The 144,179-nt window shown below is 31.6% G+C and overlaps 3 protein-coding genes across 5 annotated transcripts; all 3 read right to left on the minus strand.

Moving 5' to 3' along the window:
* Positions 1-3,445: 3,445 nt before the first annotated feature.
* Positions 3,446-69,111, minus strand: LOC143084967 (allene oxide synthase-lipoxygenase protein-like). 3 transcript variants are annotated; one of them, XM_076261062.1, is made up of 17 exons: positions 68,914-69,111; positions 58,843-58,890; positions 56,517-56,986; positions 55,417-55,461; positions 54,477-54,611; positions 52,206-52,303; positions 51,603-51,738; positions 50,320-50,415; positions 49,187-49,283; positions 47,430-47,547; positions 45,428-45,520; positions 45,082-45,142; positions 44,093-44,201; positions 41,624-41,715; positions 41,026-41,199; positions 39,294-39,457; positions 36,860-37,291 (listed from the first exon to the last, which is right to left on the minus strand). In XM_076261062.1, exons 2-17 carry the CDS (start codon positions 58,862-58,864, stop codon positions 37,177-37,179), a joined length of 2,025 nt encoding a protein of 674 aa, XP_076117177.1. In that variant the 5' UTR covers positions 58,865-58,890; positions 68,914-69,111; the 3' UTR covers positions 36,860-37,176. The 3 variants fall into 3 exon arrangements, with proteins under 3 accessions (XP_076117178.1, XP_076117177.1, XP_076117179.1); XM_076261063.1 differs by lacking the exons at positions 36,860-37,291; positions 39,294-39,457; positions 41,026-41,199 and adding exons at positions 3,446-3,625; positions 9,377-9,550; XM_076261064.1 differs by lacking the exon at positions 58,843-58,890 and having other exon boundaries at positions 68,914-69,062.
* A 7,200-nt stretch (positions 69,112-76,311) lies between these two features.
* Positions 76,312-93,395, minus strand: LOC143084966 (allene oxide synthase-lipoxygenase protein-like). The gene is made up of 16 exons (XM_076261061.1): positions 93,350-93,395; positions 89,943-90,400; positions 87,363-87,407; positions 86,244-86,372; positions 85,475-85,572; positions 84,818-84,953; positions 84,005-84,100; positions 83,420-83,516; positions 82,485-82,602; positions 81,798-81,890; positions 81,023-81,083; positions 80,411-80,519; positions 79,495-79,586; positions 78,590-78,763; positions 77,432-77,595; positions 76,312-76,741 (listed from the first exon to the last, which is right to left on the minus strand). The coding sequence occupies exons 1-16, from the start codon at positions 93,369-93,371 to the stop codon at positions 76,627-76,629; spliced, it is 2,007 nt and encodes a 668-aa protein (XP_076117176.1). The 5' UTR covers positions 93,372-93,395; the 3' UTR covers positions 76,312-76,626.
* A 6,906-nt stretch (positions 93,396-100,301) lies between these two features.
* Positions 100,302-136,444, minus strand: LOC143084969 (allene oxide synthase-lipoxygenase protein-like). The gene is made up of 17 exons (XM_076261065.1): positions 136,351-136,444; positions 133,591-133,638; positions 129,406-129,869; positions 127,547-127,591; positions 126,368-126,496; positions 124,520-124,617; positions 123,667-123,802; positions 122,713-122,808; positions 121,461-121,557; positions 120,907-121,024; positions 118,957-119,049; positions 117,067-117,127; positions 106,947-107,055; positions 105,033-105,124; positions 104,188-104,361; positions 102,444-102,607; positions 100,302-100,781 (listed from the first exon to the last, which is right to left on the minus strand). The coding sequence occupies exons 2-17, from the start codon at positions 133,610-133,612 to the stop codon at positions 100,667-100,669; spliced, it is 2,013 nt and encodes a 670-aa protein (XP_076117180.1). The 5' UTR covers positions 133,613-133,638; positions 136,351-136,444; the 3' UTR covers positions 100,302-100,666.
* Positions 136,445-144,179: the final 7,735 nt, after the last annotated feature.

Below are 144,179 nucleotides of genomic sequence, written 5' to 3' on the forward strand. Positions count from 1 at the left end.
TTGGAGAAATGCTGCGGACAAGTTTATTTTTAAAGTGACGGAAGAAGAAGAGGAAAAAGAGGAAGAAGAAGAATAATAAAAATAATAAGAACTGAGCAAAAACAATAAGTCTCCAAACTTTGTTTGGGAGACTTAATTAAAAAGGGGGAAGGATATTAAAAATCGAATAAGTAACGAATAAGGAATAGGTAACGAATAGGTAACGAATAGGGAATAGGTAACGAATAGGTAACGAATAGGGAATAGGGAATAGGTAACGAATAGGTAACGAATAGGGAATAGGGAATAGGTAACCAACTTGACGTCCATTGGATGATTGGGATATACCACTATTGGACAATACCATTACATTGTATTGCGTAGTAACAAGGGTGTTTCAACCCTGGACGAGTTCATCTTAATAGGACTGTGACATATAGAGCATATCATAGAAACAAGGGGTGTCAAGTTATCAAAGGATTAACCGCGCTGTAACTTAAATAAAATGTAACATATAAATACCATGAAGTTAAAGGTAAGTATTAAATCAGATAACTGCAGAACATACCTGTTGTCTTTGTTAACTTATTCTCGTGCTGAACATGTGTGAAATATTTGCCACTGGACATTACCAAACCAACAATCAATAATTTGTCTTGCTGAATGTAACATTTATTACGTAAAAGTAAGAGGCTTTTTGTGTACAATACCAAACATGTCAAATTGTGAAAGCAAATTTTAAGCATAAGAATACAGCGGTTTACATTTATTGAATTTTTGGATGAATAGGACACGAACTTCGACAATTTATTTCTTAATTTTCACACAAGTTATTAAAACGATTTTTTTTTTTAATTTAATGTCAATCAATTTATCCACAAGGTTACTTACAGATAATGGAGAGAATAAACTGATCTCGAAAGCAACTGACCTAGCTGGTGTTCTTTTTTGCTTCTATTGTTCAGTACCGCTTCAAGAAAAGGGGTACCTGTAATTAGGGATGCACGTGTCTGCCCGCTATACCAAATCTTTAGACATTTTAACACAATATCATGAACTGCATGCATATTAATTTAGTTTAATTAAATTAATATTACACATTGTAGTTCAAGTTTTAATAAAAAAAAGTATAGGCCATGGAAGTATTGCAAAGATACACGGTGTGAAAGCAGTCAGATTTTGTCAGATTGTGGATTGATTATTCATTGAAAAAAAACCTTTTTTCGGTATCGGTGCATCCGGTTCCGAAACTACACAAAGCGTAAACCTTACAAACTAATGATCATCCAATGTGTATCTTGAAATTAAATACTTCGCTATTACATGTAGCAATTTAAAAGATACTTTACATAAGAAGAAGTTTGCTATGGTCTCTATGTATGCATACAGTCGTGAGAGTAATTCTTGCCTAACAACGATCTGTCTACACATTTCACTCATCTATTTGGCTGTTTAGAGGGATGCACGATCGACTATTTGAAAAGATTGTTCGAGTTTGCAACAGTTTTTTTTTATATCGTTGGAGCGAAAATGAGTTTACCGGATAAAGGGACATAATTCTGTTTATTTTTACAAAATTATTAGTGATCACAAGCTATTATATCTGAATGTGTTCTACAAAAGAAAAATGAATACGTGAAAGAACAACAGCAAATGATTGATTATTCTTAAATAGATTGTTTCTTTGCAATAAACATTTTTATTTTGTCAAATAAAGGACCGTAAGGTAAAGATCTATTACAGTACAATTCTTCACAGTTACTGTTAATCATTCCAGCAACTTTTGATATATTTCTATAATACATATCAATTTTGCTACCGTACCTCTTCTCACAAGACGGATAGTATAAGGATAGAAAATAAGTCATTTCCTTACCCTCGGCATTTGTAAGGAGAGGTTAAATATTTCCAGTCAATGTTTCAGTTCATTTATCAAAAATTGTATTAATTAAAACCAACTGACATTAACGGTATCTTAGAAGCATTATAGATATAACGAAATAGCATGCGAACAATAAATTCAACGATCTCGTAATTTCAACCACTATAATCAACTTTATGTGTTAAAAATCATGAGCTCACAAACCTGGTATTTATGTTGAAAACACTATCTTGTCATGTTACATTATACGTTTTTACTAAAAATAGCTTCTCCTTTAAAAAAAAACAAACTCTAAGGATGACGCATGCATTCTCTTAAATAACATGATAGAACAATACAAATTGTCAAGATTAGTGTTTTTATTAAAATAATAAGTTGCTATGAAATTATGTCAACTAACTTGATCCAAATATCACAATGTAACTCAAAGGTACACATTTATAGAAGGGCAATGTCATTTGAAATCATATAATATTACAGTTTGTACATATCCATTACAGAAGATTTATCAATTAAAAAAAAACATTTCACTTTACTAGAATTGCTGATATACAGAATTTTTATAAAGTCTTTATTTATATAAAAAAGGGGGACTTCATATCTAAATGCTTATGGCATTTGGTACTGCCTGTGGACGAAGCCATTCATATGGATATTCCCTCTTTTGGTTCCTTTCGTCAATTGTTTTACCAACTTCTTGTAATTTCTGTCGAAACCTAAAAATAGTAGTTGAATTGAGAGATGATGATAATGTGGAAGGATATTTGACATTATATCGAGAACAAAAACATAATTATAAAAGACAACATGGCACCGTTAAATTTGTTAATACTGTTCTGTTATATGGCAGTTGTGATCAAATAGTTCTTTTCTATGTATGTTGGAGTTTGTATTTGTTGCAGTTCAGTGTTTCTGTTGTTCCTTTCATTACGTCTAATAGTTTATGTGTTTTCCTCAGTTTTCATTTATAAAACAACTTGATCTTGATCTTTACCAAAATATAAAAATTAGGATTTGTGAATAATATACATTTTGATTAATCTCTTCTACAAGTTTAATTTTGGAGAGAAAAAAATCAACTTATTCAACCATAAGGGAATGCATTTTATTTATGCTCAAAAAGCATTGTTGTATTATTTGGCCTAAATAAAATGAAACACATTAAAGGTGCCACGTTTGTAGAATAAATTTTGTATATGTATACAGACGAATCCAATATGTTGAGTTTATTTTATTGAGGTTAACAGACTTAACTAACACACGAATTTTTTTCATCATTAATTAGTTAATAAAAAATAAAAGTTTCAAAAAGGTGTATTGAAATTAAGAATGATAACGAATATTTATGAAGGAGACAAAAATGTTCAGCCTCTATTTTTATAATCATTTGAAAGGTTTTTAATTCTACCTCAGGTTCATTTAACACTTCCCGCGAAATAAAGGGCATAGTTTCTACCGACACAAATGTTTATAAAGAATAATCTTCCATTTGATCTGACTTGTTTATATATCGAAACTCCATCTTTTAGTTCAGCAGCTAGTGTATGTCATATGCCCGTAATCGATTTGATTTGTTTTAAAGTCAATAAATGCTTCAGCTTACTCAACAATTTGTACTGCGTGAGGATCGACAATAAACTGTTTCTCAAAGTGACCAAGACTATCTGTTGCTTTGTCACTTAGAATATTCGTAATTGACATCGTCTCTATAAGCATTTCTCTTTTTGCTATAGCATTAAGGATTGCTTCTAAAGCGACTGGACTCTGAAAAAAACATACACCTATATAGCTTTCAATGGTAAATGTTTTGGAATATGTGCACGTGAAAAATTCATTAATAGATATACTTGCATGTACTTATAACTGAAATGATATGGAAGCTTTTAATAAAATATCAGCCAGTTGACTTTGAAACTAGCGGTAAAATAATTTTATCTTACCTCCTAAACATTTCTAGGAATATGACTGACTAAAAGCAACCGCTTCATTTGACGACGAAATAGATGATGAACAATTAAAATAAATTCATAAAACACATTTAAACAGTTTGTTGTTATCAGCAATTGTTTTGTATAGACCCATGTATATTGTAAGTAGGTTCTCTCTTTCTGACGTCTGTATAGCGTAAACATGCACAAGCTCAAAGACATACGATACGATACAGTTTCGATCCCACGATGAAGTTTTGACCATCTCAAATATGCAATAAAATTTACCTTCTTGTCAATTTTAGAGATAAATGGGGTCGAAATTTTAGGCATTTCGTTTTTATTATACATGTCTGCCCTTTGAATAGACGTGCTTAACGTTTTGTTTTCAAAAGATAATCATAATCGGATTTTTGTTTGAATACCAATTGTTTTGGATATTACCTTTTTTTTTATCAAAGTATCAGAATTACAAAAAACAAAACAAAAAAAGCATTTTTTGCGGTATATTTATCTCATTAAAAACAAATCGTCGACTTTGTCATGAAAATTGATACAAATAATCTGCAAACGTTATTAAACCAAATGTCCTATTGAAAAGGTAGGGTTCATGAACTGGTCTTCAAGTTAAATCAGTTTAAACGATAAAAATCATTCGACACATGCAACATTTTTTCAAAATGGCACAGTTTGACGACACGAAAATAGCATTTTACGTAAGCAACATCATTACCTCTCCTGTAACTTTATCGATTACCCTTAACGTATTAAAAGAGCATGTATACCACTAATAGGAAATAGGAAGTGACAATTTAAAACTAGTAACCCCATTCTTGATGATTTTTGACATTGTATGTTAATATTTTGCTTCATGTATATACATATAAATCTCTAAGTTCTCAATATTTTCATAATAATAATGCAGGGCCCAAAAAAATTGACTAGTGTAAAACGATTCAAACGGGAAAACTAACGATCTAATCTATATAAAAGCAAAAAAAGAGAAAAAAGAGAAACACTCATAAACCACATCAACAAATGACAACTTCTGAACATCAAATTCCTGACTTAGGACAGATGCAAAAAAATGCAGGGGGTTTAAGATTTTAATATGTATCAACCTTTACCCTTACCTGAAACAATAATGAAATATTACAACATAGGGAATCTTACTATAAAATAAAAATTCAAATAGCTTAACTCAATCAAAAGACATTTTAACATTAGTGAACATACACTGAATGAATAAAGGACAAGGTATGATTAGAGGCGTTTTTGGCCCCCTTCCCAAATAAGTTTATATATACATCATTGATAGCCTTAGTGTAGAAACTATTCAAAACTATGATTTGTTTATGTTCCGGTGAAAGGAAGGTTGCCTAGCAACGGTTTAAATAAATAGCCAAATTATCACATATGCATTGCTTTCTCATTACACATTAGCACAATTCAAAATAATATTGTTTGTTTAACACTAATTTGAGTTTTCAAATGAAAAGTCACTTCAATTTCAGTTTAAAAAAATGCTTAGCAACAACCTAGCAACAAAATTTTTGCCTAGCAACGGTTCAAAATTTGAAATTTCGGCCATATGAGGTATAGATATAGCAATATTAAAATATGATGTCTGAGTCATCATTATTTTTTTTCAAGAAAATGAATTGACCATAGCAACCTAAAAGTTGCTTAGCAACAGCCAAAAAAGATAGAAATTAAATTGAGCAACAAAAAAAACCTTTTGATTTTTAATTGTACAAATTAGAGTAAAATCAGGTTAGTAAGATTAATACATGCAAGAATCACTAGCAGTTAGAAATGAAAGCAAGTCAATTGTATATCATGCTGATAAAAAGATAAGCAACCAAAATAGTGCTTAGCAACGGTTAAATAATGTTGGTTTTTTTTGTAAACCGAAGTAGGTTTTTGGCATTATTATTATATCTTGATGATGTAAATATCAAATATAATGCTGTTACCAAAAACAGGGTTGAGATCTCAAAAATAAAAATGTTTAAACCGCCGCATTTTTACGCATGTCCCAAGTCAGGGGCCTCTGACCTTTGTTAGTGTTGTATGATTTTTTAATTTTAGCTTCTTGTGTATAATTTGGAGTTTAGTATGACGTCAATTATTAGTGAACTAGTATACATATTTGTTTGGGGGCCAGCTGAAAGATGCCTCAGGATACGGAAGTTTCTCGCAGCATTGAAGACCCATTGGTGGCCTTCGGTTGTTGTCTCTTTGACACATTCCCCATTTCATTCTCAATTTTAGTATTAAATAAAAGATAGCTATCAAAGAAATGGTCGGTTTAATAAAAAAAAAGGATAAATACAAATCATATTGTCACATAATAATTAGTAAGTATAAACATTAACAAGTTAATAGGTAAAATAAACAAGAATGTGTCCCCAGTATTATAGTTTACCGTGAAAATGGGGCAACATCTCTAATTTGGCATTAAAATTAGAAATATCATATCATAGGGAACATTTGTACTAAATTTCAAGTTGATTGGACTTCAACTTCATCAAAAACTACCTCGACTAAAAACTTTACCATGAAGCGGGACATATGGACGAACGGACGGACGGGCGGACGGACGAACGGACGAACGAACAGACGGACGCACAGACCAGAAAACATAATGCCCATAACTGGGGCATAAAAAAAACTTTAAGTTATAAAAGAAGTGGCGCACTTATAATTCATAAATAATAGTTGAAGATATGAATATAGCATTTCACATTTACATGATGATTACCGGTACATTAAAAAACGCAGATGGATTAAAACTATTATTGAAGATTCAGTATCAGATTTATACAGTATGTATAGCAAATATGCATAGCATGTACAATGTCATTGTTTGTCACTTAAAGAATCGTACACTGTGAACTTTTTAAACACTTAACACAATATTTTAAAGACTGAAATGCTGAAAACAAAGTTCAAAGTTTTCGATGAGGTCAGGGTTTAAGACGTTAAAAACTGATTAAGATATGTAAACGAAATTAAGAGGCATGAACATCTTCAAGCGTCTCTAAAAATTCATTATTTCTACGATATATATTCTGAAATTAGCACATTGATCGTCGGTGTATAGTATCATGTGCAATCATACCATATCTCCTTATCTTATCCAAAATGTTATGTTTTTTTTTTTAAATGAAACAGTTGTTGGTAAGTAGTATTTCATGAAACCCCAAAACATTCGAATTTGATTAGAAACGTAGACATACTTCATTAAAGGTTCTCGGTGGCCGAGTGGTCTAAGAAGTTACTTCTGTAATCACTAGCGAGCCAACACTGATGTTGTGAGTTCGATCCCCGCTGGTGCGGGTGCACTCGTCTTCAACCTTAATTTCTCCTTTCAATGTTGATCTATTTATTATTTTCATTCTGAATGTCTTCACTTGCAGGACTGAATGTCCACCCAAAAGGTTTCAACTTTCAAGATTTACAGCCGATTTCATTGAGTGTGAAGCCAAAGGTAAAATCTTTGGTAAGCTTGCTTGTTAGCTGAACCGTGAAGTCATTATTATGTAAGGTTTTCTACCCTCCTTTCGAAGTAGCATAGACCATCAGACAGATAGATTGGTAATCTGCTGGACTAGTATATTCTTAAAGGAGGGTAGTTAACCTGACCTAACAATGACTTTATGGTTCATCTAACAAGCAAGCTAACTAAAAATATTACCTTTGACTTCACACTCAATGAAATCGGCTGTAGTATTCACTAAGTTCAACCTTTCCGGTATTGAATAAATATTTGAAGTTAATTAAAAAAATCTTATTTATTGCATTAGGGATATAAAACTGTAGTAATAGTAGTGAAAGTTGTGCCTACAATAGCAAGTGAGAGGGAAAACAAGTTCAACTACTGTTTTTGGTGAATATTCAACAACTACCCTAATTGTTTTTTAAGTAGCAAGAAATATTGACTAAATCTGATATTTTTAAAATATTTGAAGAATAATAGAAATCCGATGGCAATACATGCTTCAATTATGTGTACAATAAACCTATTAGGTGTTAAAGCTGTATCTCAAAAACTGTAGGATGATAACCTACTCTTTATATTTATAGCTTGTACCAAAAATACCGGACATTTAAAGAAAATTTTATTAAAAAATCAAAACCCTGTAGACATACACACCTCTATTATAAATAAAAAAAAAGGTCAAAAACTGAAGGAGTTAGCTAGACGTATATGTCCGGACAGAAACAGACAAACGGACGGATGGATGGACGGACAGATCTAAATAAACGAACGTGCTCGACATTTTGTCACGTGAGAGGAGGGGGGAATGTGAAATAGTATTAAGAGGACATAGTGTCTGTAAATGTACATTAAACAGCTAGTTAAGAAGTACCAGTGCACTCCAGGAATCGGTATAGGTTTGGCATGGAATTTTGTCACTTACATAGAACTCCAGACAAAACAAAATACACATTCGAAATGGCAAACATACACACATGTTTTTTTCGCGCATACTTCATAAGTTTGTTTGCCATGGATCTTATCCATTTGTAATTATGGAAATTAAATATGTTACAAGTGATTTTAGTATTCTTAATTCAGTCTGTTCAATTAACTATTAAATTATGGACATTGCACTGGTGAAGTGGGAACAAAAATGTGCACGAAATGGTTATAATACATAAATCTATTTTTCTGTAGATGGTTAAATAGAAAATTTCAAAGTGCAAATTATATACGTTTTGATGAAATGATTTTCTTCAGAACTACAAAAAGAGTTTGAATATATTGAGAATTTATTATCAAATTCATTTGTAAGATTTCGTTGAATATTTGAAAATTATAATGAATAAAAATAAATTCACCATATTTCAAGGGACACAACTCTGTATTTTGCTGCACAGTGTTAGACTATTTTGATCATTATTGGTCTGATTTCACGTACAACATATTTTTTTAAGAGAGTGACATGTCTTGATGACTAGATATGACATAACACAATCCGTACGTGATATTCTGATCAATTATAGATCCCGGAATGATTTCGTACCCGTGCCGTTCACTGTGACGTATTATAATGACTTGTCAAAATATGTAAACAATCGGATTATTTTTCAAATTTTTAGACATGAGCGCCAACGTAGACCACCATGATATTTTATTATGTGAAAGATACATAAGAGTACAGTTGATGGTTGAAAATTTCAAGATGGTCTACGTTGGCGCTGATGTCAAATTTTGTCTCCGAACATGACGAAATTGTAGATTTTTTACACTTTTCGTCGTTTAGGGTTTTTCAAGGTCTCAGTTTGAACATATTTGAGTACATAACACCTTAAAATAAGATTCTACATGGACGATCAGATACTGCAGTTCATTACACAGGCGTGATGGGTTTCAACTTCCAAGTTTAAAAATTCTCGAAAAAGGGGGGCCAGAAACGGCCCTTATCATACCTTGTCCTTTGATATATGATACAATGTAAATACAAAATCAAAAACATATGGCAACAGTAACATTCCGCTGTGAGATGTTAAATTATATTTTATTTTAACAAAACTAATGCGAATGGAAACTTCTTCAGTCAACATAAAATGCACATACCTTGTCTGTAGGGGGCTTTCCAGACAAATGGTATGGGTAATTAAATGGAGCACCATATTCATCATACTGTTCGAAGTTGGCAGTGGCATGACCAGCACTACATGTGTAGATTATAGCTGTCACTGTTATAACAAGCTGGTCTGTTGTTTTAAAATTACCATTACCAGGCACTCCCTGCAAGACATGATTAATACTATATATCAATCTGCGAAATAGTTCCAAACGTGATGTCGATTGGTTTCAGTAAGATTTAGAAAACTGACATACAAACAAATGTGTAGTTCATTGGATTAAGCAACTGTAAAGTTGATTTTATTGTTTGTTCATGAACTTACTAATTATTAAAGGTACCAGGATTATAATTTGATACGCCAGACGCGCGTTTCGTCTACATAAAACTCATCAGTGACACTAACTTTTTGATATTTCTTCATCTAATTGTTCAAATAGTACAAAAATATCACATCTATTTTTCTAATTAACACAAATCTAGTAATTATATTGATATTTTCCATAATCAAAAACTATATCTTAATGTGTAATCTATATAGTAATAGGTTTTCAAGAAAGAAAATGAATAAAATATTGAAATATTGTGTATTTTATAAATTGCTATCTTTTGATTATTTACCAACCAAGATTCCAACCCCGCCATCATCTCTTGACTTTACAAGTTCTGCTCCCCAATTCTGTAGTTCATAATCAGCGTCCAATGAACCCTCTGCTGCTGTTTTAAAAAGAAAGTTATTACTCAGTTGCAATATAATTACTATATATCAAGATGAAATTATATTAAAGAAGAATGCATTGTTTCAACATATCAATTTTATTTTTATGAATGTTCAAAATAGATGACAGGCTTAGCATTTGTACGCGGTTTAGAGCCGAGTACAAATGAAACCTGGAACTTGTAAGGACAACAGTTGTTTACCAATGTTAAAACCAACTGGGGTTTAACGGCATCAATTGTGAACATTCTAAAGTCAAACATCGCAAATTTTCCTTATACTTTCTCATTAGATAACTTACTATAGTAGAGTCCAACATATTTCTCAACATAGGACTTTATGGCATCATACAGCAAAAGGCCATCATCTCTCACATGATAGGCTCCGGTCAGTACAGACTGATCAAATACCTGTAATAAAATCATTGATCTGAATCAGGACCAACATGTACATTACTTATAATAGACGCATGTTTTAATGACAGTTATCTAAATCACATCGGATACAGCAAATTCGGTTAAGAAATTTATTGATTTATACTTAAATTAAGTTCTTTGTTAATAGTAAAAATGTTTTATGATTCGTCAACATTTGGTTTTGTATTGTTTTCATACAAAGCTAGCTTTAATTGTATTTAAACAGCAATATTTCATAAACAATTAAATTACCCCTCGGTTTTTCAAATTTTCCGGAAGAGTTCCATGTAAATCCAGTCTCCACCATTCCATACTAAAAAGTACAAATATAATAATGGTTTCAAATAAATTATTAAACTCAAATAAATTTTGACTTTTGAGAAGACTAATAAATGGATTTATGTTTTCGGAAGCACTGATGTAGAATTGAGTTATTCACTAAAACGTGATCATACATATCTATATTATATTTATGCCGGTTAAAATTAAATTAGCAGCATAATCTTATCTTATTGTTTGACATGTACATATAGTTATACACCTTGTATTATATAATAAACAAATATTTTGCTTAAATTCAACAACAGTTTTGATATAAACTTACCTCTTTCTCATGATATGAAAGGTGCCATTTATTCCAGCATTGGAAATTTTATCTATGATACCACCTTGTTTAATCAACGATACAAGTGCAAGACTGAAAAAGAAAATTTTAATTTGTATATATATAAAAAAAAAATGTGGCGTACTTGTAAACTAGACAACTATCTACCAAATTTCAAAGCGTGAAAGCAATTATAGGCAACCGTACGACCTTCAACAATGAGAAAATCTCATACTGTATGGTCGGCTATGAAATGCACCGAATTGAACAATATGAAACAATTCAAATGAGAAAACTAACGGCCTAATTTATAACAAAACATTTTACGATTAAAACTAGAGGCTCTAAAGAGCCTGTGTCGCTCACCTTGGTCTTTGTGAATATTAAACAAAGGAAGCAGATGGATTCATGACAAAATTGTGTTTTGGTGATGGTGATATGTTTAATTTGTACATCTTACTTTGCTAAACAGTTTTGCTGCTTACAATTATCTCTATCTATAATGAACTTGGCCCAGTAGTTTCAGTGGAAAATGTAAATAAAAATTTACAAATTTTATGAAAATTGTTAAAAATTGACTATAAAGGACAATAACTCCTTTGGGGGTCAATTGACCATTTCGGTCATGTTTGACTTATTTGTAAATCTTACTTTGCTGAACATTATTGCTGTTTACAGTTTATCTCTATCTATAATAATATTCAAGATAATAACCAAAAACAGCAAAATTTCCTTAAAATTACCGATTCAGGGGCAGCAACCCAACAACGGGTTGTCCGATTCATCTGAAAATGTCAGGGCAGATAGACCTTGACCTGATTAACAATTTTACCCCATGTCAGATTTGCTCTAAATGCTTTGGTTTTTGATTTATAAGCCAAAAACTGCATTTTACCCCTATGCTCTATTTTTAGCCATGGCGGCCATCTTGGTTGGTTGACCGGGTCATCGGACACATTTTTTAAACTAGACACCCCAATGATGATTGTGGCCAAGCTTGGATTAATTTGGCCCAGTAGTTTCAGAGGAGAAGATTTTTGTAAAAGATTACTAAGATTTACGAAAAATGGTTTAAAATTGACTATAAAGGGCAATAACTCCTAAAGGGGTCAACTGACCATTTAAGTCATGTGACTTATTTGTAAATCTTACTTTGCTGAACATTATTGCTGTTTACAGTTTATCTCTATCTATAATAATATTTAAGATCATAAACAAAAACAGTAAAATTTCCATAAAATTACCAATTATGGGGCAGCAACCCAACAACGGGTTGTCCGATTCATCTGAAAAAATATAAAACAACACGTTTAATAATTTTCAGGGCAGATAGATCTTGACCTGATGAACAATTTAACCCCAGTTCGATTTGCTCTAAATGCTTTGGTTTTTGAGTTATAAGCCAAAAACTGCATTTTACCCCTGTGTTCTATTTTTAGCCATGACGGCCATCTTGGTTGGTTGACCGGGTCACCAGACACATTTTTTTTAAACTAGATACCCCAATAATGATTGTGGCCAAATTTGGTTAAAATTGGCCCAGTAGTTTCAGAGGAGAAGATTTTTGTAAAAGTTAACGCCGGACGACGACGGACGCAGGACGACGCCGGACGCCGGACGCCGGACGCCGGACGCCGGACGCCAAGTGATGGGAAAAGTTCACTTGGCAGGTGAGCTAACAATATGACAAACATCAACCATAGAGAACCACTGAACTACAGACTCCTGTTTGGGACAGGCACATAACGAATATGGCGGGGTTTGTGAGCGCTCAATCCATCCCCCTAACAGAGGACATTGGTGTAACAATAAACACGAGAACACACTTTAAAATCATTTGAAAAGGCTTAGTTCATCAAATAGATAAAATATACATACGTCGGACACAAACATGAAGTAGTAGTGAACGAGTACTAATACATCATAAAAACAAAACGACACTAAGTTGAGATCTAGGAGTACTCGCATTTACACACAGCTACTTCAACGTCATTAACAACTTATGAAAACAATCATTCATCTAAGACTAAAAAATATCAATTAGTACACATCCAACATCAAATGAATTAACTGTAAAGACGTTATTGTCAGCATTGAAAAAAGCATGCCCTTGTGCAATGCCAAACTATAAGTATCTAGAGATTTTAGTACTGTGGAACAACTTAACGTAAGAGAGATAACTCGTATTATTTATGATAGCGCTTTGAAAGTGTTTGAACACTCAGTTTCTATTTATAAAAAACATAAATCGTCAAAATCGTCCAAATAATATGGTTCGATGAAAATTGCAAAAACGCCCGAAAAACATTTCATGTCACAAGAAACTTTTTTCTACGTCACCAAACGGTTGCAAACTGGAGTGAATACGTAATTGCTAGAAATTCTTACAATAAAGTGAAACGAAAAGCCCAGTACAATTTTAAGAGGAAAAAGGTCTGGAGCTTTGTAGTATCGCAAAAACGAATTCAAAGAAATTTTGGTTAACCTTAAAGCCAAAAATTAAATCAAAGTGTGTAGCGAACAACGAAGCAATGTTTAGTTATTTTGAAAATGTTCTTGGTATGAACCCACCCGAGCTATCTGATGCAGTGTTAGATCTTTTAAACAACACTTATTTTGATGGTGTATATATAGACTTATTAGATACAGACATCTCTGAAGACGAAATTATTAAAGCACTAAAGAGACTTAAATCCGGTGCAGGTAACGATGAAATTTTAGGTGGGATGTTTTCGTCGTGTCCTTCATTTTTCGCACCTATTTTAAAAACTTTGTTCAACTCGATATTTGCTATCGGAGTATATCCAGAAAATTGGACTGAATGTTAAACTATTCCTGTTCCTAAATGTGGAAATCTTACGAGTCCGATTAATTATAGACCTTTAATATTAGTACGCATCCTGTCATAGTTGTTCACTAGTATTCTAACTGACCGTTTGTCATCGTGGTCTCAAGACATAAATAATACAATAGACAACCAATTTGGATTCCATCCATGACGACCTACTGTTGACGCAAGAATTACACTACATGGAATTAATTCAAATGCTCTTCGGCATAAATTAAAATTATGCTGTAGCTTCGTAGAGTGTTTGATAAGGTGTACAGAAGAATTTTGATATACAAACTTCTCAAATCTGAAGTTAGCAGTAAATTCGTATCAAGGGTAAATTCTATTTATTCATCTGTGCATTTACGTGTGCGGTCTGGTGGAGTACTATCAGAGCCTTTTGATAACCATCTTGGTGTAAAACAAGGCGAGCCTTATCTCCCTTACTTTTCTTATTTTTCATAAATGTTATTATTCAAGATATCTCCACTGATGTAAACGAAGATGTCATATCTTTGAATGGTATTCTTATTTATTTAATACTTTTGGTTGACGACACCGTTTTATTTGAAAAAACACCGACTGTTCTGCAACACTTATTTGATAAACTTTTATTTTACTGCAATAAATGTAATATCGAAGTTAACGCTGATTAAACCAAAGTAGTGGTATTCAGAAATGAATTTAGACCAGTAGACACTAGTAGTTTAATTGAGGTCCGGAGCTGGCATGTCAGTTAACTGCTAGTAGTCTGATGTTATTTATGTATTATTGTCATTATGTTTATTTTCTTTGGTTACATCTTCTGACATCAGACTCAGACTTCTCTTGAACTGAATTTTAATGTGCGTATTGTTATGCGTTTACTTTTCTGCATTGGCTAGAAGTATAGGGGAAGGGTTGAGATCTCACAAACATGTTTAACTCCGCCGCATTTTTGCGCCTGTCCCAAGTCAGGAGCCTCTGGCCTTTGTTAATCTTGTATCACTTTAACTTTTAGTTTCTTGTGTACAATTTGGAGTTAAGTATGGTATTCATTATCACTGAACCAGTATATATTTGTTTAGGGGCCAGCTGAAGGACGCCTCTGGGTGCGAGAATTTCTCGTTGCATTGAAGACCTGTTGGTAGCCTTCTGCTGTTGTCTGCTCTATGGTCAGGTTGTTGTCTCTTTGGCGCATTCCCCATTTCCATTCTCAATTTTACTAATTTTTACTATGATAACAAGGAACTGCAAGTTGTTAATTCATATGTGTACCTTGGTGTATTATTACATTACAACGGAAAGTTTTAACATACTCAAAAACGTCTAGCAAAACAAGGATTTAGAGCCATGTCATCTTTAATGAACTCTCTCAAACAATTCTTTACAACTCCAGAAGAACAGATGTTTCTTTTACGTCTTATTTCTATTTCAATTTCTATTGTCAATTTTATCTCTATCTAAATCAAAGCGTATAAAAAGTTAACAATAATAGATCAGGGTTCGGCCTTAAAACACGCAGTCGTGGCAAAACCGAACTGCGAGCTATAAAGGACTAGCGTAAAACAATTCAAACAGGAAAACTAATAACGAACTAATATATTAATAAAACGAGAAATGAGAGACCCCTATGAACCACACAACAAACGACAATCACTGAACAATAAAATCCTAACTAGCATTATTTAGTATTATTCAAAAAGTATACATGGAAAACATTTTACGGGATTTGGTGCGCATTACACAAATAAGTGATTTAAATAATACTCGAAGGTCAAAATGGTTGAAATGTAAATAACATGGAAAAAACATTTTCGAGATCGAGGACTTACGTATTAAAACCGTATCTTATCGTTTTGGGCACCTTATATCACCCTGAAATTTAGGTGGGGTTCGTATTGGCCAGTCTTTAATTTTCTATGTTTTGTTCTGTATACTATAGGTTGTCTATTTGTCTTTTTCTACTCAAGCCTATTTTTTTACTTAATTAGTTTGAGTGGCCCTCTAGTATTTGTCCCCCCACACTTAACAAATTGCAGCAAACAAAAGTAAAACAAATGTATGAAAAACTCATTGTGAGCAATAACCATTGACAGTAAACGTCTTATCATAATTTTCCATTAGTCTGCATTCTGACAGACCGTAAACAATGTCTGAAGGATGTTTGTGTATTAAAGTTGTAAGTATCTTGAACATTTTGTTTTCAGGGATCGTGCAACTATGATAACATATATTTATCTTGATTTTTGTCAGTTTTTATGGCCTTCCTCTTTTTGCCCTTGAATTCTGTGCTTTGATATATTAATTTAATTTTTGGAACTTTGGTCTGCAATGCTCTTCAACTTTGTACTTATTTGGCTATATAACTATTTTGATCAGTAGACTGAGCGTCACTAATGTGTCTTATGTAGACGAAACGCGCGTCTGATGTACTAAATTATAATCCCGGTACCTTTGATAACTAATTATATATTATTTTGTAAGTGCATGATAATTGTAGCCTTGATTTTTGGCAATTTTATTTGTTTGACCTACGCTTTTTAGAAAAAAAATGCCTAAAAGTTTGGTATTACTGTTTCACATTTTAATTATACGTGTCGATAACAGGCAATTATTACACCACTGCAATGAAGATGTTAAAAAAAATCAAAGTTTTATTCAACATTCAATAATTTTAGTAGTTTCATTCTACATCACAAAAGATGTACGATGAATTCTGCAACTATTTTATATATATAGGATAGGAAACTATAAATTATGTTGTAATTGCTATATATGTCCACATGTTAACGGACTTGCACTCAAATCGTCTGTCAGAATAGACGAAACACCCTAAATAAATTTGATTTGAGAAATAAGTTATTATGATTTTATCTTTTTTCTATATAAACAATGTATCTGTGAAATGAGTATAATTCATCCTGTATGTAATAAGGCGATATCTAAAATGTATAGTGAACATTCATATTTCATTTTTTAAAGGTTAATTTTAAACAAGGTTTTATTCTTTATAGAATTTAAACAATTTCTGCGTCTAAATTATAGGGATATATGTATATAAATATAACTGTACCTGTTAATAGCCATGAGATACAAGAAATGTGCATTCAGTAATTTCATTATTGGATGTTGTAGAGCAAGGTTTCTTTTTGTCGCGACACTTATTCCTTCCATCATCAAATGAGTAAAATCTGAAATAATAATATAAGATGAATACTCATATGTAGTGCTTTCAGATAACTATCAACTTGCTAAGAAGTTCCTAAATATTATCTTAGATGGATTAGGTAATTTTTTATGTACCTTTGTATTTTTCATTACGATATCCTTATTAAACTGCTTGCACTGACTGCAAACTAGTTTTTTTAATTTCTTTCAAATAAGTTGTAGTCCGAGCTTAATTTGCTCTCACATCACGGAACATAACAAAATATTGTTTAACTTTTCCTAAAGTAGTATATATGGATTTAAGGACTTTAAAATGATAGAATTTGTTCATACTTTGCCAAAATGTAGTATACATATATATTGTGACATGTTAAAAGCATTTTTGTAAGCTCTGGTGTTTGTTGTGACACATCACTACCTTATATGTTATGTTCATCATAAGTATTCCTTATTTAAGTGAACCAACAAAACAGCTTTGGAAGCAACAGGTTTATGAGTTAATGTATTGTTCAATACTTTCAAGATCATAGTAATAAGTCGATTCACAAAAATACTGAACTCCGAGGAAAATTCAAGACGTAAAGTTCCTAATCAAATGGCAAATGATGAAACACATCAAACGAATGGACAATAACTGTCTTATTCCTTACTTGTCACAGGCATTTTCAAATGTAGAAAATGGTGGATTGAACCTTGTAATTTGTTTTGCTATTGAATTATTCATTTTGTTAATATAAAAAAAAAGTTGTATAAATGCCATGAAACATCTCTCCAAATAAGACGAAGATAACACAGAGAGTAAGCATGTTTTTGTGCACAAATATGACAAACGAGACTAAGAAAAAAATATAACAATCAGTGCTTTACAGCATCGAATCAAATACGACAACGTTTATGTTTAAACTGTTAAACGTTATAATGAAAATAACAATATGTCACTGCAAAGATACATTTGATTGTCTTAATCTTAGTTTATAATTCCTTAGAACAAACGGATCTACCTAGCACATTATATAGAATTGAAATATATATGTATAAGATATTATTTATACTTAGATGAGTAAGAGATTGGTGATATGTAGAATCAGCCAGATTGTACCACATCTTTGCCAACATCCAGGTATACTCAGGATCTGATCGTAAAAACACCTGTTTGCAAAAAGACATTCATACAAATGTTTTGTCCATGTCTTAAATATAACAACCCTGATATCAAAATTCAAACTTTGTATTGAATCTACAGCCGCGTTGATTGCCTAGTGGTGTAAGTAGTCGAAGATAATTTTATCAAAACAAAAAAAACATTCACAACCAACATGTGGAATGTGCAACAAATAAAGAAAAACATTTACATCCACAAGTACGGGTAACTTGCTATGTGAAAATGCAATAGTTCATAGTCCGTTTAATGATTTTGATTGATTTTGTTTTATCTAAACAGATGTTGTATTGCAATGCTTGATAACATTTTAAGATCACACAAGAGAATCATTTTGAAATTAGAGGTTTTGGTATACTTATTATATCTCATCAGTGTAAGCATGTTTTCTTTTTAAGCACACTCTGGATTTCAATTCGTTAAATATCAAACATAATATATTTTCATTTTAGTACCACGAGGCAGTTTTAATCAAATAAGTACATATGTACAATAACGGGTTATACGCTCAAACTACTTCAAGTAGAAAAGGTAGATAATTACGAAAGGTTAATATATATTTTGATTTGTAGGTTGGTCATGAAAGGTTCACACATCAGGATAACGTGTAATTATGAAAAACTCAAATTATTTTATTTTGCAAAATCAGGTTTTCATGTTATGGTCATTTCCGTTCGATATTCAGTTTGTTCGGTGTGAGCCAAAGCTGCATGTAGACGACTGTAGCTTGACCTATAATGGATTACTTTTTTTATTGTTACTTGGTGGACAAGTGTCTCATTTGCCCTCATACCTCATCTTCCTATATCTAATCACTTATATTCTGATGAAATTGAAAAAAAAATGTTTCACAGATTGAAAATCACTTACAGGGTTACTTGGTTCTTTCTTTTGGAACAGCTGTATGGCTATTGGCAGAAGACAATTGGCATCGCTAAAATAAAACAAAGCCAAGGGACAAGTCATCTGCAAATACAAAGAAGAAAATGTTCAGTAATAGTGTTCTACTTTGTTTGTTAACACTAGCAGATTTATTCCATGAATACATTAATATTACTGATGGAACCTCGTATACATTTGTCTATGTATATTATCTTCTATCTATTTCTCCTGTTTGCAATTGATGATAGATCCCTATTGATTTTTGTATAATATATGTTTATTTTGGGGAACGATTTGAAAGAAAAAAAATATTTTATAGATACTCGCATCTTCACCTTTAAAATTGTAATCTCCTTTAATACACTCCTCCTTACCTTGCTTTTTTTTTGTCAAGAAAGTCAAACGCAGCGTTCAATTGAATTGCAAAACAAAGTGAAAGTTATAAATTTCTGACTCGCTTTCTTGTTGTACAATCTTCAGCAAGGATGTTTTAATTTTCTATCTAAACTCTTTTCAAGTTTATTGTGATAGTTGTACTAAAATATAGTAGTTAATTTACTACAATTTCCTTACATAATTGTATCATATTTTTGAGACAATTATGGATTTAGTGATATTTGATTTCGCTAATGAAATCTATTACAAATTTAGATATAATATAGATCAATTTCATTGCATCAAGATATTTACTTGTACACTATATTATAACTGATATATGCTCATCAGTAGTGACGTCTCCTGCTCTGAAAAATTCACCAATGATAGAAATCTGCATACAATAACAATGTGTCAATCAGTAAATTTACATATCGCACACCTTAATGTAATTAAATTAAGCATTAAATCATTCCTTACTAAAAGATTGTCGGTCCTGGTTGGACAATCTTCCAATATTGCCAGGTTTGTCATGAACAGCCTTTTACCTTCAATGGCTTGTTTTAATGTCTTGCCTTCTAGAAACGGTTTGATCATGTCTTCTGTGACTGCAAAACTATGAAATAGAAAAACGAAGAAAAAAAAAGAAATAGACTTAAATTTATAAAGTTTTCAATATTGTAAAATGTATTAAATCAGGTAACTAGTTTGGTTTTTTTTTACATGTGGAACTCAATTTTGAATAAAACATGTAAAATATAAAAGGTGGAGAAAAAACAAATTATTTTTTTTAAAAAACACGAAAAACAAATAAGACTATTTAGAATAAAAATAAGAATGGAAATGGGGAATGTGTCAAAGAGACAACACCTTGACCATAGAACAGACAAGAGCAGAAGTTCACCTATAGATCTTTAATGCAACGAGAAATTCCCACACCCGGAGGCGTCCTTGTGCTGATTTCATCCTTTTTCAAATATTTGTAAAAAACAGCTTACTTTTCGGGTATTGCAGTACACATTTCAATTATTAATGAATTCAGGCAGCTAATTCTCTGTCGTCCGAACTTCTTGTCATCGTTGAAATACTTTGAACCCTGAAAATCCGAGAGAAGAGGTGTTCAATTGTATTAAACTCTTAGCCTTTTTATAATGTCACTATGATTGATAAAAATAAATCGAGTCAAGCTCTTCGGACGCAACTAATCGCTCACGTGTGTTTGTCGTTTACAAAAGTTTAAGCCGTGGAATTCTGGTCCACGAGGTTATCTGAACTCAAGTATGGATACTGTAAACTCAAAAATTATTGCGATGTTTATGAATTGCGACAAATGCGATAGGGTTATAATCACAATAATTTAAACTCGTATTTGATTTTTTTATATGAATTAAACTGTATTTTCTCAATATCGCAAAAACTAAAATCTCATTTTAGTCTAAAATAACAAATTCGTAATAATAAATGCACACAATAATATCTGGATTTACAGTATTATTATTCATGGTACTCGTTAATTATACAGCTCCTGGCGTTGTAAATTTAGAACCGTTCAGAGATGTCCTTGCTGTCAATTAGTATCTACTGTTCAAACTGTCCAATAGCTGTTATTCATCTATACCAAACAACACAATAATGAATTGAATTATCTAACAGCTACTCAACAGTGGTCTAGTGACCACAATCCCAATGTTTAGACAGACATAACTTTACAACAGGAAAATAAATATGAACTATTTAAAATATCTTTCTAATGTTTTAAGATCAAAATGATGACGTTACTGATGAGTTGTATCTAGACGAGACGCGCGTCTGGCTTATTAAATTATAAGCCTGGTACCTTGATAACTATTAATAATGATTATCTGTTATTGTTACTGTTTTATCACACTCTCGTTAGAAGATAACGTATTTGATCTACAAGCAGTTACCTGTGGAACTCCGAAAGCTTTAGTATACACGGTTTTGACGTCGTCAACTTTCTTCCATTCTTTTCTTTTTCCCAGATTCGGCAGTTTAAGGCTTTCTATTTCAAACTCAGCGAGTTTCGAAAGCAACACGTCACACTATAAACAGCAAAAATTCTGTGTAGTGTTTTTTGTTAAACTATATATTATATAAATAAGAAGATGTGTTATAAATGCCAAACCGTCTAATTAAAAAGGCGTCCAATTTCTATCTACAAGCGCAAGTGGGTGTGTCTTGTTTTAATCAGAATGAGTGCCATTGAGACTTCTCTCCATCCAAGTCACAATGTATGAAAGTCAACAATTATAAATCAAAATATGGCCTTCAAGCATACTTCATTTAGTCTTTAAGTTTATTTTTGCTTAAGAGATTTAACACACGAGATTTGACTTCCTGCAAGTCCTACATTATTTTACGTCTTTAAGGCAAATCTGTTGAGAACGGCTGAAATTTGAATACTTACTGGTGGAAATAAGTGTGAAATATCTATTGCTTTGTATTTTATTAGTTATGTGCTTTTCTAGCCAATTCAGATCTTGATCTGGTTATTTTATTTTCCTCTGAATTTAACACTTTGTTCTTATATTGTGTAGGGTCACAGCTATTTCTCTTTTTGTGAATATTTCAATTCTAAGCTGCATGCTATACCATGCCAAATTATAAAGGTGCATGTCTGTACCATGTTTATTGTAAGTAAAGTTTTACTGAAGCTCAAATAACGTTAACCTATTAAAAATATACGAATAAAAGGGAAGTAGGGAATGAATTAGGACCGTGTACTTCATAAATACATGTATAATGTCTCCTAAATATTACAACCATTATTAACAATTGTACTATCTATAGAATCAGAACAGTTGACGTATACATATGAAATGCACAAATCCAAATAAACTTCGTCCCATACACAGTTAGAATGACATGCGCCATATTTTTTTTTTGTTATATTTGAGGAATAATTAAATTTCTTTTTAGTTTTAGAGGTACTCCGTTAGCAATTAAAAGCTAAAGTGCAAAATCACTTTAAGATATATGGCAAATACGTACGTCAACAATAATTGGATATAAGCAATGCATAGAAAATAATGTGTTATGAGACCCATCTATTTCAAAATGATGCTTTTAAGCAGTTTCAGAATACATGTTTTTTATCTTAACATTTGCAAATGCACCACTTACAAAATAATGCCATGAAAATGTCTCATCCTCTGGTAATACTTTAACCTGAAAATATAAACATTTAGTATTAAGACTATTGGTCATATCCTATGCCAAATATACATTGTTTGCACTTATTAATGCCGAACATTTCAGCTACGTAAAGTATCTTTATCTCTGTTTTAGTTCTGACGAAAACGTGACATTTCATTGTAGATTAAATACAGAGGTCATGCAATTGATTTTTGTTTTTTATAAATTGAATCATTTCTGTAAGTGGGTTATTCAGCTTACTTCACATACTTTGTTATTGCTTTCTATTGAATGCAAACATATACTCGTTAGTTCCTTACATGCTTGTCATTTTGGTAATTGACTGCTAGCTGTCTGATCGACCTATTTTGAGTTTTTAGACCTCGTTCCAACTGATACTGCTTTTTCATATTTTGAAAATGTAAACAGATAAATATGGCAATATTGCAAAACATTTTTAGTAATCGAACATTCTATGTTTAAATGATTTTTGTATGCATATACTTTTGCTTACTTCATCTACCTATATAAAGATGCTTGATTTCATGATTCACAACATATGTGTTACGTTCGTGAAAGTGTTTGTTCAACGAAAAAATGGCATTTTCGTTGAAAGCAACTCCTGTTCTAGCCTTTTCCTTATTCTGAGGAGCCTGACTGCAAACATAATTTTACTATGGGATTTGGTTTTTTCTCAGTGTTAAAGGCTGCACTGTAATGCATTGCAGAAGAAGCTTGTCTTGTCAGTACAAAATAAATGTCGCTCCGTTTAGTGGTTGTGCGACTTTTTATTATAGTTTTCTAGTATTCTAGTTTGTTTATTTTGAGATTTTTGAGATTTGACCAAAATGTCACAAACTCCGTACCTGAGCAGGTAGTCCAGACATCTTAACATCTAGCTGATATTCCTTTTGTAAGACTTGCATTTCAAGCCTTCGTGATTCTTTCATGTGGTCGTTTTGCGGTAAAGTAGTTTCATTTACGAAAAAGTAATGATGGTTTTTTTTTATCCATTTCAATGCTGGAAATACGGTTGTGAAACTGTTTTCCTTGTTGGTGACTTCAATCCAATCTAGATACCAGTTGGTACTGGAACAATTGCTGTCTCGCCACAGCTCGATTTTCTGGACTTCAGAAATGTGAACTTCAGATTTGATAGAAAAGCTTTCAAACTTTCCTCTTTTAAAATCACTTTTTAAAAAATTAGAAAGCTTGCATTCTCTTGTTTGGATTTCATCTGTTCCATAAAGTATTATATGGACATGAGCATGCGTCCCAGCTCCTTTTTTGTCTCCAGTCTGCACAGCTATATTGTACTCAGTTACTGTACCTGAAATTTTTAAAAGGATATCTTCTATTTACACGAGAGGATCGCAGATTTTTTGCTTTATAATTTGGTACACCAGACGCTCAATTCGTAGATATAACCCTCTTTTCCTTAGGGTGCACGTGAGTTCGTCTGTAATTTAACCTCAACTTGTATTTTATCAATTATCTTATGACAAGAACTTTTGTGATTAAATTAAGTTCCGTTTTCATTATTGTTTTTTTTCTATTTTTAATAGGACAATGAGATGCACTGATACTAGAATGTGTAATTGTGTATTACACTGTATGACCTTAAATTGCTTTAAATCATGTCTTTGTTTGGTCTAGCACGCAAAATTGCTGCATTGTCTAAATACCGAATCGTTATTTTTTTTATCCTAAACTCAAGAAAACAAAATCGGCGTTTTTATGAGGTTTAAATTGAAAACAAAAACAAAATGTCTTTGAATATGTCCTCGTTTAATTCCTTAATAATTCAACTGTACTGTTTACATGTCAATCAATTTTATCTACAAAAAAGATTGTATTATATCCTGAATTCGTTTTTTTTTTTCATTTTGTTTTGTTACTTTATCTCCTTTTTCATATTTATAATATCATTAACCTGATTAGTTGTGTGAGTGACTCTGTCTTATTGTGGTTTTATCAACATGATACATAAAAGGAGATCTAGTTATATAGTAAATAGGGATGACGGATGACATTTTTGACATAACACTTAATAATGTCGGCATACTATTAGAAAAGTCATTGAATACATTGATGTTTTTGAACTTTAAATCACAAGCAACAATGCACATACTATGCAAAAATATATTATGTACCTATCGTATTTCAGTGTAATATAGATTTGATTTATAAACAGATTATCTATATCTTGATTCTAGTATAGCGTTAATTTACTCATATATGACATTTGCATAAATTTTTAGTAAGTATATATTTTTGGAAAGATAATTAATCATGACAAAGAGAGTTAAAGCTCAGTATAAACATGGACATACATGCAAGTAAAGATAAAGTGTATGGTGGTGATACCTATTTAAGATAAAGTAAATGATAGAAGAAATATTGTTTAATTCACCTTTGCCCTTGCTTTTCAACATGACTACTTGACAATTTCTTTTCCTAAAATAAAAAATATACATACATACATACATATTGTAATCAGTAAAGGATGCACTTTCGTCATGATTTTTTTAATTTCATAAACCGGCTATTTAAATATTTAAGTACTGCGTGTATACAGTTTTAAAGTCGTAAGCCTTATAACCCGTCTTTATGTTGAATACTACATATTCATTATTATTGATTTCGTGGTTCCAGGTGAACAATGTTCAACGAAGTAATTAACTACATAAGTGTCCTTACAAACAACGGTATATTGCTGGGTATTCCAAGTGTTCCACGAAACCTCTTTCTAAATTATTTAAAACATCTATTTTATCATCAATCAAAGACGGGGCTTCAAAGTTATTGTGAAACTGCCTATTCTAGAGGTTGTGTGAATCAGATGTAGATACTTAAAAGGTACATACAATCTAACTCTCTTTCATCTTGTAACAGTATTAAAACATTTGACTTTTCTACTCCTTACACATGTATTCCACATTCCAAACTAAAAGACAAATTGAAAGAGTTGGTATTGCCTTGCTTCATAAAAAAGAATGGCTAACGTAGATACAAGTATCTTGTCTTAGGGCACACTACCTACTTCGTAAAGGATCACTCTGATTTAAAGAAAAACATCTCTGAAACTGATATTATCAATATGCTTGATTTGTTGATTGACAACATATTTGTTACGTTCGGAGTGTTTTTCAACAGACTGTCGGCATTCCAATGGGAACAAACTGTGCCCCTCTACTGACCGACTTGTTTCTTTATTATTATGAGGCTGACTTCATGTATGAACTTCTTAGGAAGAAAGATTAGAAGTTAGCAATATCCTTTAACTCTACCTTCCGCTATATAGATGATGTTCTTTCACTAAATAATTCAAAATTTTGTGACTATGTGGAACGCATCTATCCCATAGACCTAGAGATAAATGATACTACATATACAGTTAAGTCGGTCTCATATCTTGACTTACATCTAGAAATTGACAATGAGGGTCGGTTGAAAACAAAACTTTACGACAAAAGAGATGGTGTGAACTTTCCATTTCTAAGTAGCAACATTCCAGCAGCTCCTACATACGGGGTATATATCTCCCAATCGATACGATATGCCCCTTCTTGCATTTCCTATCATGATTGTCTTGATAGAGGGTTGCTGCTCACAAGGAAGCTATTAAACCAAGAGTTCCAAATGATGAAGTTGGTATCATCCCTTCGTAAAGTTTAACGAAGCCATTACGAGTTGGTTAACCGTTATGGATTAACCGTTTCACAAATGATATCGGATATGTTCCTTACGTCGTAACTACAATCCCATTCCCTTTCATGAATGTGACCTACCGAATTAGACTATTTACCGGATTTGTTATCACATAAGCAACACGACGGGTGCTACATGTGGAGCAGGATCTGCTTACCCTTCCGGAGCACCTGAGATCACCCTTAGTTTTTGGTGGGGTTCGTGGTGTTTATTCTTTAGTTTTCGATGTTGTGTCATGTGTACTATTGTTTGTCTGTTTGTCGTTTTCAGTTTTAACTACGGCGTTGTCAGTTTGTTTTAGATTGATGAGTTTGACTGTTCCTTAGGTATCTTTCGCCCCTCTTCTTTAATAACAAATATAGGCATGTTTGTAAAAAATTTTCAAAACATCTATTTTTCAACCTCTTAATTGGATTGCATGTATATTTAATTTAATTTCGATTGTCAAAACTTTAACTTTTTTACTAATTCAGTATAGAAATAAGTTCTTTTTATTTTATTTTTGCAGAAAAGAACGTTGCCGTTATTGTTTGAATTTTATTTTCTGCCTTGAAACCTATTTGATTTCGATTATACAATATAAAATACTGGCGGGAAAGTTTTGAATGCAAAGAATTCTAATAATAATGTTTGTTTTTAATGTAAGTAAGTTATTATACGTTTTTATTTGCCTTGAAATATCAGATCTTGTTTCCTCTTTGTTATGAATAAAACAATATGTTGGTTGATGCTGAATTATTCTGAATGCTTGTCCACACTAACACGGTGGATGCAGTTTTTTACATTCAAATATACATATAAATATGTTTCCTTATTTGTATTGGCTGATCGAGTTGCATGGTTTTTAGACAGAAACATTGTACATACATGCCATAATTATAGAAGGAATCAAATGGGAATAAAAAATAAAAAGATAAACCACGATCAGATATTTGATAGTAATTTGAGTATTACAGTTGAAATCCTTCGTAAAATGTTAGAATACAGTGTTGCAAAAAAATATGTGAACATATAGTAAGAAATATCAGCAATGAATTGTATACATATCTTTAACCCTTATACTTTTAAAGAATATGAGGATAAAATGTCATGGAGTCATTGGCCCACCAATAAAGAAAACCAGAAAAATAGAAATACATTAGCCCATCATAAAGATGTTTGCTTGTTTTTACAATTTATTAGATATTTAAAACCTATACTTTTATCCTTGTTGTGCCATTAAAATATTGTGTGCGCTTATTCCTACTTTTCTTTTTTTTCTCCAAATTTGAAAGTAAAAAGGTGCAAATGTTACTCAAGAATAATTTCCAGCCAATTTGTCAATTGCTCAGACATTGTATGTATGATAAAAAAAAAACCTAGGACACGGACCTTTTAGTGTTACTGTTTTTAAGTCCGTTATTCATATGCTGTCAACTGAAAACAGTCGCATGACAATCTTTTTATTCCAATACAGAAGAGTGAACATCCATAAGCTCTCAATCCAAAAAAACATCATTTTAAATTCCACCATTTGAAACTCTTGATTTAATAGCTTCCTTGTGAGCATAATCTGATAAAATTACATTTCCAGTCATTTTTGGTTAGTTAGGTCTTCGAAACAAAATATCAGATTATTGATCCGATTGATCTTATCTTTTACCTTTATAAATCATATAATAATAAAACGTGAATTTGTTTTTAGGTTTGAAAAATCCAAGATTCAAAATTGGAGTAGTTCGATACTTGATACCACCTTTAGCATCTACATCCTGTTTTATTAGTATACAATGATAGGTAATAAAAAATGAATAATAGAGTAGGTGTATACTGAAGTTATTAATGAAAATCTACACTTTATTGTTAAGACATACTTGAAGGATTTCCTCTTTACATTAAAGGATGTCCTGTTTACATAGGATCATATTATATAAAATACGGAAAGTATTTTTAATATTCTTATTGAAATATGTTTTATTATATTCTGTGAAAAACGTAGCATGATTAGAATTACGGAAGTATTGCTATATTTAGAATTCTGGGTAAAGAAATTAAAGACACATGATGTTTATGTTTTGAATAATTTGCTAAACACGCGTACATCTGTCAATCTGTTCATTTTTATATCAATCTTCCCGCATGTCGATTACACATTTGTTGCATAGTGTAAGTAAAATCACAAAAAAAACTGAACTTCGAGAAAAATTCAAAACGGAAAGTCCCTAATCAAATAGCAAAATCAAAGAATAAAACACATCAAACGAATGGATAACAACTGTCATATTTCTGACTTGGTACAGGCATTTTAAAATTTAGAAATTGGTGCATTGAACCTGGTTTTATCGTGCTACTTACGTTCCCGCGTCCTCAATCAAGTATTGTGAAGTATTATAATCTTAACGGTATGAATATTATTAGGAATGACAAAATGATGACCTTTGTCAGTTCTGCAAAATTATGCACACATGTTAAATAGCTTGTTCAGTTAACTTCTCGTACAGTTTTCAAACAAACGGAACTCAATGTTGTGATGTTACTAATGTTAGTTAATCAGATGAGCTCTTATAGTCAGATATCGATTTGTTTTTATTTTGTAATTAACCTGATTAATGACAGAATGGTGAAGTTTGTTCTTTATTTGTCTATAACACAATAAGTCAATTTTGTTATAATCAATTGTTTCAAAAATCATTAATGATACAGATAATATATATATAAAAAAAAAGATGCGATATGATTACCAATGAGTCAACTGTCCACAAGAGACCACAATGACACAAAAATTTACAACTATAGTTCACCGTAAGTCTCAAATCTTGACAAACATCTAGAAATGGACATTGAGGGTCGGTCAAAAACCAAACTTAAGGACAAAAGTGATTATTTTAACTTCCCAATTGTAATCTTGCAATTTTTGTGTAGCAGCATTGCAACAGGATTTTGAATATTCTTATGTTCTAAGTATCATTATGCTCTTGTTTGTTCCTGATTTCATTTATATTCGTGCAAAGATTTCATTTTGTCGATTTTAAAGATAACAATGTTTTCTATTTCTGTCAGACTTATAAATTGCTTTTTATATGGAAAAAAAATTTTGACTAATAAATACATACAATATTCTTCATCTTCAATCTTAAAGCCATTCACTACACCTTTAGGACTGCGTACATACTTAATATCGTTATTTAAAAGTGTTGATAATCATTAGTTGCTAACAATGGAAGCACTAAATACTTTGTACTATTTTCAATTTTTAAAGTTCTTAATTACACACTTATATAAGAAAATGTATGATTTTTTATTTAAACTTTTCTATTTATTGTTTTCAAGGTAGCTAAAAAAATATTAAACATAGACGAAAATTTTCTAGCCATCTTTTATGAAGATTTTTTTCCCACATATAAACTCCTATCAGTTTTTCGTGGGCATAATGACTTTACAGAAAAGTGTATACTGATTGCTCATATAAGTTGAAATTACAGGTGTTAGTAGCATTTTTAATTTTTTCGATTTTTGTACATTGAAATACAATTTGAAGAGTTTATTTTTTTTTTTTTTTTTTAGAAATGCTTTAAATTAACTTTTTATCTTACAATTCTTTTCTAATACAGTCTAGTTTCATTCCGTTTTTTCACATATTTCATTCAATTTTGTTAACTTTTTAAAACCCATTTGCAATATATGCTATAATAAAGCAATATAATCAATCATTTGTTATCTTTCGTCAAAGTATGATTTACTTCAAGAATTACGTTTACATGTAACTGTCTTTTTTTTTTCTACACAAGAAACCAGAATTAATTTATTTTTTTACACAAGAAACCAGAATTAAAAATCATACAACACTAACAAAGTCCAGAGGCTCCTGACTTTGGACAGGCGCAAAAATTGCGGCGGGGTTAAACATGTTTTTTGAGATCTCAAACCTCCCCCTATACCTCTAGCCAATGTAGAAAAAACAAACGCAAAACAATACGCACAGTAAAACTCAGTTTAAGACCGAGTCCGAGCTTGCTAATTTTTTTTTATTGAGAAATGGAATTTTATTATAGCATGCCCGCGATTGTTGTCAACCATCAAAAGTATCAATTCATATTAATACACACATTTCGTGTTATCATTTTTACCAATCGAGCCAGTTTTATAAATCAATCACGATAAAACACGGAAAGGCAATACCAAGGGAATACAGTTATTAATACTTTAAGGACTAATCAGAATAAAAAGTTATGAAAAGTTAATAAAGAGCAGTTTATTATTGCACGTTTTAAATTTCATAATGTTACGGATGCCATATGTCACTTTCCTCATAAAATCCAGTATATTAATTGATATTTATATATATTGTTTTGATATATGATACTGGGTCCTCGGTGGTCGAGTCATCTAAGTAGTTTATTCTGTAATCACTAGCCAGTCAACGTTGTGAGTGCGGACCCCGCTCGTGCCGGTGCAATCGACTCCACTCTTTATAGAATAGGAAAGTCAGTTTTCCTATATGACCTCTAGGCACTCCGGCGTCCTCCAACAATTAAAAACTGGCCGCCACGAAATATTACAAAAGCGGTGCTTAAAAGTGGCGTTAAGAATGGAAATGGAGAATGCATCAAACAAACAACAGCTCGACCAAAAATCAGTACACAGATAAAGGCCATTAATTGGTCTTAAACACATCGACAAAATTTCTCACCCGAAGCCGGGCTTCAGCTGACCCTTGAAAAAAATATGTATTAGTTCAGTTAAAGAGGATGTCACACTAAACTCAGAAACATGTAAATGAACTTAAACTTAAAACACAGAAGACAAACACAGATCAGAGGTTCCTGACTTTAAACAGGCTCAAAACATGCGTTTAAACATGTATTGTGAGATCTTAACCCTCCCCTCAATCTCTAGCCAATGTAGAATAAACTAAAACACAGCAATACGCACAGTGAAACTCAGTTTTAATAAGTTTAATTGTCGGTCATTTCTGAACATTGTGCATCTGAGATTTATTAAGGTGACTGCTATCACTTTCTTTGTATCCTTCAATTATTGTACAAATAACAGGTACATGAATAAAGTATGTTTTCCCTACTTCCATGTTGAGCAAGCGGTAAAGTGGATATATCTTTAAACGTAACAGTTCATTTAAGAGACCTATAAGCGGATTAAAAACTTATCGATTTCTCTGAAAAATTAGACACAATGGTTTTGATTTTAATAACTAATGTTTCAAGTGTCGGCTCTATATTGCAGTATAAAAGCAATATACTATGCGTTCAGTAACCAAGGCATTAGCATTTTTTCATTCTACATTTGCTGATGATTCTAGCGTGTACAGAACTATTGATATGATCATATAATTTCTATGTTTCAGTTCTGTGAAGATTATTTACGATAATAACGATTTTCACTTTTCCCATGATGAATCAGTTTAACATGTGAATTACATTGTATTGTCTTCGAGGAATGATTGTTTACGCTAATTTAACGTGTAGGTTAAATTGGTATGGCCCGAAACCACATTTAATTCCTCTATTAGTTTTATAAACGTTTTGTCGCATTAAAAAAAAAATGCCCTGTGTTTTTTGCCAATTTTGTGTGTGTGTACTGTACAGTACAAGTCCAAAAGTATATTCGATTTTCAGAATAATTACTGTTAAACATCCATACCCCTATTGGCAAGTCAAGAGATGTTCCGAAAAGTGTAAATATTACCTTTTGCACCTGGCACAATCACTCTTTCCATATCAAAATCAATTAAAATAAAACATCCAAAAGTTTATTTCAGCTCTCTTCTTTCATTTCCACCCCAGAAAAACTAAGAAATGTATGAGAAAGGGAAAGAAAAACAAATTAAGAAAAAATACATTATAATTAAAGGTAACTATATTACTTATGGTCTTAGGCCGTACATGTATGTCTTTGTATGTTTAATTATTGCAATAAAAGCGTTTCTCTGGGTATTCATAGATTGGGATTAGCGAATGCTAGCCTCCGGTCAGAAAGAGGACACTAAACCCAATGCCCAATTGTAGAGAGAGCACCACGCTCTTTGCACGTTACGGACCCTTGCAACAGCTCTTTTCGGGGTCCAAAGGTGGCTTGTTGCAAGACAAAATTTCTGTCATTTTCGTGTAGCAGCCCAAACATCCCTGACCGTTATCCCGGATAGCATCTATTGCAGAACATACCTGTTGTCTTTGTTAACTTATTCTCGTGCTGAACATGTTTGAAATATTTGCCACTGGACGTTAGGCAATCAACAATGAAATATTTTTTTCTTGCTGAATGCAACATTTATTACGTAAAAGTAGGAGGATTTTTATGTACAATATCAAACATATCAAATTGTGAAAACAATCTTTAAGCATATGAATACATCGGTTTACATTAATTGATTTTTTGGATAAATAGTACACGAACTTTGACAATTAATTTCTTTATTTTCACACAAGTTATTCAAAAGACTTTTTAAATGTAATGTCAAGCAATTATCCACAAGGTTACTTGCAGATAATGGAGAGAATAAACTGATCTCGACAGCAACTCATGACCTGGTGTTCTTTTTCGCTTCTATTGTTCATTACCGCTTCAAGCAAGGGGTACCTGTATATAGGGATGTACGTGTCTATCCGTTAGACCAAATTTTCAGACATTTTAACACAATATCATGAACCGCATGAATATTAATTTAGTATACAAAAATTCATATTACACATTGTATGTAGTTCATAGCTTTTTTTTATACAACATTTAATGTTTTGTTGTAAAACAAATGTTCATTTACGTTTCACACTAACAGTGTTTGTTTCGAAACAAAAAAAATATATATATCTAAAGAGAAAATGATGTTAATATTGCAAATAAATGTTAAAATAATTTATATGCAATGAGTTTTTAGGAAATGTTGCTTGATACATTATACATATTTCAACTGGTGATGGAACGATTCTTGTTAAGGAAAGTTTACAAAGAAATAAACAATCAATTTAAAGATCTTTAAGGATAAAGAAAAACTAAACAATATAATACATGTATTATATTGTCAAGTTGTTGTCTTATTGATAAAATATTTCATCACTAATTCATGAAAAGTTTTACATTTAACTATCACATTGTTATACTAAGGCATAGTTTTTGACAATGCAGAATACCAAATATCTTTTTTTTTTAATTACTATTTATTACCAGCTACAACTATACCTTTGTACGCGTCATGTTTTATCGGTAATCGGTATTACATATACATGTATGGTGTATCCGATTCAGAAACGATCGTCTATTTGAAATGATTGTAAGAGTTTGCAATATCTGTGTTTATTTATATATAAATTATAGTATTGTAATTAGTTGGAACACAAATGATTTTACCGGTTGAAGGGAAATAATTCTGTTTATTTTTACCAGATTCTTAGTGATCAATAAAACAAAAATGAACACTTTTTTTTTCATTACATATTTTATTTACTTTATCATATGGTACAAAAATCATTAAAATAAATCAATTCGTTTTTCCCCTAGATGATTTTAAAATGTATATATTATTGAAAATCTCCACATTATCTCCCTTTGATGCAAAAATGCCATTTTTTGGTATTTAAATTAAAATATCTTTTTTTAAACTCATCGGTGACCTATATTTTTTATTTTTATTTTCAAATAAGCTGTACTTGAACTTAACTATTGTAAAATTTGAGTGATTTCTGTAATTTAGTTCTTTTTTCATTTCGATATTACCTCTATTTCTCCTATTAGTTCAACAGGAAAAAAGTACATTTACCAAGATGTATGCTTCTTTCGAAGGCAGATTGTGAGCGTAAATGAACGGTGACCCCATTTTTTTCATTTCATTTTTCCATTAAGTATATGATCAATTTCAGTTAAAGAAAAATATAGCGAAATCTTATATTTTAAAAAAAAAATTTATACCCGCGAGCCCCCTTAATAAGTGCCTTGATTTGAATACATCATTTTTATGTGTTATATATTGTAACATGTACTTTTTGTATCTGCACAAAAACCTGCTATAAGTCAATTATAAGAAGTTCGTTAAATTATAGTTCAATTGTCAAGATGTTTTTAAACTGACTAAATGGTAACGGGTTTTCTAATTACTTATGTTAAAGTATTTTGTGGCATTAAATCGCTTTTCAAACTCTTTTGTTATATAATTCATTTATGTTTCTTTGTCCTGAGTATTTTTGCATTTATTTGTATTGTATTGATGTCACTGATGTTGTCTTTTTTAGCGGTATTATTAGCATTGCCATATAAGCGTGATGTTTAGCTAGCTATAAAACTTTGTTCAACCCACCATTTGTGTCTTTATACTTGTCGTTCCAAGTCAGGAATATAGCAGTTGTTATGAAATAGTTTGTTTCAATATATGTGGTTAGTTATCAAAGGTACCAGAATTAAAATTTAATACGCCAGACGCGCGTTTCGTCTACATAAGACTCATCAGTGACGCTCAGATCAAAAGCATTGATGTTTGTAATTGTTTTTGTTATATAATTCGGTGTTTTTGTTGATGAATGGCAATAAAATATCTAAGGGAAATAGTTATCAAAGGTACCAGGATTATAATTTAATACGCCAGACGCGCGTTTCACATGCCGCAATAATATTGCTTTTTGCTGTAGAAATGTATAATATGCTATCATCTACTACAAATCATTCTTTGAACTTGATATCTATGGCCAACCTGTTTCATATACCATTCAATGAAAACTTAAATAGAGTGTTTCTTTGAAATACACATTTTCATTTTGTCGAATAAAGAACCGTTCGGTAAAGATTTATTACAGTAAACTTTTTCACAGTTACTGTCAGTTAATCATTCCAACAACTTTTGGTATATTTCTACAATACATATCAATTCTGCTACCGTTCCTCTTGTTTCAAGACGCATAGTATAAGGATAGAAAATAAGCCCTTCCCTTATTCTCTGCATGTGTGAGGAGAGCTTAAATTCTTCCAATCAATGTTTAAGGTCCTTTATCAAAAAAATGTATCAATTTAAACCAGCTGACACTAGCGGTCTCTTGGAAGCATTATAGATATTACGAAATAGCATGCGTACAATAATATTCATCGATCTCGTAATTTCGACCACCATAATCAACTTTATGTGTTAAAAGTTATGAGCACAAATACAACTTATCACCTGGTATTTACACTATTTAAAAGAACAACTTTTTTTTCTGTTACTTTACACTTTTTACTAAATATAGCTTCTCCTTTAAAAAAAAACTAGAGGCTCTAAAGAGCCTGTGTCGCTCACCTTACGTGCACATTAAACAAAGGACACAGATGGATTCATGACAAAATTGTGTTTTGATGATAGTGATGTGTTTGTATATCTAACTTCACTGAACATTCTTGCAACTTACAATTTTCTCTATCTATAATAAACTTGACCCTTTAGATGCAGAGGAAAATATTATGCAAAAATTTACAAAAATTTACCAAAGTAATAAAAATTGTTAAAAATTGACTATAAAGGGCAATAACTTCTTAAAGGGTCAACTGACCATTTTGATCATGTTGACTTATTTTTAGATCTTACTTTGCTGAACATTATTGCTGTTTACAGTTTATCTCTATCTATAATAGACTAGTATTCAAGATAATAACCAAAAACAGCAACATTTCTTTATAAATTACCAATTGGGCGCAGCAACCCAACAACCAGTTGTCCAATACATCTGAATATATCTGGACAGATAGATAGTGGTGACTTGATTAACAAATTAACCCTTTGTCAGATTTGCTCTAAATGCTTTGGTTTCAGAGTTACAAGCCAAAATCTACATTTTACCCCTATGTTCTATTTTTAGCTTGGTTGGTTGGCTAGGTCACTGCACACATTTATTAAACTAGATACCCTAACAATGATTGCGGATAAGTTTGGTTAAATTTGACCCATTAGTTTCAGAGGAGAAGATTTTTGTAAAAGATTACAAAAATTTACGAAAAATTGGTTAAAAATGACTATAAAGGGCAATAACTCCTTAAGGGGTCAACTGACCATTTTGGTCATCTTGACCTATTTGTAGATCTTACTTTGCTGAACATTATTGTTGTTTATCTCTGTCTATAATAATTTCAAGATAATAACCAAAAACGGCAAAATTTCCTTAAAATTACCAATTCAGGGGCAGCAACCCAACAACCGGTTGTTCGATTCATCAGAAAATTTCAGGGCAGATAGATATTCACCTGGTTTACAATTTTACCCTGGCAGATTTGCTCTAAATGCTTTGGTTTCAGAGTTATAAGCCAACATCTACATTTTACCCCTATGTTCTATTTTTAGCTATGGCGACCATCTTGGTTGGTTGGCCGGGTCACCGGACAATTTTTTTAAACTAGATATCCCAATGATGATTGTGGCCAAGTTTGGTTAAATTTAGCCCAGTAGCTTCGGGCCATGTGAGCTAAAAAGAATATCTAAGTATGACGCCATTCTCATACATCATTTTAACATGAAAGAACAATACAAATTGTCAAGATTAGTGATTTTATTAAAATAAGAAACCCAATATTACAATGTTAGGTACACATTTAAAGAAGGGTGATATCGTTTCAAAGGACAAGCATTACTTAAACTAATTGTAACATTACAGTTTGTACATATCCATTACGGAAGATTTATCCATGAAACCAAACAGATAAAAAAAATCTTATCTATGCTAGAATAGTTAGTATACAAAATTTATAGATATTAAAAGGAAGATGTGGTATGATTGCCAATGAGACCATATGACACAGAAATTAACAACTATAGGTGAAAGTTTGTATTCATAACAAATTTAAATGTTTAAATGCTTATAGCATTTGGTACTGCCTGTGGACGAAGCCATTCATATGGATATTCCCTCTTTTGGTTCCTTTCATCAATTGTTTTACCAACTTCTTGTAATTTCTGTCGAAACCTACAAATAGTACTTGAATTGAGAGATGATGATAAAGTGGAAGGATATTTGACATTATATCGAGAACAAAAACAGAAGTATAAAAGACACCGTTAAAATTGTTAACACTGTTCTGTTATATGGCAGTTGTGATTAAATAGTTCTTTTCTATGTATGTTGGAGTTTGTATTTGTTGCAGTTCAGTGTATCTGTTGTTCCTTTCATTAACTCTTATAGTTGATGTGTTTCCCTCAGTTTTCATTTGAAACCTGGAATTATTTTTCTCAATGAATTTATTCTGTTCATATGCTATCCATTTCCAGTATAAAAATATAAGCATTTTCAAAATTGTTTACTGAATTTTATTGATTTATTATAAGATTGAATAAACCATATATCTTTATTGCGTTTACTCTGTGACCATTCATTCCTTCCAGTTAATTCAGAATCAAATATAGATTAATCTGTGTATATATCACTAGGAATAGTAATACGAACACATATGTATAAAACTATGATGTAATGTTGTGGTCCATCCAATTCTACGTGCTACCTTTACTATTGACGCAAGGCTCAAATTGATAGTTTTTATCCTTTCGAGCACTCCTTAATCTTGGCATATTATATTTTGTTATATAAATCTCCAATGAACTATATGAAGCATATAGAATCAAAATGACCTTGATCGTTAACCAAATATAAAAATTAGGATCTGTGAATAATTTATACATTTTGCTTAATCTCTTGTACAACTTAAATTTTGGAGAGAAAAAAATCAAAATGTACAACCATACGTGGATTTATTTTATCTAAGCTCCAAAAGCATTGTTGTATTATTTGTCCTAAATGAAATGAAACACATTTAAGATGCCACGTTTGTAAGATACATTTTGTATATGTATACAGACGAATTCATGTGAGTTTATTTTATCAAGGTTAACAGAATAAACTAACACATGAATTTTGTTCATGATTAATATGTTAACAAAAAACATTTATGAAGGAGACACAGACGTTACAGTCTCCACTTTCATATTCGTTTAAGTTCCAAAAAGTTGTATTTAAATTAAACTAGAGGCTCTCAAGAGTCTGTATCGCTCACCTGAATCTACTTTGGTTTTTAGAATCATAAAATTTGGTTTAAAATATGTAATATGGCATTCCATTCTGTGATTTTCTAAAAGAAGACATTTGTATGCATTTCCCGTAGGGTCCTATGTTAAGGAACATTCATGCTATGTTTGGTTGCATTCCATTCAGTGGTTCTCTAAAAAAAAGTCATGTTTATGCATTTCCCATAGGGTCCTATGTTAAAAAAAAGTCCCCCGCTGGCGGCCATCTTGGATGTTAGATCGGCGACAAAGTAACAACACTTGGTCAGCACCTCATAACGAACACTCATGCTATGTTTGGTTTAATTCCATTCAGTGGTTCTCTAAAAGAAGTCATGTGTATGCATTTCCCATAGGGTCCTATGTTTAACTAAGTCCCCCGCTGGCGGCCATCTTGGATGATGGATCGGCTACAAAGTAACAACACTTGGTCAGCACCTCATAAGAAACATTTATGCCATGTTTGGTTTCATTCCATTCAGTGGTTCTCTAAAAGAAGTTCAAAATATAAAAAGTTAACGACGACGACGACGGACGCCAAGTGATGAGAAAAGCTCACTTGGCCCTTCGGGCCAGCTGAGCTAAAAATGATAAAAAAAAATATATTTATGAAGCAACAAACGTTTCAGTTTCTACTTTCGTAATCATTTGAACGGTTTTATATGTAACCTATCAACATGATTTGTGATATTTATTAGATAAACAGCCAGTGCTACCTCAGGTTCATTTAACACATCCCGAGAAATAAAGGCCATAGTTTCTACCGACACAAATGTTTATACATAATAATCTTCCATTTGATATGACTTGTTTGTATATCGAAACTCCATCTTTCATTTCAACAGCTAGTGTATTCTACATGCCTGTAATCGATTTGATTTGTTTCAGAGTAAATAAATGATACAGCTTACTCTTCAACAATTTGTACTGCATGAGGATCGACAATAAACTGTTTCTCAAAGTGACCAAGACTATCTGTTGCTTTGTCACTCAGAACTTTCGTAATCGACATCGTCTCTAAAAGCATTTCTCTTTTTGCGATCGCATTAAGGATTCTTTCTATAGCGACTGGACTCTGAAAAAAAAACCACACCTAAATAGTCTAAAATGGTATATGTATTTTGCTCTTTGGTCGGGTTGTTGTTTTATGACACTTTCCCCGTTTCCATTTCCAATTTTAGATACATTGGTACATAATATCTGTGTTAAGGAAATTAGGATTCTTTAAGATTGTTATATTTTTATTCAAAGACATCGATTTCCTTTGTCTATTTCCCTATTGTTTATATAATATTTTTCTTTAAAAATTAAAAGAAAATTAAGAGAATACATATAAAATTCTACCACTGCATCGAGTGTGATACGATATTTATCCACTCGAGACAGTTACATTTTTAAATATTTAAAATTTAACTGTCGAGAGTGGTTAAATATGGTATTACACGAGATTTGGTGGTGGAAACTGTTTCTCTATTTTTTTTCTAACAATATGCAGGCAAGCTTATTCCTTCTTTTCGAATGATCTGCAAAAAAGATGTGTTCTTTCTATGTGACGTCATTAGGCATGGTCGCCGTTTTTCATGCCGTCACAATAGGAAATTCAGAGGAAAGCAAGAAAATTCGAAGTCATAATCGGATTTTAACCAATGGATAACTTAGATCAAACGAACCACACGTTGATTAATTTTTTTATACAATGGGTGCAGAAAGGGATGAATTGACCAAGAGTTAGAGAAAACAAAATATAACAACAATATCTAAATATTAATTAACAAGTTATTTTGGGGGTAAAAAGTATGTGTAATTATTCACGTGTCATTATAACAACAAAGTACACAAAATGCCATTCCATTACAATTAAAGTATTAACATTCCTTACTTTAAACTTTAACAAAAGATTACTAAAAACACGAAACATATGGAGATAGAGTATGATTACCGATAAATTATTCAGAGAACAAAAATCAAGGGTGAAAATAATTATAAATAAGTATACGGCCTTCAACAATGAACACATGTTATACCGTATAGTTAGCTATCGGGGACCTGGGACGAGAAAAAATTGAACTAATTCAATAAATAATGGTGTGGAGCTGATACTCTGTTTATGTAAAAGAAGCATATGACATCCGTATAGAGAAAACATGCAAAAGCGTAACGTTGTAACTGATGTATGTTACTGCTAGGATATTGGAGGTTGGCAATTGAAGGCTAGTTACGCCATTCTTCACTACTTTCAAAAAGGTAGGTTAATATGTTGCTGTTTACATAATTAAAGATCTCCAAGTTCTGAACTTTTCGGTGCTTCAGATGGATAAGTTGAATCATAAAAAGGTATTGGTGTATTACAATTTTGTGATTGTGTTTACCTACCATGTATCCCATTTAACAAACCGCCAATATAATAGTGGTTTAGAATAGACGGTTATCTTAGTGGTTTTAGTATACATGTACTGTATCAAACATTTCTGTTACTTAACGTTAGATAATAGTGTTTAACTCTTCTGGTATGCCTGACGTTTTTAGGCCTAACGACAACACAAATTCCCTTCTTAACATTTTTCTTTCAGGTAATTTTGATATTGTATTTAACATAAGTGATTCGAATTGAAACATATTCAGTCAGCCTAAAATTGTACATACCTTGTCTGTAGGTGGATTTCCAGACAGGTGGAATGGATAATTGAACGGAGCACCATATTCATCATACTGTTCGAAGTTTGCAGTGGCATGACCAGCACTACACGTATAGATAATGGCTGTCAATGTTATAACAAGTTGTTCTGTTGTTTTAAAATTGCCATTACCTGGGACTCCCTGCAACACAAAATAATAGATATCATTTTGTGATACAGTTGTAAAATTGTTTTCAATAAGATCTGGAAAACTTATTTAGACATTCCTAACCGTACTTGATTTAATTTAGCAACGTTTTTAACTTAATAATAACATTTGTTTATATTTCATATGTTCATTAGTGTGTTTCCACTAAAACGTACATAATTAAAACAAAATATTACCATAATTGTTTTTCTTGAGCAAAAATCTATGAAACATATCTTGGTGTTATTTTTCACAAATCAAATATTGACAATATCAAGCCGAACCATGATTTAAAACTTTACTGTGTATTCTGACTATATAGTAATAGCTTATTTAGATGAAAGTAAATGAACGGCCTGATTATAAAAATATAGAGATTATATGTTTTTACAATATGCTATAACTAGTATTTACAAACCAGAATTCCAACTCCGCCATCATCTCTTGACTTTACAAGTTCTGCTCCCCAATTCTGTAACTCATAATCTGCAGCCAATGAACTTTCTGACGCTGTATTGATAAGAATGTTATCACTAAGTAGAATTTACGTTTGAACTGAATGAATATTTAATGGTTGGAACATAGTTATAAAAGGTAACCCGCTTAGTTTATACTTCAGTTTAAGTGACGCGGGTTTCTTTAACATACACTCGTCAGTGAAGCTTACAAAGATTCGTTTACGGAACATCAATTGTTACTTAGTATATGAATGTCATGAATAAAAGCAATAAAACATAGTTTATTGTCAGGCAACATTTCTAATACCTGCCACGATAGAAGTTATTAAGAAGAACCTTGTTTATCTAAAAATATAAATTCATTTGTATGTGCGATCAGTTCAAAACGGATATCATGCACGGTCTTGCCTATCTTTTATAATAGGATGCTTCTTAATACCTTTAAAAAAAGTGTTTTATTCAACCAGACAAAGCAGGATTTTGAAAATCGCCAATCTGCCCTACTGTCATTTTGTTTAACCATAAAAAGGAGAAGAAAAAATAGTTAAACCATAAACACGATTAGACATGGTGATCAACATTTAAACTAAACACTTCTTTCTGCAACTACTTCGCTATTAAAATAAGGAGTTCATTTATTGTGATGGAGCATATTCAAACTACAATGTCAATCATTTTTATATTCTTAAAACAGCTCAAATTATATATCAATATCAATAACAATCTTCACAATTTTAAATTAATAAATAAACCTACTTTTATTTCAAAATTTACACTTGCAGTCATGATGCCAAATCGAAAGATTAAATTTTGCTATATCGGTTAATTTCACAAAGCTTTTTTCAATTCGGATAGAAATGTAGATACAAATTAATTGTTTTAACGTCGAGAAATACATATATTTTGAAAGAACTAGTCCAATTCAAACAATACACAGAACTTTATTTCATCAAAATGCAGCATCATTAATTAATGATTATTCAACAAACAGTGGATTTGATATGGGAACTTATTGTGCATCCCTACTAAACCGACTTGGTATAAACAAATGTTCAGTTCAGATGTCACAAAGAACTTTTTCAAAGACAAAAGAAAAAGACATTTGGCAAAGTTCTATAATTTCACTTTCAGATAAATTGACGTTTTAGTGTGTATCATCTTTCTGTGAATGTTTGTATATCATATATTCAGATATTCTCCATTTATTCAGGTTAAGGATACTACCGCAATATGAAGGTCTGCTTCGTATCTTGATCTTTTCCTCGATATCTAAACAGCTATATGTCTTCAGACTAGAATGTTTCAGGACAATCATGATAATTTCAACTTTTTAAATGATCACTTTCTTATTTTCAAAGAGTAACATTATGAGTGTATAATATCATGATCAGAGCGCTAACAAAAATCAATTACCATGTATTGATCTTGCATGTTCATACTAAACTTATTTCATTAACAGGGGTCTATTTTTTTACACCCATACAGATATACAAGGGATAACGCCTAACAGTGATACTATGCAAGTTTTGTGGTCACCATCACAATTTGTTTGACTGATACGACGTGTCTGTACAGGGTCTGAACAATATTTAATTAAACATTTTAAATCTTCGAATGCTAGAATAGTCGTCTGATTTGTCAATTCACTGGTTTTGTCCTCTTCACGATTGTGACATTTTGACTGAATGTGGATTCGCATGGCCGATGACGCTTGCATAAAAGAAGACCCTCACCCTGTCGGAGTACCTGGTTGGATACTTATGACCTTCTTTGTATTTTAAATTGAATTGGTTTTGATACAGACTCAGAAACTTTGTATAGATTTAGATGTCAGATTGGTGTTATCATATTTTGAAAAAATAACAGTTGGTGAATAGTTTATTTAAACGCTTTGAAAGTTGAAATAACAAGTGTGGAGAAGACATACTTACGATGACTTTAACAATGGCTGACCAACCCAAATGACGTATCTGCTAACAAATGGACATTAAAAACTCGTACGTTGAGAGAAAAAGCCAACGTCAATGGCGAATAACAAAAGACGTCGAAAAGACAACCAATTAGCAAAACACTACATAACAAAGAAAGACTTAATAACACAAGCCCAATCAATAAAGAGGAATTGTCTAAGTTTTCGAGAAGGTTAGGAGACCCTGTTCCACAATTGGTACTCGTCGTGGTATTAATGATATTATGTCTAAAGTAAAAATATGGAATCATAATTGATAAAACAAAACAAAAAGGAACTATCAAAATTCATAAAACAACGAAGAGTCAAACACAACACCGAAAAGAAAAATTTATACTTTAAAAAAACTAGCATATTCAAAATAAAAAACAGAGCAAATCAAACTTACCAACAAATCTATTTGTGCTTACATATCCATTTTGAAGTAATTTTTCTAAAATTAACTTATAAAATAACTCACAATAGTAGAGCAATACATATTTCTCAACATATGACTTAATGGCATCATACAACAAAAGGCCATCATCTCTCACATGATAGGCTCCGGTCAGTACAGACTGATCAAAAACCTGTAATAAAATCATTCATCGAATCAGCACTCACAGATAAATCACTCAGATGCTCACGTGCAATAAACGCTGATAAGAAATATTGGCATAACGAACAACCCCGTTGCATGTAAATGTTATGGTATGATAGGTACCAGCGACATTAAAATGGTTATTTTCGCTATTTCAATGCTTTTAAAAGTTTTTGTTTCGATCATCAACTATTTATAGTTTCCATTTCAAATCAATATTTTAGTTCGCCAAGAAAATCTTTAGCATATGTACGAATCGTGGAAAATAATTTCAAATAATTCAGTGCGAACAATTTCACTTTTACAGTAGTAATGAGAAACATAGAATTTGAATTTTGATTTGGACTGACCAATGGATTTATATGCAGTGCAATGACAATCAATTTGAATAATGAAAGACGTCCATTCGTTATTTTGCCATTTGATTAGTGATTTTCCGTTTTAAATTTTCCCCGGAGTTCAGGATTTTTGTTATTTTACTTTTTATAATACATAAAACAAATTAAGTTTTCTCGCGAACCTACTATGTACATTATGTTCAAAATCAGTTCATATCTGATATACATGAACAGTATTTCGTCTTTATGAATATGAAAAGAAACGTAGGTGAAAAAAAAAAGACAAATGACATGGACGAACAAATAAAGGCTCCTCTTATTCATGCATGTACTAATGACGTTGATTCAGAAACAAAATCACACCGGGAACAACAAATTCGGTTTAGAACTTGCAAAATAGATCGTTTTAACTGTTAAATGAACGTTCAGTTGAAAAATCATTATTTCTTAGAATGTATTAATAGTTATATATATATTTTTTAAACTAAATTATCTGTTTGAACAGCAATATCTCATTAATAATCAAAATACCCCTCGGCTCTTCAAATTGTCCGGAAGAGTTCCATGTAAATCTAGTCTCCAACATTCCATACTGAAAAGTGCAAATGAATTAAAGGTTTAGGAAAATTAATATAATTATTAATATTACAAAAATCAGAAGACAAATAAGTAGGTTAATGCTTTTGAGAAGAACTGTACTAGAAATCATTTATTCAATTATAGGTGTAAAGCCAATTCATAAATACCTAAAAATTCACTCCGTGTGAAATTGACTGCAAAAGTTTTACTTTTAGTTTTCATATAGTTTAGTTTAACATCTACGAATAGAATCATTTGTTTTGCATAACACCCAAGAAAAACTGTGTTTTACACTTACCTCTTTCCCATGATATGAAAAACGCCTTCTATTCCTGCATTGGAAATCTTGTCTATGATACCGCCAGGTTTTATCAACGATACAAGTGCTAGACTGAAAAATAAAGAGTTGATTGAATGTTTTTATGCCCAACCTACGATAGTAGAGGGCATTATGTTTTCTGGTCTGTGCGTCCGTTCGTCTGTCCGTCCGTCCGTTCGTTCGTTCGTCCGTCCATTCGTTCGTCCGTCCGTTCGTTCGTCCGTCCGTTCGTTCGTCTGTCCGTTCGTTCGTCCGTCCGTTCGTTCGTCCGTCTGTTCCGCTTCAGGTTAAAGTTTTTGGTCAAGGTAGTTTTTGATGAAGTTGAAGTCCAATCGACTTCAAACTTAGTTTACATGTTCCCGATGATATGATCTTTTTAATTTTAATGCCAAATTAGAAGGTTAACCCTAATTTCACGGTCCACTGAACATAGAAAATGATAGTGCGAGTGAGGCATTCGTGTACTGGGGACACATTCTTGTTTTCAGATAAATTATTGTTGATAAGTGAATATTTTTTCTTCATACAGATATAGAATTTCAAAGAACTCATTTCGCTCTCTTGAAATAACCGAGTCGGGCAAATGTTTACGACTGTTTCCACTAGAACTACTGATTATCAAGCATGCAACGTCGCGACGTATTGAATTATTTTATTATGTAGTGTAACGCTCACTTCGCTGATGTTTAGTACGAAAGACATACATTTAGTAGCTATGCTTGCATAGACATAGAAGTAATGCCATGGACATAGCGAATAAACATATAATGAATCTGTTTTACCTGCATGCAAATAGACAATATTATGTAGCGTCTTATTTCGAATACTTTTCTTGATACATATAGCTCATTTCTCATCATTAAAAAAAAACATACACATTATAATGGATGTGGTGCGCTTGTCGTAAACTAATGTTTCCAGTGATAATATAAACAGTCTGTTTTAAACTAAAATATAATAAAATAGAAGAGAAGAGATTGGGAATATTATGTAAAAGAAAATTTCATAGTGCAGCAGTAACAATTGAGATGAAATTATAAAAATAGAAATGAGTTGAAAGATATGTTGTTAGCAGTAACTATTCGTAGTAAATGTCTGGATTCCTGACAGATAATCAACAATGCGTGATGGATAATGTTTGCCTAAAATAGAGTCGAAGCCGCAAAGCAAATAACATGTATTATATCATTAAGCGCATAACATTTGTTGTAGAAATGTATTATTTCTAGTCCTTATAAATATAAAGAAATGCTACCATTGAGTTTTTGACATATGTTGTGACTCTCTGATAAGTTATGAGTCAGCAATATTTATTCGAAGAAACAGTTAACTACCACTGGAACACATCCGTCGTCATATGTGAAACAAATATTTCATTACGGCCAACCAACAAGTAATGGCGTCCGGGTGATTATAGAAGGTACTACAACTGCAAAGACATCTCATGAAACCTTAGTGTCATTGCTTTTTTGTCAGTAGCAATACTTTATCAAGGAAAGTATGATAGGAAATGCAAGTTCTGAATATTGTATTGAATGAGATATATATACTCCGTATGCAGGCTCTGCTGGATTGCTGCTACATAAGATTGGAAAGTTTACAATTGGGACGATAGAATCATTTCTTTTCTCGTAACGTTTTGTTCATCACCGAATCTGTCTAGTTAATATTTAGATTGTAAGAAGGTATAAATAAATGTTTCTGTTGTGTCCTTTATTTCCTGATCGATAAGGCAAATGCGTTTGAAACCGTCACAAAACCTTGTACTTTTTCGTGAAATGACATCATTTGTATAGTGGAATAAAAGCATTATGCTTTGCCTAGCTTTCTCTCCTTCTTCGTAAGAAGCTCCTCGTGACGGGTTTTAACATGTACTGTGAACGTCCACATTGGATTTTTGTATAGGTTTACTTTTGAACAATCAATTTTGTATGAATATTTAATAATGACTTCATGTATATATTTCGATGAACAAGTGTACCTGTCTATAGCCATGAGATACAAAAAGTGTGGATTCAGCAATTTCATAATTGGATGTTGTAGCGCAAGTTGTCTTTTTGTTGAGACACTTATGCCTTCCATCATCAAATGAGTAAAGTCTAAAAGAATAGAAACATAATATTAATAATCATATGTACCGTTTTAAGATAAAAATAATTATCTCGATGGTAAGTTCTTAACACAACTGAGGTTCCCACTTTCTCAGACAAAACATATCTTAGATGGTTCGATAATTCTTTTAGGCACCTTTGAAAAATGTCTATGACGAAATACTAAATAAACTGTTCACACTGACGGTAAACTTGTTTCTAACATTTCCAATAAATTGAAAGTACAAGATCAGTTGCTTTCACATCACGGAACATAACAAATATTGTTCAATTGTTCTTATAACTTGATCTTTTAATATTTTATAGATCTAAACTATATGTGTACTTAGCTTTGGAGGCTGACTGATTGCCTTTTTATCTATTTAGTGAAAATGTTATATCAGGTTGCACTTTAAATAAATGAACCATGTATTATATATTTATTTTATCTATAGATCTTTTCTGGTTTTGTTGCTATTCATCATTTGCTTTAACTTTCTGTTTTGGTTAGTACACGTAATATAAGTTCATGAGTTTCAATTTCGGTCTAAATCCGTTGGCTGTGTACTGATTAATACTTTAAGTCTGGATTTGTGTCTCGTGTCGTTATGTTGAGTTTAAACAATTGCAACAAGTTATTACTGTTTGTTTGAATGTTGTGTTGTCCCAGGTTGAGGACGGTTGAGCGCTCACATACTTGTTTTACCCCGTCACGGTGTGTGACAACTCAATGTCAGAAACCTGTAGATAAGAATTTCGTTGGTTCATGTCGGTTTATATTTGTATTTTGTAAATTGTTTTGTTACAGAGAAAGCCGTTAGTTTGATTTTTTGAATTGTTTCACATTATTTTAATTCTGCGGCCCGTTTAGCCGACTAAACTGTATGGATTTTTCTCATTGCCGAAGCATGAATGCATAGTGACCGATTCAAATGAATAATAAATCTGCAAAAATCGTCCTGTCCTCTCCCCTCCCCTGAATATCTTATGGTCATTCCCTTACTGTTATTGTTCCTTCAAGATCATTTTCCCTCTTTTTGTGCCATTTGTCATCGGATATTTTCATTACATGTTTTCAGGTAAAATACCCGATGGCAAATGTAAACAAATGATAAAAAATGTGATATTCTATGGAACAATAGTTGTGCAGACGTTTTCACGTATCCCAAAAATATAACAGTATTGCAAGAAAATATTTGTCTTCATCCAGTTTATCGTTCCTTGCTTTTAATGGATTTCTTGTTGAAACACTAGATTCCTCATGATATTAACTCGATTAAACACCAATTAATGATCATTGTAGCCTAAATATAGATATATTTTTGGTCTTCAATGCTCTTCAACTACGTACTTTATTTGGCCTTTTAAACATTTTTTGATTCGAGTGTCACTGATAAGTTTTTTGTAGACGAAACACGCGTCTGGCATAAATATAAAAATTTAATTCTGGTATCTATGATGAGTTTATTGTTAACCCACTTCATAATTGAAAGAAAAATGTTCTCACTAATACGTTAGTGTTCAAGTTGGTTATATATAATGTGATGTGTTGGCCTATATACTTCTTTCTTAATTTTTTTTGTCAAATGAGGTTATTCCGTTGCGTTAAAGGTTAAATATATATGTTACTAAGAGTTGTTTTATGTACTTAGATGAGTTAGAGCTTGGTGATATGTAGAATCAGCCAGATTGTACCACAACTTTGCTAACATCCAGGTATACTCTGGGTCTGACGGTAAGAAAACCTATTAAAAAGACATGTATATAAAAATATGATCAATTTCTTAAATCAAATAACCCGGATATCCTTATTCAACTGCTATATCTATATAATGCAAGTACATAGGGCCTCGGTTGCAGAGTTGTCTAGTTAGTCGAACTACTGTATTACTAGCGGTTGTGAGTTCGAATCTCGCATGTGCGCCCGACTCCATTCTTATTTGACTAGGATTGTCATTTTGTCAACCAAACGTTGGTTGGTTCTCTCAAGGTATTCCGGGTTTTTGTTTTTGCTTCAATACAAACTGACCGTCACGAAAAGTACCATTTTGCCGAAAGTGGCATCCAATCAATCAATATCAAAAGTACATATTGAAATGTAAACGAATAAAAAAGTTAACACAAAATAATAAAAAAGATATTCATAACTCACAACTGGAAAGGAAAATATAAGAAGATGACGAAAAGACACAAAACATTACATGGAATGCAAAGACAATATCAACAAGTAAGGCTTATTAGCTATGTTTTAACGCAATGTTGGACATTACAAATATAATGATAAGTAATGGGATATTGATACCAACGTGTCTGCAAATTTCAATGTCAATGCTTGACAATGTTCTTAGAACAAACAAGGGAATACTTTTGAACTTATAGGTCATTGATAAAGGTTTTTTTATGTCATAAATGTTATTATTGTTTTTGTTTCCAAGGCACAATATGGATTTAAATCGTTTTATATACATCCAAGTATCATGAAGAATTGTTTTACGTAAAACAAAATACATATGTTTTTATACATATGTATTATATGCTGAAAATAGTTCCAAGACCTTTTTATGTAAAAAAGTACGTAATAAGGCTTTTCATTAACTTGTTATTCCCTCCATTTGTCATTTGAAGATGACATAAAACAGTATATGAAAAGATCATATATATATTTTGAAATGTAGGTCAACCATTTTAGGTCCACACATTAGGACCACAGTGATCAGGAAATACTCATATATCACATATATTCTGATGAAATTGTAAACAGTTTTACAAAGAAATACTTACAGGGTTACTCAGTCCTTTCGTCTGAAATAGCTGTATGGCTATTGGCATAAGACGTTTAGCATCGTTAAAATAAAACAAAGCCAAGGGACAAGTCATCTGCCAAAAAGAAAAAGGTAAATGTTCAACTTCTTGGGTTTCGTTCTCGGACTATTTAGTGTTCTATTAATTCATTATTTCTGCTCAGTAACACTTGTAGATTTAATCCAGAAAGTTTAACGAGATTCATTATTTATGGAATCTCATACATTTGTCTTTTCTAATACCTTATTTTCCCCCTCAAATTTGCAAGAAGTGGCAGATCACTAAACTATGGCATATAGAATGCCATGGTATATATAGCATCTTAGCCTTTATATATTTGATTTGTGTCGATTCATTGCTTTTCAAAACATATGCTCTAATCTCCTTTCGCGTTATAAATCTAATGCGTCCGTCAATGATGCTTTTCATCGCTAACTGTGTCTCCACTTTACTTCTTTGTGCATATAACCCATTTCAAGTTTATTTTAAAAGTTGTACTAAAAAAATGTTTCTGTTTTATTTGATATTTCTGAGGCAATTTTGGAATGAGTGATATTTGAATTTGCCAATGTAGTATCAATCATTTTTTGAAATAATATAAATTGATTTTATTGCAATCAAGATATTCGTTTAACTTACTTTTGTAGCACATATATGTGCAAGAATGAGTGTTACTTGAATAAATTAAAACGCTAAAACGATAATGTATTTTGTTCAATTCAAATTCAATCAATAAACATTTCATTTCAGTTTTATTACACCAGACAATATATGCATATTACACATTTTACTGTAGCCTATATCTTTTAAGGCAAGGTATGCATAATAGGTCGCCTATAGGATAAACAATGTGTGCCGTTAGTTACGCGAGTTATCTGACATATTCTACACAGGCAAATTTCACTCACATCAGTTTCACGTGAATTTAAATTCATGTGAATCTCACGTGAAATTCACGTGAAATCAGTTTTTGTGAGTTTCATGTTTATCTAATGTGAAACTCGCGTGAAATCAGATTTTGTAAGTTTCATGTGAATCTAATATGAGACTCATGTGAATTTCACATAAAAATCGCGTAAAAAAATTCACTCCATTAACTGAGAAAGACCTGATGCGTCGACACAGATAACGTTCTCTGCTATGTAAACTTCACCAACGATACAAATCTCCAAACAGTGTACATGTCTTAATTGGTTAATTAACATATCGCACTGCTTTATCATGTTTATGTAAAATTATTTAAGTATTATATAAATATTTACCATAAGATTTTCGGTTCTAGTTGGACAATCTTCCAATATTGCCAAGTTTGTCATGAACAGCCTTTTATCTTTAATGGCTTGTTTAATTGTCTTGCCTTCTAGAAACGGTTTGATCATGTTTTCTGTGACTGCAAAACTATGAAATAGAAAAATATTAAATTTTCAGATTGGTAAAAAGTAAAATCACAAAAATACTGAACTTAGAGGAAGATCAATCGGGAAAGTCCATAATCACATGGCAAAATCAAATAACAAAACGCATCAAAAACGAATGGACAAGAACTGTCATATTCCTGACTTGGTACAGGCATTTTCAAATGTAGAAAATGGTGGATTAAACCTGGTTCTATAGCGCTAACCCTCTCACTTTAATGACAGTCTCATCAATTTCCGATATTTTTACATTGATATATATCACCAGGTACATGTAACCGGTTTTTACATTTGGGACTCAATTTGAATAAAACATGTAACATACAATAGGTAGATAAAAAAAATAATTAACATAAAATTAAACTAAATACGAAAAATAAATTAGACTATTTAGAAGACTGCTAATGCTGACTTCATCCTTTTTCAAATACTTGAAAAAAACAAGCTTACTTTTCGGGTATCGCAGTACACATTTCTATTAATAACGAATTCAAGCAGCTAATTCTCTGTCGTCCAAACTTCATGTCATCGTTGAAATACTTTGAACTCTGAAAAACACAAAAAAAAACAACAACAGAAAAGGTGTTTAATTTTTATTTACCTATACAAAACAACACAATAATGAAATGAATTTTCTAACAGCTACTCAACAGTGATTTATTGACCGCAATCCAAATGTTTCAATAGACATAAATTTACAAGAAAATAGAAATGAACTATGTAACATAACTTTGTGATGAAAATAGAAGTATTCCATTTTGATACTCTGTGATAAACATTTTTTTAATATTTTATGCTTTTGCAAAAAAAAAAAATGATTTTTTTATTCAGGTTTTTATTACCTTTTTTTTGTTTACCTTGGAGTTTGGTATTTTTTTGTATTACTTTTCTGACGGGGTTTGACTAGATTTATATACTTTTTGGTTTTACAATCTAAATGTGTTCTGAGATTTTAAGTCTTTGAATATTTTGGCCTCTTGCATTACTAATAAATAAATTGCTTGTTGACATATGTATCTGTCACTTCTAATATCATTAAGCCAGTGGTCGAAGCTTCTCTTTATGAGTTTCCGATGGTAGATCTAGTCCAGCAGCTAGATAGTTCTGTAACTAGTTCCGTTAATCTGGTACTGTTATGAGAAATGGATAGTATTTGTTGAAATTTGCTAATATCATTTTGTAAGTCTTTTAAAATCGATGATTTTATCATTGTAAATCATACCTCTGAGTCCATATCCGGTTTGCCTATATATTGGATCTATATATTAATAATTCACCTTAGTACATCATTAACAGATATATCAATAAATCATACGTTCATGTTCAGTCGTTCAGTGGTAAGGCAGACTTTGGTATATTCAGTATTGGTAAGATATTTGGCTTGTACCAAGTCAGGAATATGACGGTTGTTATCCATCGGTTGATGTGTTTGCGCTTTTGATTTTGCCATTCGATAAGGACTTTCTTCTTTTCATTTGTCCTCATAGTTCAGTATTTTTGTGTAATTTTACTTTTTACGATCTATTCATTTTTTTTTTAGACGACTAAGAAGATGTCTGTGAAAAAATATGTGTTGCGAAATTTCAAATCAACTGATTTAGAAGTTACCACATTTTGACACTGCTTAATTATTAGGATAACTATTGAATTTGTTCTGATTATTTTTTTGTTTGTTTTTGTTTTCCGCCTAAATTTTTTTCTTGCGTAGTTTTGTTGTTTCATAAGATTTCGCTTAGATATTTAGAATATGATGTCGTATAGTTTATATATATACGCTTTAAAAATTTACAACTGCGTAACAAAAAACTTTACGTTGTAAGAGTTATCTCCCTAAACACTGTTTTTCTTGTGGCCACTACTCCTTCGCAACCGTAAAAGATTACGATAAATTTCTTTTACCAAATTGCTCGTTATATTTTCAGGATTAGGATTTCTATCTTTACCGAAGCTATCCGGAGACTCCATATGAGAGTTATTTCCCTTTATGCATTTGATATAAGCAATATGCATTTCTAACTGGTAAACCATAAGTGATAGAGACATAGGGTCTTTTGGTTTAAGGTCTTTGGTCCAAAACAATGAAAATTAGGTCAAGGTCAAAGGTCAAGGTCATATTCTAAATTTTGATTTTGGCTTATTTTCACTTATTTTTAAATAACCTATGACATATCGAAACATAATTTTTAATAAATTGTTAGTTGCGACATGTCGTTACTTGTAAATTTTGGTTGAAAGGGTGTGCAAACAAAAATTCGGAGTTTTTGCCCATCTTACATTTAGAATTACACGTAAAGTGATTAATCATTAACCAAACATATTAAAGATCTAGGGTCTCTTGATGTAAGGTCCTTGGTTTGTGTGACCTTGGAATTGAGGTCAAGGTCATAGGTTATTAGGACGTTCTAGATTTTGACCTTTGCTTTAAATTCATATTTAAACATCATAATACACCATAGGAACTGACAATTTAGACTGAATTTGAATATTTTCAAATCAAAATAGATATTTACTGGTGGAAAGACCTTTAATTGTTCTCTGAACAATTGGTTTTTAATTATTATTGTATATGATCATCAAAATAAACTCATCATAGATACCAGGACTAAATTTGGTATATACGACAGACGCGCGTTTCGTCTACAAAAGACTCATCAGTGTATTTATCTGTTTTGTTACTTTTTTATCACACTTTCATTAGAAAATATACGTATTTAATCTTACCTGTGGAACTCCAAACGCTTTAGTATACACGGTTTTGACGTCGTCAACATTCTTCCATTCTTTTCCTTTTCCCTTTTTTGTCAGTTTATGGCTTTCTATACCATACTCGGCAAGTTTCGAAAGCAAAACGTCAAGCTGTCAACAGCAAAAATTCTTCTTAATTATTTGAGAAACTAGTAATATATATTATATGATTACGGAGAGGTGGTATGAGTGCCAATCAGTCTGAATAAAACCGACCACCACTAACAATCTACAAACGCAAGTGGATATAGTGAGGTCCCGTTTTAATCAGACTGAGTGCTAATGCGACATCTCTCCATCCAAGTCACAATGTATAAAAAATCAACAATTATAGGTCAAAATATGGCCTTCAAGCATACTTCATTTAGTCTTTGAGTTTTTTTTTTTTGCTATAGTGATTTCAACACATGAGGTTTGACTTCCTGCAAGTCCTACATTATTTAACGTCTTTAAGACAAATCTGTTTAGTACGGGAGAAAAATGAATGTTTTCTTGTGGAAATAAGTATGAAATATCTATTGCTTTGCATTCTATTAGTTATTTGCTTTTCTGGCCAATTCCTATCTTGATCTGATTAGTTTATTTTCCTCTAAATTTAAGCTCCATGCTACATCACGCCAAACTCTGAAGGTGCATGCCTGCACCATGTTTAATGTAAGTAAAAATAAAGTTTTACCGAAGCTCAAATAACGTTAACCTATTAAAAATATACGAAGAAAGGGAAGAAAGGGAAGGAGTTAAAACAACTTATTAGGTCCGTGTACTTCATAACTACATCTATAATGTCTCCTAAGTATTACATCCAATATAAACAATTGTACTATTTATAGACACAGAAAAATTAAAGTATACATATGAAATGCACAAATCCAATTAAACTTTGTCCCATCTTAACTTTTGATAATGCAAAACTTACAAAATAATGCCATGAAAATGTCTCATCCTCTGGTAATACTTTAACCTGAAAATATAGACATTTAGTATCAAGATTTTTGGACATATACTATGTCAGGTATACATTCATATTAAAAGATTTTATAAATACAAGTTTTATTAAATACCAAATATGCCTCGTTTGCACTTATTAATGCCGAACGTTTTAGCTACGAAAAGTATCTTTATCTCTGTTTTAGTCAGAACATTTCAAAGTTACAAAGACTGACGCCAACGTGAACTTTTTATTGAAGATTAAAAACAGACGTCATGCAATTAAATTATTTTTAAAATTGAATCATTTCTGTTAGTGTGTTATTTAGCTTAATTCAAATACTTGGTTTTGCTCACTGTTGAATGCAAACATATAATCGTTAGTTCCCTATGTGTTAGTCATTTGGCAATTGACTGATAGTTGTCTGATCGACTTATTTTGAGTTTTGAGATCTGGTTTCAACTGATACTGCTTTTTCATATTTTGAAAATGTGAACAGATAAATATGTCAATATGCAAAACATTGTTTTGTAATCGGAAATTCTATCTACAGATGATTTTAGTATGCATATAGTTTTGCTTTCTGCCACTACCTATATGAAGATGCTTGATTTCATGATTCACAACATATTTGTTACGTTTGAGAAAGTGTTTGTTATACAAAAAATTGGCATTCTCGATAAAATCAACTTCTGTTCTAGACGACTTGTTTCCTTATTCATAAGAGCTTGACTGCATACATGATTTTATCAGGGGGGAAGAAAAGAAGTTACAAGTATCATTTAACTTTAATTTCCGCTATATAGATGAGATTCTTTCCAAAGTCAGGAACCATCCATTAAGTGCTTGTCATTGGCCGCTGGAAGCCTACTATGGAATTTGGTTCTTGCTCAGTGTTAAAGGCTGAATTGTGATGCATTGAAGAAGACGCTTGCCTTGTCAGTACAAAAAATGTTGTCCGTTTGAGGGTTGTGCGACTTTTTATTCCAGTATTTATTTGTTATATTATTTTCTCTTTTTTTTTAAATCTATTAACGATATTTGACCGCAGGTAAATTATTGTCGCTTTAATGTAACAAACTTCGTACTTGAGCAGGTAGTCCGGGAATCTTAACATCTAGCTGATATTCCTTCTGTAAGACTTGCATCTCACGCTTTCTTGATACTTTCATTGGATCGTTTTGTGGTAAAGTAGTTTCATTTACGAAAAAGTAATGATAGTTTTCTTTGATCCATTTCAATGCTGGAAATACGGTTGTGATACTGTTTTCCTTGTTGCATTTGGTGACTTCAATCCAATCTAGATACCAGTTGGTACATGAACCATTGTTGTCTCGCCACAGCTCGATTTTCCGGACTTCAGAAATGTGAACTTCAGATTTAATAGAAAAGCTTTCAAACTTTCCTCTTTTAAAATCACCTTTCAAAAAATTAGAAAGCTTGCATTCTTTTGTTTGGATTCCATCTGTTCCATAAAGTATTATATTGACATGAGCATGCGTCCCAGCTCCCTTTTTGTCTCCAGTCTGCACCGTAATATTGTACTTTGCATCTGTACCTGAAATTTTTAAAAAGATATCTTCCATTTGCACGAATGAAAATCTTTTGCCTTATAATTTGGTACGCCAGACGCGCAGTTCGTCGATGTAAGCCTAATTTCCTTAGGGTGCATGTGAGTCCCTCTGTAATTTCACCTCAATTTGTATTTTATCAATTATTTTATGACAAAGAACTTTTGTGATCAAATTAAGTTCCGTTTTCATTATTGTTTTATTTCTCTTTCATAGGACAATAAGATGCACTGATACTCGAATGTGTAATTGCGTGGTTACAGATTTAAATGACAGCCAATAGGAATAAACATATATATAGAAATTATCGATTTGCAAACTCGGCAGATTAACTTAAAAAATTATTTCAACTTTTCTAGGTAAAGCTTGAATCAGCGGCTTGGATCTAGATCACACATATATAACCCAAACGAAAAAAATGAAACACCAGCTGAGTAGTAAGTTTTTTGTTTGGTTTAAATACGTACTATTCAACTTCGTATTCGGGTCGACCTTTCAATATTGACTTTTCGTGGCCACGTATGTGTCTGGTGTAGATTTTATATGTTTTTAGCCAATTTTATAATTTCAAAGCTATTGCTACGGTTGCTATGGAGATATCATTGGTTTCTATGGAAAAAAAAATTTATAACAGAAATATGCTACACAAAAGGCTTTCAAATAATAATAAGGACTGAGAATTAACCTAATATATTTCTATTAATTATGAGTAATTTTAATTATCTTTTTTTTTTTGTAGATCTGGATAAAGTTATCTCTCGTTCTCGTGGCAGATGATGTTATATCTCTTTAAAATGCACAGTTACCTTATCTTTATTATCAATATTTTTTTGGAATATATACCTTGGCTAAAATTTTAGAGAAATAAGAAATATCTATCTCATTCAATTTTTTCGCAACTAGCAAAAGATTACAAAGGCTCATGTTCCTGTTATATCTATGTATAAAAAATCGAAAATACACAATATTTTGGATCAAGAAACTGTCCAAACAAGGACGATGACCCCAAATTTTAATTGTTGTTTTTTTCACAAGAGCATTTCATCAATTGCATTCACACAAAATAAAATAAAATGATCTCAAGAAATATTCAGTGATGATCCACTTCAAGACGTTTCTACACAACACAGGAAAAACGCTAATAAGTAGTGGAAACTACTTGTACATGTAGAAAGTAACTTTGTCTTGGAATGGAGAATTGATGCATTGTCTAAATACCGAATCGTAAGCATTTTTATTTCAAATCAAGAAAACAAACTGAATGTTTTCATGAGGGTTAAATTGAAAACAGAAACAAAATGTCGTTGAATATGTCCTCGTTAAATACCTTGATAACCATTCGAAACGCAGCTATACTGCTTACAGGTTTGTTCATTTTGTCTATTATAATAGATTGTATGACATCCTGAATATTTATTTTGATTTTGTTTTGTCAATTTATCTCCCTTTTCATATGTATAACATCATTAACATGAATAGTTGCTTGACTGACTCTGTCTTATTGCGATTTTATCAACATGATACCCAAAAGGTAATATAGTCTATAGATATGACATTCTTGACATAACATTTAATTATTTCAAAAAAGTCAATGAATACATTGATGATTTTGAACTTTAAATCAAAAGCAAACATGCACATACTATGCAAATATATACTTCTGTACCTATCGTATTTCTGTGTAGTATAAATTTGATTTACAAACAGATCAACTATAAATTGATTTTTGTATAGGGTTAGATTATTAAATTATAATCCTGGTACCTTTGATAAGCTCAATTGTATGATGATGATAAGAGAATTAAGATAAAGTAAATGATAAAATAAATATTGTTCACTTTACCTTTGCTCTTACTTTTCGACATGACTACTTCACAATTTCTTTCCTAAACTAAAAAAATATATATACATACATATAATAATAAGTAATGCACTTTAGTCATGATTTGTCATTTTTTATAAATGGGCGATTTAGATCTTTAAGATTTGTGCATACTGTTTAAAGTCGTAGGCTTTTTAACAAGTCTTTACGTTGAATACTAATTTATTATTATGGACGTCGTGGTTGCAGGTGAACTATGTTCAACGAATTTAAAAATTTATAGGCATAATTGCAGAATTTTTCAAAACCACGAATTAAATATACTGTTACAATAAATGATAGTTTGTACCCCCTCCCCCCCCCCAAAAAAAAAAACCCAACATCAACCAAGAAATGCCGTAGAAATTGTATCAAAACAATTGAGACCAAGATTTATTGGCAACAGTTTTATAGCTAGATTATTACAGCTTATAACACTTTCAACATCAGAACAAAGAACACAGAATATGATTAACAATTATAAAAAAAATTTAGAATAATACTGTATTAAAAATACAGAATAACTAGCGTCGAAAGATACTGATAAATCAATTACACCCATAAAGCACAATGTATGTACAAATGATAGGTGATACGTCTCATATTACTATAGTTAACGACGAGAAACTTTTTCAGCCGTACAAAATGAGCTCCTTACTTTTCACCTTAATGTCATATCATATATTTTCAACGTATTTTTGTATTGAACAATGTAATACCTAGCTTGTTGTAATAACTTTGAACGCAGACAGCTTAGATAATATAGGCTTTATCGGGAGCAAACTTAAAAATATAAAGTTTTGACTATAACCCATCTGTTTTTATACACCCGTTTACGGAACGTATACTGGTATACCGTTGTCCGTCCGTCTGTCCTCTGTCCGTCGTCAACATGTCAAAAATGCTTCAACCAATTTGCATGCAACTTTTGTGAATTTTTATATCTATTAACTTGAGGTTTCTTTCGGTTTTTTTTTTATAAATGTATGATTTTACGTTTCCGAGTTTTGGGGTTTTATTCATGACAAAGAGGGTGATTTTCAAATTTTCTGACAATAACTCAAAAATGCTTTCACCAATTTCAAAAAAACTTTGGTGAATTGTTTATATATATATTGACATAAACTCCTTTCGATTTTTATAATTTTTTTACTTTTTTACGTTTCCAAAGGAGTTTTATTCATTACAAAAAGGGGGATTTTCACGTTTATTGATTTTTGAGCTTTTGGAAATTAATGACGCTTGTTTTAAGATGTCTGATTGGAAATAACATGTTGGTATTGTGCAGCATTATATAGGATAATACAGTTTATATCTTTTTTTATTCTCAGGAAGAGAGGTCCGAGAACACAATTATTTCGTAGTGCATTTCTTTTAGAACATAAATGAAAATTAAAAAAATCCCACCTGCGCTTTCTAAAAGAAACTTTTGCAGTGTGTTGTACTACTTTTGGGACAAATTATATCAAAATTATAGAAAACTTCATCGGCTCTAACTCAAAATATGGACAATTTTATGTTTAGGGCGTCTTGAAATCTTTTGACAGCTTCCGAAGTGCTAATTTTCAACCTTTTTCAGCTGGACCAAATCACTACTTTCCTTTAAAATTCTGGACCGAAATTTTTTTACAGTGTAATTTCACCCCCCTACTTGCAATTTGAGGCATTAAACATGGAGAAATAAATTTGAAAGGGGTATAAAAATTAATGGCAAGTAACCCACTGTCAACACTAGGGACTATATTTGTGAACTACGAAAATCAAGGGACGACAATTGTGGTCTCGGACCTAATAGGATAGAAAGAGTTGACAAATCTTAAAAAAACTTGGTATGACCAAAGCTTAATAAATTATACCACTGCTTACAAAGTTTCATGACAATGGGATGTATATTAAAGACAATAAGTTAAGTTCTATACTCATCTTTGCGCGTAAAATTTTGACGTTAAAATTGAAAAATTACAATTATCAACATTTGGGGCTTTAAAAATTAAAATGTTGTAAAAAAATACTTTTTAAATGCCTTAATATATAACTTATCCTGTACTAAAAGCAATAGAGTACTCATTTGATTTATCAGACTTGGCATAATTATTCAAAAGTAAAATTTATATGAGGCTGCGCCTAAAAAATTGAGGTTTTTCAATGAAGGGGAGCCTTACATGAAGATGTAATATTTTCCAGCAATTTTAAGTTTGTGAAGCTTTTTGGTTATAAATGATCCTTACATATGTATTGAAAGTACTTTAAATGGAAAGAAAAGTTACAAATAACATATCATATTAGTTTAAAAGGGTCTTAGGCCAAGTAAGACTGGAAAAAATTTAGGGTCAATCTAGGCGGTGCCATATATTCACATTAAAAATGCATACTGAGGCTATAAAAAATAAAAATTTGTGTCTTTTTTATCATTTCTATACTCATGTGACATGATATAACAAATATGAGCACAAAAAGACTGTTGCAATTAACTTTTCTTACAAACAGTATGGTCGGATACAAAGATTTTTGCCTTTTTAGGGAAAAATTTGCATGCAATTTATTCTCAACAGGCTTATTTTTAAATCACTTGCTATCCTACAGAAAAAAAGAAAGATATTATGTGAAATGGAACAGGTACAATAGACATTGTAAAGTGCTTTTGATACAAATTTAGTGAGGTCTTTATTATGGACTTCAAATTGTATGTACCAAGCTCCCCACTTTTTACTTCATCCAAACAGGGCATTAGACAAGGGTCATTTATACAACACATTTTGCACATATTGTCTGAGATAATCTTCTTTTCTGTAGATTCAGAGTTCATAAATAAGTAAAAGAACTAGATAAAGGCATAGAAACACAAATATTGACACATGAAAACCTGTCAGATAGAAAGTCAGGATGCCATTTATGCATCAATATTGAAAAGGCTATAAATGCCTATTTTGACCATAAAATGTCAAAATTGGTCATTTGTGCAGAAATTCTATAAAATTAAAGTTTAAATCCTTTAGTTTCATGCTATTTGACAAATTGACACCATCAAAACATTTAGGGAAGTTGCCAAAGTACAGATTCTATATTTACAGATTTCACCTCTTAGGTCCGAGAACACAATTATTTCGTAGTGCATTTCTTTTAGAACATAAATGAAAATTAAAAAAATCCCACCTGCGCTTTCTCAAAGAAACTTTTACAGTGTGTTGTCCTACTTTTGGGACAAATTATATCAAAATTATAGAAAACTTCATCGGCTCTAACTCAAAATATGGACAATTTTATGTTTAGGGCGTCTTGAAATCTTTTGACAGCTTCCGAAGTGCTAATTTTCAACTTTTATCAGCTGGACCAAATCACTACTTTCCTTTAAAATTCTGGACCCAAATTTTTTTACAGTGTAATTTCACCCCCTACTTGCAATTTGAGGCATTAAACATGGAGAAATAAATTTGAAAGGGGTATAAAAATTAATGGCAAGTAACCCACTGTCAACACTAGGGACTATATTTGTGAACAACGAAAATCAAGGGACGACAATTGTGGTCTCGGACCAGAGGCTTTATTAGGACCTGTAATTGGGCCCTTAAAACCACAACGATATTACAATTATTTGACACTTTCGATTGCAGAACAGACATATGTCTTTTAAAGGTACTATGCCGTCAAAAACATGTTGTTATTGACCTATTTGACAAAAAATGGCAATTATACAACAAGTTTTAACACACAAAAACGGGCAACAGTCAAGAAAAAAAAACCAGAACACAGTTCATAAACGTTGTTGTTTGGTATTTATTGAAAATTCCAAACAATCACATTTGTTCATTATGATTCATTTTAGTTGATATTATATTCAAGAAGTCTCCAATTACAGCTCAAAATTTTACATTTTTTTTATATTCTCCACATGTCTTATTATTCGTATTTTTCTAAAGTCTGTGATATTTTTGTCACTACCACCTACCACCTCTTAATTAACGTGCATGCATATTCGACTTTTCAAAAAAAAAAAAGGTCGGTTTATTTAGGATACAGTTTAATTGTCGAACCTTAAACTTTTTTTATTCATTCAGTATAATGAAAAAGTGGGAAAGTTTTGAATACAAAGAGATACAATTAATATAAGTGTTTTACTATAAGTAAGTATACGTTTTTATATACCTTGAAATATCATATCTTGTTTCTTCTTTTTTTTGTTTAAAACAATATGTTGGTTGATGCTGAATTGTTCTGAATGCTTACTCACACTAACAAGACGGGTGCAGTTTTATACTTTTAAAAATATATCTAAATGTATTCCCTCATGTTTAGTGGCTAATCGAGTCTTGTGGTTTTTTTTAATGTTTTGTAAAATCCGTTTTGGACATAGTCATTGATGCTTATATTAAAAATTACATATTAAGCATATTTTATTTTCAAATTAGGAGCCTATGTCGGGCATACGGACACACACATGCTATTCGAATATAATGATTCAAAATGAGATAGCAATTAGATAAACTATATATATACAGATATATGATATTAATTTGATGAATTGTATTGACAGATTTAATTACAGTTGAAATCCTTCGCATAATGTCAAAATAATTGTTACCTGAAGTTCAGTAGTTGTCGTTTGTTGATGTGGTTAATAAGTGTTCCTCGTTTCTCGTTTTTGTATAGATTATACTGTTGGTTTTCAGTTTGAATTGTTGTAGACTAGTCATTTTTTGGGCCCTTTATACCTTACTGTTCGTTGTGAGCAAAGACTCCGTGTTGAAGACCGTACTTTGACCTATAATGATTTTTCTTTTCCTAATTGTGACTTGGATGGAGAGTTGTCTCATTGACACCCATACCACATCTTCTTATATCAATATAGGAAGGAAATTCAAGGAATATCTACAATTAACCTCGTCCACATCTTAAAACCATATAGTACATAAAAAAACCAGATGCTATGAAAATGCTAATGAGGCATTGACCAATCAGTAACGAAAAAACTCCAAAAAATAGAAATCCATTTATTATATCTGCAATACGTTAAGAATGTTCGCTATTTTTGTTTTAAAATTTATTAGACATTTATGAATAATACATTTTGAGAAAACATTTTTTTTTTCTTCATTCATACCCCATTGCAACTCCTTTATAAACACTTTAAAACCTAAAAATGTCACAAAAAAGTTAAAATAATAATATCCCGGATCTGATATTTAGTATTCAAGTACTAAATGTATTAATGATACCTTGTTTTAGAAATTTAGTTGTCACCCTAAAATCATTTTTTAAACATGAACATGTAATGCAGTTGTATCTTTTAATTTTTTTTCAGACTTTGAAATATCACGTTCACTGTATAATTTTTTTTTGTAATAAAGTACAGTCAGAATAATCTTAGTCTATATGTCTTTCTGTGTAATAAAGTACAGTCAGAATAATCTTAGTCTATATGTCTTTCTGTGTAATAAAGTACAGTCAGATTAATCTTAGTCTATATGTCTTTCTGTGTAATAAAGTACAGTCAGAATAATCTTAGTCTATATATCTTTCTGTGTTTATTTGTTACATATATACGTGGCTATGTACATCCCGTCATTGATATTGTGTCGTGGTAAAATATTTGATTACATATTTGTTTGTATTTATAATGATTAAGATTATCACACAATGTTGACTGCTTTACCCCTATTTTTGAAAATTTAACCCATAATGTCTGTTTGTTTTGTTCACACAACGTTGTCAATATAATAGAATTGTATGCGACTGTCATACAAGTCAGAGATTTAGCTAGCTATAAATTCAGATTTAACCCAACATTTGCTACATGAAAATATACTTGCACCAAGTCAGGAATATGAGAGTTGTCCATTCGTTTGATGTGTTTGAGCTTTTGATTTTGCTATTTGATAAGAGACTTTCCGTTTTGAATTTTCTGCGGAGTTAAGCATTTAAGTGATTTTACTGTTCATTCAGTAACAAGGATCTTTATAAATGTCTGGAAATGTGAGGATAAAACTTAAATAAAACACATTTCAAGTCCTTTTTTGTCATAATGCTATTCAACTGTTGCAGTCTATATATACCCCTGGCTTTCAAACAATCGGCTTAGATCGTACCAAGACAAATACAGATTAATTCAGAAACCACTTCGGGCGCACATGTTTTTTTGGTTTTTTTTTCATTGCGCGAAATTATACTTTTATAACACAAAATAATGTATATTTACAATAACGTTATCATACAGATTGATATACCTAATATGGTTATTTCAAACATTGGTATGTGTCTTACATAAAGAGAATTTACATTTCGTTATATTTACAGAAGGTAAAACATGGTTTCACTCGACAAAATGGTTATCAATTCGCTCGAATTCAGCCGAACTCAATTCCCGGATTAGAAACCTGTGCACATTGCCAATGTAGAAGAAGATAAAACGGGAGCTTCATATTATCAATTAAAAAGCTTAACAAAATATCAGAAAATTGATTCGATAACTGAAGTAAAATTGATTTTAGCTTTTACCTTTATAAATCATATAATACTAAATCGTGAATTTGTTTTTTTTTTAGTTTTCAAAAGTCAGATTCAAAATTTAAGTAGTTCGATACTTGATACTAACTTTAACACTTACATCCTGGTATTTCAGTATACAGAGTGTTATTAATTGGATAGCTCGAGAGGTAATGAAAAGTGAATAGTAGAGAATGTGTATACTAGAGTTATCAATGAAAATCTATACTTTTATTGTTTTGACATACTAAAAGGATTTCCTGTTTACATAGGATCATATTTGATAAAACACGGAATGTATTTTTTAACATTCTTAATCAAATATGTTGTAATTAGATTCTTTAAAAAGGTAGCATGATTAAAGTTACTGATATATTTAGAATTCTTGGTAAAGAAATGAAACATTAAAATTACGGAAGTATTCATATATTTAGAATTGATTTCCTGGAAAAGAAATGTAACAAACATAATTTGTACGTTTTGATTAATTTGTTTAACACTTGTACGTCTGTCCATCTGTCATTTATATTTCAATCCTCCCGTCCTTCGATGCCACATATGTTGCCTAATTAGTCCCTCTCACTCCGGTGTCCTAAATTTTCATGGAAGATCTGATATGTATTGCGTAGTATTACAATCTTAAAGGTATGAATTTAAAGGGATTTTTATAATTTTCGACATTTGAAAGAATGATGACCTTTGTCAGTTTTACAAAATTATGCATACAGGGTATATAGTTTGTTCAGCTACATTTTGTAACTTCTCGAACAGTTTTTTAACACTCGGAACTCAATGTTGTGGTGTTACAAATGTTAGTGTGTTATTAAATGTGTTCCTATAGTCAGGATTTCGATTTTTTTTTTTGAATTTTGTAATAAACCTGATTAAGGATTTTGAACTTTGTTCTTAGTTTGTCTATAAAACAATAAGTCAACATTGTCATTACCAGTTATTTAAAAATCATTAATGATGCAGTTAAGTCTGCCTCTAATCTTGACACACATCTAGAAATGGACATTGATGGTCGATTAAAAACAAAACTTAACGACAAAAGAGATTATTTCAACTTCCCAATTGTAAACATGCACTGTTTGTGTAGCAACATTCCAACAGGATTTTGAATATTCTTATGTTCTAAGTATAATTATTCTCTTGTTTTGTTTGTTCCTGATTTCATTTATATTAATGTCCCAGATTTCAGTTTTGAAGATTTTAAAGATAACAAAGTTTTCTCTTTCTGTCTGACTTATGATTTGCTTTATATATGGAAATGAAAATTTTGACTAATAAATACTTCACAATAATCTTCATCTTCAATTTTATAGCCATTCACTTCACCTTTTAAGACTGCGTATATACTTATTATTATTTTATTTAAAAGTGTTGATAATCATCATGTTGCTAACAATGGAAGTACGAAATACTATTTTTCATTTTTGAAGTTCTCCATTACACGCTTATATATAATGTATGCTATTCTATTTAAACTTTTCTATTTGTTGTTTTTCAAGGTAGCTAAAAATTAAATAAAATGTAGACTTAAATTTTCTAGCCATTTTGTATGAAGAACTTTTCCCCATTAATAAATTCCTATCAGTTTATCGTGGGTATAATAACTTTACAGGAAAGTGTATATTGGTTGCTCATTTAGGTTGAAATTCCAGGTTTAAGTAGCATTTTGATCTTTTACGATTTTGTATGCCCCATCTACGACAGTAGAGGGGCATTATGTTTTCTGGTCTGTTCGTCCGTTCGTCCGTCTGTCCCGTTTCAGGTTAAAGTTTTTGGTCAAGGTAGTTATTGAAGAAGTTGTAGTCCAATAAACTTGAAACTTAATACACATGTTCCCTATGATACGATCTTTCTAATCTTAATGCCAAATTAGAGTTTTTACCCCGATTTCACGGTTCATTGAACATAGAAAATTATAGTGCGAGTGGGGAATCCGTGTAATTTGAACACCTTCTTGTTTACATTGAAAACATTTTTAAGAGCTTTTTTTTCATTTACCTTTTTATCTTACAATTTTTTTTCAAATACAGTCTTGTTTATTTCCCTCTTTTCACATGTTTCATTTTAATTTTGTATAACTTTTAAAAACCCACTTGATTTTCAATGATTTAATAAAGCAATCTAAATCAATCATTTTTAATCTTTCGTCAAGGTATGGTTTACTTAATGTAATACGTATACATGTAACTTTGTCTTTTTCCACTCCGTAAAAAATCATATACTATTTTTATTTTTATTTTACCGTAATTTTTCCTATTCATGTTAAGTCTGGTTTATTACACTCATGGAATAATTGTTCCTTCTTTAACCATTTCCTTGACTATGATTAATTTTTCACATCCTAGATGATCATCTCTAAAATATGTTTTCTTAACTTTGAATTGTGTTCCAAGTTTTTTAGATTTTTAACTTTCCCGAGCAACAAACCATCTGTTTTTTTTTTCTATTCAATTTATGTTCTGAAAGATTTCCAAACGTTTTACTTGTACGTGTCTTTAAAAAAAAACCTGGGTATCAATATTTTAGCGAACTTTTATGAACGTATTGTTGAATGCTTTAATAAAATTGAGAATGGAAAAAATGAAGAATATGTCAAAGAGACAACAACCCAACCAAATTAAAGAGCAGCTGGCCCCGAAATAAAAATATGTACTAGTTCAGTGAAAACGGACATCATACTAAACTTCTAACATCTATATGAACTAAATTTAAAAGAAACATACAAGACTTGGGACAGGCGCAAACAATGCGGCGGTGTAAAACATTTTTGGTGCAATATCAACTCTCCCCTATATCTCTAGTCTATGTAGAATAAAGAAACAAACGGCAATACGCACAGTAAAACTCAGTTTAAAAGAAGTCCCAGTCCGATGTCAGTATAGGTGATAAAAGAAACTAAACAAAATGACAATAATACAGAAATAAACAAAGGACTACTATCAATTACGGATATGCCAGGCCCAGACATCAATTAAAATGATCGAAAGATTATCATATACAAATCAAGCGCAATCCTTCCCGTAAGGGGTTTAGTATCATGCCATCATAAAATATATAAGAAGAACATAACCCGTGGCATGCCAACAACTAGTTTTAGAATAAATATGATTATTTTCGATTCAAAGACCCTATGATTGAATCAATGATAATACAAAATATGCAATCCTTGATGACTTGATAACATTATCGTAACTATATCCCTTCCGAATAAGTCTGTTTAAAGGTTTGGTTAGCTTTTGAAGAAAATTACTATAATATACAACATTTAAAATACCTGAACATATAAGATGTCTGCATGATGTTGATTTATTTTTAATAATGATGCCCTTTTACCGATGATAAAATTAGTATTTTTTTTTACTAGATTGTAATTTCGGATATACATTTTCAATTTGAATATTTCTTAGGTAGAAAATAAAATGATGAATCAACATGCATTACTGATTCATCTTTTTTCTTTCTATGTTTCAGCTTGCGGACAAGAAAAACCAAGGGTAATCAAATCTCCTGATCTTTATTTGCAAAAAAAAAATTGGTTTTAAAATCATTTTAAATACTTACATGCAGCGGTACTGAAATATCCAATGTTACTCTTGCTTCAATTTATAGAACCGGGTCGTTGATACAGTATGAGTCTTTCGGAGTTACATTTGAACTTGGATATTGGTAGTAACACAACAGAATTTGTAGAAGACCGTAAAGAACTCCCTAATTTGTATCGATAAATACCCCTATTTATATTAAACAAGTAGGAAGTACTTGATGTGGTAATATCTATTATTTTAATGCGTAATTTGGTCAAGTGCATTGACTACTTAAAGAATGACGACGTTCAAGTGCAGTTTCTGTAACTTTCCAAAAACACTTTCACTTAAGCATGTTCGCTCCTCTCGTTTCTTCTTTTGTTGCCAGATATTTCCAGTTTTGTAACATATAGTTTAAAAAGCCATATTTGAAATAAAACATCAAAATCCTTGTTATTTTTCATTGTTTTTGAAAGAAAAAAGGTGCGATGTTAAATGTATGAGAAATTTGTAAGGGTTCCGCTGAACACAGTGTCTCGCCTACTTTTGCTGCTAATCGCATGCTCAACAAAACATGAGGAAAAAAAATAATAAAAATATTCCTCTCGATACTATCTTTTGATTTTAAGACGCTTCTGTCCAAGTTTGGTAAAAATCCAGGATAGTTTATGAATCTAATAAATACTTTTAAAACTTTAACTGCAAAATGTATGTAATGTAAACTGGAAGAAAAAAGTCCATTTATAATAATTTTAACAAAATTGTCTACTAGATGTTAGCTTTTGGTCATAAACAAGCTTCTGTCCAAGTTTGGTACAAATCCAGGATAGTTTAAGAAAGTTATTTAAATCTTTAAAAACTTTAACCACAGAATGAATGTAATATTTCCTGGCAGAAAAAAACAAGTCCATTTATAAGTAAAATACGGGAAAAAAATGATTTTGTTTTTTACTAAAATTACTTCCGGATACTATCTTATGATCATAAACAAGCTTCTGTCCAAGTTTGGTACAAATCCAGGACAGTTTAAGAAAGTTATCAAAATTTCAAAAACTTTAACCACAGAGTGAATGTAATGTTTTCTGGCAGAAAAAAAAGTACATTTATAAGTAAAATATGGAAAAACAAGAGTTTTTTTTTTTGTAAAATTTACTTCTGGATACTTTCTTATGATCATAAACAACCTTCTGTCTCAGTTTAGTAGAAATGCAGGATAGTTTGAGAAAGTTATTAAAATTTCAAAAACTTTAACCACAGAGTGAATCTTTGTGGACGCCGCCGCCGACGACGGAATGTAGGATCGCTATGTCTAACTTTTTCGACAAAAGTCGAAGGCTCGACAAAAATCCAGAGAGAATCATTTTACGCTAAATTGTTCATATAAAAAAACCAACTACATGGATTCTTCATTTTTTGCTGTTTTTTTTCTATTTCCTTCATTTTTAGACTATCAATTTATAACAGTCTTTTAAAAAGCTTGTTATTTTAAAATAGAATAGCGAATATATAGTTATCAAAAGTACCAGGATTATAATTTTATACGCCAGACGTGCGTTTCGTCTACATAAGACTCATCAGTGACGCTCAGACCAAAATAGTTAAAAAGCCAAACAAATACAAAGTTGAAGAGCATTGAGGACCCAAAATTCCAAAAAGGTGTGCCAAATAAAGCTAAGGTAATCTACTCCTGGGGTAAGAAAATCCTTAGTTTTTCGAAAAATTCAAAGTTTTGTAAACAGAAAATTTATAAAATGACCATATAATTGATATTCATGTCAACACCGAAGTGCTGACTACTGGGCTGGTGATACCCTCGGGGACGAAACGTCCACCAGCAGTGGCATCGACCCAGTGGTGTAAATAGTTATCAAAAGTACCAGGATTATAATTTTATACGCCAGACGCGCGTTTCGTCTACATAAGACTCATCAGTGACGCTCAGACCAAAATAGTTAAAAAGCCAAACAAATACAAAGTTGAAGAGCATTGAGGACCCAAAATTCCAAAAAGTTGTGCCAAATACAGCTAAGGTAATCTACTCTTAAACACAAACATGTAACATACGTCTAAAAAGAGGAATATCATGTTTAAATATATGCAAACAGTACAATTCAATGATAGATATGAAAACGAATACATTACATTTATAAAGAAGAAGATGTGGTATGATTGCCAATGAGACAACTCTCCACAAGAGACCAAAATGACACAGAAATTAACAACTATAAGTCACCGTGAGGCCTTCAACAATGAGCAAAGCCCATACTGCATAGTCAGCTATAAAAGACCAATGGTTAATTATAAGGGGTCTATTCTATACTTCGCACGAAATGCAGGCATATCAAAACGAGTTAAAGAATTAGAAATGTGTTGTCAGAGTTAACAGAAGTGAACACACAACGTTAATATATCGTTATAGTGACGGTATTATTAATTATGTTTACATTTTGCGTTGAAATGGAACTATTAAGAATGTTAAAAAAAGAGTGTTTCTTGAAACCATATATATAAGGCCGGTGATCAAAGTCGGAATTATGAAATTTTAATCGTCAAAAATAGTATACGGTTATATCATATATCATTCGATTCGAAAATATGAGATTATTTTGGTCGTCAAAAGAAAATATGGTGCAGTTTTTCAGAGATTAGGTCAAAGGTCAGATGTCGTTTCAAGGAAAATCAAAATTGAATATCTAATTCCAATTTAAATACTCTTGTACAATAGAATGATTGAAAACTTGAATCTATTTTCTTCTTTATTCAATTTTCATCAAAAAGTGGAAATCCATCATTAAATGAGTTTTCCGAATACACGTATGCGACTTTACAAAAAGGGGATTAGTTAGCAGTTTGAAATGTTGTATTTTTTCCAAAAATAACAACAACGGCCGTCAAAACCTAACAAAATTTATAGAAAATTATGAACAAATATGTATTTGTTAATACAACCATCTAGTATACCTATATGAAAGTCGAAACTTAAGTTTGGGACATATACGTTGAATTCGGTAGATGCTGCAAAACTGGCAAATTATTTCAAACAGACTTTTAATTTTTTTACAATGTCATGACGATTTCTATGAAACAAATTTATTAATATGATTGTAAGTCATTTTAAAAAATAGACTGTTACAACTTTAAAAAGACATGTTTTATGGTAGAAACGCCTTTTATTCGTTTAAGATAGAGAAAGTTTCGGTTATTCAATCCCAAACTGAGAAACGCAAGATACTTTTTTTATTCTATGCATGATACTTTAACATAGCACTAAATAAACGTAACTGTAATCAGTAATGCAGACATCAAATGACTTTTGTAATTTAGGAACGTTATTACGATGTTGTGACCCTTGGCTTGAATACATATGTTCGTACATGGAAGTTTAGAAAATCTTGAATGTCAATATTGGTTCAAAGTGTTAAGTATAAATGGGGGACATAAAACAATTGTAACATCAGTGCACTTAAGTGGTAAATTAAACAATTATTTACTTCCGCTTGAAAGAAAATAACACTATCTATGGGATTAACCTGAATGTTTGCTTCTTTGAAATGTTTTAGCGAAGTTTCAACGGACTTTCTAGTTTTGTCATCTTTTTGTTTTTTTATCGGATCCCCATTTTGTAAATAAACAACTGAAAAACTTATTTTGCCTCTTATATAAATAAAACTATATCATCAGACGCCCCCCCCCCCCCCCCCCCCCCCAAAAAATAAAAAATTACGGACACCCAAAACATTCAACGAAGCAATAAAACATCAACAAAAACAATTAATATCAAGTCCAAAACATTTTAGGAAAACTATGTATTCAGCCCATTCACGGACGGGATACACCTATCCGGAATTTTTTTAAGTTATTTATTGAAAAGCAGAAAATTTTGAAAGTTTAAAAAATATCATTTTAAACAACCTTACCTCAAAAAAACTTTTGTACGTGAAAAGAAAAATTGCAGTTAATTACTAACTAGAAGTTACAATATAATCCATCCATTAGCGCTTTATTGTATGATGATGGAATCCGGTGGAACACAAAATGTCCCGTTAACAGTAATGTATACCTTCATAATTTGTCATTAAATGGCTTTTAGGATTATCCTTTTCGCCTAATGCTAATAACATTATGTGCGATGTTTGAATAAAACAAAAAAGAAAGATATTCGAGGGCATCCTTTGAATAACAAGCCAAACAGCATGCCACTAATGATCTGCATTTGAAGTCAAATTTGCCGGCTAAAAGCTAAAATGAAAAAAATAAAAAATGCACCATACGACTTTTTGACGACCAATTTTAAAATCAAGTAAAATCATTTTGCTAGGACTGTGCCAATTTTAGCCGTATACCATGAAGTGAAATTAAAATCTTTTAATATTCGACTTATTCCTATTCCGTCACCGCACTATATAGCGTTAAGTATGTATGTATTGATAACATTCGTTTAACGCTCTAGCGGAATTATATAACATAATACTTGTAATGTTGCACTCGTGTATATATATTTATTCATGTTGTATCAACTATATAATACTTAATTAACAAAATAATGTAAGCACTATTTCAATGATCGTATTATGTTATAACAAAACCGGAAATCTTTTAGAATAAGATTTTTTTTTTGAATAAAAGTTAAATGTATTTAGAAAATCGTTAAATTAAAATCCGGCAATGCGTCTCCCTCATGAATTTGCAAGGTCGGTAAACCCAAACGTTGTCTTTGAAATACATATTCTGGAGGCCGAGTGTGAGTTTAACTTAAAACAATATAAAACATAACTTTAGTACAAGATCGAATCGTCATGTAAAAAAATGTATATCAAAACTTCTGATTTTTTTCATGTATCAATATATTGAACAAAAGGAGGACATACTGGCACTCTAAATTTATGCGGACAAAATTTTGTATTCCTTTAATTTCTTGCCGTCATTTGTATTATCAGAAGTCCATTAGTCTAGTTATGGATTTCAGGTATTATATATTATATCCTGACATAAAAATATTGCTGATATATGTTTGCGGCTACATAGATTTACATAATAAAGTGTACATATGGTTTATACGCCCGTTAGCATTGTAACCAATATCGTTTTATTAGTTATAGAAAGGCAGATCACGGATAAATTTGTATAACAAGCAAAGTTTTATGCGTACTTTATTTTCAAATATATATATATTTAATCGTGTTTATATCACGGAAGTATTTCAATTTTACTTTCTTTTTCTATGTTTATACCAAGAAACAAAGACTTTAAAAACTATTTTGTTTAAATCGATGTAGAGAGGTCCTGGTTACAAGTTAACTTATTGTTCAGCAGACCAGCAAACTGTTAACTTGAGAACAGGTCTGGCTCGATCGGAGTTGTCAAAATCAACGTTAACTTATGTTAACTTATGGCAGGACTGGTTTCGTTGTTAACTTATGTTAACTTATGACAGGACTGGTTTGAAGTTAACTTATATCAGTAGCGAACCTGTTTCCAAGTTTCGGCAGACATAAAAACAGTCCGAGGACAAAGTCCATTTTTCAAGTTTGATTGTAGATTTTGGTCCATGGAATGGTCAGAGCAGTCCTAAATTCGGTCACAGGTTAACTTTGACCAGTCCAAATTAACTTGCTGTACAGGTTAGGACTTCAACCATCTATAATTATGTAATCAATTTTTATAAATATTTTTTATAGGTATTCATTAATACAAATTTTACAAGCTTTAGCAAATTTTCTCAGTTCCCTCATGAAATATAAAAATTAATCCATGCACATATCTTTCATATCGACCCTAATTTGTCAAATATTGGTTTGATGGGACTATCTTATATCATTTTCCATGACAATCTTGAAGGTAGACAGACACACATAGATAGAAACTTGTGATATAACTAAGACATTAATCTATTTATACTTTGTAACCCAAAACAATAACATATGTTCCTTAAAGATATTTGCTCCTCATGTTTTTGAATTTTTGCCAGATATTTAGAATTCTCTAGTTTTATCCATGTAGTACCATTATACATTTTTCCATCCTTTCTTTCCATAATTTCATTACAAATGTTATCGTTGAAAATCTTATAAAAATCTTGTAATTTCAAATCGTTTTTGAAAGAAAAAAGCTGTCATTGTTAAATGTATATCAAATCTACAGATATTTGTTCCCGCCATATTTTCAATGGCTTATATCTCGTAAACAACCAATAGTTCTATCTGCCTTTTAAAATTTATTTGTTCATATACTATCAATTGAAATCAGTCATTTAAAGGGGCTTGTTATTTTGACATCCTTATTCTTTCAAAGATGTATAAAACAACTTATATTCAAGTGATATTTTTTTCATTATTTTTAAACTAAAGCATTCATTTATCTCTATAATTCTCTCAAATTTAATAGAATCCTAATTCCATATAATTAAATTATGTAAATATTCAAGAAAACTACATTTATTCGATGCTTTTTTGAAATATAAGATATCTCTATTGAGTAATTTAATAATTTAATTACTTATTTGAATAAGGCCCAAGACTGTTAAAGGTATTTCCCTTTTGTAGTCAAGCAAAAACTTAAAAGCTTAACAACTTAACAAATGTATAATCACCTGCTCTTCAAATACAAGAATAATGTGTTTAATAATGGAAGTCTTTTACAGCTTAATTTTGTTAACCAATTCACAAAAAATCATCTTCAGTGATTTCTATATTGACTTCAACAGAAGATACTGTAAGTTAGAATTACGAATTGCTTGACAGATACGATATGTCTGTGTTTTAAACCACTGGAGACATGGTTTGGACGTCTCATATCTTCAAAAACCGTACAAATCGTCTTATACCTAATTATGACTGGGTGTCGGTTTGCATGTCGGGTAAAGCATGTCGGGTAAAGCATGCCATGTAGGGATAGTTTAGCTAGCGATAAAACAAGACTTTTTCCACCATTTTCTACATAAAATAGCAATCAACTAAGTAAGGAATATCACAGTTGTTATTCATTCGTTTGCTTTGTTTTGAGCTTCTGATTTTTCATTTGATTATTGACTTTCCGTTTAGAATTTTCCTCAGAGTTCGCGGTATTTTTTTTTAGATTTTACCGTTGACCCGAATGAAACAGCTGTCCTTGCTGTATTTGAATTCATTAGATTTTTTTCAGACTTGGTTTATTTTGATTTATACTAACGTTTATGCAAGAGATAACTCATTCATTCCATGCACTGTCCTCAGTTTAATTTTGATAGGCATTTAATTTGTCAATATAATAAACCTGACCTTCAGCGACGTATAAAATGTTAATGCCTATCCATGTTAAAAGGCACATCATATTAGAATATAAGATTTTAACATTGGTTTACTACTATTACCTCCAATATCAACCTTAAACTCCTTCTAATTCAGTAATTGTAATAACAAAACAAGAAAAACAACAAATAACACAATCAATACAAAAACAGTTTTTCTCAGTTTTATTAAGCTTACAAAATATATACAAATTGATGGAAACATGTTCAATATCGCATTAAAGAATAAAGAAATCATTCAAGTGAATACCATAGACCAAAATATCTCACTCCAGGAACTCAAATGCATGCTTCCATCATGATGAATAAACTAACAAATATATAATCAGTTATAATATTATAAAATTTCTTTTGATTAAAAATCCTTTCACAAGTTTAAAGACAAGCAACATATGCAAAAAGCATTTAACTTTGCTAGAACCTGTTTTAAGACGAAACAGCAATGTCTACAAATAATGAACAGTACTAAATGCTAATAGAATTCGGTATTGATTTCGGAAGAAGCCAGTCATACGGATAATCCCTTTTTTTGTTTCGTAAATCAATTGTTGTGCCAACTGCTCGTAAGGTCTGTCGAAATCTACAACGATAAATTTGCCTTAATAAAAATGCCGAAATAATTATCATTTAAAACCCTTAAAATCACAATAGAATAATGACATAAAGACATAAACACATTAGAAAATAAAAAAACGGGTCTTTTTTGCACTATCAAAGGTACAAGTCGTATAGTTTAATACGCCAGATGCCGGTTTGGTCTACATATACTCATCGATGACGCTCATATCAATATAGTTAGAAAGCTAAACAAGTAGAGCATTAGTAATGTTCAGTATGGAACGATAACCCTTGTGATGAATTTAATAATCTACTGTAAGATATCATGAAATGTTGGTTTCACTCCCCAAGACAACAAAGTGACTGTGTCAATGCTCCTCTCCTGTCATCGGTCGCGTAGACCCTAAATTGAATGTTTTGACAGTCTGTCACTATCTACATCGTTATTTATCTTTGTGTAAATGTAAGTTATTTGCCAGCATTAAATTGTACTAGAACGGATGTGCAGATCATATCTTGTTGGATATTGTATGAAGATAAACGTTGCGTAGAAAATTAGTTAAAACGGTATTTACTATCATCATTAGGCATATTAAGCAATTAGAACCGGAAAAACAAAACTTCGTATGAATAACCCTTTCATTGACTTGACGTAATTGATTTTCCGTTTGGTTCTTGATGGGAAAAAAAGTAAATTAATGATAACACTGACTCTTCAACCACTTCTATTGCTCGTGGATCCACAATAAACTGTTTCTCAAAATCACCAAGACTTTCTGTTGCTTTCTCACTCAGAACTTTTGTAATCGACATAATCGTTAGAAGTATTTTTCTGTTTGGGATAGTCTTCAATATGGTTTCTATATTGACTGGACTCTGCAAAAAAAAACATGAGGCGAGGAAATATTTATTTTGGGAATGCGATTGTAAAGTTGCAAAAACATTTTAAAATACAAGACGAAACAAGATGGCGATGGATATCAAGTACGCATTCGAACACTTTTATGTCAGGGAAAAACTGTCAACATTTGTTATCTGCCTGTCTCAAATCACAGCCAGTATTACATTGATTGGCGTTGGGACATGTCTTTCATGTTATTTTCGTTAATAGTTTTGTTATTCATAAGATTGCTAAATTGATGGCATGTCCTCTTTTTTTGCCGACTCAACGCTATGATTTGGTTTCACATTTGAAGGTAATACGGTTTCCTATAATTGCTTCCATTCACTTCATTTGATTTTAAATTTGGATGATAGGTGTCTCATTAGCAATCATAGTTGATCTTCCTATTTTTTTATAACGACATGGTTAAAACATGAAAATCTGAGGGACTAACAAAAAATCCCAAAATATCGTGAAATAAAAACTCAAAACTTAACGCTTTGAGTTCCTTTAAACCAATGGATAAACAGTTTCAGTTGTACATGCGGAATCCGTCGTGTTGTTCATCTAATCCAAAGTATCAAAAACTAAGTGTACATTCTAAATGTGAATATGTGTCTTTAAAAGTAAATTTCAAATCATTGATATTTACATAATTGCATTTAACCATAGACAAATTAACAATTAAAAAGTGGTTTCGCTTAATACTTTAGATGTGACTTACAACAAAACATATCTTCAATTAAACATTATTTAAAGGGATATCCTTTCAAAGAATGCTTGCTAGAACTTAAAGTTAGCTCACAGATAATGATATGTTACTTATGATTCAGGTTCACATTTTTTGAATACAGTAATACAATATTGTTAAATGAAACAGATAATTTTAAATTTACAAAATTATAAAGAACACACATTTATTTACTTATTATTTCTTAAAGAATTTAACTAGACTTTACTACCTCAATTGGTATAAAAAGTACATACTTTGTCTTTAGGGGGAACTCCAAATAGAAAGTACGGGTAATTAAACGGAGCCGCATATTCATCATATTGTTGAAAATTTGCTGCAGCGTGACCAACACTACACGTGTAAATGATGGCTGTCAATGTTAAAACAAGTTGTTTGGTTGTCTGAAATTTACCATTACCTGGGACTCCCTAAAACATAACAATGATATACATATCATGCGATTGATTGGAACCTGAAGTGATATTATGTAAACATTTAATACATGAAAAAATATTAAATGAGCAATGCGAAAAAGTAGAAAAGGGAAGAATAACTTTTGAAATTAGACATGACCTCATTCGTTAGCCAGTATGTTTACCATCCGCAGATTCGTATATTTTCCCTTTGATCTTACTGCCTAATATTTTCGAGTATCAACGTACTGGCTGTATCACTAAAAATATTAGGCAATACATTGTGTGACGTCATAATTACCGATAAACAGAATAATAGGTAGTTTCGTTTTTGATACTGACTATAGCATATGGAATATCTCAACTCGCCCTTACGGGTATGTAAGAATTGTCAATTCGAATACAGCTATTAAAAAAAAAACAGGAAATCTAATCTACTTTTTACTATAATGAAAATGTGCGTATGTGTATATGTTACAGTGGATTTGTAGAATTTTGGATTACCAAAATTATCGTTTTTATCCGTTCACTTAAAATACTCAATTCTTCAAGATTCCTATATACGCAACAAGTCCGTCTTGGTGTTGTTTGTCATGATTCAAAAAGTAGAATATATATTTCACTACTAACAAAAAATTTTGCTTTTCATTGTCTGAAATAGAAGTATTATAAACGTGGAAACTTGAATAATGAATTAATAGAATATTATGGTAAATATTCATATTATCTATTTGTTATTTACAAACCAGAATTCCAACTCCACCATCATCTCTTGACTTAATAAGTTCTTCTCCCCAACTCTGTAGTTCATAATCTGCAGTCAATGAACTTTCTGTGGCTGTTCAGAAAATGTATTAAATAACGTCGGAGGATTTTGTATTGTTTGATGAGAGAGTACATGTATGTCAAGCTTTTGAACTTTATAATCTTGAAACAAATTTACCATTTGATGCCCAAAAAAATGAAACCAATGGATACATCATTCAACCTCATATAATTATTTTTTTTAATATAAGTTTTTTTACATCGTTATTAGTATAGGTTGGTTTTTATTTCCCTATATATTTAAAGTTGAATATTCGAAAGCCGATCTTTAAAGAATGATTGACATGTTAACAACAAATGGTTGAGCTTATGGAGTTTTACAAATCTTTCAGACAATGATCAATAGTCTGCAGTTTACATAATTCAAATTACACGTTTGTGATTAGTTCTACAATGTTCAAAGCTCAAGAAAAAAAATATGATGCTAATTTTCTCAATTTTCTGTTGTGACATTGCTTTAAAGTATACTTACATGTCGACCTCACCACACAAATAAAGACCTCTGAACGTATTTTTGGAAGGGAAGATAAAGTTACCTAGGTGTCGTGTGAAAATCATCAAAACAGACAAAAATCAAAATTCATGAGAGAAGATATATCGTATCACACTTGATGCAGACAGGGAATCTATAGCTGATAAATGTTACGTAACATAACAGGTAATTAATTGGGTCAAACTTAATTAATTTTTATTTTTTCCAGAGACAGATCATCAGTGTATTCAGCTGTAATCAACAAAACCCTAAACATGGACAATTACATTAAAAGACACATCTACTGATGAGACTCTCCACTTGGGATGTGAATACTTGTTAAGAAAATAATAAAATGAACTTACAATAGTAGAGCATAACATATTTCTCTACATAGGTTTTGATAGCGTCATACAACAACAGAGCATCATCTCTCATATGATAGGCTCCGTTCAGTATAGACTGGTCAAATACCTGTAAAATATACTATGAATGAATTGCATGGTTCTATATTGAAGCTTAAAATAAGCTTCATTCATTATTTGCTAAATGATAACATGTCACTATTCCATACTATTCATATGGTAATTCCACAATTAGTACCAATTTTAAAGGACATTTTAAGGTTTGTCCATACGACGACGACGGACGACGGAAGACGAACATCAAAGTATGGGAAATGGTCACTGTCTTTTGGGCAGATGAGCCTAATATTGAGATATATAATTTATGCCAAAAAGACAACGTACAACACCTACGTATGATGATTAAATGAAAAATGTCTTCTGTTTTATATTTGCGACAAGTATTCCATTGTTCTCCATATTACTTAATTTGCTATCTGAACATAGGCTTCAAGCGTCGAAATTAACGTTGATCTAAAACAAATTCCAACGATTGTATTGTGTTGTTAGTCAATAAATCATAATTTGAAATCTTAGCTGAAAAAAGTCAATAGAAAAAAATCATCAACATACCCCTCGGCTCCTCAAATCCTCAGGAAGGGTTCCATGTAAATCTAATTTCCATGATGACATACTAAAATATTTAAATATATCTTTGGGTTTCAAAAATATATCAGAAATAGTAGTAATATGTTTTGCCAATAAGACAATAAAAAATCTAAATTTATAAATCTAGCTTGACATTTGTTGATATTTGTAAAAAATGTAGATGGAGCTAGAGATAAATTTCATGATCTTAAAAAACATAAGGGAATATTGAAAAGGTTTCTAGCCATAAATTCCAAATGAAGCGTTTTTCGGCAGCTATAAGTCTTCAACAATTAGACAAAAAGAATAATTTGGAACAATTGGTACCATTTGTCTGCCATTGTTGGATCCAACATGAAAAATCTGATTCAAACAATTAACCTCCTGATTAATGACAAATCAATTAATAAAAATAAAATTGAACGGACAGCAACCACCAACAACAACTGTACAAAATGCTCCTGACTTGGCATAGGTACAAATAAATGGGGCAAGTAAAAACCAATTAATGTAAGCTCTCAACGTTGCCCTTACTGGTGACATCGACTTATCTGCAGAACATAAAAATGATATGCAGATTTATGTTACAAATAATCTAGCTCATCAATTTGGCACGAACAAAATACAATAAACAACTGACATTAAGAAAAATACATTGAGCTCTGATCTAAGTGTACTCACGCTGACTAAAAGATAATGCAAAACCTGCAACAGTTAAAACAACAACTTTAAAAAAAATCTTAATATCTAATAATCTCACCTCTTCCTCATTATATGAAAATGGCCTTTGATTCCTGCATTTGTATTATTGTCTATGACACCTCCAGGTTCTATCAGTTGTACAAGCGCAAGACTGAAACAAAGTGAATTGTAAATTAAATCTCTTGCTAAGGAATATTTATAACTGTCTTATACTTACAGATTAAATATATTATTTCATGTCCACACAATTACGCAACCAGGAAATAGGCACCCTTTAAGATATCCTAAAACATCCATATAACAATTCAAGATTAAATCAAAATTCGAAAAAATAGCTTCCGAGAAAAAATTTAAAACGGAAAACCCCTTCTCAAAAGGTGAAATCAAAGGTGAAAACTCCAAACGAATGAAAAAGAATTGTCATATTCTTGACTTGGTACATGAAATTTTTTATAAAGATAACGTTTAATTAAACCTTGGATTATAAATATCAAAACGTTTCACCGGACATTGATTTGTTGTATATCAAAAGTAAAATGATTGTTTTATACTTTTCGCTTGCTTTTTTCATCTAGACAGCAAACACCAGAGACAAATAGTTGGAAAACACACTATATAGTCAAATTTTAAAGCCAAATGTTCTAAAACCGTGTTCAAATCAGACTTAAGCTTTTTATAAGGACTCTTGAACACAGTTACTAATTTCCGAGAATTTTTTATGGTCAGTCTATTTATTAAAGTGTACCTATTGATAGCCATAAGATACAAGAAATGTGGATTCAGTAATTTCAAAATTGGATGTTGCAGCGCAAGGTTTCTCTTTGTTACAACACTTATTCCTTCCATCATCAAATGTGTGTTATCTACAACAATATAATCGAAATAATTATTCGTAAATAGCAACTATAATGATTAAGAAATTTCACACGAATATAAAGTAAAAAGAATCATTTGTTAATTTAAATTTAACATACGCTAAATGTTTCTACCTCAGGCATAGATTACCTTAGCTGTATTTGGCAAAACTTTTGGACATTTTGGTCCTCAATGCTCTTCAACTTCGTACTTTATTTTGCCTTTTTAACTTTTTTGGATTCGAGCGTGACTGGTGGGTCTTTTGTAGACGTAGTCTGGCGTATATACAAAATTAAGTCCTGGTATCTATGATGAGTTTATTTATAACTATGAAATAAAAGTCAACGTGGTTTTAGTTCATTTACATTTTAACGCAAAGACAAACGGTATTACTAAAAGGTATTCCCACAATCTTTTCAATTACTAATATACTTGTGCAGATGAGAAATGTTACATAGAGTTGGAAAAAATCAACGGGCCATTCAAATCTGAAATCGCAATTGCAACTAAAAACGACAGAAAAACTCATAACACTAAATAGAGAGTTTTAGCAACACAAACCTTAATTAAAAAACCGGGTCAAACTCTATATATATGTAAATCTGTATTAATAATTGTTTTTAAACAACTTCCAATTAGAATGCATCTAACTCCATGTTTCTGTTTACAAAAGGGATTTTATAAAAAAAAAATTAAGAGAAAAACATATTTAAAACATGTTTGTGCTTCTACCCAAGAAATTGAATTATTTTCATAGTATGACGTAGCTAGTTCAATAAATTGTAGAAATTTATGTGTGTTTTTTTAATGTTTTTCTATTCATACTTAGATGAGTTAGAGCTTGGTTATATGTAGAATCAGCCAGGCTGTACCACATTTTAGCCAACATCCAAGTGTACACTGGGTCTGACGGTAAAAACACCTGTTCAAATAGTCCGATAAAATAGTATATGAATAATATTTGAAAGTTGAAAAGTATTGTGGGTTTTTTCTTTTCACGATTTTCAATTTTACACGGAGAAGGTTTATTTTAGAGAAATGAATTCGACAACTCTTGAGAATTGGATACTGATTGATAAAGTTAATATCAAGCGGGCACAAATACTCCTTCGATATAAAAGCTATAAGTATAGCACATATATATGTGTTACTAATAGGTACAATACAGTTGTAAAATAATTCTAAAAATAAAAACTAAGGTTCCAAATCCTTCAATCACAGTAGATCTTAGATGAAGTTAGTCATTAGTTGTATGTTAATTTTAGTAGAAAATCGTTCATACTGTTTTGAGAAATAAAGACATTCTTATCCTTCAATTTTGAATGACTGAGCATTCCATATGTACAATATCTATACTTATTATTACATTTTATATGAGCATTAAGACACCTGCTCTTGTTAACCACTTACCGGATTATTTGGTCCTTTCTGTTGAAAAAGCTGTATGGCTATTGGCATTAGACGTTTAGAATTGTTGAAGTAAAACAGGGCTAAGGGACAAGTCATCTGCAAGCATTAAAAACATTAATTCAGTTTTTCATTCTTTCTGTTTGGGGTTTTATGTTACTTACACTGCAGTGTTACACAGCTTGGAGTGACTGCACGTGTCCTTAACTAGCAATACTGTGTGACATGCGTTCGCCTACAAAAGACCCTTTAATGATGCTCAAATATGAAAATATATATAGTGTGTATTGTGGTGTTATGGTGTATATCCAAACTAACAACGAAATAAACAATACACGTGTAAATGGTAATAAATAATTCCATACTAGGGTATGAAGATGTTATGAAAATCTATGTTTAATGGTAATAGCAAAAGACAGATATTTTTCTAATTTGTATATAATAATTTTAAACGTTTTATAAAAAAAATGAAAAAAAACATCAATGTCTTAAATAACCCAATGACAAATACTCAGATCTATTAAATTAATCAAGTTTGTAAAGATTTATAATAACATTAAATTACTTTATGCTAATTTGCAATTATGAACCTGTAAAAGGTAGACAATAAACGCACTGGAAACATAGCAGAAAGGAATGTCACATTTGCAAGCAATTAATTATTCAAACGAATCAGTTTTCAGAAATTATTACAACTTTCTGTTAAGATTTAACTGAATACCATTATCCCGATATCGTCGGGTATAAACACAATATTATGGTCTTGAGTAGACATAATACGCGTTCAATTATGTAAAATTTATTTAATTTACTTACTACAAGGTCATCACGCTTAGTTGGACAGTCTTCTAATATCGCTAGGTCTACAATAAACAATTTCTTTCCGTCCATTGCTTGTGACATTGTCTTGCCTTCTAGGAATGGCTTGATCATATCTTCAGTTACTCCAAAGCTACGATGAAAATAATATAAAATACAACAATTAAACAAAAGACAAAACACAATCTATTCACTTTAGCTTAAGACTTTTATATTATGGATGTTAACTGCACTTAGCAATAAGTTTTTCAATCAAACCGACAATTTGAATTCATCAACTCATATTTTGAAACTCAGTTCGTTAAAATAATTTTGTGAAGTCTTTTTCACACATTAGCACGTTTAACTATTACTAAAACAAACATATTGAAAGCACAATATGGTATGCAATTGAAAAGTACATTAAACTTTAGTATTGACTGTGAATATCCTTTAATATTGCCCCACGTTTTTATGTGATTTTGAATATACAGAAAAAAAATCACAGTCATTCTCTTCATTTTAATTCTAAATTCCATTTGTATGATGTAAATCATAAACAAAAAGTTGATGACGGCAGGGCCGTATGACAAAATAATGTTTATGGGCTGATAGACAAAACACTTTCAGCAAACCAGAAGATGTGGTACGTCCATAACTTATAAATCCACTTACTTTTGGGGAATTGCAGTACAACGTTCTATCAATAACGAATTTAAGCCGGTTAGTCTTTGTCTTCCAAAATGAGTATCGTCATTGAAGTATTTTGAACTCTGTTTACAAAAGTGATAAAAATTACTAAATTAATAGTCTAAAACTTTGTGTTGGCGTCTTATTTTAAATCTGCTATCCACAACCACAACAACAAATATTGGTTGATATCTTTCTTTTATTCATTTGTATAAACAAATAAGAAGATTATGCATATGCATATTTGATTTTTTTTTTGTCAACAGTGTTACATGTACAAAATATATATGTTTCTATGATACGTTAATTAGTTAATTTCCACAGTGCTGGCTGCTGGATATGGAATATTGTCACAATAACATATTCTGTCTGATTGTGTTTCTCACTCAATTTTGTCAATTAAACATAACAACAAACCTCTGTTGAAGATAAAATTAGGAAAATGTTGGTTTTTACCTGTTGCATAAAAAATTATTGTTGTTATTTTTTTTTCTTAAAGCATATCTTCTCGTAAACGCTTTATAAATACCACGATTAAAATCTTGTACTCCAGATGAATGCGTTTTGATCAATGCCGTATTTGCTTATATAAGCTGAGCAAGCAAAAATTTATCTTTTTTCAGCAAATTAAACGAATGTTTTTCTGAGACAAGTACAACAAAAGTTGTTAGAAACTTCGTATTGTGTATAGATTTTTGGCAAATTTCCATAAAGTCACGTTTTGGAAGACGCTATATTCTGTTAGTTGTTTTACCTGTGGAACTCCAAAAGCTTTAGTGTATACAGTCTTGATGTCGTCAACATTCTCCCATTCGGTTCCGCCAGTCATTAGCAGCTTGAAACTTTCTCCTTTTAATAGTATGCTTTCTAACGCAAATTTCAACTGTATTTTAGAAGAAAATCCATGTATCATTTTTTTTGGCAACAAATATTTCTGTGCGTATGTCATTCGTTTTAAAACTCAATTATTCTACTTTAACGCTTTCTTACCAGTTAAAACGTTAGATTGCTCGATATCTATCTGAATTAAATTAATATCCTATCTTCTCATTATCTAACTTATTTCAAAAATCGAAGGTTTAGTTCTATCTCTAGAAATATAAATACTTAATGCCGCTTTACAAAAGTACCTTACATGATGTTTCTAAAATAATGTTCTATTCAAAAGATTGTCTGCCACATCTTTGAGCCTGGAGTTCCGTCTGATTTAAAGTTATAGTTAAAATTATAGAGGTAATTTAACACTGATATGGTCATATGATGATGTAGTGTGGTTTAAAGAAGTTTTTGATTTCCCTTCTCATTCCAGATGGTACATGTATATAGAGTAAAATGACATTCAATTTCATATTTAAAAATTACCAAAGTTACCATGATAACCATAAAGGGACATGTGTTTTGTTATACAATGTTTATATTTCTGTTACAATGTAATTGCAGAGAAAAAACAAATAAATGACGTATCACTCTTTCTGGGCATACAAACATTGACCATTCTGTTCAGGGATTGAATTTTCGACTCTCCCTTGACACCATTTGCGAGTATGGTCTTGAGAGAAACGATGATAGTCCGTCTGATAGGGGCGATCAATTATGGCTGACCCGTGTTTAGAGAGAACAATATTTCTTGAACGTACACGACACCCTAGTTTATTTTAAAAAAGAGCAGACTAATGCCGTTACAAGGCAGCATTCACACCACAAAAGTGGAAAGGGATTTATATAAGTTGCATTACTCGTTTTTCCAATCCACTTTAAACAAATATGTGTAATCTTAAACATCAATATCGACTGGACATATCATAGTAAAGCGTTAAAATGTCGACATCAGTATGCTAACGTCGACTTTAAACACATGAAAAGTAACACTTACTTTATAATGGTTTGAAAATTTCTCATCTTCTGGTAAATTTTTAACCTGAAAAAGTTAACATGTCACTTTATATACTTTGTTTTATGAAGATTCAGATTACAAAGATTCCAAAATGCAAGTTTTTTTGAAGGACTGCATCTGCTATAAATGTCGCATTATAAAATTGAAGCCAAAAATAAAAAACAATATTGAATATTAACTTTGGTTAATACCTCTAGTAAACAAATTGTAATCTTGTTTGCACCTGTCCTGATGTTCGGTAGTTTACATTTATTGATGTGGTTCATAAGTGTTTTTGGTTATTCTTTTATATAGATTAGACCGTTGGTTTTCTTGTTTGAATGGTTTTACACTAGTCATTTGGGGTGTCGTTATATATATATATATATCTTGCTGTTCGGTGTGAGCCAATGTTCCATGTTAAAGTTCAAACTTTGACCTATACTAATTTAATTTTACAATTTGTGACTTGGATGAAGAGTTGTCTCATTGACACTTTTACCACATCTTATATCTATAACGGACATTTTTATCTAAACGTCATCGTAAAAGTCTGCACAATGAATTGGTCAGTCATTTGCAGTATTTCATGTAAATGTTAGATTAATCAACGGCAGTTAATTCAGTATACTGACTGAAAGACTAATAGTCATTTTACAATGTGGTTCGTTTTTTCGGAGCTATACAGATCGACATGATCGTGTCAGATCACAACTAGTTTACTGGTGATTGCTCGACTTTTTCAGGTTCACCTTTGTTTAACAATCCTGAATAATTGATTGATGATGATAAATTTTAAAACTATTTATGCGCAGCTTTTCATTGGAAGATTTGGTTTACAGATACACAAACAACTTTCACACATCATTAAAAGTATATATACTTGGTACTGAATAGACACAGACAACGTTCTCACTATATAATGAAATTCCCTTATTAGTGCACACAATTCCTTCAATCCTAACGTGTATTGCATCATACAAGCAAAACAAACATGAATACTACACAAAGTAACAGGCTTAAAAACCCTTTACCTGAACGTAATTAATAAAAAGAAAGACCCCAGAATGTGTATACTTGCAAAGTATGGTATATCGATCAACAAGGAAAATTGTTTCTCAAGTTCAAGTTCACACACGACACATAAGGTTTCAAGTACCCAAATTATCAATACAACAGAATAACGGGTAAATAAAAAAGAAAACATTTCGATCTTGAATAATAGCAGAATTACTGCCTTACCTTTAGAGAATTATACATTTTATAGTTCTATAGAGTTTATCTCACAAATTCACTACAGTAGTAAGAAGGGAAGACTGCGCAGTAACTGTTTACTATGAATAACATCTTCAATCCGCATGATAACATAACAACTATCAAAATTCGAAGAAACCAGTATTTTTGTTTAGGTCGTAAGAGTGCTTGTGAAATTTCCGTCCAGCAAAGGCAATAAATATTCTGTGCATACACTTATTCTATTAAAAAATTAGTACAATTAGTCCTGTGATTTAATGGCATTTTTTAACGTTTCTATTATAAAAGAAAGTTCATGCAAAAAGGACAGGCATTGTGTTTGTTAACCATATTAATATAATTTTGAGAAAAATCTGTCGCTGTATCGGATGTATAAACTTAAAATCCGGTCTGTTAATTGATCTGTTGAAAGTTATGAATGGCAATAAAAAGTATTATTTGATTGCTGAACAGGGTGTTATGGGAACAAATAGATAGGCTCAAGACGAGTGGCTTAACTATACAGAAACAACACCTGATCAATGAAAAATAAATTAAGACAATGGAAATTGGAAATTGATAAAAATGGTTTCAAAAAGTGTAATATAAAATCATCATTAATTTCTTTCAAGAAAAGTCGCATATATCATGAGGATTATGTTTCATTGTCATGAATGGCACTAATATGTCATCTACATAAGTAACCAGTATATAAATCATAAATATAAAGGTAGCAAAACTAATGTCGTGGCTAAATAACTGACACAATTTACATTGTTCAGACCATTAACAGACTTTATTCCCATAATATTTACTAAAATGTGGTATTTCTCACGTTATATTACAATTATAAAATATTTCCTAATGTCAATTTCTTTTTTTAAACCAAAGTACTATTATGTCTCCTTTGAATGATATCTAAAAAAAGTTTTTTTCGTCTTAAATTTGTCCACAAAATTGCTATGCGTATAAGCATAAATACCGCATACTTGAGCGACGCCTTTTAGTTTTAATGAAAACTGAGCAGATTATGAACTTTTTTTACAGTTGGAAAATGTTCTATAATAATTTTGGCAGACATTCTTCTTTTTTTATTTGGTTCTTATAATAGACCAAAAATCTGAATATTTAACAGAGCTTTACATTAAATTGTGCGTTTTACTCTTAACAAACGTATAACCGACCAGATTAACAGACCAACCACCCATATAACCGCATACTTAGAAAGATTACTCGACCAACCTCTCTGTTAACCGAGTGACGGTGGTGCATTCATGACAAAATATCAGTCAATAAAACTACAAACAAAAAGCAAATGACGCAAAATTTGTTAAATTAAAACCTTACTTGAGCAGGTAGTCCAGGTATCTTTACCTCTAGTTGATATTCTGTCTTTATAGTCTGGAGCTCCAATTTTCTTGTTTCTAAGAATGGATCTTCTTGGGGTAAACATGTGTGATGCTTTATAAAGTAATGACACTTTGCTTTGATCCATTGCATTGCTGGGAATATGTATGTGATGTTATTTTTCTTATTTGTGATCTCTATCCATTCTAAATACCAGTGACTAAAAAAACAACAATTGTCTCGCCGCAGCTCAACCGTGTGGACATCAGACATGTTAATCTCGGAAACGGAAAAGTTTTCAACCTTACCTCTTTCAAAATCATGTTTAAAAAAGTTATCAAGTCTAAACTCGTTAGTTTGGATACCTTTTCCGTGAAGTATTATAAAGACATGTACATGTTCCCCAGCTCCCTTTTGGTCTCCAGTCTTAACCGAAATATTGTATGATGCTTTTGATCCTGTTAATGTAAAACAACATATATTTTATTAGCATGAGGAAAGCATATGTTGTGCTTTATCTTTAATATAGGATTTGAAAAAGTCATTCTGATTTTTTGCGCTGAATTTCTATCTTATCGCACGTCTTTCATGAGTTTATTTGTTATAATTTTATTCTGGTCCTTTAGCCATATAGAAAAAAGGATAAAATGGTGTGTGAAAATTTTTTTTATCATCCTGGTTTTGTTACTATTGCTATGCCTTTGAAGGCGAAGTTGAAACTCCCTTTGATTTGCTTTTGTTTCGTAAAAAAATCTTTAATTTTATCAGATGACTTTATATTTTATCAGATGACTTTATATTTTCATTCATCCCACTAATATATTTTCGTCTACTGTTTTTAAAACCTTAAACCTAGCTTTTGTTATGCTTTTAGCTAGCATGTGTACCATATCTGGGTTTATTAATTGGTTTGAGATGCCACTTTCAACAGTATTGTGCTATTTCTTGTCGGGTGTCTTTTTATGGCGGAGGCAACCGAAGTTCAAGGGGAGAACCACCTACTTTTGGGAAAGAATCTAACAATCCAAACAAGTCAATAAAGATTAGATACGAGCGCAACCGACCTTTATTGTCTTTTTCTAAATGTAAGTAAATATATGATGCAGATATTCATGTATCTGTGGTATCTGTTTGAACTGGAAAATTGAACAAAGGCACATCAGCCATTTTAGATGGGTTTTTTTTTACCACGTATCAAATGATGATCTCTTCATATTCTGTGAAGATATGTATTTAATGTTTTCAAGATTTATGTTACACGTTTTATTTACTTTGTATCGTTAGTTTGTTGTCTACTTCGATTGATATTCTCAATATCTCCTTTCTTATATTCATTGCACATATAACAAATTTCAAAATCATTTAAGTGTTTTAGTTTCTTATAGTCTTAGGAAATCTTGTTGTCCTTCAAGGTTCATATAGAAACGTCAATTTATTGTATAACAATTGAAAAGATCAAAGCATTTTAAGAATTCAAACGTTTCTTTACATTGTCAATGATGTCAAATAATAAGTGATTAAAACATTATATATATATATATAGGACTCAAATCTATGGTGGGTTACATATCTAAGGCAGATTCATAATCTATGGCAAATGTGACGTCATGCCATCCCAAATGTATGGCAAATTATTTCCAATCCTAATCTATGACAAGTTTTGTTATTTCCAAATCTATGGCAAATATTGTGCAAATGGAAAACAATACAGTACATGTACGACCATTGACTTGTCTTAAACTAGTGGACTTCTGGTTTCTCGTTTTAATTGAGAAATAATTCATGGGTACCGAGTGGTAAATTATCGGCATGAAGGGACAACACCGTGGTAAAATCACGAAATATTCAAGCCCCCATGAATTATTTCGATTCTAATAGGACACATATGGCAATTATTTTTTAACAAAGCGCTCTAGGTGGAAACAAATATTTGCCGTTCCCATACATAACGCACTATCAAATAGGAGTAAAAGGACAGAGCAAACTGAATTAGTGACATGCTTGAACTATTTACCACAGGGTTTACGCAAAAAGATTTAGAATTGATAAGTTAAACCATAAATTAGTGATCTCAATACAATGATTAACCCTATTTAGCAATTTTTCATTATAAAAGTCTCTTTCGGATAAAAGGTCACATCTTTCTTTAAACCATCCGCAAATTGTTGTCTAGGGAAATACCTTCATTTTGAAAATTCTATAAGTTCCGCCATCGCAATCGGCTGCGACGATGTAATATGGCGTTATTCAATTGTGACATTATGAAAAAGGTCTGCCGTAGATGTGGAGACAACAAAAACCTGCCATAGATTTGATTTGTTTGACGTTTGATAACTATTGTAACGTCACATTTGCCATAGATTAGGAATCTGCCATAGATTTGGAACCCGCCATAGATTTGAGTCCTACATGTATATCATATATTATGTTTTAATCACTATGCTACAATTGTCCTAATAAGTTCATCCGACGTGCGACGATGTGACAATCAAATGAATAACTGGGTGTTTTCTGCGATCGTATGAATTTGAAACCCTACAAAATCATAAACTAACAAAATATGACACTTTTCCCTGTTTTGTTTAAGAGGGATGATTCGTTTTTCTTAAGTCCGAAACATATGGCTACAATATTTTGAATAAATTTAAGGAGTAGGATTTAGGGACCGGAGGTTGAATTTCATTTTATTGAACTACGCCTTCTGGTAATGCTAATGAGTTTTACAAATATCGCTATTAACGTTGTCCTTTCTCTGTGCAAAATAATAAATACGCAACTGATTTATGTAATTAAGGTAGATTCATGGTATACCGCCATCTTGGATTGTACAATCACAGTACGAAATCGGTCTAGTTATTTGCCCAAATCTGCTTTGGAAACAGATTTGCAATTTTATGGTTAGACTGTTTATTTATCTAAAGAAAACTTGGTTATTTATTGTATTATTTAAAATATTTAAACAAATATCATAGTTTTTTTGTTTTAAGAATCAAATTTATTATCAAATGAACAATTTAATGGGGGAGATAACTCTTTTAGTAAAAACATTATACTGGACTTATAGGGAAATTGTTTTATTTTTATTTGTAGCAAGAAAACCAGTTCGGTGACACCATTTTTTATTTTTATTTTCTTAAAAACATATATTAAAACCTATCTTCTTAAAATTTATTTCAAAATTCTATCTCATACAATTTTTGTATGCACACAAATGTGTTTTTTCATGAACAATCTAACCAAATTAAGGCAATTTCCAACGACTTATAGCTAGAAAAATAGCACGGTGATCCATACTTTTTATTATATTTTGGAAAAAAGCATAGTAAAATCTTCATTTTGGCAAATTATAAGAAAATTCTGTCTCAAAAAGTCTTTACTTATGATCTACCTTAAAAGAATAACTTTACCTTTGCTGCCTCCACTCCCCATGACTATTAGATATTTTTTCTCTAACTGAAAAAAAAATAATGATGCATTTTATTACATACACAAGAAAATGCTGGTAGGCATGTACTTGAGTTTTTTTTTCTGCTTTAAATATTGCAATACTTATTTTAGGACCGAACTGATTTATATGTTGAGACGGTCCATTAAACTTTATTGAGATAACTCTGTATATCCGCTGGACATCTCACATCTTTTTTTTAAAGGAATCAGTTATCAAAATTAGTGATTGCAAAACTACAATATATCCAAGCAAGTTCTTCTGATAAAATCTGTGTTTTTAATTTTTTAAAGTTATATTTTTGTAACAGTGTCAAAGTAAATATTATTTCAAAATGTATAGATTATTATACGAGCGAAATTAATTAAGTCAACGGTTTGGTACCACTTTAACGTAATCTGTAAATATTTTTAAATTATTGACAATTGTATTAAATTATATATTTTTTTGCGTAATTTTACGAAACGATTCGATCCTTACTCAAATGCTTTTGGCAACAAAACTGTTATATGTGAATTGTATTTCATTCCTTCAGTAAAACGCGTTACACTAAAACAATTTTGATGCAGTGATATTTTTGAATTAGAACCAATGTTTCTTAAAAATCCAATATTACAACAGTACCTTTACTGTATGAATTCTATTTGATTCATTTTTTGACAGACGATGTCCAATACAGGCAATCACATAATTTATTTAAACAAGCAACACATTTTAGAGGGGATTCTGGTCGTGGCAATGTATACAAACTGTTCAAAACTATCAAACATTCTGTGATTTTTTCAACACCTTGAGCAAGTAAGTACCAAAAGAAATGAACAAATGAACTAATGAAGTCAGAAAAAAACAAAACGGTACCTTCATAACAATTTGATTAGCACGTTTAATATATTCTTCTTTTACTTTGGTTAGATATAGTTCGATAGAATTGTTATATGTAGAATACCTTTGTATTGTCTCTAATTCTTGAATTTATTTGGTTCATGCTTAGAAGCAGGTAGAATGCGAGGAAATGCTTAGTTTTACATTCTACTGCAAGTTTTAAACTTTTCCAGATACAACTATTCTGTTAAGACAGCTTAATATGATTCAAAGCGAATGACGTAAAAATATAATATTAATTAACGTTATACATAAAACGCATTGCCAAATAACTAAACATACCGGAATGAAAGTATGTTACAGAAATATTCAGTCAATGTAAGTCAACTGCTCGAATAACACAGTTCAGATATACATTGTAAATCTATGCGTTGATAGTAGTACATTTAAAACGCACTCAACACAATCATTATATGTTAGAACCAACACTTAGATATATTTACAAAAACAAAAGTATCAAACATACATACAATGATAAAAACAACTTACCTGTAGGGTCCTTTCCTGTAATGAAAGATTTTTTTAGTTTTACATTTTATACAGAGAGTTAGCCACATGACTAGGTTAAATACTCTTAGAGAAACAACCATTCGGCTTACGGGATAGCAGCATGTTCAGTCATGTTTAAATACTTCAGCTGAATATTTGCACAATAAATGATTTATTTTTTTTTTAATTCATTTTACTTGGAAATTTAATTCAAACGAATATGACGACAGTTTTTCAAAGTCATAAATCCGAAGTACTCTTATCGTTTTATTACTACATCTATGTATTTTCCCCAGGTATTTATAGGTTCAAGCTAAAGCAAACATTAGAAACACTCATCATTTTACCTACACATATGAGAGACTATCTTGTATCCATTGTAATCCAAACATATTTTTTACGATTTGTTAAGACAATAAAAATCAAGAAACAATTCTAGTTGATTCTCGGTAATTATAGGATAAAGTCTTCATACTTTTTGTACGTTGTGCCGATGAGGTCCGAGTACACAGTTATCGTCCTTTGATTTTCGTTGTCTACGAATAAAGTCCTTAGTGTGGACAGTGTGTTACTTGCCAAATTTTGTTATACCCCTTCCAAATTTATTTCTCCATGTTTTATGCCTCATATAACAAGTTGGGGGGTGAAATGACACTGTAAAAAAATTTGGGTCATAAATATTAATGTAAAGTAGTGATTAGGTCCTGCTGAAAAGGGTCAAAAATTAGCACTTCGGAAGCTGTCAAAAGATTTCAAGACCCCCTTAACATAAAATTGTCCATATTTTGAGTTAGAGCTGATGAAGTTTTCTATAATTTTGATATAATTTGTCCCAAAATTAGTGCAACACACTGTAAAAATATTACTGAGAAAGCGCAGGTGGGATTTTTTTAATTTCCATTTATCGTCTAAAAGAAATGCACTACGAAATAACTGTGTACTCGGACCATGAGTCATTACCATTAATATATGTTTACTGTTTTATGTTATGCTGACTGTAACATCATCTCAAGGGATATTAAGCGCTTGAAACTTCTTTAATTTACTAATTATTTATGTGTCTCCATTCACTTGTGAACACATTTTTTTCTAGAAAGACAAATCTAAATTGCTCTCAAAAGATAAAATGAAGTCATTCAGTCATTTTTTGTCGTTCAGTTAATTTTCTTAATAAGCCATGACCTCTGCAATAAATTCAGTTGCATTCAAATATTTCGGTTAAAATTAGTTAAAATAAGTGCAATTAATATTAACATTGTTCAGTAGTTGTTTGTATTTAAACTTAAAATCAATTCAATTCTGAATTGTTTGAAAAGGTACTGAAAAGCAATCAATTTTCAATATCACAAACGGGTTAACACTTTTACAAAGTTCTATCATCGGTACAAGGACATTATTCCTAAATATGAACCAACGTGCATACATCTTCAACGTTAAGGTATTTCACATTCTGTTTTTCAATTAAATATTGTTATTCCCGATAAAAGAAAACATTGCCTTTGCAATCACTGATTCACAAGTGATATAATAACGATACTGATGTCAAGTCATCAAACATTGTAATTTTTAATTAATAAAGATTCTTTTACATGGTATTTTTATTCAAAATAAACACACTAACCCAGACGTTGGCATAATGCTGGTTATTATATTTTCGTATAATTGAAATGGCATGATACTAGATTCCCCTAACGGTCGGATTTTTGATTAATTATCATATGATCAAGGAATAATCTCTCGATCATTTAAACTGAGGCATGTCTGTTGATACTATTAGTAATTGTTAATTTATGTTGATTATTGTCTTTTTTTATCAACTGTTATTTGATACTTTGCAACAATCAGTCTCTTTTTTTTAAACATCGTTTTACTTTACTTATATATTCTGTATATTTGTTTATTCCTCATTGGCTAGAGGAATAAGGAAAAGTTTGAGATCTTACAAAACATCTCCCACCTCGCCGTTTTTGTGTCTGTTCCAAATCAGAAATCTTTAGCTTTATTTAGTCTTGTCGTGTTGTTTTTAGCATTTGTACATTTGTATATTTTTAAAGTAAAGTTTGAATAGAGACATATCTTCAAGACAACTTAAAAAGCTAGATTTAGTTTAATTCACTTTTAAATCAACTTACTTTTTGCAGTCAATATTACACTTTTACAATAGCAAAGCAAGGCATAGGATTTCGTGGAACCCTTAAAAAGTTTTTTATTCATAGTTATTCACTTTTAAATGTCATATAAAAGTCATTCTTACTTAATTTACTACATACTTTTAGTTAAACTTATACGCACTCAGATATCAGTATGTTTAACAACGAATGATCATGTATAAATCAAATACTAAATAGTTTACAAATTATTGATTTATGAGAAGCTAAGTGTGTGTTTTACCCCTATCAGTAAGTAATGCGTTCAATACGATAAAAAAAAGTCGTTCATACACAAAAAGAATTGTGCTTTCAAGGAAAAACACTTAAAATTTCTGTTTTTGTTATGTCATGATAAAATAAGTCTCGTGCATCTAGCACTGCGGTTGTGTAGAACTTGTATTTGATATACTTCATTTCACTAACTACAAGTATTTTTACAGTTTCACAATAACCCCTCCGGTTAACAAACAAAAAAAGTAAAATCACAATACTGAACACCAAGGAAAATTAAAAAAGGAAAGTCCCTAATCAAATGACGTAATCAAAAGCGTAGACGTAATCTTTTATCTTTTACCTCTCTTTGTCTATGTGAAGGTATTCAGTTGTTATCCATTCGTTTGATGTATTTTAACATTTGATTTTGCCATTGGATTAGGAAAGTCCGTTTGAACATTCCTCAGAGTTGGATTTTTTTGTGATTTTACTTTTAAAATTTTAAGGATAAAACGTGCTTTCATAAATTGTTTTCGATTATAAGACTGATTAAAATGCTGGTAAACAGTGTACACAATTAATCTTGTTGTTACGTTTAGACATTTGCTTATGATTTTCAGGTCCATGCTTTGAGTCACTCCTAGAGTTCAAATGAAAATATGTATCCTGTTTTTATATAACATTTTGAAAATGGAGTCTATATGTATAAGGGGCAAACCTTACTAACTACATAGGTACGACAGTGTACGCAAACATTGTGCGACTTTTATTGCCACATTCATAATACACGACGATGGTGAAATATAAACTCTATATCAACACCATATTGAATTAATTTAACTTCAAAGCACTAGGCACCGCATGGAAACGACATAGACAATCAGTTGAACGATATGAACATTTTCGTAAAACTTGCAATATATCTTGTAATAAATTATGTAGACAAGCACCTTTTGATCTAAGTGATATGATAAAAAACAATAATGAATATTTTACATGTTGTTCGTCCTCGCATACAGTATACACTGAATAATATTTTATATTTATTTAAAAACAATTTTAGATATCAATTGTATTATACAAGCAAGGTCGAATACTCATTAGTTAAATACAAATCTTTACGTTTGACATACATCGGTCTATTCTTTCTCAATTCACCAAAAACAAACCAGGTACGAGGCCTCTTTTCCAGTAGCAGTGTTGTATTTTATATACATTTTATTGAGATATACGAGATGCATAAACCTGCTACAATAATGCTTTATTTTTAAAGTTAGCAGGCGATATTTATGAACATAAAAACTGGAAAGGAAAAAGGTAAACCAAAGGTGAATGGAAAGTAGGTATTGACAACTTTCTCTAAGGTAAAATTAATTGTTTCCCAATAATTGAAATGTCGCATGGGAACACTCAGTGACAAATGAAAGAAATTGCCAAGTTTTCGTGGGTTTTTTTTTTTCCCCTATGTTTAAGCAAATTACCGTGTGTGTACAAGCTTAAGGTTCCAGTGTTTGTGTAATGTCTATTTCAATTACAAGTTTAAGCCAGCGTTACCTCGTTGTAAATTATATATGAATGTCTCCAAAACATTATGTTTGACTATAATCAGTACCCTTTCTAGCAAATTTACCTGACGATATCGAGATATGGGTATTTAGTCGGATCTTAACACGTACTTGTGATTTGTTTAAAACCGGTTTTAACGAAGAAATGTCGAAATGTTCAGAACTTAATTAAATCTGTATTTGGGTAAGCTGGTGCAAGCAAGGTTTTTTATTGCGTCTTACACTTTCAGAAGCGAATAATCTTTAGCTACTTTATTTAAATATTGTGTTAAAAACGTTAATTATGAGCTATGAAAGTCAAGTGGCTCAAGCATTTTACTGAGGAAGTTTTAAAAAAATGCAAAGAAATATTTTAACTGTGGGTTAGATTTCATTAGTTTTTATTATCTATAGATTAACAACTTTTGGTTATATTTATAATTTAGAATCATCATTGAAGGTGGAGCGCGATTGCACGGTTAATTAATTATATTGATGTGCCATTTGTATGCAAGAGTGACATTCCATTGTATTATGTGCCAATTCGAAAAATTTATGCGAGTATTGTCTCCCTTTAACAGGTTCATTATTTTATAATTAAGTTTAGGTTTCTGATATAAATTTGAATAGTTACAAAATGTATCAATTCAATATATTTCAGTTTTTGTTATTGGTGTATCAAAAACATTGATGTACGGATATAATTTCATAAATTTGAAACGTTTAAAATGATTACATACCAATATAAAGAACTGTATATCATTTTTGAAAATGACTATGATTGAAATTCGTATTATTTATCTTCCCTTCATGATAGATTGATTGGGAAATGAACCAGAGTTATCTAAAGGTAATCACAGAGAGGGACAAAAAAGCAATTTCTGATTGAAGCTTATATAACGTTAAAACAACTTTCCACTTTAAACAAATGTTACTTTATAAAAATAAAAGGACCTTGTTAGCTAAATCTACAAATTTTATTAGATATTATGATTTTTTATTACAATAGATTAATATGCTACCCTTTCATTTGATAAGTAATCATTGTAGTAACCATGTTAAGTGTATGAAAGACAGTTATAAAGCAACTAGTGTTGATAGAAAATGCCATATTGAATTTGTACTTAACCAGAAATAAATAAATCTTTTTTTAAGAGTTAATTACCTTTCGAAGTCAAAGAGATAAACAAACTGACTACAACATTGATTTAACTTAAAAGTCAATAATCTTGAAATATGGTCAATTATGTTAACCATTAATCTAACTTGAACACATACACGTGTCTGTTTCAACACAGTATCGAAATGTGTTGGCGGTCGTAGATAGAGCAGTCGTCTGCTTGTGTCTCCTTCCTCGAATGTGACAATGTGACTAAGTGTGGATATGAATAGCGGGTGTTTCGTGTACATCAGGAAAAGCTTCTCTAGCAATACGGTTGTATTCACTTCTTTTTGGAGTTAATGTGATTCACACAATTTTTTTCTACCTTCATTTGTACAACAACCTTTGCCTTTAATTTATAACAAAACACAACCACCGACGTGGTCACCAGCTCGTTACGGGACCAGCTGAACTCCATAAAAACTCGGCCAGCTTAATATTGCAAACAATAAATACACAGGTAAACAACTGTCAAATAATTTCAAAATTTTATTGTGACAGTAATACAGGACGGAATTTTTTTAGATTTAACATAAACATAATCTGTACAATTCAATCAAAAGTATCAAAAAACGAAAATATCTTGTAGTTGAGCACAATAAATCGTAATTATAACACACGAGTAAAGCTAGAGTAACTTAGAAGTTTAATTCTTTGATGATGATATAAATACGCAAGATGTCCTAGCATTTCATGTTCAAAACAAAATTATATTTTGAAAACTACTTCAAACAAAAAAGTAGTTTCAAATACATGGAATAAATTTGAATTATTCAAGATTTATTAACTATAGGGTGAAGAAATAATATTGTGTGTAAATTCAGTTAATAAATAAGTGATTAAATGCTTATGGCATTAGGTATTGACTTTGGAAGAAGCCAATCATATGGATATTTCCTCTTTTTGTTTCTTGACTCTATTGTTTTTCCAACTTCTCGTAATGACTGTCGAAACCTACAATGACAATGATAAATACTGAAATGAATACGCCCACTAAAATTCAACTTTGAAAAAAATAACAGGTTTTAAAGTACATGTACAATGTATACTCTTGGTCTTATGGTTTTTTTTCTTACAACTGTTTAGAAATTCATAAATTTAGATCTGACGTTGATGATATTTTTGTTTAATGATATAACCTTTGATTTGCGTGAAATCGTGACTGAGTCTCCCTTGTTACATAATTAGATCAAATTATTAATATTTGTATTCTATCTGTTATATGTTCACCTAGCCTTCTTTAAGCAAGTTGATGCTAGAACAGGGAACTATATGAGACTCACAACTATGATATTTTTTTGTTCTAAAGTGCTTATTGTTTGCGTTTAATAAAAGTTAACGAGTCCACAGCAGACTTTGTTTTAAATGATACCTAAGCATCACTGGGGGTAACAAACTAGATGCTCTTAAATGCCTGTGTCGCTCACCTTGGTCTATGTGCATATTAAACAAAGGAAACAGATAGATTCATGACAAAATTGTGTTTTGGTGATGGTGATGTGTTTGTAGATCTTACATTTCTGAACATTCGTGGTACTTACAATTAATTAATGAAAATTGTTAAAAATTGACTATAAAGGCAATAACTCCTTAAGGGTTTCAACTGACCATTTTTGCCATGTTGACTTATTTGTACATCTTACTTGGCTGAACATTATTGCTGTTTACAGTTTATCTCAGATTTATGTCAGATTTGCTCTAAATGCTTTAGTGTTAAAGTTAAAAGCCAAAATCTACATTTTACCCCTATGTTCTATTTTTTAGCCATGGCGGCCATCTTGGTTAGTTGGCTGAGTCACAGCACACATTTTTTAAACTAAATACCCCAATGATGAGTGTGGCCAAGTAGTTTAAAAGGAGAAGATTTTTGTAAAGGATTACACAAATTTATGAAAAATTGGTAAAAAATGACTATAAAGGGCAATAACTCCTTCAGGGGTCAACTGACCATTTAAGTCATGTTGACTTATTTGTAGATCTTACTTGGCTGAACAGTATTGCTGTTTACAATTTATCTCTATCTATAATAATATTCAAGATAATAACCAAAATGACCAAAAATTTCCAATTTAGAGGCAACAACCCAACCTTGTGTGTCGGTTAGTCTAAATATTCGTTTGAGCTGCATAATATACTGGTCACAACCATCAATTATGATATTTACCATTTACCATGCAACTCGGGTGTTCTGATAAAAGATACTTAAAAATTTGATGACTTTGTTGAACATGTTTTCACCCAAAAAAATGGAGGATATAACAGAAATATTTAAACCAAATATCTTGACTTAAACTAGAAATTAACAAAAAAGAACGGTTGAAAATATATTTAGATAAATTTAATTGATATTCGCTGCTTATGACATTATTACAAAAAAGATTTTTTAACCAATAATTTCAAAAGGTGTAGTTAAAACATCTTTTCTAAAATCTTGCGAACACCACCACCAGATGATTGACGCTATTTGATAGATAATGACTGATTTATTGCTATTATTGCATCATATAGTTTAATATATGTCGTATATATGTAATATGCCGTGCATTTAAGACTATACTTATATCTAGTTGGTTTAGAAATAAGGAAAAAGAGTATATGAATATTGGTAGAACTTACTCTTCAACAACTTTTACTGCTTTTGGGTCAACAATAAACTGTTTCTCAAAATCACCAAGACTTTTTGTTGCCTTCTCACTAAGAACTTTTGTGACTGTCATGATCTGTAGAAGTTTGTCTCTGCTCGGAATAGTCTTTAGGATGGTTTCTTTTGTGACTGGACTCTTTAAAAACATGAAACTAGATATAAATGAATCTGTTTTGCTTCGAAGCTCCGGAGACGTTTTTGCTACACAACTTATTGCAGCTACCTTAAGTAAGATACTAATTTGATGAGTAACGAACTGAAAGGTAGAGGGAATGCTATTATAGAATTAATTTACAGTTTTTATGTCCCATTTATGGGCATAATGGTTTTTTTCTGTGTGTCCGTCGTCCGTTCGTTTGTCCGTCAGTTCGTCTGTACCGCTTCAGGTTAAAGTTTTTTGTTTAGGTAAAAGTTTTAGGTCGAGGTAGTTTTTTATGAAGTTGAAATCCAATTAGCTTGACACTTGGTACACATGTTCCCTATGATATGGTCTTTCTATATCTAATGCCAAATTTAAAACAAATACACCATTTTTCCGGTCCACAGAACATAGAAAATAATAGTACGAATGAGGCATCCGTGTACTAGGAACACATTCTATTTTGTAAATGTTATCGTTTCGTGTGTCTTATATATTAAAGGTTTGAAGTCACTAATCAGTATCAATAAATGAAAATTTAAATATATTTGATTTAATAGTTAATTAACGTGTCTTTTTCTGAAGGTTCCTTTTTTTCTTGATGAATAATAAAAAAAGTAATAAAATGGTTATTAGCTTATAATCAATATTTGGTCTTCAGCAGAATTTATTATCGATACAAAATAAAGAAATCGATCTGAATTCATGAACGATGCCATAATTTGAAAATGCATATGTCATCATTTCAAAGTTATAAAATCTGGACCGAAAATTCAGACAGGAGCACCTATATTTTCTAAATAAGACCTTTTGCGAAAAAAAATATCATGGTAATTCCAGCAGAGAGCAACATCTTAAAAGTATATCAACGTTTGCCAACAAAAAAAGCAATCATGCTATTATAGATTTATAAAATTAACGGTATCAATTTTCTTGCACCAGATGCGCATTTCGAAAATACATGTCTCTTCAGTGATGCTCGTGGCCAAAATATATGAAATCCAAAGCTTATATAAAAGATGAAGAGCTATAATCCAAAAGGTCAAAAAAGTATAGCCAAATCCGTGATAGGAATCAGAGCTTTGCATGAGGGAGATACATTCCTTAATTTATAATAATTTCTATCATTTTGTAACAGCAAGTTTTAGTAACACAAAAAATCCGTATTTTCATGCCATAGATTAAACGTATGGCTTCTGACAGACATATCTATAATATTTCGAGGGTTTATTTATAATTTTGAAACTTTTATACCAAAGCACATGCTATCACTGCCGCGATCTGATTGGGTTATTGCAGTATCTAGTTTTCAATGGTATGTCTCGTAAATTATTTTTTTGTCTTTTGGTCTTCTTCGTTCTTTGTCATAGGCTGTCGGGTTATATTTGACTTATTAGTTTGAATGTCACTTTGGGAACTTTATTACATTACGCTACGCTACTACGAGATTATATATCCTGTTTTTACCGCATATTATTTCAATAGACAAAACATTATGCAAAAGTAATTTGAAATGGGTAAATACTTATCAAAGGTACTAAGATTAAATACCTCAGTCAACATATGTATGTACAAACCTTGTCTTTAGGAGGAACTCCAGACAGATAATATGGGTAGTTGAATGGAGCACCATATTCATCGTACTGTGGGAAGTTGGCTGCGGCATGACCAGCACTACATGTATAGATAATGGCTGTCAATGTTATAACAAGTTGATCTGTTGATTTGAATTTACCATTACCTGGGACTCCCTGAAATACAGCAATAACTTGAAATGTGATATACTGTTTTATGTCCCATTTATAGCTATATATATATAGGCATTATATATCCTGGTCTGTGCGTCCGTTCGTTAGTTCGTTCTTTTATCCGTCTGTTCGTTCGTCCGCCTGTCCCGCTTCAGGTTTAAGTTTTTGGTCGAGATAGTTTTGAATGAAGTTGAGATCCAACCAACTTGAAACTTGTCTACACATATTAATATAATACGATCTTTTTAATTGTAATGGCAAATTAGATTTTTTTACCCCATTTTCATGGTCCACTGAACATCGAAAATGAAAGTAAGGATGGGGCATCCTTGTACTAGGAACAAGTTCTTGTTATTTGATTGAGAGAAGACAAAAACACGTGAAGACAAAACATTTTCAATAACTGATTTATATTGTTTGCACATGCAGAAACTTGATTGTGTTTTATTGTTGCAAACCGACGTGTTTTCAGTTTATCTTTTAAAAAATAGTAATAAATAATTACGCTTCTATTCATAACATCTCTTTCTTTGTGATTTTTTTTAATTTTATTTTACAATTATTATGTATATTCTTGCTTTGAAAATGCAGACACTATAAGAACTTGAAACACGATTAATAAATTATTGGAATATTGTGTTCACAGTTATACTATCTTTTTGTTATCTACAAACCAGAATTCCGACTCCACCATCATCTCTTGACTTCACAAGTTCTGCTCCCCAATTCTGTAACTCATAATCTGCGTCCAATGAACCCTCTGTGGCTGTTTAAAAAAGTTATGATTAACGTAAGGATACTAGCAATCTGACAGTAAGTTAAGTCGTTAGAAATCACATAAAATATCAAAAGAAAAAGAAAACTTTATGCTTTAAAATGTATGGAACTTTTTTAACCACCAAAAGCAACTTCTAGTCCAATAAATCAAACAAAGAACATAACCTTCTTAAAAGTAAATAAGTCCAACTATTACCGTGTTCTATGATTTTATTGTCAGATAAATTTATTATGTTGTTTCCATCAATAACCCTTATTTCAGTAAGTTGTCGGAACTCATATATCCCAGTCTACTTTATATGAAATATATTCCAGAACTAAAAGCTCTGCTTAATATCTTTATTTTCCCTTGATACTGAGACAGGTGGTCAACTTCAAAAGAGAATCTATGATAATCTCGTCAATTATCAATTTCCTTTCTCAGTAGTAACATATCATCTGTCCCATCGTATAGTATTTACATTTCTCTTTTAAAACGTTACACCGGTCGTGCATGTTCAAACTATCAGAAATTCATTAACAGTGGTGTCAGCACCTCGGTGTTGGCATGAACATTAATTATATGGTCATTTCATAAATATCCTGTTACAAATTTTTTTTCAAAAAACGAAGGATTTTCTTTTCTCAGGAAAGGATTACCTTAGCCATTCCGTAATTGGCACATTTTTTTGGTATTTTGAGTCCTAAATGCTCCTTAACTTTGTACTTTATAACTTTTTTGTCCTGAGCGTCACTTATGAGTCTTATGTAGACGAAACGCGTGTCTGGCGTTTTAAATTTTAATTCTGGTACCTTTGATATCAATGTGCTTCAGACACAAAAAACAAATCGAACTGAATTATAAGGAAAGACGAATAAGATCGACGCATCTGTAATAATCACGAGTTGGTTGGTTTACTAGATAATTGTGTTTGTGGCAAAACTCATTAGCGACCTGTTTTATGTACTTAGAAATGCATATACAAGACTGACCGTCTTACAAATAATATGTCCGATTGTGTCCTATATTTGGTTGTAAAATTTAGACTGAGGACGAATCCATATAGGGTAATAAATGTAGAGCATGAAACGCTGATGATGTTACTTCAGAGAACAACCGGAAACTTAGGAACGACAATAAATTCAGATACAAGTAAACATGAAGGGAACTTTAAATTTGTAGAGCGGTGAATGAAAAACCTGAAGCACTGGAAATATATTTATAATAATGAAAAATTTCAAACAAATATAAATGACATTTATTAAGTATGTTGGTTGAGTTTGTCTGAAAATCATCAATATATCTAAATATAAGTTTGAGAGAATACAAGTGGTATATAAACACCCATGATTTTTAAGATAGATAGCAATGATGTATGAATTATAGAAAATGTGAGGTAAACATCAAGGTCAACAGTTAAATAAACCTTCTTATAACATGTATAAGCAAACTAAATATTTGTTTTTTTACAAGCGATTTATACTTTCCAATATGATTGATTACGGGTTTCCTAATCAGTCAATACTCAATTATGAAGTCATGCGTTCTTATTTATTTTTTTTCATGTTTTGCTATTTTTCCGTTATTTGACAGAATATGATACCTGATGAAGTTTGAAAAATAATTGACTTTTTTGCAGATCATTGAAAAGGAAAGTTTGCTTGGGTGTCGTATCACACTCGAAACAAGCTTAGAGCTCATATACTTACGTTTGTTTATCAATATACCTATTAGTTCATTGTGTCAAGCTTAAAATTAAGGCTCCTTACTTGTGAAAATATAAATGATTAATCTCGTGGTTTACAAAATCAACTTATATAATTTAACTCACAATAATAGAGCAATACATATTTCTCCACATATGTTTTGATAGCGTCATATAACAACAGAGCATCATCTCTCATATGGTAAGCACCGGCAAGTATGGACGGATCAAGTACCTGTAAAATAATTAGTCGTTATTATGTTATTCAGTGTTAAATTCTCATACAATGCATCTTTAATATTATATTAACCAAAACCACATGGTAACTAGTATATTGTTTACTAATCTGACTTTTGATTGAAACAAACAAGCTCTTATATAGTTATCCGTACTTTTGATGACAAGAAATATGGGTATGGGAATAAAGAGTATACCAGGCCTCAGCCAGGATAACTCTATAAAAAGAAGTCATATGGAACATAACATTTTTCTACTTTTACCCGATTTTTTTGTAATGTCCTAACACGTACATTCGAATTTCGTAAATTTCTTAGAATTTTCAAAAACGTGGTCATGTATTACTACGTATAAAGCAATTGATTATTCAAGAACCTACTACTAGTATATTAGGAATTTGATCAATTTATTTCAAATAATACATCTTTTTTGGTTCCGAAAAAATATATCAATGTAAACATCACCATCTTCGTCTAATAGGAAAAGCAATTATTCATATAAATGTTTATAAGCAGTACAATTACCTCATCACAGATCAATATATTTGATAAAGGTTATTAACTCTGGATAACATAATCAAACATGATTACAGGCTTATAATTTGGTACACTAGACGCGGGTTCGTCTTCATGAAACTCAATAGTGAAGCTCAAAACAAAACAGATTGAAGACCAAGAAACAGTAAGTCGACGAGCAATTTGGACACTTTAATGTTAAACTGTTAGGCAATAGACGCCTAAAGAAATCAGGCTTGAGTAGAAAGAATTTAATGTTTTGAATCATTTATGGTGACTTGAGTAACACCGGTATCACTCAGATTACAATTCTACCTTGATAGGTAAGTTTGTATTTAGCCTATAAAATACTTGAAAGGTCAGTTTATCCCATTTATACAATAGAAGTTGATAAATTTGGCTTCATATAAAAAAGAAGATGTTGTATGATTGCCAATGAGACAACTATCCACAAAAGACCAAAATTACACAGACATTAACAACTATAGGTAACCGTACGGCCTTCAACATTGAGCAAACCCCATACCGCATATTACCTTGTCCAAAATTTAGGTCCCTTTATTGTTATTGTGATATTGTTTATTACAAAAGAACCCTATATTCTGATCAATACTTAAAACTTTGTGCAACTTGATTTAATTGTTAAAAATCTGTTAATGTTGAATTTATGGGGGTTTTTTCGGCCTTTTATTTGCATATTTCTTTGTCTTTACATGGTAGTTTTTTTCCAGATATAAAAAAACTATCTGCTTGACTTTATGGAAATAGACTATGCTTGCGGACTATCTATTACACTGTCTTGTTTTTGTTTACACCAAATCTGACAGATTATTATTTAGTTTCAAAATATTTTAAATGAGGGCTGAAATTTTTTCTATCTTTAAATGTGCATCGAAGGTTAAAATAATCATAATGTGAACAAGAATGAAGAAAACATTCAGGTCCGAAAAAGACATTATCAACCAGGATACAATTCAAAATATTAATTTATTATACTAACATCAGTTGAAATCTCAAGCCACTGTTTTGAATGTTAACAATGTAGGTCATGTCCCAACAGAAAATCAATAAATATGACAGTGCAATGTACTCTTAGCACTAACACATAAGGTCACTGTGAAATATACATAAAGGGCAAGAAACAATCAGTTATACCAAACCATCTTGAATAGATGTCTAATTTAATTGTTGTTCATTTTCTCTATTCTCTATTTATTTGTTGCTATTACATGTATTCTCTACTCTGTAAATCCCATTCTGACCCTTATATGAATGGGATAAACTGACCTTTCAATTCTCAAGGCTAAATAAGTATTTTATAGGCTAAATACAAACTTACCTGTCAAGGTAGCATTCTAATCTGAGTGATACCGGTGTTACTCAAGTCACCATAACCGTTTAATTTAATACAGTAAATTTACAAAACAAATGAATAAAGCCTGGTATCTATGATGAGTATATCTATAACAACTATGAATGCTGTGTATTATATTACGGCCAGAGTCGGAATGGTTCTAAGTAACATTTGGAGTACGACAAGAGTGTGTTATATCTCCTATCTTATTCATTACAGCAATAGATTGGTGTACATGAGAACAACATAGGGACTTGAAATCACAGTCATCAAATGGACCATCAATTCTTTAATAAATGATTAAGATTTTGCTGATGACATCTGTCTACTTTCAAGCAACAGGAGCAACTTGCAAAACAAAACCACTAAACTGAATGAAACATCTCAAAGTATAGACCTGACTATAAATGAGAAGAATACCAAGTTCATGAACATCAACACAATACAACCAATGCAATAGAAGACATTGCCTATCTTAGAAGCATGCTAAGTACTACCAATAGTACAGCAAACAAGAATGTGTTCCACTCGCACTATCATTTTCTATGTTCAGTGGACCGTGAAATTGGGGTAAAAACTGTGATTTGGCATTTAAATTAGAAAGATCATATCAGAGGGAACAAGTGTACTAAGTTTCAAGTGGATTGGACTTAAACCTCATAAAAAACTACCTTGACCAAAAACTTTAACCTGAAGCGGGACGAACGGACGCAGGAACAGACGGACGAACGAACGGAGCCACAGACCAGAAAACATAATGCCCCTCTACTATCGTAGGTGGGGCATAAAAAATAGAAGAGCCAGAATGAGCAAAGCTAGATATGCATTCTGCCATTTAAAGCCCATATGGAAGAGAGGGTCAATCAGTGTGAAAACGAAGATCAGAATATACACCACCCATTTGAAGTCAGTACTTTATTTGGGACAGAATGCTAGAGAATTATCCAATCGGATATAAAAGGCTTTCCTCATTCCATAACTCCTGCTTGAGGAAAATCTGTAAAAGAAGAGGGACGAAAGATACCAAAGGGACGGTCAAACTCATAAATCTAAAACAAACTGACAACGCCATGGCTAAAAATAAAAAAGACAAACAGAAAAACAATAGTACACACGACACAACATAGAAAACTAAAGAATAAACAACACGAACCCCACCAAAAACTAGGGGTGATCTCAGGTGCTCCGGAAGGGTAAGCAGATCCTGCTCCACATGTGGCACCCGTCGTGTTGCTTATGTGATTACACATCCGGTAAATAGTCTAATTCGGTAGGTCATATTCATGAAAGGGAAGGGGATTGTAGTTACGACGTAAGGAACATATCCGATATCATTTGTGAAACGGTTATTCCATAACGGTCAACCAACTCGTGATGGCGTCCGTAAAATTTACGAAGGGATGATTTCAACTTCACCATTTGGAATTCTTGGTTTAATAACTTCCTTGTGAGCAGCAAACCTCTATCAAGAAAATCATGATAGGAAATGCAAGCACGGGAATATCGTATCAATTGGGAGATATATACCCCGTATGCAGGTGCTGCTGGAATGTTGCTACTTAGAAATGGAAAGTTCACAATTGGAAAGCTGAAATCATCTCTTTTGTCGTAAAGTTTTGTTTTCAACCGACCTTCATTGTCAATTTCTAGATGTAAGTCAAGATATGAAGCCGACTTAACTGTATCTGTAGTATCCTTTATCTCTAGTTCGATTGGATAGATGCGTTCCACATAGTCACCAAATTTTGAATTGTTTAGTGAAAGAACATCATCTATATAGCGGAAAGTAGAGTTAAAGGATATTGCTAACTTCTTATCTTTCTTCCTAAGAAGTTCCTGCATGAAGTCACCCTCATAATAATAAAGAAACAAGTCGGCGAGTAGAGGGGCACAGTTTGTTCCCATTGGAATGCCGACAGTCTGTTGAAAAACACGTCCTCCGAACGTAACAAATATGTTGTCAATCAAGAAATCAAGCATCTTGATAATATCAGTTTCAGAGAATTTTTTGTTTGAATCAGAGTGATTCTTTACAAAGTAGGATTTATCCCTCCCTAAGACAAGATACTTGTAACTACGTTGGCCATTCTTTTTTATGAAGCAAAGTAATACCAACTCTTTTAATTTGTCTTTTAGTTTGGAATGTGGAATACTTGTGTACAGGGTAGAAAAGTCAAATGTTTTAATACTGTTACAAGATGAAAGAGAGTTAGATTGTATGTATTCTAAAAGATCTTTTGAATTTTTAAGTATCCACATCTGATTCACGCCACCTCTAGAATAGGCAGTTTCACAATAACTTTGAAGCCCGTCTTTGATTGCTGATAAAATATATGTTAATAATTTAGAAAGAGGTTTCGTGGAGCACTTGGAAGACCCAGCAATATACCGTTGCTTGTAAGGACACTTATGTAGTTTAGGTATCCAATACAGTGATGGAAGATCCAGTTCTTCATCCTTGGTTGAAATTCCAAAGGAACATAGAACAGACCTATGATTATCCAGGATTTCCTCTTTGGTAAGTGTCGTGAGGGTATATGTTGAGTTTCCAAGTGAATTGTCAATACCTAATTCGTTTATCAAGCAGTTGATGTAGTGAATTTTACACACAAAAACGATGTTATTTGGGGCTTTATCTGCGGGGACAACAACATATTTGTCATGGAGGTCGGATAGGTGTTTTGCAACATTTGGGTCTTTAAAGATTGACGTAGCATGGGCATTGATGGACCCATTCAGTTTCTTAATTCTGATTTGTATCAACGACCTCACTGCCTTAATCCATTCGGAAAGAGTGTCTACGTCTTCCTTCTCGCGCTTAGCCCATTGCCTGGCATAATCCTCGACTGAATCCATCAAAATTTTAAAGTTGTATTTCCAATTGATGGATTTTGGCTCACGATATTTGGGACCTTTCGATAACACATTTCGTAGAGAAGTGTTATTAACAATGTTAAGGTCACCGGTAATAACGTGGCCAGCAGGATTATATGTGAATTTGGAACTAGCACAAGTGCAATCAGGAGGTTTAGACTTGAAGTCGTCAATATCGAGATCCTGCAAAACGCGTTTGTAATTGAAAATTTTAGTTGCAATAGGTTTGGTATAGGTATAAGAAATTATTGGTACAGACTGGTCTTTGAAATAAGGAGGTATTTTCGATTGCACTAATTTATGATGAAGGATATTGCCTAGGTTGACGCCATCGAGACCTTTGTTGGCAAAGGACAGATTAAGAAAAGATCTTTTCTCTTTTTCATCTTTTCCAATGCGAACTGGCCTGAAAAGTCTGTGACTTGCAATATCCGAAATTATAGCTTCAAGTTTGTATTGGTTTGAATGAGGGTTTGTAACAGTGGATTCCAAACATAAATTAAACAGAGAATGAAGTTTTGAAAGGGGTAATGAATAAAGTTTCGTGCGAATGTGATGAATACCTAACGGCTTTTGTATGAATGGCAGCAAGTCATTAATAGAGACATCATGCAGAGAAGGTGATGTATAATGACGATGACCATGACTGCGTCTACGTCGAGGAGTCGAGTTGAAAATATTCATCACATTCACCGAGTTACACGAAGGACTAGATAGAATACCTATACCATCAATTTTGTCATTGCAGCCATAAGGTGTTGCAGTTCCCAATTGTCTAATCCAATAGTCTTCTTTTTGTCTACGGAGAGTCGTTGAAAGATTAGGATTGTTAGAGCTATGGTATATCTTTTCGATAATGCGAACTGTCATAGAAACGATGGAATGATCGGGCTGATTGAAATGCTGGTATAGAATGTCGTTAGCATTAAGGTTAATGTCTGATCTATGACCGCACATACGTTTGTTTAGCCTTCCTTTCGTTTCTCCGACGTATACCAATCCGCAAAGGTTGCACTCTAATCCGTAGACGACATTTATCGATTTACAATTCAGATCATCGTAACTTCTGGTAAAATATGACTTCTTGGTCAAATTGCTAGTGAATTCAGCATCTGTAATTAAAATAGCACAAGTTTTGCAGCCTTTGGTCTCACATTTTGAAATGCGACAGTGTTGTACTGTGTCATCAAACACCAAAATGTCTTTAAGGAGAACTGAACATGGCTGTGTATGTGTAATATTGCTATTGTCACTAGGACGATGATCTGAATGAGTCGTGTTTGAGATATTTGTCATGTCTGGTGATGAGGGGACACCTGCCGTATCAGACGACACCGTGTCCATGGTGACGTCTGCTTCGGACCTTTTTATACTGGGCGACGTCCGAGCCAGTTTCCTGTTTAATCTTCGTAAGTTCATGCAATTGTAGTTTTGCTACTGGGCGGATGATGTCCTCGGGGACAAAATGTCCACCAGCAGAGACATCGACCCAGTGGTAATAAAAGAGGGACGAAAGATACCAAAGGGACGGTCAAACTCATAAATCTAAAACAAACTGACAACGCCATGGCTAAAAATAAAAAAGACAAACAGAAAAACAATAGTACACACGACACAACATAGAAAACTAAAGAATAAACAACACGAACCCCACCAAAAACTAGGGGTGATCTCAGGTGCTCCGGAAGGGTAAGCAGATCCTGCTCCACATGTGGCACCCGTCGTGTTGCTTATGTGATTACACATCCGGTAAATAGTCTAATTCGGTAGGTCATATTCATGAAAGGGAAGGGGATTGTAGTTACGACGTAAGGAACATATCCGATATCATTTGTGAAACGGTTATTCCATAACGGTCAACCAACTCGTGATGGCGTCCGTAAAATTTACGAAGGGATGATTTCAACTTCACCATTTGGAATTCTTGATTTAATAACTTCCTTGTGAGCAGCAAACCTCTATCAAGAAAATCATGATAGGAAATGCAAGCACGGGAATATCGTATCAATTGGGAGATATATACCCCGTATGCAGGTGCTGCTGGAATGTTGCTACTTAGAAATGGAAAGTTCACAATTGGAAAGCTGAAATCATCTCTTTTGTCGTAAAGTTTTGTTTTTAACCGACCTTCATTGTCAATTTCTAGATGTAAGTCAAGATATGAAGCCGACTTAACTGTATCTGTAGTATCCTTTATCTCTAGTTCGATTGGATAGATGCGTTCCACATAGTCACCAAATTTTGAATTGTTTAGTGAAAGAACATCATCTATATAGCGGAAAGTAGAGTTAAAGGATATTGCTAACTTCTTATCTTTCTTCCTAAGAAGTTCCTGCATGAAGTCAGCCTCATAATAATAAAGAAACAAGTCGGCGAGTAGAGGGGCACAGTTTGTTCCCATTGGAATGCCGACAGTCTGTTGAAAAACACGTCCTCCGAACGTAACAAATATGTTGTCAATCAAGAAATCAAGCATCTTGATAATATCAGTTTCAGAGAATTTTTTGTTTGAATCAGAGTGATTCTTTACAAAGTAGGATTTATCCCTCCCTAAGACAAGATACTTGTATCTACGTTGGCCATTCTTTTTTATGAAGCAAAGTAATACCAACTCTTTTAATTTGTCTTTTAGTTTGGAATGTGGAATACTTGTGTACAGGGTAGAAAAGTCAAATGTTTTAATACTGTTACAAGATGAAAGAGAGTTAGATTGTATGTACTCTAAAAGATCTTTTGAATTTTTAAGTATCCACATCTGATTCACGCCACCTCTAGAATAGGCAGTTTCACAATAACTTTGAAGCCCGTCTTTGATTGCTGATAAAATATATGTTAATAATTTAGAAAGAGGTTTCGTGGAGCACTTGGAAGACCCAGCAATATACCGTTGCTTGTAAGGACACTTATGTAGTTTAGGTATCCAATACAGTGATGGAAGATCCAGTTCTTCATCCTTGGTTGAAATTCCAAAGGAACATAGAACAGACCTATGATTATCCAGGATTTCCTCTTTGGTAAGTGTCGTGAGGGTATATGTTGAGTTTCCAAGTGAATTGTCAATACCTAATTCGTTTATCAAGCAGTTGATGTAGTGAATTTTACACACAAAAACGATGTTATTTGGGGCTTTATCTGCGGGGACAACAACATATTTGTCATGGAGGTCGGATAGGTGTTTTGCAACATTTGGGTCTTTAAAGATTGACGTAGCATGGGCATTGATGGACCCATTCAGTTTCTTAATTCTGATTTGTATCAACGACCTCACTGCCTTAATCCATTCGGAAAGAGTGTCTACGTCTTCCTTCTCGCGCTTAGCCCATTGCCTGGCATAATCCTCGACTGAATCCATCAAAATTTTAAAGTTGTATTTCCAATTGATGGATTTTGGCTCACGATATTTGGGACCTTTCGATAACACATTTCGTAGAGAAGTGTTATTAACAATGTTAAGGTCACCGGTAATAACGTGGCCAGCAGGATTATATGTGAATTTGGAACTAGCACAAGTGCAATCAGGAGGTTTAGACTTGAAGTCGTCAATATCGAGATCCTGCAAAACGCGTTTGTAATTGAAAATTTTAGTTGCAATAGGTTTGGTATAGGTATAAGAAATTATTGGTACAGACTGGTCTTTGAAATAAGGAGGTATTTTCGATTGCACTAATTTATGATGAAGGATATTGCCTAGGTTGACGCCATCGAGACCTTTGTTGGCAAAGGACAGATTAAGAAAAGATCTTTTCTCTTTTTCATCTTTTCCAATGCGAACTGGCCTGAAAAGTCTGTGACTTGCAATATCCGAAATTATAGCTTCAAGTTTGTATTGGTTTGAATGAGGGTTTGTAACAGTGGATTCCAAACATAAATTAAACAGAGAATGAAGTTTTGAAAGGGGTAATGAATAAAGTTTCGTGCGAATGTGATGAATACCTAACGGCTTTTGTATGAATGGCAGCAAGTCATTAATAGAGACATCATGCAGAGAAGGTGATGTATAATGACGATGACCATGACTGCGTCTACGTCGAGGAGTCGAGTTGAAAATATTCATCACATTCACCGAGTTACACGAAGGACTAGATAGAATACCTATACCATCAATTTTGTCATTGCAGCCATAAGGTGTTGCAGTTCCCAATTGTCTAATCCAATAGTCTTCTTTTTGTCTACGGAGAGTCGTTGAAAGATTAGGATTGTTAGAGCTATGGTATATCTTTTCGATAATGCGAACTGTCATAGAAACGATGGAATGATCGGGCTGATTGAAATGCTGGTATAGAATGTCGTTAGCATTAAGGTTAATGTCTGATCTATGACCGCACATACGTTTGTTTAGCCTTCCTTTCGTTTCACCGACGTATACCAATCCGCAAAGGTTGCACTCTAATCCGTAGACGACATTTATCGATTTACAATTCAGATCATCGTAACTTCTGGTAAAATATGACTTCTTGGTCAAATTGCTAGTGAATTCAGCATCTGTAATTAAAATAGCACAAGTTTTGCAGCCTTTGGTCTCACATTTTGAAATGCGACAGTGTTGTACTGTGTCATCAAACACCAAAATGTCTTTAAGGAGAACTGAACATGGCTGTGTATGTGTAATATTGCTATTGTCACTAGGACGATGATCTGAATGAGTCGTGTTTGAGATATTTGTCATGTCTGGTGATGAGGGGACACCTGCCGTATCAGACGACACCGTGTCCATGGTGACGTCTGCTTCGGACCTTTTTATACTGGGCGACGTCCGAGCCAGTTTCCTGTTTAATCTTCGTAAGTTCATGCAATTGTAGTTTTGCTACTGGGCGGATGATGTCCTCGGGGACAAAATGTCCACCAGCAGAGACATCGACCCAGTGGTAATAAAAGAGGGACGAAAGATACCAAAGGGACGGTCAAACTCATAAATCTAAAACAAACTGACAACGCCATGTAAGATATTCAGCCCCAATACTATAACCAACAATGATCTGTATCACAAAACCAATCAGTGTTGCACTGAAACAGATACTGTTAGGAAGATGTGGCGAGTACTGGTCGAGGCCTTATGTGTTGACAGGTACAAAGAGGATGAAGAACGCCTTATTTTTTCTGATTAAAAGACGTCAGAAGTTGCATATCGTTAAAATCCGAAAAATTAGAGAACAGTGACAAAAACGACACCCGCAGACTAAGACTAAATGTAGAAAACCCCAAGTTTCCAATTCAACAATGTTATAGACTAAATTTTACATTAATATGTAAGAAAAAGTAAGCATACCCCTCGACTTTTTAAATCCTCTGGCAGGGTTCCGTGTAAGTCCAATTTCCAAAAAAACATACTAAAATATTCAAAAAATATATCGTTAAAATCAAAACCATGAAGCTTACGTACAGTTTCATATCACAAAATAAAGTAGTGGAATTTATATTTACAAATTGACAGTTTTTTGCTTTTCTGTACTGTGAAATTTATTTTGGAAATTATATAATATATGAAGTTGTGGTTTTGATTTTCAACGAGAAGACTAGCCTACTGGGTCAAGATGAAACGAATATAATATATCTTTAACGATAAGCAAAATAATTTCTGTAGAAAACTTGGTACAATTAATGTTATTCAGTATATAATTCAGGTATAAAAGGATTCTGCATGAAATTATATAAAACAATATTTAAACAAAAATCAACAACCTGCTTAACGGCAAAACAATAAACGAAAAACAAATTTGAAATACAGCAACCTATGAAAAATTCTACTGACTCCTGACTTTGGACAAGCCCATATCGAATGTAGCGGGATAAAATGACGTTTCTGCAAACTTCAGACAGTGACGGACATCACAACAAACTCTTAAACTAGGTTGCAAATTGTTTTACTCATAATTGTTTTTAATCCAAATCCTTACTATTTTGTTTATAATAAATTGGATTACCTATACACTTTTAACAATTATTTTAATGTTTAGTTGAAAGATCAAGCATACACTCTTGCCCCAACAACACATTACTTTAAATAAAGGAGTTGTGAGCATCAACAGAGTTTTCTGGAAAGCTACGTCTAAAGATAGAATCTGTATATGCATTTGCCGTGGATTTTGTTATAAGGTTATGGTTTGCATTCATATTAAAAAATGTTTATTTTACTGTTTGTTCATGTTGACCTAATTTACGAATTGATTTGACGATAGATTGTTCCCGTTTAGTTCTCTTATCGAATTTTTTTCCACGTGTACAAACTTTTGACATATTACAGGCGCTATATCCTTTCAAATATAATTCATGGGCCCTTAAATTAAATTGGTATCTACACGGTTTAGACTTTTTTGTCAAATTTTACCACGATCGATTCCTTGGATTGGTAAAATCAACAAGTCGGAATAATTCATTTCTATTCTAATGGAAGAAAGACCGTCATTTTTATAAATCAGAGCGCTGTTTGTGTCCCAGTACTTCAACCCAATATTGAAATTGATGTAAAAGACAATGCAAACTGAATAAGTGACATGCTTCATTGATGTACAGTTAAATATATGACATTTTAAAGAAGGATAAAGTTAGATTCTTAAGAAAATATAATTATTGTCTGTGTTTCTAACGGAAAAAAGTAAATGGTCTAGATCTTTGTGACATAAAATGGTATAATCCATTGACGGAAGATGGTTGTGTATCGCTTCAACCAAGTTTTCATGTATTCAGACTTCAAATAAATATTTTAGAAATAACTCGATTACATTACTATACTTACTTGATTATCGAACACATTTAATAAATCTTACTTTATTCTATTCATCAGTTGTTTAATTTTCTGTGTTTTGACGACTATCACATTCGGGCATTGTTCCGTCAATATTTATGTTCTTACGTCACAGTTAATTGACGAATTTAACACAAATTGGCCACTGGTATATCTTTCACAAAAACATACAACGTAGGAGTCAATATTGACATACTTTTTATTCGTGCTGTATCACGAGTGTGTATTCAAATCAAATGAAGAAAGTCATATTAGAATGTTTGATATACTCATCCAGAATAGTCATAGAACTGTTTTTAACATTAAAAAGTCTTTTACTTATAATGGTCGACTTTTACTAATCGTGACTTTGCTGAAGAGTTTTCTAATTGACACTCACATATCGTATCATTTATATTTAATATTTACTCTCACCTCTTTCTCATTATATCAAAATGACCTTTGATTCCTGCATTTGAATTTGTGTCTATGATTCCACCATCGTTTATCAATGCGACAAGTGCAAGACTGAATGATAAAAATATATAAGTAGAATAACAAAAATAGAGAACTCTAAGGAAAATTCGATTTAGAAAGACCCTTGTCAAATGGCAAAATACAAAGTTCAAGCACATCAAACGAATAGATAAAAATTTATATTATCTATTTGTGTCTAAAAGATATTGAAGGGTACTTTTTTATAATACACAAACAATTGGATGGCTAGATCGATCAAAACTATTCAAAAGTATTTAAATACAACAGTTTAAAAAATATTATACCATGTTGTACTATAGCTATCTATACCTGGGTTATATAAGTCCTTACTGGGCATCTCTGTTTGACTTATTTGTAATATATTAAAAACTCAATTTATAAATTTCACAAAAACTGTATCTTATTAATGGTGTGTAGTTGTGTGGTATTGATGAAAACTATTCATGTAGGATTGAAAAGTGACTCACAAAAAATAAAACATCTTATTCCAAAAACTAGGATAAAAAATGTGTCCAAAACTACCATAAGTAACATGCGTCTAAAAATGAACAGAAATAATGTCAATCACGATATAGAAAGCCCCTGACTGGTAAATAATTTTTATAAAAACATTAATGAAATAATGTGAAATGACGTATGTCACTTTCATTTGAGAGATAACAGTGTATCCTATTTGTTTCAGGTTTTTATATATAGAAATTTATACTTAAGCGGGTTTTTTAATCTTTCAAGTTTATTTATTTATTTTTTAGTACAAATCACGTTTTTTGTGTGTGCATTTACTGTAATTGTTGAAAATAATGTGCCTGAATACTCATTTAAGGTGGTACCCAACACTTTCACTAAAATTAATTTGGCTCGTTTAATTTTCATAAAATTTTGACAAAGTATTTACTTTGACCCTTTCACAAAAACATAAAAATTTTGAAACATTTGAACCAACCAGTTGATCAGAAAAAATACACTGGTTATATAGCAGTTTGACAAACACTAATTTTGATCATTAAGAAGCTTAAGATTACCTTAAAAACACAACGTAATTAAAACGTTTAGCTGATTTTACAGAGTTATCTCCCTGTAGTGTTAGGTACCACCTTAATTTACTAGTACATCTTTAATTATTATATATATTATATATATTATGTTTAAAAGGTAATATGCTAAGAGATATATACAATTTTTAAATATGATTACTTTGGTTTAAACAAAAAAAGGCAACAGTTAGTATTCCGCTGTTCAAAATTTATATAAATTAATTGAGGGGGGGAATCCCGGCTACAATCTGAAGCCGAGTAAAACACATCAATTAAAAGAGGCAATCAACAGTAACATTGAGGTGCATTAAAAACAAACGCCAACATACATAGACACAACTATTTTATAACAACTGCCATGTTCCTGACTTGGTACAGGACATTTTAAAAACCGTGGTGGCTAAACATCCCAATTATATAGCAATGTTTATAACTTTAAATCATTGTTGATGACATTGATGTAACCATTTATTTGTAATTAATAAGGTATAAAAATCTAGATATATACGTACTTCAAACTCATAAAACAAAATATTTATTCATTGGCAACGTTGTAACAATTCTGTACACAATTGTACATGACCCGTGCCACACATGATCTGATTACCCTTCATGAGGACCTGAAACCACACCTGGTTCGTGATGTGTATTCTTATTTCGACTAATAAATGTCCCGTTTGGTACCTTTTGCATCTCTTGTAGTATATTTTTAAAGTTTAACGTAAACATTGACATTATTATGCATGATAAAATTAAATCAACAAGAATACCGTACTCTAGAGAAAAAACAAGTCGGAAAACTCCCAAATGTGAAACACTGATAGGTACAAAATGTCGACATTGGAAAACATACCTATCTATAGCCATAAGATACAAAAAATGTGGATCTAGTAATTTCAAAATTGGATGTTGTAGCGCAAGATGTCTTTTCGTTGCGACACTTATTCCTTCCATCATCAAGTGAGTGTAATCTACAACAATATAATCAAAACCATAATTTTTCGAATAAAACTTATTTGAAAATATAAAAAGGTTTAAATAAAGATAATTACCACACGTAAGCAGGATTCATACCCATGGAATTAAAAAAAAACTTCATTCGCCTTTTGAATTTCACAAATATATTCCACTTAAAGAACTTTCTCCAACCTTTCAAGTACTTAGTTGTAAACAAAACATCACAGTTTAACTGTAACAATGACCTTTTACAACATCACATTCCATTGCAACAAATTACATATTTTATTTTTAAATTTGAAACTTTAGCAAGCGAAAAAGGCAATTATAAAATATTCAAAATTAAGAAAAACATTTTATGTGAATACCTGAGTAAAAAAATCCATTAAATGAAATTTACAAGAAGAAGATATTGTTATAACATATATTTCGAATGTTTATTATTTATACTTAGATGAGTAAGAGCTTGGTGGTATGTAGAATCAGCTAGGCTGTACCACATCTTTGCCGACATCCAGGTGTACTCTGGATCTGACGGTAGGAATACCTGTTATAGTAATAATGAGAAAATGCAAACATTTGACAAAGAAAACACCTTCAAACTTTCATTTTTTGGATTTATTTGTACCCGTTGACAATATTTATCATTTATTTCTTTAAATAACCTGTGCACTTTTTTGTGATAACTTGTGTCATCATGAATGTTCAACTTCATTTGGGATATGAAGGTGAAATTCAGTATGACGCACAATCGTTGTTAACCAATCAAAATAACAGATTCTTCTGAAACATACATGTAAATTTAATTATATCTGAATCAAAACATGTGTATATTATTACATAATTTCAAATCTAAGGTTAGAACTCTATCAGGGAAAGTTTACTTAAGATGCAATTGTATATTTTTTTTTGGTCATTCAGCTTTTCCCGTTTCCCGGAATTTTTACATCATCGTCTTCGACATCTGAGTCAATATCTCTAATGCGCCTCACAATGAGTAATACAAAAGTTGTGTGTAAACAAACATTCTCCGTTTAGTGATATCAGCCATGTTTCTATGTTAAAAAAGTGACTGAGCTTCACCATTTGTGTTGATTTGGAAAGTAGAGGAACATAGAATTAATGTGTAAAAACTATGGAGCTATTAAATTTGTTCAAAGTACTAAATTTTCAAAGAACTTATTGTGTTAAAAGAGGGATTTTACCCCCGAAAATTAAACCATATATGTGAAAATGTCTCAGCTTTAAAAAGAAACTATCGTACTTATCCAAGTGTACGATTTGGACTGAGCTACAGGAAAATACGTTACCATTACTGAAATTAATTATAGATATTGACTCATTTGGATGTTTCGTTGTTCCGTTTTAATTCAAATTAGTAAAACAATTCTGACGAACTTTTTTTTTAATATCTAATTTCAGTTTGTAAAATGTATTGTAACAATTATGTGAAATATACTCAAAATGTTTTTATTTCGACTGATGTGATCATGAAAGTCAATGTAATAATGTCTACTTTTCAACCTGTTGGTCCTCTATCCTCTATCTTTTGTTATTTAAAATGAACATTTGGCTTGTTAATGACCAACAATGTCAGCAATTGATCAGTTTATAACCGAATTAATTCTTTTAGAACATAACCATTGCATTGCTTTTAATTTTTTTGTTATCTGATTTACTTTATCAGAAAATAATAACTCACCGGATTGGTCGGTCCTTTCTGTTGAAACAGCTGTATGGCTATTGGCATAAGTTTTTTGTCATCGTTGAAATAAAACAGAGCCAAGGGACAAGTCATCTGCAAAAATAAAATGCGCAAAACATAAACTCCATTTTGTTTTTTGTAATGTGATAACTATGTTTCAAATAGAAAATAAAGAAGCGTTGCTAGACAAATACACACATCATAGATACTAGGATTGAAATTTTGTATTTTCGCCCGACCGGCTTTTGGTCTTCAAAAAACTCATCAGTGACGTTCGAATTAACAAAAATTTTAAACGCCTAAAAACACTGTTTAAGGGCTGTCGTTTCAGCAATGTTTTGAATTGATAGTGGTACATTGTACCATTATATCTACAAGTTACTAATTATAATGTATTTAGTATAGGTTTTTTTTTTCTTTTGGTAAATACAAAACCTTGTATGTTTTTCTTTATGTGTTCAAAAAATCCTTAAATCAAGCATACATATGTTTTAAAATGGAATACGAGGTCCATATTTATCGATTATTTAAAGAAAAAATAACGTTTCATACGTTATAATTTTTTTAAATACACGTTTGAATGTCAACGGAATACTTCAGTTGTGCGATTGGCGATTTGCCCAAGTCAGAGGCATCTGGCCTTTGTCTTGTATGATTTTTAATTTTAGTTCATTTATATATTTCTGAGTTTAGTATGACGTCCATTATCACTGAAATAGTATATTTTTGTATTAAGAGGCCTGCTAAAGCACGTCTTCGGCTGTGCGATTTTCTCGCTGTATTGAAAACCCATCGGTGGCCTTTGGCTGATTTTTGTGCTCTTTGGTGTGTTGTTGTCTCTTTTACTCATTTCACATTTCCATTCTTAATTTTATTCAAGCCACTCCATATGTTTCGTGTACAAAACATTAAAGATTAAAAACATGCTACCTTTAATTGCTTCATACTTACTACAAGGTAGTCGTGCTTAGTTGGACAGCCTTCTAATATCGCTAGGTCTACAATGAACAATTTCTTTCCGTCCACTGCTTGGGACATTGTCTTGCCTTCTAGGAATGGCTTGATCATATCTTCAGTTACTCCAAATCTACGACATTAAAACTAGTATACCCAATTGATACAACATGTACGGAACACTTTTTGCACTTTATTTACAATGTACAAAGCAAGTTTTAGTTTGTTACCCCGATTTTGTTTTTTGTCCATGGATTTATGAGTTTGAACAGCGGTATACTGCTGTTGCTTTTATTTGTTAGAAAGCAAAAACCAAACTTTGACTATATAATGACTTGATATTAATAAATCACAATTATCAAATTCTGCCCACATTTAACAAGAATGAGAACGATATATACATACATGCCTACGAGTGTAACTTAAACACAATAATGGGTGTTATACAAAAAGATTTTATATGTTATAGATTCACGCAATATTTGCTACACAAACTAGCTTCATCAGGCAGCTTTCTAGGTGAATCAAATCTATGATATGACCAACTATAAATGTTTCTGAAATTCAGATTATGTTTTTACACAATATATTGCGACAAATAAATTCTTGAAATCGGATAACTACTGTTGCCTTTATTTACGTAATTAAATTCAGCTTTCTTAACGAATATGCCAATGAATTGGGGTGTTGCTGTGTAAATGTATTATTATATATTAAACATTTTTTGTATTGTTATTTAACTCAATTAATAAACTGGGATAAAAAAAAAAGTAGTCAATTTCAAGATTAATAAATCCCGTTGTTATTGACATGTAACATCTGACTCTGAATACTGACAAACAACACTTACTTTTGTGGAATCGTTGTGCACAGCTCTATCAATAAAGAATTCAAACTGCTTAGTCTCTGTCGTCCAAAATGAGCATCGTCGTTGAAGTATTTTGAACTCTGTTTGTAAAGGTTACAGATATATTACAAAAACATAAATAATGAACTTCTGTTTTTTTTGTTTTCGTTTTTTCTTTTATGTCACTTTTATTCATAAGAAATATTCAATACGCCTTTTTTGTATGTTCATGTATATGTATAGTATCTGAATATAATAAATTATCGTTATGATGTTTAGATAAAATTGATGTTAATTGATGAAATGCACTAAAATCACAATGCCAATATTTACTGTTGCTTTACACATTTAATTCCTTGTATTGACTTGCTCTTTCGTATTTTAGTGAAATCAAACATTTTCAAAAACCACCATGATCGTTGAAATCTTGAAAGGCTGCTCTAATCGAGATGCCAAAAAAATGCACATAGCAAAATGTAGGGTGAAAAGTAAAATCACAAAAATACTGAACTCAGAGGAAAATCAAATCGGAAAGTTCCTAATCACATGGCAAAATCAAATGACAAAACACATCAAAAACGAATGGACAAGAACTGTCATATTCCTGTCTTGGTACAGGCATTTTACATACAAGAAGTTCGATGTAGCGGCAGAGTCTCTGTGGAATAACGTTCCAGTAAATCTTTGTAATGAACAATCACTCGAGCTATTTAAAAAGGACTTAAGACGCATTTGTCCAAAGCTGCATTTGTTGATCGCTTATTGCATAGACCTGGAACTGTGATTGGTTGCGTTTGACGGATGTTGATTTGCCGGTATAATATTGTTTTACATTTTGAATTGTGTTTATGTATGTTTTGATATATATGTTTATAGCTTTGTTGTCTTTTAATAACATATTTTATGAATAGAAAGTAATAGTAGCATTCAGCAATTTAAAAAAAAATGATTAGTCTATGACTATTCAAACTCTTATTACATCACATTTAGTTTAGATACTAATTATTGAGATATTTATTAATTCATTGATATTTCTTTTCATCCTTTTTTCAAAAAAATCGGTGAAGTTTTAGAATCTTGACTTTTTTATAGTTCAATTAAAATTGTATGCTTTAAAACGTATGTTTTTCTTTGTAATTTTGTGAATGTACGAATTTCCGTCGATTTTTTTTTTTTCACATGCGAATCGCTTAATGTAATTGTGGTGTAATTATAATTGTACTTTAAAAAATGCCTTGTAATGATAAATGATGACATTTTTTTTTTGCACACTGCGAAAATGATTTGTATCCGTCTTTGTAGTTAACTGACAACAAATAAAATTTTTAAAAAAATGTTTTAAGTTTAAATAAATAAAACAGGTTAATGTTTTTCCATAACTTAAAAATTTGCGAATGACATACGTCTATACAATAAGATCCGTTTCATCAGGCAAATACTCCAATATTCATGAATGGTAAGCCATATGCCCTTTAGATAATTGCTTGTTGTATTTACAATCTCAATGCTGTTTCTATTACATGAATGTAATCTGAAATTCTTCTACATTCAGGTCCGTGCTTTCCACAGAGAGTCATCAGTCAAACAATAATAGCAGTAGAACATCACGGATTAAATCCTCGTCTGAATATCTGAAGAGTCCTATATTTTATGAATCACCATTACTGTTATATATTGTTTCATCTCAATCCCTAGCAAGTCTTTCATAACTCACACTTTAGAACGTTTAACACTTCATTATCTGCTATATAAGAATTAATATTAACCTTTGAAATTTGTTGCAATGTTTTAATATTTAAATCCCTAAGGATGGCAACTAAATAAATAACGATTAACATTGTAATTCATTACCTCTGGAACTCCAAAAGCTTTAGTATACACAGTCTTTACGTCTTCAAAATCTTGCCATTCACATTTGTTCATCAGCGTCAGCTTGAAGCTTTCTGCTTTTAATGCTATGCCTTCTAAAGCAAAGTTGGCCTGTGTTAAAGGAGAAAATTAACATATACAAGTCAACCAAAAAAAAAACGATACAAGGCAATGTATTTTCCATATATAACGGAATTGAATGCATTGTATTACCAGGGGTAAATAATTGCCTTCTTGATTTGAGGTTAAAACCAAACATGTTTTGGAGCATTTTTTTGATAATTAAAAAATCGTATTTTCACACAAAATTCAAAAATCGATATTAGAACTTAAAACAATAACAGTCTGCTGAAGATGTTGTATGTTTTTGCAGACATTTGAATACTTAATTAGGTGCCAACTTTAATTTGATCCCTGTATTCAATAACACAGTATTTTCACACTTTCCAATTCGGGCAGACTCTTTTTATTCGTATGCATATGCTTTGCAAATGAATGTTTTCATTGGATATTTTAACAATTATTCCTATTTGTTATATATGATGATAAATTGGAGTTCAAACTTGTGTATCGTTACTTTTGTTGTGACTAATATACTATTATGTTTAGCAAGTAAATATTTTTTATCAAAAACATACGTGTCATTCGTTATAATTTCGAATAAATCTACTTAATCACTTTCTAGTCAACTAAATTCTGTGTTGGACAAATAAGCAGTGTCATTTTTCGGCCACACTTTCAAGTTTAAAGCTTTGTTTGATCTGGACAGTTAAGTCTGAGTATATCACGATCATCAACATTATGGAAGTATGCGTATCATTAGTTTTGTGCTAATGTCCTTTATTAGTTTTTTCATTGACAATTTTATACCAAAATTTTAATAAAGCAGATTTGCAAATAATTGATAAAGTGTCAGTTATATTGAAATTTACTTCAACTGTCAGGTAATTGAAAGGTACCCTAGCTATAAAACCAGGTTTCAACAATCATCTTCTAAATAAGTAAACGCCTGTAGCAAGTCAGGAATATGACAGTTTCCAACAGATATGTTGTAAAGATATTGCAATACTTTTTTATAACTCGAACATTAAAAATTAAAATAAGGATTTGTCATTATTATGGATGTCAATGTGTGTTAACTGATAATAAATCTAAGCTCACTTCGTAATGGAATGAAAATTTCTCATCTTCTGGTAATGTTTTCACCTGAATGAAAAAATAGCATATTAAATATGATGTTTTGTCAGGTAACATTTAACAAGGGTGCTAAAAGGCAAATATTTATTTTGCTAAACAGATTGTATGTAAACAAAATTCTGCAACTACACGTATCCACATATACACTTTTTATTCATACAAAATAAATACAGTATTACAAGGACAACAATGAAATGCCTTCTGTAAGTACACATTATGTGTTCAACCTTTGCATAATGTAACATACAAGCGTACAAAAAACATACTAACGAAATTTGAAGTCTTATAAACACTTTCCCCTGTAAAGTAAATCCTTAAAAGTAACAGATAACATTGAAAGAAGATCATCACACAAGATTGATTTAAAAGAATTAATTCCATAACTAGGTTAGGATCCCTACAATCCTTGCAGTTTAGTGTAAACTTCATTTTAAGTTTGAATGCTTAAATATAGTCTTGAGATGAAATAGTGATGATGGTACCAATCTTAAAACCTTAAAACAAACTGTTGTTTAGCTATAAGTGTACCCAAGTCTTTATAATGATTTGTGTAATGCTTACCTTTATGCGTACCTATACCATTCAAATCGTTAAAAAAAAATCAATCTCAATGGTCACTTTTTTGGGGAGGAGAGTAGCTTCTTTATTTGAAAATTAATAAAGAATGGAAAATAAAAACCATGCAAATTCTAGTTTTTGTCACCATGATTTTCCCCGTAATTTATATGTTGAAGCTATAACAGCAAAATAAAAACGAGTCGTAATGTCTGTATTTATAAATGTTACAGTTGTATATAATACCCGAAATAAACAATATAAGAGCTCTTATGCCTATATTTTTCAACAGAGTGTATGAAGAGTTATAACAAATAGCTAACATCAGCAAATGTTCGAACAAGTTCTAATTAGCAGCAATCGGACTTTGTAAAAATTAAGCTTTTCTTGCAAATGTCGAAATAGCGAAAACCAAGTGTCATAACGCACTTGCTCTAACGTTTATCATCATATGTAGATTCACATTTACATTACGTCAGACGTTTAAAAAATCAGTTTTATGTAATTGTAAAACAATCGACGAAGTAATTTCCTGAAGTGTCATACTGTTGATATTATAACAGAAATTGTTTAAACGTCCGAGTGTAAAATTTATCCCGGGGATATTCATCCTTCCTCTTTTTAAACTGCAAACTAGGATTTTGATCTTTGCGCATAGGTAAGGAAATAGACATATAAAATAAAGGCAACAGTAGTATACCGCTGTTTGAAATTCATAAATCGATAGAGAAAAAACAAATCCGAATTACAAACTAAGACTGAGGGGAACGCATCAAATATAAGAGAACTACGACACAACAGAAACACAACATCAAAATGTAACACACACAGAAACGAACTATAATAAACCATTTGCCATTTTCCTGACTTGGTACATGGCATTTGAAGATAAAAATGATGGGTTGAACCTGGTGTAGTGGCATGCCAAACCTCCCGCTTTAATGGCAATGTTAATTATAACAGTAAAATGACACATTACATGACAGGACTATAATACAAATAAATGGGAGAAAGTATAGGCCAGAGAAAAAACGATTAATAGCCAATAACAGGTACCTAGTTAAAATTTTAATACGCCAGACGCGCGCCACGTCCACACAAGACTAACCAGCGACGCCCAGATGAAAAACTTGAAAGCCAAATTTAAACATTATTAAGACTGTTATTTTGTGTGAAGTTGTTCCCTCAGATTCGTTTCATACTTAGGGGATTAATGTGTAGATTAATGTTATTCAACATTTCTTTTTACTGTTTAGCTAAAACCTTACCTGAGCAGGCAATCCAGCCATATCAGGTGTTGTCTTCACCTGCAGCTGATATTCAGCCTGCATTGTCTGCAGCTCTAGTTTTCTTGTTTCTAAGAATAGATCATCCTGAGGTAAACATGTGTGGTGATTGAAAAAGTAACGACCATTTGCTTTGATCCATTTCAATGCAGGGAATATGAATGTAATGCTATTTTTCTTATTGGTCACTTCAATCCAATCTAAATACCAGTTACTGTACAAACCACAATTGTCTCGCCGTAGTTCAATTCTCTGGACTTCAGACATGTTGACATCGGAATCAATAGAAAATCTATCAATCTCGCCTCTTTCAAAATCGTTTTTAAAAAAGTTATCAAGTTTGCACTCATTTGTCTGGACACCTTTTCCATGCAGAATGATATAGACATTTACATCTGTCCCCGATCCCTTTTGGTCTCCAGTCTTAACCGTAATGTTATATGATGCTGTTCATAAATTTAAAAAAAAGTCATAGTCATATTTCATTAGCATGAAACCCTTTAAGTTACCAAAAATAGTCCAATAAGTATACTTTTAATGAATTGTAACGTTATTTGTTCTACTAACTTCATAATTTTCGTCATCAAAAGCAACATATTTTCTATCCTACTGATATAAATTAAGAAAGCAACAGATGCTGTTACTACTTTCGTTTTGTATATTATCCTTATACAGCAAAACATAGATGTATATACATTCATCATTTATTCCAGATTTGACATTGTGCAAGATACACCAAAAACAACCTATTCCTGTATGCTAACATTGCCCGTGTGAAATTTTAAAATTGTTTGTATATACATTGAACGACAAATATATATATGACGTAAAAAAAATTCTGACGTCATACACGCGAATCAATGAATGTGTTTGTAGATATATGTTTGTGTGTTCTGTTTAATTGATTTTTTTACAATTGTTACACAATGATGACTGCTGTACCCATATTTTGACTATTTTATTTATTATGTCTGTTTAGTTCACGCATCATTGTAAATATAACGGAATTTGATGAGACTGTCATCAAAGTGAGAGGTTTATTGCTATAAAACCAGGTTTTATCCACCATTTTCTATAGACGAAATGCCCATAACAAGTCAGGAATATGACAGTTGTTATCCCTTCGTTTGATGTGTTTGAGCTCTTGATTTCGCCACTTGATTAGGATTTATATCTAGAAATTGACTATGAGGGTTGGTTGAAAACAAAACTTTATGACAAAAGAGATGATTCAGCTTCTCAATAGTGAAGCATAGAAAGCTGAAATCATCACTTCGTAAATTTTATGGACACTATCACGAGTTGGTTGACCGTTATGGAATATTTGTTGTATAGATGATATCGGATACGGTCCTTATGTCGTTACTACAATCCCGTTCCTTTCACGAATGTGACCTCCCGAATTAGTCTTTTTACCTTTTTTTTGTGTCATTTTTACCTATTATACCTATTATGTCTGTTTGTTTTCGTTCACGCATCATTATCAATATTATCAAATTTGATGCGACTGTCGTACAAGTAAGAGGTTAAGCGCAAAAAGAAACCCTCATTTTTTACATTTGAAAATGCCAAGTAAGGAATATGACAGTTCTTGTCATTCGTTTTTGATGTGTTTTTTTTTCAATTGATTTTGCCATGTGATTATGGACTTTCCGATAAGATCTTACCCTGAGTTCAGTATTTTTGTGATTTTACTTTTTCCTAGTGTAAAAAATCATTTGTATTTCAAAATTCAAAGATTAATCATGCCAACATAAGAGTGATTGTTATGAAAACGCAATGTATATAAGAATAGATCCTGAACATTTATTCAATTTATTGCCCCAAATATATATATTTCAAATATTTTGTAGTACATGTATATAAAAATTTATTTCAAATTAATGGCAAATTAATGTATAGACTTTTTTCCTATTTTTTTATTATTATTTTTTTCCAAATTATCTCCCGTTAGAACTTTTTAAATGAAAGACTTTTAAATGATTTAAATTTCCACATTAATGCAATGATGCAGCCATGCATGCAAGTGCAGACAAATGTTTATAGACATTATTAAGAATTGACATATGATTATGCATGGGTAACAGATTTAATACTTTAATAAAAGTTTCAATAAGTATATAGTAAATTGGATTACCAGTCAATCTGTGTAACAGATTATCTCACTTAAGGGGGCTCGCGGGTCTAAATCGATTATTTTATTTAATATAGGATTTCGCTAAATTTTTCTATAAATAAACTTTATCTTATACTAAATAGGGGGTCACCGAACGAAAGAAGAATACATTTGTGCAAAGGTACCTTTTTTCTGTTGAACTTATAGGAGAAATTGACGTAATATCGAAATAAAAAAAGAACTTTATTACAGTGTAACGAAAATCGGTCATAGTTTATTTATTTTGATATGAAACACCAGTTGTCTTTCCCTATCAATTGTGGTTCTATATGTTTATAAGTTTTTCATAGTTGGAGCACCGTGTATGTGTTAAAACACCCCTAAAGTTGGTATAATCTTATTTTTCACCCCTTCAAGTATAATGGACCGTTCTACATGGTAGTATATAAACCAGCTCAAGACAGAGAAACTTTTTCAGTTTTATGTGGACCGTTGAAGTGATAACATCAGGGAGTATTTTCCAACTGGTAAGTAGAGTGAATTAAGTGATTCCAAAGGATATATATATCAATAGTGTTAGGATTTACATATGGATGTTGCAATAGTGATTGTAATATAATGTGTAAAGAGAAACTCATATATATAATATGTTATTGTATTAGTGAGAATACAAGGTGTATACTTGCTGGTGTTGCAAGTTGTACTATGTGGACGTGTGAATACTTCATTGATTTGTATTAGTGAAAATACAAGGTGTCTACTTGCTGGTGTTGGAAGTTGTAATATTGTGGAAGTGTATTAGTGAAAGTGCACTGTGTAAACTCTTACCAGTTTGGATTATATTCATTGTGTGGGAACTCAAAGGGATAGTTAGTGCGTGGGTTCAGCTGTGTTTATATATATATTTCTTGTGCATTGAAGGATTTGTGCATGTATAATTGTGTCATTGTGTTATTGTTGTTAGTTGCAGGCTAACAAGGTGATACTACATATTGGTGAACGGTGTAAATAGAAGTTGTATAATATTTATTTGATTTTGTGTTCATACGTTTTGTATGATACTTACTTGATGCATGTTGCAAAGTAATCTGTTGGTGACCTCGTGAAATAAAGGGCCATGTGCATGTTGCATAGTAATCTGTTAGTTACATTGTGAATAAATCGGTCTGATACATGTTACATAGTGATTGCATAGTGACATTGTGTATATATACTTTGTTATGATACAGTGTGTTTATAAATTGTGAATGAGGAACTTCGACTTGCATTTTGATTTATGTGCATTGCGCTGTGTATATTTTTCGTTGTAAATCCATTTATGGATGTGTTGATTGTTTTGAATAGGACAACTGGTTGTGGTGCAAATTTTATTTGAACACTTGATATCCTGATGTATTCAGATACGGATCCATTGATCGCCCGGTTACACGTTACAACAGAAATCGCTCAAATTTTACAATATTTTCGCTTAAGTACAGCTTATTTGAAAATTATAAGAAAAAATATAAGTCACCGATGAGTTAAAAAAGATATTTCAATTTCAATGTTCACAAAGGAGCTTTTTAAATGATATCTACATTTTAAAAGTCATCTGGAGCAAACACGAATTGATTTTTTGAATGATTTTTGTATCATATGATAAAGTAACACCTACTAAATGTAATAAATAAAAATTTTAATGAAAAATAAATGATTAATTTTTTCTGACATTTTTATTCCCTCGAGCCTTCTTTAGTACGCCCCGAAATATATTCCTTTATGGTAATGACGGATAATCCAAAAGAAGAGCATAGTAATAGTATCTACTACAATGGCTTTATATTCCGCAATGTTGCAAAACTTGTTTCCCAATCCACTATAAATAAATATGTTTAAACTAATTATATATGATCAATTTTCCGCAATGCGACCGCATATTCAGTACAGATATTGAAATAAAGTATATCACACCGACCTAATGTATTAATCAATCGGCAACAGCTAAAACTTTGAATTCCATGCCAATAATGCAGATTGAAATGAATTATTTAAATAACGTAAATGTACTTTACCTTTGCTGATGCCACTACCCATGACTATAAGATGTCCCGTTGATAAAACTGAGAAAAAAAAGGAACAAAAAATTCACAAACACTATTTCAAACTCCATGTATTCCATGTTATAAAATTAAAGAATATATAAGACACTTGTCGTACAAAGAACACATTTAACACACTAATTTTGCGTTACAATTTTTGTCAGAAGGATTTGCAATATTATGGAGGCAAATTATTAAAAGTAAGATGCTAGAATATAGACATCCATACATAGAAATTTTAGGTTAAAAAAATACTATTAAAAGTCTTATAACTCTAAAATGACAAATCTTAAAACTTTCAATTCCAAAGCGAGTATAGATTCACCAATTTCAATTACAATGTAATTTGATCCCAGTAACTGGATCTATTGCAAAACATTTATAATTTGTTTATCTGACAGTTACATTATCATAAACGTGGATTGACAAATCATTAATTGTCAACTCTAACCGTATCTATATAATGGCGGCATTTAATTATTCTATTAATATTGGACCTCGCTAATTCAGTATTATAGATGAGCACCTAGTTAGAAGCTAATGTGTCTTGTCCTAAATCATAAATAAGATCACAGTCATATCATTTCTCCAAGAAATTAATAAACATTAGTTATGTGAGATAACTCATCAAAAACAAATTTGTACAAAAATTTAACCTTTCTCTTTGAAATGCTCATTTACCTGTGTTTCATTTAAATTCATTATATACACCGGGGGCCTGTTTATCGAAGCAGTCTTAGGATTAGGACGTGTCCTAGGATCAACTTAGGACATATCTTAGTCGTAAGTGGGTTGATCAAACATGTCGCAACTTAGGTAATTCCTAGGAATTGTCCTAACTTATACCAATATGGCAGGTATTTGTTGCATTTTTACTTTCGTGAGCTTGATTTTCAATGGCGGGGGACAGGATGAACAATTTGCTCTGCTTTTTTTTTTTTTTTTTTGGTTCCTTTCGTATATTTCGCTATATTCGGTCCTCTCTTTATTAGTTTATCCTGACTTTTTGTTTACATAAATTGTTTTTTCAAAGTTGCTCATCCTGGCCTTTTTTTTTTTCATCCAAACCTGTTATACCTTTTTTTCAAATTTCGCCCTTTCATCCTAGCCCCCACCCCCTCTCCCCCTAATAAAATTTAAATGTAAGCACCCTCAATGCATATTTAATCCCTAAGATTCTAAGATAGCTTCGATGTGCATGCTGAGACAAGTCGCAAGGCGGTCCTAACTTTATGATATTTTTTGTCCTAAGAAATTCTTAGGACCGATCTTGGATTCGAACAGTTTTGATAAACAGGCCCCATAATTGTTCCTTTTAACGCCATGCGCGCGTTTTGTCTTCTTAAAGTTCGTCAGCACAGTAAGCATATGTGTTATTGACCGGGCACACTGGTTTTTTTCATCGCAAGCTGCTTTATTCAAACTCGTTCATTGGAAAAACGTGTGGATAACAACTGTTATATGAATACATGATATAACATACAATAGGTCGGTATTGGAAGATTATGTATTTTTAAATGACGACAAAATTTAATCGGACGAATTTTAGCAGTAACGGAAATAATTATCTAAGTACTGCTTGCAAATAAACTCATCATAGATACCAGGACTAAATCAATTATACAGCTTTAGATGTACACTAACATAGGAAACATTCGATGGATGTACATAGTTTTCTTCAGGAATCGTAATGAAAGAGCAAGAAAAAAAAGGTCAATTTATTTGATTATTTTCTGAATACTTTTTTAACATGATGTATCAATGGATATATCTTACAGTTCCCTTTGTGCTACAAGATTGTACAAGCAAGGAAACTTGATATAATTTAATGACAAGAAACCGGATTTCGTTTAAGCATGGTTGTCCTCTTATAGCGAGTTAAATAATATAAAGCAATACATATGTGTTATACTTACAACAACAAAAATTGCGTTTGCGTGTCAAATGTATATTTATTACATATTATAACGGATTTGTTGTTAAACCTGTTATCCTCTTTTATTTGAACAATAAAGCAAGGTAATGTATAATATTTGTAATTCGATATAAAAAAGGAAATTCTCATCTCTTATTATCAAGTATATAAGTGTTTGAATTATCAACTAATCTGTTTTATTTCTGTTCTTTTACACAAGTTAAAATATTTATCAAAATGACACTGTATTTATCTACACTTATAAATAATCTGGGTGATATATTAATTCTTGTTTAACGTTTTCAAATCCTAATAATTCTGTATGTTACATGTCGTGCATAGTTTTCTTTGAAAATAAACATTACCATATTTGGCTTGTGAACCATTACATAAACTTGATGAAATGCTGTACACCAAGTTTAATTGTTCAACAGTAATATGTACAATAAAGAATCAATTAGAGTGTTAAAAAAAAGACTTTGGAACGGATTCTTTTTATTTTATTCAACAACAAATTGCTCTTCTACTGTTAACAATGTTCTTCACTGGGCCAGCATTCCAATGAAGAGTCTCTGTTTGTTAATACCAGAAATCCACGGATTGGTATTGTCGTTGTTATATTCTCAAATTGGCGAGTAATGCTTTCAATTGATGAATCATTAAATAGTATCCAGTTGGGTTTATTTAATGTAATTGGTCCTGAATTTTTTCAACAAGACTTAAAGGAGATACAACACGACAACAAGGAGAAAGACACAACAACTTATTGTTATTTATACATGTTCTAATAAAGAGTATATAGTTAACGTATAGCTTACCTTAACGTCTAGAATAATTCTGTCTTTTCGTTTAAAAAAACCTCGATGTATATTATATTCGCGACTGTTGCTGTATATTTACATACACTACCAGGATTGATACCATTTCACGTTTATATATATATATATATATATATATGAATATAATTCGGAAATTTGATTGGCTCACGTGTTAAATCCTGTACATTTAACCATTATCTACGCATACAAACAAAGGCACACAGCCAACAATATAGGAACTGAAATGATGCATGCAATTTACCACATGCATTCAACAAAAGACTTTTAAAAAAACTCACAAATCGTTAGACGCAATATTTAATCAACTTTTTATAGTTAGTACAGGGTTTGGATTTTTAAGATGCTGTGGACCTAATAACGCCATATAATTTTACTGATGTTTATGTTACTAAAATATCAAAAAGGGGGAAATAGAGTTAATAAAACAGAATTCGAAATATACAAACAAATTAAGAAAATATAATAACAAATCGATTCTTTAAAGGTTCTAAATAGTATAAGAATTGAACTCTTAATTGTAAAGGGGTTTTGTTTTGCACTTTCATGTGCAATTAAGAAACATCTAACATACACCAGATGTATTACAAAGATTTAAAATTCCAATCAGATAGGAAGTTATGTCTTAACAACAGTTATCGTAACCTACTTCAGACACAAAACATACACACGGAAATCATTAATGCTTTATTTATTTTTAAATGATATTTTTACTCTTCCGAATTGTCTTTAATGACAGTTTAAGCTCTGCTTTCTTAACTGAAAAGCAAGGAATGTTACAAAACCCTCGACTACATGTTAATATAGGTAGGTTAGTAATAGAGTGATATGAAATTACTTTCTTTTTTTTTTTTTTATTTTGATTAAAGGCAACCCTTACTTGTTTAAGTTTGAATCAAAGATGTGGTCATGATTGTTGAAATATAGTTAAGTTATATAACTGCATTGGAATTGCGGAGCTAATAGAATATATACTCTGTTACTTTTCAACACCTCTATGGTTTGGGAAACAGTGCAATAGGTGTCAGCAATAATAAAAGGAACCACGCCATTATCTTTACATTAAGCTTCTCCGTTGGATTTCTTAAGTTGGAAAACATTGGCAAGGACAAAAAAGAACATCCAAAAGCATAGACTAAAAAAGATGTAAGTTAAAAGATATAGCAAAGACAAAAACAGATCAGCAAACTCTAAAAACACAGTTGTCTTTACAGTAAGAAATGTTTTAATTAGTTCTGTCTTGTAAATGAACCTCTCAATGGTCAGATATAAGTACCAATTTTCCTAAACAATACACAGTTTTAAAATATAATGAAGACATCCATATATTGGGTATAGGCACATATGGGACGTAAAGAACAAACGGGTTACAAACTAAAACTGAGGGCAAACCGACTTCAAAATTTGACATTTGAAAAATGAAACCTGCATGAGAAAGCTTTTATTACTGTGTTGCTATAGCTTCATCATACGAATAGCGTTGTACAAGTTGAATTGAAAGGTTTTAATAACAGGATGTCGTTTAAATAACAATACATAATTCACTAAAGATAAGAAAAGAAGTAGTATACATAATAAAGACCTGCTGTTACTTGTTGCAGGCTCCATTAGCTTTAACCAAAAAAGAACCGGACATATTTTAAAATATTTAAGAATAGGGAGTCATTAATATAACTGTACTTCCGTATAACTATATATTACCTACATAGTTTAAATATCAAATTTCATGAAATAATCTATTTCTATATTGACTTCTGACATTTACTCTCTTTAGCTAAATATGTTGGTATAGAAAAAAGACGGTATTATTTAAATCCTATCAGATATCCATTACTCAAACAAACAGTATGTGTTGTGTTTGTAATTATTAAAGAACCGGAGAAACATCGTGTTGTTTACTTCATAAGAAATAAGACAACAATTGATTACCATACCAATGCTTACACTCGAATATCAGTGTCAATTGTTGAATTTGTATTTTAATATTGCTTTAAAAATGATTACCTACAAAATTAAAAATCAGGTTTCTTTTAATTTCTAAACCCGTTTTATTTAATCTAAAGATCTAGAATAACTGAAATTCTTTTAAAGATTTAATGTTTGTTTCCAGATTTTGTTTTTATTTTAACACTTAGTCAAATGTGAAAACTTTGTAAATTATTGATAGAATTTATGCATAATAATCGCGTTATCCAATTTGTTTCGAAGTGATATGTCTTCCACCAATATCTTCTGACAAAATAAATGATTTTTTTTTTAAATGATCTTTAATTCATTCTGTAGTCTTTTACAATTATGTTAAGTAATATTGATGGTTGTCTTCGCAGGTGTATTTTATATAAACTCATCATAGATACCAGATATTTACGCCAGACGCGCGTTTTGTCTACAAAAGACTAACCAGTGACGCTCGAATCAGTACGAAGTTGAATCTCATGTTCATATAAATTTTTCTCTTTGTTAATGATTTATTAAATATAACTGGGTATAATTACTGGTTTGAGTTTTAAAAAGAACTAAAAAACGAGTTGGATATTCAAAAGTTGAGATAAACTTGCAAAGTCATGACAACAATCGAAAAATAACAAAATGGAAAAGGAGACCTCAAAACAATGCAAACACTATTGATGACTGTGAAACACGAACCACGCCAAAATATTATGATCTGATGATCTCCCGAATAGTAAGCAAATCTAATTCCGCCAGTGATATCACTTATGTTACGGAACAAATAGTTGACATAGATGGGAGAGGTCTTACTAAAAAACAATAGATTGTTTATTGCGTGTAAATAATATCTCTAACGTTTGCATAAAAAATAATATCCTGGTTTTTGCCTAAGAAAATAAAATCTTTGACAACTACTTCAAATTTGCAAAGATTGTTTGGAAATGAATTGAGTTAGGAAATAATCATAAATACATAAACAAAATCTGATTTTTTTTATCCGATGACGTCATAGTTACGTCATAGTTGGTACTGTTTTCATGGAAACAATGAAAAATGCAGAATTTATGAAGTTTTCCTTCTATATTCACTTTGCGGAAACATCGTGCGCAGCCAAGAAACAATAAAATAATTTCAAAGAAGCGTTATTATAACTATTGATATAATCTCACCAAATATAAAGTTGTTTCTTGCGTGTTCACATACTTTGCCAAGATATTTTTCAACATATACAGATTTCGTCATGGTTTGTTGCCATGGTAACTTGTTAAACGTGATATTTTTTTTATCATTTTCTGACTACCTTAAAACTAAGGTTATTTATGACAAATTTTATAATACGTTTGAAAACTTTTAAATTTGCAGCCCAAAAGCATCGAAACTGGTTGGATCAATCGTTTTGGAATGTACATAAACAAGGTGTAGCGTCTCAGTCATTCTCGATCAACCCTGCTTGTTAACTTATTAAAAATCTAATTTTGTTTCAGATCAGTTGTTATAGAAACAAAACAAAACAAATAAATTTACAAGGTGAATGGTTGTCGAATTATAACTGAATTATAATTATAACAACATAAGCTGGTATAGTATTTCTTACGAGCTTATATCTAACAGTACTTGTAGGAACTGCATAAGAAGTACTGTTAGATATAAGCTCGTTCAGGTAAAAACTTACTGGTAACAAGAATATGTCCAGAGTTCACGTATGCCACACTCGCACATCATTTCCAATATGTTCAATTGACCGTAAAATAGGGTAAAAATTGTAATTTGGCATTAAATTGGAAATATCATATCATATAGAACATATTCACTAAGGATCAAAGTGGTTGGACTTCATCAAAAACGACTTTGATCAAAACTTCAACCTGAAGCGGGACAGACTGGCGGACGGACGGAAGAATAGAAGGATGCACAGACCGAAAAATGTTATGCCTCTAGGGTGAGGCATAATTACACTACTTCTCTCGTTTCCATATTCAGCGAATTATCTTCATGAATCAATCATTTGATAATGACAGTTTTTTAAGAACGTTGCAATGATTCTTTTCCATCGAAATCCGTTTTCTCTTTTCCTTAATGTAGTTTGCAGGAAATTGTAATTGAAGCGTTCAGTTTTGATTAAAATGATTTTAACTTGTAAAGATCCACTTAGTTCACTGCACTGTACTTATAAATGGTTGTTAAGCAAGATGCATTTTATTTACAACTGACAACAAGCTCCTTGTTGGACATGAACACATAAAAGAACTAGTAACTTATTAGCTAAACGTTTGCATAGCTCTCGTAAAGCTTGAGAAAGAAATTAAATATGCAATTCGATAACATTGTTTAACAACCATCTTATAAATTCAAGCGGTCGCCCTGAACATGCATGAAAAATTTTCCACTGGACGTTAAGCAACCAACAATTAATCAATATATATCCAGCTCGTTCTAAAATAAAATAGAGGCTCTTAAGAGCCTGTGTCGCTCACCTTGGTCTATGTGTACATTAAACAAAGGAAACAGATGGATTGATGACAAAATTGTGTTGTGGTGATGGTTATGTGTTTGTAGATCTTACTTTACTGAACTTTCTTGCTACTTACAATTGTCTCTATCTATAATGAACTTGGCCCTTTAGGTACAGAGGAAAATATTTTTTTTTTTTAAATTTACAAAAGTTTACCAAATTAATGAAAATTGTTAAAATTTTACTATAAAGGGCAATAACTCCTGAAGGGGTCAACTGACCATTTTGGTTATGTTGACTTATTTGTATATCTTACTTTGCTGAACATTATTGCTGTTAACAGTTATTCTCTATTTATAATAATATTCAAGATAATAACCAAAAACGGCAAAATTTCCTCAAAATTGCCAATTAAGGGGCAATAACCAAACAACCAGTTGTCCGATTCATCTGAAAATTTCAGGGCAGATACATCTTGACCTGATAAATAATTTTATCCCTGTCAGATTTGCTCTAAAGGCTTCGGATTCAGAGATATAAGCCAAAATCTACATTTTACCCTTATGTTCTATTTTTAGCTATGGCGACCATCTTGGTTGGTTGGCCGGGTCATTGGACACATTTTTTTTAAACTAGATACACAAATGATAATTGTGGCCAAGTTTGGTTAATTTGGCCAAGTTTTTTTCTGTAAAAGTTTACAGACGACGGACGCCGGACGACGGACGACAGATGACGGACGCCAAGTGATGAGAAAAGCTCACCTGGCCCGGCAAGGTGAACTTAATGAAACAGACAAATCAAGATGACTGATTTACTAGAACATATAGAATGAATTCAAATCGAATTGGAATACAACTTGGCAGTATGAGAGAAGCTACGTGGAATATAGTTTTGTGTGGACTAGCACGTCTGGCGTATAAAATTATTTTTTAACCTGTTACTTTTTGACGGCTAGTATTCGTTTATTTCTCTGTCCTATATTTTCTCCCATTTATCTGTTTATTTATTGTAACCCTGCTGTGTAATGTTGTCATTTTAATGTTATAATTAAAACTGCCATTAAAGCGGGAGGTTTGGCATGCCACAAACCAGGTTCAACCCGCCATTTTTTTCAGAAAATGCCCTGTACCAAGTCAGGAAAATGGCCCTTGTTACATTACAGTTTGTTTCTGTGTGTGTTACATTTCGCTGTTGTGTCTCTGGTGTGTCGTAGTTCTCTTATATTTTGATACCTTTGTGGCAAAATCAGGTCGTAGTAGAAGCGTAGTGAGAGCTCAGTAAGATCGTAATAAGATCGCAAATGTTGATGTACCATCGTAGCGAGAGCGTAGAGAAAGCGTGATTCTGTTCGGAGAGACTGCGCTACGATCTCACAGCGACGTTATTGCGACCTCACTACGGCCATCACGTTCTCACTGCGACCCAACCATGCTTCCACTACGACTATACCACGCTGTCCACGACCATAGTACGATTCTAGCACGCCCTTGCCGTCCTCATTACGCTCTCCTTACGACCTGACTACGTTCATACTACGACCATCATTCTCATTGTCCTTTTCACCTAAAATATATTAAATATCTACAGGTTTTGTTTGTCTGTATGTAATTATGACTTCTGGTCCATTTTCTCTAACGGCTCAACCATGCTTCTCGTTTTTATATTGATAAGAGCGTTGTTTTTCCCGTTTGAATGGTTTAACACTAGTAATTTTGGTGGCCCTTTATAGCTTGCTGTTCGGTGTGAGCTAATGCTCCGTGATGAAATCTTGGCTTAAAATGGTTTACTTTTATAAAGTGTTACTTGGACGGAGAGTTTTCTCGTTAGCACTCATACCACATCTTCCTATATCTATGACACATCTGTGTCATCTCTGCTACCGTACACTAAAAAATCGTCATTTGAGCTTTATGGACCAGCAATAGGTTGTAATTTAGGTTGGATTGGTCGGTCCGACATCTCTGCTTGACCAGGATTCGTTACAATCAGAGCTCCCTCTGCCTCAACCCCTACGACCACTCCCACGTGTTCAAGTAGATTTTGGTGGCATGACTGTAGAGAAATCTTCGTATTAAACAGAAATCATGAGAAGGAATGGAACTGTATTGATATGGAACACGATGTTGACGTTATTGCTGAGAACGTAGTAAGATCGCGGTATGAACGTAGTATAATCGTAGTAAGAACGTGCTATAATCGCAGTAGAAGCGTTTTAGAGCGTGTTGTAATCGGATAACTCGTGGTATGGTCGTAGTGAGGACGTGATTAGCGTAGAAAGATCTTGATAAGCGCAATGAGGTCGCAGAATAAGCGCGGTGAGAACGTGGTATAATCGTAGCGGGATCGTTGTAGAAGCGTAATGAGGACGTAGTATCATCGTGAAAGCAACGAAAATTTACATTTTCATGCCGCTTATACTGCGACCTCACCACGATTTGAATTTATTTTAAATCGCGGTGAGCGTGGTGCGATCGTGGTCTAGTGGGACTGGGGCTTTATAAAGACAAAAGTTGAATAAGTTATTATTTTCATCACTCAGTCAATGAACTGAAGTTCTATTAAATACCAAAAGATATTGAAACAACACTAATGACAATGTTTTGTGCTAAAATACCAAAAGGTGGACTATGCATTACGATCACACAACGTTGGATAATAAGAAGCTAATGATTTTAAAGGGAAATCCGGGGGAAAAATTAGATTTGTGTAATTAGATACCAGTATTTAACTTCATTAATTTCAAATGGGAAATAATTGTGTTTCAAAAAGTATTCTACAATTAATAAATAAACATATAATGATACTTACATTATTTGCTATGTTGTTGAAAAGATTAGTTTTGGTCAGTCAGAGAATAATAAATTGCATTTATGTTTTCCGAGGAAAAAAAGATATTCAACTAAAAAGATTCATCTATTAACAATTTATTACCAAACAGAATTCATTGTAGCATACACATTACTGTATATTTATAATTTTAATCCCATAGGACTTTATTTTGTCCCATAATATTTTTAAAATCCCATGGGATATTATAGTCCCATGTGATTTGTTTTGTCCCATGGAACTACAATTATCCCATTGGACCAAAAACACATCCCATAGGATTTTGCCCTGTCCCATGGGATATTGATGAATATCCCATGTTTTTCAAAATCAATTACAAAATATATATAATAATTACAGCAGAAAAGCAATGAAATTATTGAATCCCATGTAATTCCCCACATTTTTGTTGTATACATGACACTGTAGCTCTAATTTGAGGCTGCGGTGGATTTGCAAATGAGTATTTTGCAAATTAAAAGTGTCCAGTGTTAACTATAGGCACACATTATAGTACGTAGATAGCAGAGGGTATTGCACAGCTTCATAAAACAAATTATATCCGTGATATATCTTTACT

Source organism: Mytilus galloprovincialis, chromosome 8 (genome assembly GCF_965363235.1).
Source record: "Mytilus galloprovincialis chromosome 8, xbMytGall1.hap1.1, whole genome shotgun sequence".
Classification (NCBI taxonomy): Eukaryota; Metazoa; Mollusca; class Bivalvia; order Mytilida; family Mytilidae; genus Mytilus; species Mytilus galloprovincialis.

Coding starts and splice junctions, on each gene's coding strand:
- LOC143084967 (XM_076261062.1), bottom strand. CDS start 58,864: ATGTCGAAAAGTAAGAGCAAAG. Junction 47,548..49,186: donor CCAAGCTCTAACTCATCTAA/GTACATAAAACA, acceptor CTATTCTTTTAG/ACTTTACTCATTTGATGATG. Junction 41,716..44,092: donor ATATGTATTGCTCTACTATT/GTGAGTTATTTT, acceptor TTATCAATACAG/CGTCAGAAAGTTCATTGGCT.
- LOC143084966 (XM_076261061.1), bottom strand. CDS start 93,371: ATGGGGAGTGGAGGCAGCAAAG. Junction 83,517..84,004: donor AGAAAGGACCAAATAATCCG/GTAAGTGGTTAA, acceptor CTATTTGAACAG/GTGTTTTTACCGTCAGACCC. Junction 77,596..78,589: donor GAGTTCCCCCTAAAGACAAA/GTATGTACTTTT, acceptor TTTTTTTTGCAG/AGTCCAGTCAATATAGAAAC.
- LOC143084969 (XM_076261065.1), bottom strand. CDS start 133,612: ATGGGTAGTGGCATCAGCAAAG. Junction 127,592..129,405: donor TGGCTGGATTGCCTGCTCAG/GTAAGGTTTTAG, acceptor TTTTTCATTCAG/GTGAAAACATTACCAGAAGA. Junction 117,128..118,956: donor TTTGATATAATGAGAAAGAG/GTGAGAGTAAAT, acceptor TGAATATTTTAG/TATGTTTTTTTGGAAATTGG.